Consider the following 121,896-nt stretch of genomic DNA (forward strand, 5'->3'; position numbering starts at 1 on the left):
GCAATTCATGACCTTATAAAAACACATTTCAGTACAGAAACTCTAACAATGTTTCTAATTTCTACCCAAATCTTGACATTGATTTAAACTATATTGCCAGATTTTGGGGTACAGAAAAAAAACAAAAAGAATCTGCATTCTTCCCTGCTCATTAGCCCAAAATAGACCCAAAAAGAAATTAATGTCAGCTCTCATTTCTGATTTTAACACATGAAAACCTAAACCAGACTGTGGAGTCTCAGAGTGTGAGGTGGAGACCGAGGTGATTGAGCACATGATGGAAAGTCAACTGCCACATTTTTAACAGTGTGATTGGATTGGTTTTGGCATGGCTCTCCTAGCACCACCCTGAATTGGAATCTATACCTTTTTTATTATTTCCCATAACGTGGGTACTGGCGGAAGCACATAGAAAAAGGTATCCCTGTGAAACCACGCGAGCTGTGAAGTAATCACCCAAATACGTCCTTGTTAGCCCCGAGTCCAGTTGACACTCAATGGGCTCCTACCCAAGCTAAAAATATGTCTCCCTTTCTTTCATCTCTCCTCCCTTTCATTCTGCATGTGAGAGCTTTACTGGGTGCTGCTGGTCCGTGGCCTAACTGAGGCCTAAAGCCCCCCTCCTGTAAAGTAGTGGGATGCCAAACATCCTCTGATTTACAGCTTGGAGCACACGCTATGCCTTTGCTCCTATGGGCTATAAAAGGCAAATGAGAGCGAGATGTCCAGATCCCGCTTGCTATATTAACCTACATTCTTTCCAACGGAGTAGAGTGGCTGCATGATCTGACTATAACCACATGGTGGAAAGAGGCAAAGCTTCCAGGCCCCAACAGAGAGCTCACGTGAAGGGCAGATGGAGGGCTGGGATAGTGGTCTGATAAAATCAGCTGCTTACCTGTTCGTGCATACTGCACATAGAGCGGTCAGTAACATTCCTTTTCTGGCTCCACAGCCTTGTCTGGCTTTAAATCATATGAAACATTTCCTCAGGTGTTTAAGGCAGGAACACCTGGACACCTGTGTGACAAGAGCTAGTGGGACCCATGTTCAGGACCAAATATAAACAAGAGTCCCTCTACACTAAAATGAGAGCACTCTTGTTCGAATAAACAGTGACAGTGGTTAGTATTGTTGCCAACCCTGGGTGGGGGGTTTGAACACAGGGTGGGGGCCCTTCTGTGCAGAGTTTGCATGTTCTCCCTGAGTCAGCGTGTGTTTTCTCCGGGTACTCCGGCTTCCTCCCACAGTCCAAAGACATGCAGGTTAATTGGTGACTCTAAATTGGCTGTAGGTGTGAATGTGAGTGTGAATGGTTGTCTGTCTCTATGTGTCAGCCCTGTGATAGTCTGGCGACCTGTCCAGGGTGTACCCTGCCTCTCTCTCAATGTCAGCGGAGATTGGCTTAGAAATACTTACTCCGAGTGCCGGTATTTCCAAATGCACCCTTTGTTTAGAGGGTACCGTCTTTACCATGTTCCCCATCTTTGTATGTGTGTTAACCAGCTAACATTTGGCAGTAAACACAAAGTTGAGGGAGTTTTGCAAGTATTTGAATATTGGTTTATTGAAATCTCTTAAACCTAAACAACAGAGCAGGTCAGTTTCCACTGGCTTCAAAGACCGGCCCCAAAACGTAGTTTTAAATATGTCCTTCACAACATGAAACAAGCTCCAAAAATGTCTAGTTAAGTCTAGACAACAAAACTAACTGGTTACATTTGAAAAAAACACATTTTTTGGCATTAAATAAGTACTTTTGTCACTAATGTAACATGACAAGAAGTTAATGTTAATTTCAGGAAGCAAACACCAGTGTCCTGGGTGAAAGTCTTGTTTTTGTTTGACCCATCTACCACTCCTCCAACCCACCCTATGGGGCCTCTTTGATATGTGTACATTACACAAACTTTGTCACATTAAATGCTACGTCACGTCACTTGCTCCTCTGCTACTGAAACAATTACTACAGCCACAAGAGGGCGCCACCTTACAATAAATGTAAGCATGAGTCATTACAAGGTGCTTGCTCAATCGACCCATGTGGTCGGATTTTTTTTGTTTTCTATATTGTGCACATTGTGAAGCCTCTCGAGACAGATTTTGATATCGGGCAATAAAAATAAAATTCACTCTACCTGACTCAATAACGGTCCTAGATGAAGAGTTAGGGATCATTGAAGTTGTTACAGTTCATCCTGAGTTGGATGAAAATACACCAAACATCCATCCAATAGTTTTGAGATATTTCACTCAAAACTGCAAATGTCAAGCTGCTCCGGTGCCAGAGGAAAGTCAGAGGATCGCTAAAGTCAGTAGGATTCATTCTCCAGGGACCGTGAACATCTGAACAAAATTTCATGGCTATACATTAAATAGTTGTTGAGATTTTTCAGTGTGGACCAAAGTGGTGGACAGCCATGGCTAAAAAATCAGGGAACTTGTGGCTAAACATCATAAATCTAAAATAAATGGAGAAAATGAAGGGTAATGTTTCTATCAGGTCCTTGTAATGCTTTGAAGCACAGCACACCGGGCCCCTGTTGAAGATGCCGCCAGGACCCTCAACTGCCTTAACCCCACCCGTTCCTCTCAGGATTAGCTTTGCTATGATTTAGCGCTGTTTCTCACTGGCCTCTGGAATGCGACGGATGACGGATCTATTTTCCTACATTGTTTCACCTGCTCTAAATGGAACCACATGCTGCACAGGACCGCCTCTCCTTTGTCTGTAATTGGAAGCACATGCACAGTGAAGCCAAGAGTAAAAAGGAGCCGCCACAACCCACAGGACCCCCCTACACCCCCTTTCCACCTCTCCTCTCATTCCCTCCCCTGGGTGTGGGGTGCCACATTTTGGTCCTGTCCAAGTGGCAGGCCACAGTGCATTTATTGAACTAACTGACCTGGCGTTACACGTCAAATTCAGTTCACTGGGACGACTGTATCGTGTGTCCTGCAAGTCTTTCAAGGCCTCTGACTGAAACATGAGCGACAGTTGAGAGTCTGCTTAGGAAGGAGGCCTTGACATTGAGTCTGACATGCTTTGAGAACACAAGCAGATACTGTACTGTTCATTCGCCACGGTCTGTGATGTCTGGATAGGACAGGCCATGGATCCAGGGCAGAAGTATCACCAACTCTTACATCACTGCAAGATTGCATAAGGGAAGAATGTACGATATTTATTAACCTCATCAGTCACGTTAATCTAACATGTCTGTCACTGATGTATAGGAGGAATCATCCAGTGATATCCAGAGGGAGATAAACTGAACTCTGTATTCTACATAACTCGAGGCGTGTTGGCAGGGATTTCTAAACATTATATCAATTGCGGTGACTGCTCAATCACATTTTCTGTACATTTTATCTCCCAGCATGAAGGTCACAATGCGTCTGAACATTTGTTCACCTAAAAAGTGTCAAATTTAAACTCCCCCTCCACTAAAAAATAGGCTTTGGTTATTGTTACTGTAAAGTCAGACAACATGCAACTTACTCATTGTGGAAAGTGCAAACTCAAAAAACTGACTTTTCAGTGAAGTAGGAAACATCTTGTGTCCAAAAGTTGAACTTCTGAAATGAAACACATTTTCATTTTTATAGATTCTGGATTTTTTTCTATAAAAGCAAAGGAACAGATTTCACTTTAAGGATTTTTAGCAAATTCATTTAACTGTTTTTTGTGGAAAGACATATCAGACACAAACAAAAGCGTAGATTTCGGGGTGGGGGGGCACCCCAGCCGCCAAAGTGTGATAGACGATAATATTTGGTTAAATTTAGGCTGACCAAAGTTCCATGTCTAATGCCAACATCAGTTTGACATACTGACGATACATGATGTTGATGTTTTCTCTGTTTTAAATTGTGTTGTTCAGTAACAAAAATCCATCGTCTTTCAAATGTTGCATGCAAACGTCATCTTGGTGTAGAATAACAACGTTTAGTTGCAAGATATGAAAAACAAAACCCAACTTCTGCACAATGTGAAATTCTAGCATAGCTAGGTGCCCTTGAGCAAGGCACGGAACCCCAATTGCTCAGGGCGCCTACCCATGGGCATTTAATGCATGTGTAGGTCCTGTTTGTGCATGTGTGTGTATTTTGGACCTGTGTGTATATGACAAGAGAGTGAAAAAAATTGAACTTCCCCTTGGGGATTGATAAAGTGTATCTTCTTCGTCTTCTTCTTCTTCTTCTTCTTCTTGCTCTTCCTCTTTCTGTCGTTCGACATTTAAATATCATCAACCTCATTTTTATTCCACACAAAATTTAACGTTTGTCCATCATAAGAGTCCAACATCTTTCTGACATCATATTGACCTCCAGAAATGTACTTTTCAGTGCAGTAAGAAACATTTTGTGTCCAAAAGTTAAACTTTTGAAATGAAAAATGTTTTCATAGTCATAGATTCTGGATTTTTTTTCAATGACAGCAAAGGGAGAGATGCCTTTTTAAGGATATTTAAGGACTTCATTGAACACTTTTTGTAGAGAAAAAACATATCAGACACAAAAATGTTTTTTGAACAGTACCTTCATATCTCATAAAACATGTCTGTGAGGAATTTTAAATATATCAAAGGTAAATACTTAAAACAACCCATAACATACCCACAAATTTAGACTGTAAACTTCCTCCTTGTTGCTAGACCCACTAGATTCTAAGAAAAAATACTTAAATGAATAGAGCAGTGGTACAGGCTTGCATGTTGGTATGTCAACAACATCACATGGCGAATGTGATCATCACTGAGGTAGAAATGTTTTTATGTCCTCTCCTCTCTGAGCCAGACTGGAACATTGGATGAGAATGTAATGCACGCAGGTTTGTAGTACGGATTAATGAAGTCAACGACTGGTATTTCTGTAAATATTTTTGTAAATTTACTTGGCAGCAAAGCCGTTTCTTTTCCCGTATTTCTAAGCACAAGGCTAAAAGGCCAGATAAGTCATTACCAGGAATGTTGGGCACACAAAAAGCCCTTTTTCAGGCTTCAGCCTCATTATTGTGAAAACCATAAAGCGGCGCCCGTGATTGAGCCTGACATCAGCTGTAAACTCATCAGCTCACGTGGGCCTCTAAGTGGTCTGATTGCCATGGAAAAGATGGCAAGGTTCTTTCCACCAAAACAGTGATTAGCACCCTGTTACAGTTATTGGGCTAGATTAGTGACTCTGGCGCCAAAGATTAGTGCAACCCTCTGGCTTCACAAGTCAACTGGAGAAGATTGTGAGAGCTTCTGGCTTACTTTCACCATTTTATCGCTGTGTGTGTGTGTGTGTGTGTGTGTGTAGCCTTAAAGCAGCTGGCGAGGCCGTGGGCGCAGGAGAGGAACATGCCTCTCGCTTTTCATAGACAGCACAGAGGGAATGTGGATATTAACCTAGTGTTTGGGTGGATCTTTGGATCTCTGCAGCTGGCTCTGAGGTTGAAGGTTGGGCTGTAGTGACATCTACTGGTGAATAGTGGAGTTACAGCTACAATCTAATGAGGGGAGCTTAGTTTTATGTGCACCCCACAATTTGGACACAATGCACAAATAATGTGTGGAGCAAGACTGTTTTCAACCACATTAGATACATGATCATCATCATTAGTATTATTATTTAATTCAATTATAATTATTGACTACACAAACTGGTTGGGAGGGCTCTGTCTTGGACTGCCCTCTTGATTCCATAGAGGAGGTGGATGAGAGGAGGATAGGAGCCAAGCTGACATCAATCATGTACAACACCTCTCACCCCCTGCAGGAGACTGTGGGGACCTTAATCAGCTCCTACAGCAACAGACTGTGAAACCCACATTGCAAGAAAGAGCACTACCGCATGTCCCTTCGTCCCTCAGCTGTCAGACTTTTTATTAAGACATAACATCATGTAACACTGTTGCTGTCTCTGCCCCCATCACCAACCACTTACAACCCAGCACTCAATGTGTTAAACGCCATGTGTGTATTTTGTTTCATCTGTGCAACTATCAGTCATGGACAAACATTACCTGTATAAATGAAAGGTGTATTTAATTTAAATAGATTTTATATTTTATCTAATTTGTATCTTATAATAATATTTGCATCCTTTTTTTTTTTGGCACTCACTTTTTTGCTGTTGTATCCTGCTTCTGATTCCTGAGCTGCTGTAACGTGTTAATTTCCCTGGTGTGGGATTAATAAAGTTTTATCTCTGTTATCTTCTTCCTCTACATCTTCCTATTATTTATTTATTTATTTATTTATTGCTTTGCTTTGAAGTGATTGAAGAAATGCATAGTGAAGAAAACTAATGAGAAATGCTGTTTGTAACTCAACGTGATATCAACATGGAACAAGAAAGGCTGTCCAATGTATCATCTCAATTATGTAAAACACACACACAAACAAACAAAAAAAAGAACAGTTCCATTCTGTTTGTTGTTTGTTTGCTATGATCCTTTTTATTGGGAAACACTCCCAGCATCAGGTTAGTAGAGGCCTACCACACCTAGGGCAAATAGCAGGCCATGAAATGAATCTTTCTGAAATTCTGCATATAGGGTGGGAGGGTGGGAGGACTTTCACCTCATCCATGTCCTTTTTTCCAACAAACTGGTACTGGCCATTGAATGTTCTGATACTGGCCCTCTGAACCTACCAGTAGGTGTGACCCATATTTTTGAGATGTATAACCACAGAAAACAGCCATAGAACGGGCTGATTGCGGCATGATCAAGTGAGATGAGAGGGAAAAGTTTCTCACTCCGATCTTGTCACATTTTGATGCATGGTCATGGACTTTCCACGTCCACATATGACACGCAAGGTACCCTGGGTGCACCGTGTCAACTTCAGCCTGTTATGCATTGTGTGTTTTCAAAATACAATTCCGTTTCCACAGGAAATGAACAGTTTGCATACAGTCTCTTTCAAAATAATGGTACTACATTAGTACAACACCACATACTGATGTGTTTTTCCTTCAACAACACACGCACATGGTTATGTTATGCCAGCACATGCACGTGGTGAGGTTTAGGCAACAGGGACACGTGGTTGGTTTTAGAAAAAGGGTTTGGTTTTACAATCAGAGGGGAAGTGAGCATTGGCCTGCCGGGTGAAGCTCGGCTGTTGGACCCATCCACCACCTCTCACCCAGCCTCCTAGGACTTTCCACCCCCTTAAAGGATAACTGGTATTTTTCAACCTGGGCCTTATTTCCCCATGTGTATGTGTGCGTATGATTCATAGGTACTCATTCTAAAATTGGTTCAGTATTGAGGGAGCCGGGAGCCGCGAAACAAGCTAAAACGGTAACAGGGGCAAATGCGTCCCATATAAGTTTGCGCATTAAAAGTGCTTTTTTCCGCCACTGACCGGTTCAGATCACCAGTGTTATCTCTGTAAATAGCATATTAAACGTTTCCCTTACCTTTCACTTGCTCTGGGCTGTGACGTCATCTCGGGAGAGCTTTGCTTGTTGCCAGAAGAAAACAGAGGAGCCATGCAGAGCGCCGCCCCGATTGGCGCTGGTTGTCCCGGAGTACAGTTGAGAGTTTTACTGCACTGATTGAAAACAATGGTTCGTGTTTGTGCTTATCTGAATTGCAAGAACAGGATGTCACGCAACACCCCATACAGCTTTCATAGGCTGCCTTTGTCGGATAGCGAGATGCTGAAGTTGTGGCTAGTTGTGCTACAAATGGATGCTAACACTCCTGTCCAGACACTGCGCCTTGCAGACCATCGGGTCTGCAGTGCTCACTTCTCCCAAGATGACTACTGCCAGCCGAAGAAGAGAAGACATCCAATCCCGAAACACCTCTTCCTCAAGAAAACGGCTGTCCCACGAGTAGAGAGAGCTACAGACACAGTGGAGCAAAGCTCTCGTGAGATGACGTCACACAGCCCAGAGGTAAGGGAAAGGCTAAGTTAGCATGCTATTTACAGAGATAGCACTGGCGATCTGAACCAGTCAGTGGCGGAAAAAGCACTTTTAATGCGCAACCAATTTTAGAACGAGCTGAACCTGTGAATCATACGCACACATACACATGGGGAAATAGGCCCAAATTGAAAAATACCGAAGTTATCCTCTAACTTACGTTGCTGTGCGGCATTTCCCGTTGACACAGCCAGGTGCCGAAAGTCACTGCCCAAGCACCAGTATTCGGACAACTTTGGAATGAAACCGGATCGGTTATAACTGATTAATTATTTGAAATTTCTGCATATACTTGAATTTTTATCGTTATTAATATTATATCATATATATATATATATATATATATATATATATGCAAAAAAGTTTTGAGTATGTTGTGTGTTCTCACTGGAAAAGTGGCAAATTAAAAAAAAAAAAAACAGTATGAATACATAACAAAACACTTAATTTTTGAGTGTGCTGTTGTCCACGACTGTCCTGCAATGTGAAAGTAAAATGGAGGAGGAGCTGTTGTCTGTTGAAATAAATTTGGAACTGAAGCTTAGCTGTCAATGATATACCACATTTGCAGTTTGATGTGTGCTGGAGCAAGTTTTGAATTCTTCCCTGATTGTACAAAACTGTAAAGTACATTGCTTTCCAGTATAACTGCAAAACAGAATAGTATGAAAATTGGAACACTGGTATGTTTTATCTGATGTTGCGGTCAGATAAAGATGTCAATGATCTTTTTATTTTCCTTTCTTATCATTTGATCGATCATGCATGTGTGCACTTGGGAACTAGGTTTTAGGTGAAGCCGAAACAACAGAGAGAAAGCAGATCAGGGGGAACGCCAATGTTGACTGAAATTTTCAGCTGGAGAAAGAGCAGCTGCGGTGTCACGGTGGGCCAGATGCTCAGATGATCTGATTAAGGACGTGTTTGTAATCACGTAGCTCTCACAGTTCACACAAACAGACTGATTTTTATCTGCACCTGATGCACAGAGCACCACTCACGTTCACCTCACAGGAGGATGGAGTGCCATGTGGTGGAAACTTTAGTTTGTTTTCTAAAAGGCTGATAGGAAGTCAGATGCTTTGTAATGATTTAACATGCTGTTGAGTGAGATATCACACTGTGCAATACTTGATGATATCACAGAGATGAAGCCACATGGTTACACTGTATAGACAGAATGGAAAGTTTTTATTGAACCGTTTCCATTCATAGCTGGAACATCTATAAAGGAAATGTAATGAGGCTGCAGCATTGAAAGTCAGTGTGCGTCTGCATGTGTCTCACTGTAAGGAATGTTTTACTTCAGAGATGCCACCCCAGAGGAGGACAGAATTTGTTTGTTGTGTAATATAGGTGAAGCTGAGAATGAGGTCTATTTCTTGTTTTATTGTTCTGTATATGAAGACATATGTAATGTACTTTTCTGTTAGTTGGATGATCATGAAAAAGTTGAGCTGTGTTTCAGAAGGGGAATCTTTTTGTGGCTGAATTTCTTTGTCAGGCTTTGGAGAGAAGGCCAAGTATTTTGTTTGAGGACTGAGCAGTTAAATAACACTTACTTTAGATTGTTACTGCAACGTCATTGTAACGGTGTCTCGTAAACCCATGAGGGTTGGGCACATGTAAGTGTGCATGACACAAAATAAAGAAATCAATCAAAATCAATCAGTTGGAGGGTAACTGCCTAGTTCTACCATGCAGTGCTGTGTGGGAGCATTCATTATATTTCTCCACTTATTTATTCAGTTTATGTTAGATAGTTAGTTTGTTGGTTTTTTAATTTCACACCTATCTGTAGATAGGTTTTTCTTGTTTGGTTGATTAGTTTGTTTGTTTGTTTGTTTTGTTTTTTTGGTCCAGGTTTAGAGATATCTCAGATTTCTACAATGTCAGCCCCAGAACGGTTTAAATGATGGGAAATATGTTTTAATGGGAGAGGGGTTTGTTAGACTAATAAATAAATGTTGTCTTTTAAGGGTAATTTTTTTGTATTTAACACACAACTAATGACAGCAGACAGGACATCAGTCAACACAATTAAAAGAGTCAGTGGAGTAGTCGCACATTTTTGTTTTGTAGTGCTCTCAGCAATGATTCACAAAATAGAAATTCAACAGCAGCATATTTTTTCCAGAAACACTGTCCCTGTAACTCTGGATATTCACAGTCAACAGTTTTCAAAGGGAATATTTCTTCAATATAAAGTAGCTGACAGTGTTTCACATGAATTACCCAGACCACTGGTTCCCGAGCGACCACCACTAGGGGTCACCAAAGCTTCACAGGGGTCATTAGGCCTTCTTGATTTCAGGGGTGTAAGAAACGTTTTTAGGCTTAAATATGACAGTATTTCATTCATTCATAAAAATTTTGATTATTATTTACAATATAACCTTAAAAAATCTCACAGGATAAGGGCATGGTAAAAACCTGAACATAAGTTGTATTTACAGAGCTCTCACTGCTTAACAAGCTCGTCCTGCTTTAGAAAAGTACACAGTTAAAACTAAAGAGTTAATGAAACAGTGGTTTAACCTTATCAAAAAAGGCCTATTAAGTCCGGATGATTGTTAATATACATTCATCCAAATCCCTTGTTTTACACAAACTTCCTGCAGCTATAGCATTTACTGTTGGGGTAAATTGTTCTCTACTTTTATTGTTGTTCAATATAATATGAAATATCCATAAGATATGTCACTTGATCAGGGTTTTTGTTAATATCACATTAGCTTGTGGACTTTATTTTGAGGTTTTCTGTTTGTGTTCCTTCTGGTTTTGTTATTCATTCATGTTTAATCTGTTTCCTGTTTCATATTGTAGATTCTTGCTGTGTTCGTTTTGTACTCAGAGGTCGGAAATTCCCAGTTCCCAGTCGGAAGTTTAAACTCAAACACACCCTGAGGTCGGATTTCCAACTCGGAAACTCGGAGCAACCGCATCAACCCCGACTTATGAATTCATGATGGCTGCCGGAAACGTACATAGTGAGTAAACACTCTGCTAAAGTACTGTTTTTTGCAATTCTATCTTATTTGTTTTACATTAGGTCAGCCATACCCATAGTACTGTTAAATTTTTATCCGTGGGCATGTTGCTATGCTGTCTGTATGTGCAAAGTGCCACATAGAGTGTTGTTATCAACTGATACTGCTAACAGTGGCTACGGCTAGCCCAACAGTAGAACGGTAGCGTCCGTGTTTTTTTCCGACTTATCCACCGTTGTCAACTAGAACACAAAAACTGTTGTCAACTCGGAGTTGACGTCATTCCCACTTCCAACTTCTGACCTCCGAGTACAAAACAAACGCACCATCTCTCCTCATGTGTCATGTCGGGGTTTTACTTCCTGTCTTTGTATGTTTTCCCGCCTGTTTCTATCACACCTGGCCTCCTTCAGTCTCATTAGTCCTTCCCCTCACACCTGTTCTGTATTAGTCTTGTTTGCGCCACCCTAGTGTTCCCTCCACACCCTTGCTGTCATCCAATCCCAGTTTCCCTCCTTTTGCTCGTGTCCACCTACTCCAGCTGTGTCTCGTTCTTGTGATTAGGTTTCTGGGTATATATACCTGTGTGTTTCCCTTTGTTTCTGGTCAGTGTGTTTGTTCCTGTGGTCATCCCTGTGTCCTTGTTATTGTTGCCTGCTCTGTTAACTGCCTGGTGTCTTGTGTTCTGTTTGGATTTTTAACCTGAGTTCTTGTGTCATTTGGACTTTCTGTTACCTGCCTGTTCTAGCTGTTTTTCATCAGCTTTATTAAAGCTTGCTTTTTGTTTAAAGGTAGGGTCTGGAGGATTTTCCAGTTGCTGTTTGTAAACACACATTCAAATCCGGCCCCTCCTATCAGGCTCAACTCTCCCGGGTGTACGGAGCCCGGAAGTACAAAAGAAAACTTCACAGAAGAGGTTCAGGCAAGGCTCGCGCTGGTGCACGCTCAGACACGCTCGGGCACGGCACCTGTGCTGGGGAAATCTCCACCCAGAAGTGGTCCAAGCTCACAAAAACATCAAAATACAGTTAAAGGGCAGGAGCTCTGCAAACAGAGTCACCACCACACATGAGTAGAAGCCCATAGGTAATGATTAAGCAGGATTTCATTTGTATATGTCTACATTTTGTTTTGTTTGAAAATCCTCCGGATCCTACCTTTAACCTCAAACCTGCCTGCTGCTCTGCATTTGGGTCCTTCCTGAACTGATTTATGTCAGGGAACCCCATGATCCAGCGTAACCATGCCTTGTTGTATTGAGGTGGCAGCCCTATTATCAGATAAGTGTGTCAATATTATTATATACATATGGCAACAGCAGCATGCTTAAGGTTATGGAAAGACTGTGGCTACAAACTCTGATTAAGGTTTAGATTAGCCAACACAATACCTTGGTTGTGGTTTGGGAAGCCTTTCTATATATAAAACATGTCATTTTAAGCATTGCCATCCAACATTATATTTAAAAACATCCAGATTTGTCCTTTATGGATGCACCTCTCAGAAATACTGGGCTCCAGGTGGAGGCAGAAGTGTGAGAGACAGATATTTCAGAACCTGGGCACATAAAATCAAAGCTATCTGCATGGATAAACACCACTAGAGACTTGTCATTTGGATGAAACAATCCTTGAACATTGCGCCAAAGTAATCTGAGATAACAATACATCCTGTATGAAGGGCAATGCAGCACTTTCATGCAGTTTTTGTAATGATACTATATGTGCCTGTATGTCCTTATAGGCATATATAGTCCACTCTCCACAGCTCTCTGTCCCTCTGTGACTTATTAGAGAAGCTCTGATTTATCTTGCTCAGTGTGACACAAGCAGCTTATATTTTTCCATCTATGCACCTACACCACAGGGGCTCAAACTGCTGCTGTGCTATGAGAGACAGGACCGAGTTAACACCTCCACACCACCTCCAGCTCCTCCTCCCGTCTCCTCCGTGCACTCCCAACGCAGTCAATTACCGAGATGAAGCTGTGATTGATCTTGTTGCAGGGGGACAAAAGCCCTCAGTTCAATAATGACAAATGTTCTCCTCAGCAATCCTCACTAGATTCTGTCAGGCAGTCTGTCTATGCGAGTCGCTAAGAACACATGTAATCCCTCAAGTCTCTGGATTATTGATTACAAAAGGCAGATACATTTCAACACGGACCACAATCAATAACCACAGCTGTGCACGGACAATATAAAAGTCTTTAATCATAAATAACTGAGTCAGATGATCATGGGTGACTTTCACAGAGGCAGTCAAGTTTTTTTTTCACCTCATGTCAGCATAACTGATGAATTAGGTGATTTGACATTTATGATGAGCAGGTAATTTGTGCACGAATGATAAAGAGTATGTGTGAATGAAAGACTCACAGAACACGTGTGAGAGATAAATAGCCTGTAAAATATGACTTTCACTGAGCAAACCCAATCACCTCAGTCATTACCTCTTTAATCGTAACATCATACAGCTGTCAACAACTTAAAGAGACACTGCTGGGGTTTTAACGATCACTCCAAGTGTTTTCCAGTGTGTTAATAGGCATGTTAATAATTAAAACAATTCACAGCGGCTTTGACCTCAAGCGGTTTCCATATCTTTCGGCATTAATGTGCTACACAACCTGAAGGATCCTATCCTGACATTGAAGGAATACTTTGACATTTTGCAGAATTATTTGCTTTATTGCCAAGAGGTAGATGAGAAGATTGATACCATTCTCATGAATATGAAATTACTGCCAGCAGCTGGTTATCTTACGACCACATAAACCACACAACCCAATAGCCAGAGAAAAATGTTTGCACTGAACATTTCTGAAAATCATGGATACACGACATGTGTACATTATTTTGTAGCGGATAGATTAAAACTTAGTGTTTCTCAACAACAGGTGTGGTTAGGTGTGGGTGCAAAAACACTTGTTTATGGTTAGGAAAATCACGTTTTGGCTAAAAACACCCACATTTGGTGGCACAAAAGCCTCTGGAAAAGCAGGGATGAGTCGGTGAAAAAGACCCAGGTTTGGTGCCACAAACGCAGCTGGGAAACGCCACCATGTGCTGCTAAATAGGGCAGTGGTGTTGGTCTCAAACAGGGGTCTGCAGCCTGGCCGGCATCTTGCATTGTTGACACACCATCCTAACCTAATAAGACCGCCCTGATGATGTGAGCTCAACATATTGTTTCGCTCTCTGTATCATTCTGGACACAATGTAGCCCCAAACCCCTTTAGTGGGAAGGAGTACTTGCACTGACAGACAAACTCCATCAGCCAATTACCATAACAGAACACCAAGGTACATCTTCATCACCAATGGAGCCAGATGATAAAAAAAACTTTTGCCAAATGAAAATGTCTTTTCTTCCAAGAACCTCTGTGAATGCATAAGTTTGTTCTCATTTAATTGTTGTTATTGACTCTATTTCTGCAGTAACTTCAGTTATTGCTGTGTTTTCTCTGCTGAGGTTAGAGTTAGCACTTGTTGCTTCGGGAGCCGCCATTACTGTTCTGCAAGCTGCAGCCTGCATTTTCCATCATCAGCTACAGTGCAGTCCCTGAGTGGCTGCTTATGGTGACAACTATGGTGCGGATCCCAGATTGGCCCTGACTGGATTTTAATTTGTGGATATGAGGCGAGTCCAGGCTGACACAGAGCGCGAAACAGAATGTTGAACTCATATCATCAGGATGGTCTTACCAGGCTAATGCCATAACCTCTCTCCTCCTCCCAATGACAAAAGTCAGCTTATACATTGCGTCACTATAGAAGCGTTGATATAGTACGTATCAAACCTGAAAATGTGATGCGAACGAAACATTCAGTGAGAACATTTTCTTCTGGCTACTGGGCTGAACCACAGTGTATCATTACAACCCTTTCTTTCTATGAATTAATCAAGAGAGCGTAAGTTGCTGGTAAGTGGGTTTTGTTGCTACTGGACAGAGTCAGGTGAGCTATTTCCCTCTGTTTCCAGTCTTTGTGCTAAGCTAAGCTAAGCTAAGCTAGCCGGCCTCTGGCAGTAACTTTATATTCAGCGTACAGACATGAAAATGGTATGAATCTCCTCGCCTAATTCTCAGTAAGAAAACAAATAAAAGTTTCCCCTAAAATGTCAAACTACTCTGTACCTCACTAAGCACATTCCAACCCTACAACATTCAGACAACATGCTGTGTTGCACAGCTTTTTACAACTATCCAACAATGTGTCATGGCTGTACTTTAAAAGGGAACACCACCACCACCTAAATAAAGATTTCCAATATGTTATTTTCATGGCCTAGAAAAGTTCAAAGGAGTAAATCTCAAACTTGTGATGTCATAGGGTTTAAAGTCAGGAGGTGCTCCAGAGACAATGAATGGCAGTCTTTTTATACTCAAATGAGCTTTATTGTGTTGTAGTGTTCTCAATTCGGAAACAGAAAATGTACCCATATACTCAGAACATTCCCCCGAGTGCTCTCAGTGTCATGGAGAACATCTTTCCCAATTCAATGTCTGTGGAGCAGCTCCAGATTTTATGTAACATCACAATTTTTGAGTTTAAGCACTCTAGTTTTGAGAGAGTTTTTCATGTTTACTAATACTTTTGGCTGTCTTAGACCATAAGAATAACATGTATGAAGTTGGAAAATGGATGTACTTCCCCTTTAAAGTAGAAAGCTTCACTTCAGACTGTTGTTCATCCACATTCTGCCCCCTTGTCCCTGTTAGACTAATTGAATAGGGCAAAGGCAATGACATTCATCATATACAGGAGGAACAACTATAAAGGGCAAAGCGGAGCTGATAAAAGAGGGAGAGACAGGCGGCACGACACGCTATAAAAGCCAAAGGCCTCTGGTAGGGACTGACGCAGGGAAACTGAGGCAGCAGCAGCAGCGAGGAAATGTAGACATCAAGGAAAATGGACACCAAAAATATAACGTCTCAGGCGCGGTTCTAAATCAAACCGGTGCTGTGGTGCTGTAGGCGCACACTGCAGCTCTTTTTATAATGCGCTGTAAACTAGCCTACACAGTACATAAAGCAGCTCTTTGTATCTGCAGTATATTCTGCCTCTACCACAGGTGAACAGTGTAAACGCTGCGACAATGTGAGCTGACAAATGGCTTGCAATTAAAAGACACTGCATGAATTCCCTTGGTATCAGAGTGACTGATAGCAGAGCTTGGCAGCTAGTGGGCGTCATTCTGGAGAAAACAGACACGAACAGTAAACAGTGAGCTTGTGTTCAGGCATGGTGAAATAAGTCCCTATTTTCATGTGAGCGGTCAGTCGAGGCTACACACACACACACACACACACACACACACACACACACACACACACACAGGCGTATGAAGCGTTTTGTGTAACGCAGAACATCTCTTGAATCTCAAGTGTTTAAAGTTGGCCTATTTCCACCCTCCTCTTGGGTCCCGGTGAGTGGAGGTTGTTGTACATTCATTAGAAGAGAGAGCCGTCAAGAGCTGACAAATGACCTTGGCCCCTAATGTCCGCCCAGCTGTAATGTGTGTTTTTTAATGGGGACACTGGTGAGGTTTTTGCTTAAAATAAGGCTGGTTCTATAGTTTTCTTACTGTCCAAAAATACCATGAAAAAAAAACACCATGAATTGACCCTACTAACAAATATATAGCCATAAAATAACCAATGTAGCTTATAACTCTGCACCATAGCTCTTTAGTCCACATATACTGTCCTGCTGCTGTAAACACTACTGGAGCAGTGGTTCCCAACCTTTTCTGCACCCCTATCAGATGGACTCAAGTACCCCTTCATTAAACCACCAGGTTCCAAATAAGCTGGATATTATAAAACACTATGAACAGTATTTTTTCATACAGTTAAACTGTCAGTGTTTTGGTTGGTTTGGTCAAGTTTGCAATTGTACTATGAGTCGCAGAAGCTACACGATGCATTACTTTACGCTGACTATTTCAGCTGCATGTTTGGTCCTTTTAGTTAACACTTACAACCAGATTTTGAGCTAATTTTTGTGCATTTACACATTATTTTTTACTGTTTAGACTTCTCTGCTTGCTTGCTTGCTGCAACTCGCACACTCCCTGATTAAAAATACATTTTTAAATTCATTGTTATTTAATGTTTTTTGAATTCGCTGAGTTACACCGATATATTGCCACATACATCATTGTAACTGCAGAAGTACCCCTAGGGTACAAGGGTGCATTCATAAATCCAAACTGATGCTCTGTACTGAAATGAGAGAGCTATTGTTCAAAGAAACAGAGCGTTCTAGCTCTACATGAATTAACGAACCGTTACGTTAACAATACATTCCCTGATTCCTGAGTAGCACTCTGCCAAGGTCTCACTCCAAAGTCGTCAAAATCCAGCGCTTAGGCAGTGGCTTGCAGCGTCAGACATTGACAAAAAAAAGCTGTCCTTTAACATTGTTTTGTCGTTGAACAGCACTTGGTGGCGTCAGGGGGAAATGTGGTGGGACAAAACTGAACGTTAAGGTGGTGAAAGTACGAATAGGGCGGGCGGAAGGGGTGGTGGATGGATCCAAAAACATAGACTTTCACCTGGGACACGGTGTTCTATCCCGTAAGATTATTAAGTCAAACCGTCAAAGAGTGTTCTTTTTTCCAAACCCAACTGCATGCGTTAGTTGTTGGAGGAAAAAAAACCCACCAAATCGCAGTGTTGTGCCGACATAGTGCATTTATTTTGAAAGAGACTGTATGTAAACGGTACATTTCCTGTGAAAACGGAAGTGTATTTTGAAAGAAGACAATGCATGTAACAGGCAGAATTGACACGGTGTCCCAGAACGGCAACAACCAACACACCCAAGGTACCTTTCACATCATATCTAGACGTTGAAGGTCCATGATCAAACGCTGATATGTGACGAGGTTGGAGTGAGAACATGTTGGTCTTGCGTAGCCAGACTTATCTCTACAGCGCTGTGTCAGCATAAGAGAAAGGTTTAAATCACCTATTATCTTGTTTCTATAGGGGGGAAAGATGCTGCCGTGTTTTTGTCCCTTTAAACCAACCACACTCATCTTGGGCAGCACTAAGGCCACGATGCAGTGACAGCGCTCTTACAATAGGGGATTTGGAAATGGTAACACACAGACAGGGGATGGAAGGGAGAATTCTGGCTGAAATCAGTGCCCAGTGGCAGCGTTATGGCCACAATCTACATGCAATGAGTCAGACTACGTCTCCCCAGACAGAGTGCCCAGATTTCGCTCAGCTGCTCCCAGACTGTGATGGTCTGAAGAACGGAACAGTACAATCCAACAGCGCAACTAATTTACAAATAGTCCAGTTTGTTCCAGAGTGCACTCTGGCATGCTGAGTGAGTATTTCTGAACGCACCCCAAGTATTTGTGGTTGGGAATCACTGTAGTAGAATACCAAATGTGTATTAATCCACAGCTGAAAATAGTCCCCAACAAATGCGCTATTCACCCCTTTTAAATTACATTTGCTAACAACTGCCATGCCCAGCTGTTGTAGATTACTGAGCCTTTTTTTAAAAAAATGAAACTAAATGTTAGTGACCTATTTTAGCTGGATTTACATCCTTGTATATATCTATAGGACCATTGAAAACTACTTGCCATTTCCTATTAATCTCCATGACAACAGAACCACTCCATCAGCTCCTGAAGGCCACGAGATTGGTTGGCTTTAGTCTTTTCATGGTATTTGCTGGACATAACAAAAACACAGCGTAGCACCAGCTTTATCCTTAAGGGACTACATACAGAATATCACAACATTCACAACAAAGTGTGTTACATAATGTATAAAATAGATTGTAATAAAATCAGTTACAAAACAATGTCAGTAAACTGTATGAAAAACAAGGGACGTTAAAACAAAAATCACCACCTCTGCCTCTCTTGGTTTCCTTTTTTGCACAATTTTTTTTTTGCAACTGAACTTAATTTAATGACTTTGTTTTTGCTGTTACACATTAGATCACATTTTATGCTTGAAGAACAAACGGCGAGACAATTCTGCTTCTGAGAAAGATTGTAAGAGCTGTGTGAATTACCCAGAATCAGAGCTCTGCAGGGGGAAAAAACAACATGCTGCAGAGAGAGCATGAGAGAGAGAAAGAGGCAGGCAGACAGAGAGAGAGGGAGATCCTCTAAGTATCATGAGTCATATGCTGATGTTACATAATCAGTCTGGGGCACAAGTTAAGTGACAATAGCAGGACATTTGCGGACGTTGATTAAAACACTCCTGATTTAACTTATTATTATCATTTAGGCTCATCATCGGAAGCAGTGTCATTTTCAGACACTTACAGCAGCACGCCCCTGATTGAAATCAATTCTATTTTCAATGACACTTTGATGTTCTGTGATGCATTAACAAGAACTTGTTTGCCGCTTTTTGCAAAACTCTGATTTCTCTCTGTCTCTCTAACTCTCTGTCTCCGCCACACAATGAATCATTGATGGCTTCTTAGAGAAATAACTGAGCAGTGATTATTATTGCAGAGGGCTATTGGGAATGTGTGTGTGTTTCCCAGACAGTTAGTTAGTTAGTTAGTTGGCTGGGTCCCCTGTCTCCTCCTGAGAAAGAAAGAGAATGTTCCAGTGCCGTGACCGAGAAGCCAAGATGGCTGTCACAACGCCCATTGCCGCCGCCCACAGCCAGTCCCAGGGTGGGTGCTTGTCCGCTCTGATGCTCATCTTCCTTTTTTTTTTTTGCAAAGTGAAGGGTGATGATGGATGCCGTATGCAGACCTCTGCTGTGCATCCCTGCGTCACTGTGCCACCCATGACTCCATGAGGCAGCGTCCTCAGATCCCCGGCAAGCTGTCCACATCCTCGCCCAATGACAGTGTTAAAGCCTGAGTTGTTATTCAGTGTGTGGTGAGCCAGAATAGGAGCACTTACATGCTCTCTGCTTGTAATGTGAGTGTCTCTAGGTGAATGAATATGGAGGATCCTGTCGAGACAAAGCACAGAGTCACTGGCTTTCATGTGAGTACCGGCTTCACTTTAAGAGAAGAAATACAGAAGAGCATGTGATGTTAAGAGCTGAACAAGCAGCTTTGTTTCTTTTTTAAAATACCTGCGTTGTGTCTTTTAGTCGCTGCTAGTCTGCAAGAGAAAGGGGGGGGGGGGCAGAATCAGTGCTTGGATATTTATAGGACAATTGTTTGACAAATTTCTTGTTCAAGTGTTTCTGTCTCAATGTCAAGACTGTGCTCAAAAAACACCCACGCACTCCATCCAGCAGTTTGAACTGGAAGACTTCAGTGGAAAAAAGAGCCAGTACTTGTTGTGCCAAAGGAAACAGAAAAACGAATCAATTCATTAGCATGTTTAACCTTGATGAGCACAAGGACAATCATGAGGGGAAAGCCACAAGAGGACACGAAAGGAAAGCCTTCAGGGGGCTGCAAAATACAAAAGCACGGTAGCAGCAAATCTCTATTGTACTTAACCATGGTCAAAATAGAGATTATGAACTATATGTTTATCCTCACAGCTATGAGTAGCCAAACTAATAATAAATTAAATGCTTCTCATTAAGATTCATTAAAAGTAAAGGTCAAATAAAACCTGCTGTAGGCAAGCAGACATGTGGTTTCATGCGGTGGCAGCTCCGCCACCAGGGATTACTTCTCTCTGTGCCCCGAGCTGCTTCACAACAAGATCCTCATCAATTTTTCAGAGTATGAAATGCACAGCACATAGTTATAGATGTCTACCTTTACGTGTGGACTTGGACTGGCTGGCAGCCACAGTGGTCAGGTCTGCTGGTAGACCTACATATACGCCACCATAGTTCCTGAGAGTGGGAGGAGAGGAGAGGAGAGGAGAGGAGAGGAGAGGTATGTAGCATTTAAAAGACAATTGGTTCACAGTTAAACACAGTTCATCCTTTTAGCAGTGCATCAGCTCTTCACATGTTTCTCACTGTTTCTAAGTGATACCACACCTGTTTTTTAAATCACATTAGAGCTTTGTGTGATGCTGTTAGGAATTTGATTGTTAATATGGTATGCCTGAATTTTTCATCCTTTCAACCTTGCCGACACAAACACTGCAACACCCAACACCTAATTATATTAGGAGGCATGGTACATTTGATCATTGTCATTTGAAACTGCAGATTTTAGACTGTTTTATTACCAGTTACTGCAGCCCAGTTACAAGAAGAAAATGTCGGCATTGTACATTTCTGCAAACAACGAATACGTTGCAATTGGACGTTTTTCAGACATCAAATGTAGGTGTTTTGTAGTGACCCATCACTGTGTTTCTAGCAGCTTTTTCAGCACCAAATGTTGGTGTTTTTTAGTGACATGCTGCTCTTTTTCTAACAGGTATAGTGCCATGAAAAGCAGTTGTTTTGTTTTTTTTACAGAGACATCATTTCGTTTCCAGTGAGGATTGTGCCCCCAAAATCAGGTATTTAAAGCCAAAACATGATCATTTCCTAACAATGACCGGGTGGTTTTGGTGCCTCAACCTAACCACACATGTAAGGTTTTTTAAACCAAACCAGAAACATAAAGCTTCAATATATTGATTACATAACGTGCAATGAAACATACCCATGGTTTGCAGAAGCAATGGCAACATTTTTTCTGCCAGTTGGGTTGGTTACTGCCAATTGTGGACAATAATTGGCAATAATCAGAGCTTAAAGTAAAGAATAATTACAACTTCCCAGTAAGTCAACTGTGTGACAGTTAGCCAGCATCCACAATGCAGGACCTTGAAACCAAAGCAGCTAAATGGAACTCAGCCATCACTTGTCTTATTATCTTATCATTTACACCTGTGCTTGTCAAAATGTCACCCAATAAAAAAGCCTGTTAATATTCCATAACCCATATGCTACAAAAGCAAAGAACTGTATTTTGCAATTAACACACTGCATGTGTATATTGATATGACTAAAATGCACCCACAGGCACCACGAGAATCTAAAAGTGAAATTATAGCTGCTGCGCAGCGATGGGTCGGGTCCGGGCATTTTTAGGCAATTCTGAGCAACAAGCAGAAGAATTGGAAGACATTTAGGAATTTAGCAACACAATCTGCCTTTTGCATCAGCTGAGGCTTGAACTCACAACCTCTGAGACTAAGAATCAATTTCTCTCTCACTGAGCTAATTAGTCATTGACAATTCATGTGTAGCTTCACAAATTGACTAAGCCAGACATGCAGGTTTAGCAGCCATCCATGCATGGAAAAGCAGATTTCAAACCACTGTAAAAAATTCAGTTATCGAAACAAAAATCTGAAAATACACATATTGCATCTAGACAGCATGGAGATGTTGGTAATTTATTTTAACAATGATTGATTTGCTTCATAAGTGAAAAACTTATGTTTAACTAGTTGAGCTATGTGCAAAGTGAGAAGCCTCAGATGGTTTCACACTGAAGTATTGACACTGGATCTTTGTGCAAAGTTTGGTTTATTTTCAAGCATGAGAAGGCAGATTTTCTAGCAAAAAAAAGACTTCAAGATGCTGCACAGTGATCAGTCACGCTCAGGCAATTTTAAGCAATAAGCTGGAGCACAAGAAGATGATTACATTACAATGTGAATTCTGCACCAGATGAGGCTTAAACCTGCAACCTCTGGAACCTAAGACAGTCATCTACCGCTCTGAGCTAATTGGCAAGTAGCAACTCAACAGTGGCTTCACAAACTGAGTAAGCCATTCACTGTTGTGTAGGAAAGCAGCCACCCATGCATGGAAAGGCAGATTTGAAACCACTGTAAAAAATTCAGTTATTAAGACAAAAATCTGAAAATACACATATTGCATCTAGACAGCATGGAGATGTTGGTAATTTGTTTGTAACAATGACTGATTTGCTCCATAAGTGAAAAACTGATGTTTAAAATTGCCATTTTTACATTGACTCCAATTGTTCACATTAGAGCAAAATTCAAAATGCTGTCAAAAATTCAGTTTTGAGATAAAATTCTGAAATTTGCCACACATCATCTACCATGACTCTAGAATTCTGTCCTTTTTTCATGAACATTGAAGATTTATTTAGCAAGAATTTGCATGTATATGTTTACAGTACCATTTACAGCCAAACATTTTGATGCACTATAGGCTCAATTTTTGATAAATCAAAAATCTGAGAAACATAGTTTTTGTAGGACAGTCTGAAGATGCTCTGTAGCAAGTTTGGTGTCAATTGAGCAAAAAATGTGGGAAGAGATAGGTTTAAGAAGTTTTACAGTTTTTGAAAAAAAAAAACCAGTGATGAACTTCATAATTTTTAATAGGTTTAAGTGTACAAAAGTTTCTTCAGTACTGGGGCTACAGTTTGATGAAAGTTGTTGTTGTAGCTCGTATGGTTGATTTGTTATGAATTTTCAAAGTTTTGAACTTTAGACGCTTGCTGTAGCGCCACCATCAGGACTACTGGCTTGAGTTTACAGCTGAGGATATCTGGCATGAGACTGGACCTTTGTGCAAAGTCTGGTGAGTTTTCACCCATGGGAAGTATGATTTCCTTGGAAGAAGAAGAAGAAGAAGAAGAAGAAGAATACCTAGGATTACAATAGTGTCCTGGCAGCTTAGCTGCCCGGACCCTAATAAGAATATTAGCAAAATACCTTCTTTTCTCATCGTCTGCCGCAGGATCTTCTGTCCTGATTGAGAGAAGAAGCACGGGTCAGGTCAGCTCTTACGGGAGCACAGAGGACATTAAAACTAAACAACAAACATACACACTGATAAGAAGCATTAAAGGATAACTTTGCCAATTTTCAACATTAAGTTAATCTATCCAAATTTGGGGTGTACATAAAATAAGATGTTTTAATAGTGCTCTCTGTGTCTCTGGGGGCTTTTTCAAAATCTGTTGTGCAAACCAGTGACGTCAGTGGTGCTCAGAATGGGCTTATATTTCTAGTCTCCACCTCAGTAAACTCAGAAAAAAACTCACTTAAAATGTGGTGAAATTCTCCTTTAAAAACATGGGGAACATTTGAGGTGTGCTGCATTAGCCCTTTTGAGAATTCCCACTCCAGGAGTTCATGATAATCAGACTGAATTTCCAATTTTGCTTCAGGTCTGGAACCAGGCTACTGAACAACCGATTTTAAATGACCTCACTTTTTAGGCTATTTTTGTTGTTGTTTGTTTGTTTGTTTGTGTTTTAAGTCATGACATGAGGCTGCACTAGCTAATTCACTGTGTGTTTCTTTTCCACTACTGCAAACAAAATAATGACATCAGTTTCACTTTTGGGGTGTATTATTCCTTCAATCTTGTGTGTGTGTGTGTGTGTGTGTGTGTGTGTGTGTGTGTGTGTGTGTGTGTGTGTGAGCGTGATAATTTGTTGTGTGGTACAGTCCTAGGAAGCTGTGATTAGCTTCAGTGAGTCAGTGATGTGCTGCTGTCAGCTCTCATGGGTCCTGTGCTGGCTGCTCAGATAGTTATCAAGGAGCATACACACACACACACACACACACACAAACACACACACACATACAGTCGTGTTTCCATTACTTTAGAGGACACTACACTGACTTACATTTTTTCCTGGAGACTTACCTTGACCCTAACCTTAACCCTGGCTAACCCTAACCCAAGTCTGCACCCTAAATTTTGATATTTATGAGATGGGGACTTGCACTTTTACCTCAAAAGGAAATGTGAGTTCCCACAATGTGACTGGGTAAACAGATTAATGTCCCCGTAAGATGAGTAATACATCTCCCCAAACACACACACACACACACACACACACACACACACACACACACATACACACGCACTCATTTGCTGATTCCGGGAAGTGCTTTGGAAATGCTGCCCCTCCCATAGCTTTGATAAACGTGAACTGTTGATGGCAGAGGACAACCTTCACAGAAAAACATCTAAATTGAATTTCCTTAAGCCAGAAGAAATATATTTTTTTGCCAAAAGAGTTGTTAAACAAAAAAGAGCCAGAGGGGACGTGACATCAAGGTCAAGTATTTATTAATTTCTGTGTCTGTCAGTCTCTTTTTATACAGTGGAGCTCATGTTTCTCAGTACCAGGATATTACTGAGCAGAGTATAGACATCTTTGCAGTCAAGTTTTTGCTGCATTTATCAAACTGTGGTTCACTAGAAGTCTTCATTTTGCCATAACATACAAGTATCTAACCAACACTCACTCTCTCACACAAGTATAATTCATTTCCAAATTGGATTTGTAATGCATGACACAGACCTTATCAGTTCAATATCACACATGAAGCAAGAGACAACGAATTAAAGCAATGCTTTCATGACATTTTTTTGCCCCCTCTAAGTTTTTCTGTAGGTTTGGATCATAAATATATACAACATACCGAAAATATTTAGTAATTGTTGACATCACAAAAGTTTATATCTCTCAATATCACCTGTGAATATTATAAAAATTAAAAAGAAGCTATATGTGTAAATCCAAATCTGACTTGTTTCTCAGGGATGGGAATTACACTCATTGTTGCGCCACAAACTGCAGATAAAAAGTCAAATCTTGTACAAACACTTCTCCAAAGAGCTGAAATAACTGTTAAAATATAAACATTAAATGGGAGTCTCAAGTATATTTGTTTATCGGTTATTCCACAGGCTAGTTAATAACATGTTGGGCAGGAAATCCAAAGTGTGGGATCATTTTGAGAAGGTGAAGGACGAACCCAAGGTGATATGTAAACTCATCTTCATTGGTCGACTACAAACATGACGTATCACCTGAAACATGTAAGTAGCTACATGCCCATTAGCCCACAGTGTCATTAACAGGCGGCTCGCTCAGTGTGTGATGTGCACTTGTAGATAAAATATAGGCCTATATTAATGAAGGTTCATTAGTACGGTTTTGTATTTCTCTGTAATGTAGCACAGTGTTAACAATGTTACTGATACTATTCTTTCTCACACCTTCAACTCAAACCATTGTGTTGCCCCGCCCAAAATATATCATTTAATAATAACGTTATTATCATAAACATGCGGGCGACTAGTTGACTAATGGCCCTAAATGACGACTATTGGTCGACTCGGGAAATTCTTAGTCTGGGGCAGCCGTAGATAAAATACATGCCAAAGGCACAGTGTATGAAGTCAGTGTAAAAACAAACAACAAACAAAAATGTTGAGTGGCAAAACTTTAAATAATATAAGATGTGAAAGGAAACGAAATGGCAAAAGTGTAAAGGTCATATCAATGATACCTTAATTCATATACATTATAAAAACTGTCTTAATGGTTGAAGATAAAGACAAATCTGCGTTTTATGTTGGTCAACTAATAAATAATAAAACACAGGAAAATATTGATGTTTTATGACTGTGTACAAACATCACTCATGTAAATAATAAGAAAATGTTACTGTCAGGTTTAAGTGTGTGAACTGAAGTACTTGTTTGTTAGTATGAAAGTGACTGTAGTTTCCAGCTTACTTAAAGCCAGTCACTGACACTTCTACTGTAAAGTTATTTCACATTTAAATGTTATACTGTTTATTAATTTCATATTGTCTACATCACTATAATGTCAGTGAGGACATGAATACTTTGCCACAAGGAATACTGTACAAATACTACTTGGGCAGATACAGTATATGAAACTCTTTTATTTTATTTTATTTTATTTTATTTTATTTTATTTTTTAACTTTTTATTTTTGTTCTCAGTGCAGACATCTTGTTCATTACACCTTAATATAACACATCAGAGAATGGCCACAATTAGGTGTATACAGCAATGAAGTATAGTAAGGAATTTAACATAACAGAAGTAACATATTTGTATCAGATATATGTTACATACTTGACTTATTGATGAAAGAACAAACAGACAAGTAAACAAATGAATAAATAAGAAAGAAGAGAAAAAGGAAAAAAAGGGGGAAAGGCATAAGGAATATAATTTAATTTTAATGTAGAGAAAAAATACATAAAATTAAATAAATACTAAAAGGGGTGGAGGGGTAGGGTGTAGAGTTGTCACTGTATTAGTAGTTTCATCATAGGGCTCCATCTTTTGACAAAAATATTTTTTTGTAACCTCAAAGAATAGGTTATCTGCTCCATCATATAAATTTCCCAAATCCTTGGAATGAAACTCTTTCATGAAAGCATACAATGTCATCTGAATGTCACATATGATGTGTTTTAGAAATACTTGAAAAAGTGACTGATGTACTTACACATCTTTGGAGACGTCTGCTGGCCCTGAAAACAGATGAAAAGACCAGATTTAATTAATCTTCATCATGAAAAAAACTGAAGGATGTGTGTTACCTCACCAGCAAAGGCCATTACTCAACAGCCGAACAGCCGAGACAGCTAACAGCTACCAATGTACAGTATGTGACACAGAACACGATTTATAACAGCTCCCTGCCCGCCTTTTCAGAACATGTCACAGAAGTCAATTAGTTCAATGCTTAAGAAGACAATGGCAGCACTTCTTTAATTGCACAGAGTGATCAAGGTGAAGGGGTGAACCCTTAGCTGGCAGTGATTTAGGGAGGTGTGGAGGTGGCAGCTTTGGAGAGCTCCTCATGAGACTTCTTGGGAAATTTCCATGGTCGTCCTCCTGGTCCTTATCAGGACAGTAAAGACAGAGACGTATGAGACTTCAGTGAGTGGAGAATCTGCAGTAGACCGCCTGTGTTTGCTAAGGCTCAGTGCAAATCCAACACATTCTCACTCCGACCTCGTCAAATATCGATGTTTGGTCATGGACTTTCCACGTCCATATATGATGTGAAAGGTGGGTGCGTTGGTTGTTGACGTTCTGGAACACTGTGTCAAGTTCTGACTGTTACATGCACTGTCTTCTTTCAAGATACACTTCTGTTTTCACAGGAAATATAATGTTTACATACAGTCTCTTTCAGAATATAATGCAACAACAAACACACATGGTTGGGTTTAGGAAAAAAAGAACAGGGTTTGTTGGATCCATCCACCACCTCTCCCGCCCGCCCCAGAGAGACTTTTGCCAATAAACTATAACAGCAACTGGCCGCGTATCAGGTTGGTTTCTGACGCTGCAAGTCACTGCCCAAGCGCCAGATTTCAATGACTTCAGAGCAAGACTGTACAAACAACCTGTGGGGTCATCTTTGGGGGGGAGAGCGATCTCTTTCAGTAACCGGACATGTGCATTTGTGGTCAAATAGTCATTCTTTTTTTTTTTCCTTTGACGCTTATAATATAATCTAGTTTAAGATGAATGTGTAGTTGACACCTAGAAACATTTATATGATTTCCAGGGCTATTAATTAAATGGACATAATGGACGTAAGTTTACCTCCTGACTGTCAAAATAATATCTATTGCTATCCTTCAGAATGAGCAGATTTATCCTGGGTCCAGACGTATTTTCATGTACAAAATTTCATATCTTTTCGGTGACTTTTCAAGGACACGTAATTAATGTTTTTTCTTGCCCCTCTTGCTCAGCTTTTTTTTTTTTAGACAAATCAGATTCACACTTTATTCATACATAAATTCGAAGAGGGTTCCAGGTTCAATCACAGGAGGGAACCCTTCTGTGTGGAGTTTGCATGTTCTCCCCATGTCAGCATGGGATTTCTCAGGGTACTCCAGCTTCCTCCCGCAGTCCAAAGACATGCAGGTTAACTGGTGACTCAAACTGGCCGTAGGTGTGAATGTGAGCATGAATGGTTGTCTGTCTCTGTGTGTCAGCCCTGTGATAGTCTGGTGACCTGTCGAGGGTGTACACCAGCTCTCGCCCAGTGTCAGCTGGGATAGGCTCCAGCCCCCCCGCGACCCTCAAGAGGATAAGCAGTTACGAAAATGGATGGATGGCCTACATGAAGGGAAAGATGCACTGTTTTCACACATGGACACACATCAGAATTAGCATTGTTGCCTCGCAGCAAGAGGCTTTCCAGTTCGAACCCAGGGTGCTCCCCTCCCAGTGTGGGCCCCAATCCGGCTCCCCTCCTCCCACAGTCCCAAGACATGCAGGTTAGGTTGATTAGTGACTCTAAATGGTTGTCAGTCTCTCTGTGTCTCTCTGACCCTCTGACCCAATGCCAGCTGGGATAGGCTCCAGCAGGCTATGTAATGTTCATTGAAGAGGCACGCATGATAGAAAAATTACCATTGGAAATTTGAATGCAGCAATTATACTTTAGTAGTATACTTTAGGATTGTCTAAGATGTTTTGTGTGGACCCCAGGAAGAGTAGTTGTTACTGTGGTGACAACTAATAAGGGATCCTGAATAAAGAATAAAGAATACTTTAGGAGTATTGCCTCTTTTATGCAAGTAAGTGCTTAATTTTGCATTATATTCACAATAGGGGTTTTCAGTGTATAGGATACTCTAAATAATTCATAACTTGGCTCTGAAGGGTAACAGAGGACATGTTGTAAACTGATATAAGACATGCATTGTAAAATCCCCTAGTCCTAATGACGCCCATTGTGCTCATCCCAATTCTGTTTGACTCTTTTATGGTCCAACAACAGCTCATTCTTCGCTGAACCACAGGCAGTCCACTAAACTTGATTTGAATCGAAATGAGATCACAGTGCATTCAGTTGGAGGGTAATCTAACATCCTGTTTGAACATATACAGTATCAGCAGCAGGGGAACAAAAGCCTTCATTCTGCCCTTCAATTGGTTCTTCATACCGTCCCCCATGATATTAAAGTAGAAATGTACCTTCAAAAAGAGCCCCACTCGAATAGGATGTAATAGCAGAATACAGGAGAATCACATTCACATCATTACACAGAAATACAGGGAATTTCATCCTTGTAAATGGAACGGAGAGGAGCTTCTTTCACGGTAAATGTTTGGGTCTGCTGATATGACACAGGGGCCTATTCAGTAGGCTGACAAAAGCTCATTCATATCCAAGGGCACACATCTGGGTGCATAAGACAGGGGATGAGCAATGTGATATAGAGTGCACCAAGTGGTCATGAAATTGAAAAGATCTTGGATGACTTGAATATCATGTGAAAATTATAGAACTTATGCTAGCAATTTTTGCTTTAATCCTATTTAGCATTTCAAAGAATGTCTTGTAATGCACTGTAATGTCGTTGTAAGCTCATATTAGTGTTTATTAGTGTACAGGATTTGTTAACAACTATAATTTCTCCCATTAAGACATGTAATATAATATTGCAACACTTTCACACTTCCAACTCGTCAAATACAGATGCATGGTCAGTGGCCTCAAACATTTAACTTAAACCCACTGCATAAAAAACTCACTAACGCCTGCTAACATCTGTTTTTTCAGTGCAATGGGAAACATTTTAATTGCCATTTGCATCCGAGTCTGCAGCTGTCATGAGAATTATCGCCTCCAGCTCCAACAGCATTGATGGGAACACAACACCCAGGTGAACGTGCTAATTTTAGCTCATTTACCGGCGAGATACAATGACACACCAGCTCAAAATACCGCTTGTCTCCCCCAAAGTAACGCATAAGCATCGCTCCAGAGATATATTCAAAAAAGTAATCACTGTAACATTTTCACAGGCTTCTGTGCTCCTCTCCACTGTTTATGTGTTCTCTGGCCCATCCGTGACATCGGATGCCACACACCAAAAAAAACCCTCACACACACAGAAAGGCATACTCATCTGCTGCAGAGCCGTGTACACAGCGCTGATCTACTTGTAATGGGAAAGTAGTGGATTGCCCATTTTTAGCGAATTTACCTGTGTTTAAAAAGCCCACGTACACACGCTAATTTTGGTGGAAACGGAGTGTATGACTCTCTGAGCTTTAGCCAACAAAAGCATGTGGTTAAGTTTAGAAAAAAATATCATGGTTTGGCTTAAAAATAGGTATGTTTGTTACTAACATAATATAACGTCACATGACATATGTCACATACATCATCTGGGATACTATTAGCGTATTATGCGACACATTCTAGCACACTACGTTGTCGTTAAAATAACTTAATTGACAATCGCTTTCACACAGGACACAAACAGCAGTCTCTCAGGAGAAAGTCCGTCGTTTGTGTGAGCCATACACCTCCCCTCCAAACCACCTTATGCGGGCGAAAAGCCACCATGCATCTCACATCACCGCTAAAGGATAGCTATGTGCATCAGTATTGGTTATAAGACCGAATTTATTATGGCAACATTTCTGTTTGTTTGTGTGTTCGTGTGTTTGTGTGGTTTCATTATTTTAGGATTAATCATGTGTTTATACATCAACCTGCACTTATGGGTGCCCAGAGAAGGAGATTATTTGTTGATAAACACATTGATAAACATTTATATCCACTTGCAACTACATTAAATATGTTAGAAGCTATCATTAACTGTTTATTTACAGCTCATACATGCTAAATAGGGAGGTTCAACATGTCACTACGAATCTGTAGTGACACAAGTATACATCTACAGCAGGAAGTTAAACCCGAAGTGGGTGGGACTTAAACCGGAAATGTGTGAGAGCTAACCAGAAGTTGTTATTTTAAGCCTGCGATTGATGTGTTGATCGAACGTTACTATATTTATTATTTAACAGAAAACTATTTACAGAACAATCTCAGGATGAGCCTCAGATCATTTTTGATCACGAGATTAAAAGACTGAACGCAGCTACTCAAATGAGGATTTTCCTTCAGACAGTCATTTCATCCCAAATATCTGTCTCAATCCTAATCTCTAATTATAGTTGACATGTATAAGCAGTATATAAACATTTTAGAAATGGGTAATAACACTTTATAATGTAACTGTAGCCTACATAGACATAAACCCATTTTCAAGTGTTCAATCATGTGCAGATTTGTCATTAATCATAACTTTTCCTATGAAGACTTGCAGTATTTAATATTATGTGTAGTGAGACAATTATACACCCTGGGTTAACATGGGAGCAGCAGGGTGCTTCTGTCTCAATTCTACAGATAATAATAGTGAGTGTCAGTTGGCATGGACAAATACATCCACATTTGTCAAAGTGACAGGATGTCACACGTCCTTGACATTGTGCTGAACGCTGACCTTAGAAGGAAGAGAAAAAAATGGATAAGACCTGCTGCACAGCCATGAGCACAGCTGCTCACGCTCACAACAAACTCAGACACCTACTGAGATGTTGTTTGCAGACACTGTAGCCTCACACTAGATCAAATTTAAAGACAACACTGGGTCGTGCTTTCCAGATGCTGTGTGTGGCTCTGTTAACATGCCTGGCAAGCACTGATTAGGTACCTGCAAGCACACACACACACACACACACACACACACACACACATTTACAAAAACACACACCATACTGCTTTAATGGGCAGTGGTGGTGAGGTAATCCTGCAGATACTTCAATCTAATTATTACCTCAATTTGACAGTGGTGCCCAGAGATTTGCTCAGTATAATTTAAAACAGGTATTGTATCAGGATGATTCAGCTGAGAGAGATGTATTATTTGAGGACAATCCAGAATACAGCTGATATCTCTGCAAGCGTTGGTATAACCACGCGATACAGTGTTTTTTCCCATTCAAATGTGTCCTCCAGGCTTTATGAATGAAACCTGCTCATTGATCCAATGTTTCAAAGCGGCTTGCTTACAGACACAGCCAGCATTAGTCAAGTGGGGAGACAAAGGCATGTGAATGTCACTAAAGCTGCTTTTCTTTTATGCTCAAAATCCATGGAAACCAGTGCAAACACACCCGGAGAAAGACAAACATCTATAGCTTCTGTGTAACTGTAGACGCTGACATTGTAACAGTTTGTTAACAGTTTCAGTGTCATTGTCAGTATCAAAGCGGCACATTCCTGACGCAGCTACTCTGGTGTCTTATACTAGAATATGGGAAACCCTTCATGATCGACCCACCACACATAAGAGACCTCTGCACGCACACAGACACCACAGAGTGGCAGCAAGAATGCCACAAAATGATGAACATTAGGAAGGGGAGAAAGAAAAATTATGATTTTTACAGTCCTTTTGAGACACAAACATACATAATGATATACAGCTATCTGTGAATGAAATCAAAACACTGAGAGCCACACACACACACACACACACACACACACACACACACACACACAGATATACACACACGGACACATCTGAGTACATATGCTGAATGCAAGGGTAACCCTGACACACTTCATTTACATTCAAAACACCCTCTCCCCTTGGTGCAGATACAGTGACAACTCTCTCCCTCACACTCTCAACCGTTATCACATACACACACACATATATAGAGAGATACACACACACACACACACACACACACACACACACACACACACATTCCTTAAAAACACTCACCCCCTCCTGAGGTGTTGGTGGCTGAGGAATTGCCACAACCCATTTTGCATCGATGCAGCCACCGTCCAAGCAGAGCCGAGACGCTTAAGAGGAAGAAGAGGAAGAAGCGGGGGGAAAGGAGGGAGACCCAAAACACATTGGGAGAGGGGGGAGGAGGGTGGGGGAGAAAGTAAGGAGGAAGGTCAAAGAAATGTCTCCCACTGTAACACAGGGATCTCCTTCAGTCGTGTCCCCCCTCCCCTCTCGTCCGTCCTGCGCCTATGCTTTCAGCAAAGCAATGGAGAGCTGAGAGTGAAGTGGAAGCATGGAGAGAGAGGCTTTTATATGCACACACACACATATACACACACAAACACACACACTTGGAGAGAGGATGAGAGAGAGGGGAGAGAGGGGAGAGAAAGATGCTATGCCCTCACATGATTTGCTCTTTTCCTCCACCCTGACATGGTTGCCCAGGAAACCGGGGGAAAGGAGGCGGAGGGTGGGGTGAGCCTCAACCAATAGGGAGCTTCCTATTTTATGTAAAGGTGGGGAGAAAAATGAAATGCATTTAAGGGGCATCAATATATCAGCCTGTGTGTGTGACTTCATGTGAAATCCTCAAATTGTCGTTGTGTGCTGAGACATAGCGAAGCTTTATTTATGCTTTCACACACACACACACACACACACACACACACACACACACACACACACAGAAGCTGAAAGAGCCTTGAACAGTCTCATGTAATGAAACAACGAGGGTCACACTTAGGTCAGCCCCAATAAATCCCAGTTCAACCTTGTCCTCTTCTTCAGTCATGCCATTGTTTTGCTCTGACAAGACCAGTGTAGTCATGTGCGTTGAGTTTAGACGGCAGGATGCATTGCATTAGCACTCTCCGCCAGTGAAAATGACTCTCACATTCAGTCAGTGGTGTTATCTTATGATGTTATGATGTCTGCTTGGCTGAGAGTCAAGATTTTTAAAATTCCTGTAGGAAGTTCTCAGCAACACATGCTCCAAACAAAAATTTGAATTTCTTCTCTGTGTTTTTTTGCACTAGACAGGCTAATCATTGTTTCCTCGGGTCCCCATATGGACTCTCATGAGATGCTGTATACTATGAAATCATGCTCTATTGCAAAATCCTGGAAAGTATAATGCTGCTAACAGTAAACATTTTGTACAGAAAAGTTGATTTTCCACATGAGATTAGATACTGTTTAATCCACTTTAAGGTAAAGTTCAACATTTTTTGGAAATACACTTATTCCCTTTGTGGCAGAGACTTAAATGAGAGGATCAACAAGGCTACAGTTAACAGTTGGTTAGCTTTCGCACAGAGACTAGAAACAGGGGAAGAAAGCTAGCCTGGTTCTGTCCAAGAGAATCAACATATTCTCACTCCAACACTGACGTTTGGTCATGGACTTTCCACCTCGAGATACGACATGAAAGGTACCCTGGGTGCGTTGGTTGTGCACGTTCTGGGACAGCGTGTCAAGCTCTGCCTGTTACAATGCATAGACGTCTTTCAAGATACACTTCCCTTTAGGAAATTTACCGTTTACATGCAGTCTCTTTCAAAATAAATGCACTATGTTGGTACAACCCCACAGATCGACTTTTTTCCCTTCAACATCAAACACACATGGTTGGGTTTAGGCAATAAAAATATGTGGTTAGGTTAAGGAACAAAAGAATCTAACGGGACACGAACACCGCTCTCTCAGGTGAAAGTCCGTGTTTGTTGGACCCATTCACCACCACTCCTGCCCGCCCCATTCGGTTTTTCACTGTCTTAACCTTCCTTGTCCTGCCGCATTTCCCCCGACACTGTCAGGCCTGTAAAACTATAATCGCAATTGGCTGCGTATCGTGCCAACGTTTAGGATGCCTTTTTTCGTTGGTTTCTGACACAGTCACTGCCCAAGTGCCAGATTTTGACAACTTCAGAAAGAGACCTGGCTCATGAGAACTGGATACTCTGTTGGAGGCAAGGCGCCCTTCATTCCTAAGAAAATTGCTCAGTGATGCATGAAGCCAGAAATGTTCTACTGCCTTGAATAAAATGACTTTAATGATAGGCACTGCTTCCCCATCAGTTGGTCCATAGATAAAGGACAATAGAGACTTCCACTGGCCAATCCAGCTACTTGCCAACTAAGTCCAGAGGGTGGAAATCCCAGATGTAAACCTGGAAGCTAGAAATTTTGGGTGCGTATAGACAAATTCGGCGAGCGATTTCTGTATGCCGCCATCTTGCGGCTGCGCCATTGCTGCAGTGACATGTGTCAGTCATTAAATGCTGTCAGTGTGAACTTACTCTCTGGCCTCCGGTAACTGATGAAGGTATCTTAAATGAGTACCGATATTAATATAGAGATCATTTGTTTGAGCGATAAGCAGGAAAGATTAGAGTAATAGGGAAATAACAGACTGTATCATTAAAGACTGTGTGATATAACGTTAGCATACCTTACATGTGCTGACGTTAGCAAGCTAGTAGTGTGACATTTAATCATTATGGACAGGCTACGTGACCATCACATCGCCTTCAATATGATGTGATGGTCGTCTAAAAGGCAGTGTAAAATTTGCCCGACCCATTCGGAGCTCAGGTAATTTTGACCCTCAATCAGAGACCTGTAATTGCTGTTTTTTTGGTCATCGGAGGCCAGGCAATCAATAAAATATTCTTGAATACCTAAAACAAAACACAAACACGTGTTGTTGTTTTTAGTCACGTAGCCTGTCCATAATGATTAAATGTCACGCTGCTAGCTTGCTAATGTCAGCACACGTAACGTATGCTAACGTTATATTACACAGTGTTTAATGATACAGTCTATTATCTCCCTATTACTCTAATCTTTCCTGCTTATCAGCCTAACTAGGGGCTGGTACAAGGCAAGCCTGAGCCAGCCCTAACTATAAGCTTTATCAAAGACGAAAGTCTTAAGTCTAGTCTTGAATGTGGAGACGGTGTCTGCCCCCCGGACCGCAAGAGGAAGATGATTCCACAAGAGAGGAGCCTGATAGTTGAAGGCTCTGGCTCCTGATCTACTTTTGGAGATTTTAGGGACCACGAGTAACCCTGCATTCTCCGAGCGCAGAGTTCTGGTGGGATAATATGGCAATATGAGCTCTCTAACTGTGTGTTCACACCAAACGCGATGGATGCGATGTCATCGCCTGTAACACGAGTATCGCGTTGCTTGATCACAAATGTCACCTTTTTGATCATCGCTTCATCACTTCAATCGCGATGACGCAACCCTCCTCCCACAATTTTCTTCACCTCCCGCTATTTTCTCATCAACCATGGCTGAATTAACTACCATAGCTGCTCTTTATCTGTTGTGGACATCTGATTTGGATTGGAGATCCAAATGCCGCCGTGTCTGGGTTCACAATATCCTCCAGAAACGCACACAGCTGAGACATCAGTAGCGTAGTGGATAGTGCCGGTGCCCAATGTACAGAGGTGATGCTTCGCTGCAGCGGTTGCAGGTTCGATTCCGGCTTGCAACCCTTTGCTGCATGTCCTCGCCCCCCCCCCAATTTCACACTGTCCTGTCAATTAAAGGCAAAAAGCCCAAAAAATAATCTTTAAAAAAAAAAAAGAAACGCACACAGCTGGGTGAATATCATCACCTCCTGCAAGAGCTGCGTCTGGATGACGGTTGTTTCCAGTGGTACTTCAGGCTGACACTGGCCCAGTTTGAGGACCTGTTGGCCCGTATCGGTGCGAGGATCTCCTGCCTGGACAGCAACTACAGGCGCTCCATCCCAGCTGCGGAGCGCCTGTCCACCTGTCTCCGGTTAGTTGCTTATAATTTCTTTATGAAAATGAACGCTGATTGGATATCGCGGCACAGCGTCACGAGATGTCGCTTGAAAAGGGGAAATTTTTCAACTTCAAGCGACACACGCAATGAGGCGATGGACGCGTCATCGCTTCATCGCATCGCTCTTATCGCCTGAAACGCTTCGCCCGAAGTGACATCGCGTGTCATCGCGTCATTTACATTGATTTTGAATGGAAACTTGTGGCGTTCATCGCTTCCATCGCGTTTGGTGTGAACGCACAGTAAGATATGATGGAGCTTGACCATTTAGAGCTTTATAAGTTAACAGTAGGATTTTAAATTCAATTCTGGATTTTACAGGGAGCCAGTGCAGAGAAGCTAAAACAGGAGAAATATGATCACGTTTCTTAGTTCCTGTTAGTACACGTGGTGCTGCATTCTGAATTAGCTGCAGAGTTTTTAAGGACTTACTAGAGCTACCAGATAATAGAGAGTTACAGTAATCCAGCCTTGAGGTAACAAAAGCGTGGACCAATTTTTCTGCATCTTTTCAGGTCAGGATAGGCCTAATTTTCACAATATTATGCAGATGAAAAAATGCAGTCCGTGAGGTTTGTTTTAAATGAGAATTAAAAGACAAATCAAATGTTACTCCGAGGTTTCTTACAGTAGTGCTAGAGGCCAGAGCAATGCCATCTAGAGAAACTGTGTCATCAGATAAAGAGTCTCTGAGTTGTTTCGGGCCAAGAACAATAACTTCAGTTTTGTCTGAATTTAACATCAGGAAATTGGTGCTCATCCAGGTTTTTATGTCTTTAAGGCAATTATGAAGTTTAGTTAATTGGTTACTTTCTTCTGGCTTCATAGATAAATACAACTGTGTATCATCCGCATAACAATGGAAATTTACAGAGTGATTTCTAATGATGTTACCTAATGAAGCATATATAGAGTAAATAGGATTGGTCCAAGCACAGAACCTTGCGGAACTCCAAAACAAACTTTAGTACGTAAGGATGACCCATTATGAACGTGAACAAACTGAAAACGATCAGATAAATAAGATTTAAACCAGCTTAGAGCAGAACCTTTTAGGCCAATTAAGTGTTCCAGTCTCTGTAGCAGAATTTGATGGTCAATTGTGTCAAATAAGTAAAGTAATATCTCAAATACTGGAAAACTCCTTGGTGACTTTTTCTGTAACACCAATATAAAAAATTCTCACTTGCTATGACATTTGAAACAAAAATTCTGAGCTAATTAGCAAATGTCGTCATGCTAACATGCTAATTAAGATGGTGAACATGGTGACAATTGCACCCACTAAACATAAACATGCTAGCATTGACTTTGTGAGCGTGTTAGCATGCTGACATAATACTTTAGCTAAAATTAGCTTTGAATGTACATTTTGGCCACATAGAGTGCTACTACTTTTCTACAAAGGACACAATAATGGACTTAGAGAGGTTGACTTGTAAGCAGTGGTGTAATGGTAGTTGATGAGGCAGATGTATAACTAGGTAGATGGGGAGGTTACCAAAGGAGGAAGTGGGTAAACTATTCTATATATTCCAGTAGCTTTGTGTCTGAAAGGTGGATATACTGTAAACAGCAAGAAAAAGAAGTGGATATACCACATATATCTACATATGCCTTTCACTACACCACTGTTTGTAGGGTAACTTCATGTACTTGTAGAGTGTAATGCACTGTCCCAGTCACAAGCTTTTCCGCTCTAACAATTCTTCTCTACTTTCTCCCGAGAGTGTGTTTCCTCAATCAGCTGAATCACTGCTTTGTGAAATCCAGGTTAGTTCCACTGACATTAAGCGTCTCTTTTTATAGGCCAGACTTAGCTGCGCCAGCAAACACAATTATCAAAGTCAGTACCGAAATGCCTTATCTAATTTAGAGCCACAACTTAACCAATTAAACAACACAAGTCCACTGGGGAGGAAAGAATGTGCTCCTGCTCAGGCTGCCCGAAGCTTGATGAGGAGGCACTGCTTGTCACAGCCTGCCTGCATTATCAAGACACAACACAACAAGACATGAAGGTCTAAACAAGTCAATTACACCATTAGTGATAGCTAAAAGAGAGAAAGAAAATAAATATCGGAGACAATTTCAGTGTTGCATCTTTGTGTTTCATCTGCTTTTGAGGATTTTATTGCTGTTCTTAAAATAAATCAGATTACATTGGAAACAGTGAAATTATGATAGTTCAGTTCATTTTACAGTTGTTCAAAGTAAAGTTTTAAAAGTCTACATAATGTTGCAGTAAAGGTTGCATTATAGGGTGGAGATTTTTTTTCTTACTTTTTGTTCACCTGTCAGTGCTAGTAGTCCCCAGACCAATTTAAATCTTTAATAATTTTATGCTGTATAAGCTTTGTTATAGAGATTAGGTTGTACCCAACAAATAGCTGAAAGTATACCAGTACTGTTCTGTGGTAAAATATCTATAAAATAACTATTGGAAATCTCAACTTGTCTAATACTGGCTGAAAATAAAAGTGAAACAATATAATCCTTGTTTGACTCCAGTGTTATCAATATGTTTTAACAATGAATAATTTTAATTCCCTAATCATTTATTGACTTCATCATATTTTATATTTGGGCATCTGTTGTTTGATTTACTCAAGTAATAATTATTTAAATTACTTGCTCAAACATCATTAATTTAAACATCCATAACACAGGTGTCAGACTCTTAAACATGTTGCTCTTTTTCAAGAAAATCCACCCTGAAACATACAAATTTAAAAATAAGACCAATCCACATAGGAAAATAATCTATTTCCATGGTCAGAAGAAAACTTTACAGTATAATAATAATAATAATAATAATAATAATAATAAATACTAAGTAGAGTGATACAAGGAGGTTTTAAAAACATGTACTATTATTTTTCTAATTATATTATTAATAAATTATTCTAATATCTCAAAAGACATTTTTCCTTTTACTCAGTCAATAGCTATTTAAAGTCACTAGAAAATCACTGTGGTATGAGTCATTGGTATGAAAGGCATCTACTAATTGTGAATTGGATCAATGGTGCAAATAAAACAAAGAGTCAGAATGTGTTGTTTAACAGATTGGCAGTTCCCCCACTTCAAGACTAAGTTATTGACTAAGTGTCCTTAAGTGCACTGTAATTCAGTTATCCCACAGAGGACATCCTGTAACGTTAAAGGTCTGTTAGATATAACATGGGCTCTTACAGGGCATACAGTACAGTGGAGGGTGTAAATTAGATCAGATTACTTGAAGGTAAAAGAGGAAGCCTGACATTAAAGATAACAGTCGGTCAGAATATCTGACATTTGGAGAGCAAAACAGCTCATTTTTTTCATTCAGGATGGGATGACTCAAGCTAGGATTTTTTTTTTCCGGATGTGTGCAGCCTCTGCAGGAAGTGTGTAGTAATTAGAGAGCCAGTAGCTCCAACAATATTGGGCACATCACGTGATCTGCCTATAATTAGGCAACTGTGACCGAGACAAAACATGACGAGAGCTGGAGGATGATGATTTCCAGGACTTAGTGAGTAGATGTGATTTTAAAAGCCATGTGGTACTTCTCAACTATGTTTTGTACCTCATATTCGTTTATTTTGCCAAAAATAATTCCCAGATTGTTGCCTTACAACAAACATTTTAATGATCATATGTGAACCCAGAGCTCTGCGGGTAATTCCATGCATCTAATGCCTCATACTGTTGACTTGTCATGTACTGTAGGGTTTGGACTGAAATTATACAAAATGTATTGTTATCTGACTTCACCTTTGTCTCTGAAAAAATAGAAGAGTTTTTTTTTCTGTCATCTTTATAGACTGAAGGATTAATTAATTGATAAAGTAATCAATGATGAAAGTAACTGCACAGTCCTGATGTAGTAGTGTATAAATCCACAAGGTCATTGTTGAAATAAAATCTTTTGTGAAGGAAAAGATCACAGGGTGAATCAAAACTTTTAATGTAACCCACAGAGACTGGGATACATACCCCTCAATATTTAGAATATGTGCATTTGTAACCCCCAGTAAAAACATGAAATTAACTGAAGGCTTTTATTTTGACAGAATTAAAGGTGTATACACATTAAATTGATGCAAAAAAAAAATCACAAATTGGTATGTAATGAATTCACCACAACGCATGAAAGTAAGTGATGACCCTTAAAATTTTCTGGCAGAGGACCCCCCGGTGTCCCCCCATTAATGAAACGAAACCTACGCCCTTAACCTACACCTGTATCCATAATAGGCTTAAGTTTTGAAAGAGTGTCTCATTCTGCGATTATTATATATTTTGTGAGCTACATTTTCAGACACATCTCACCATTTTAAACTGCCTTTCCCTTTACAAGAGGATTCTAAGTTGATGCTCCTGTATGTTCGTACTCCACAATCTAAAAAATCAATTCATGAGTATCAAACTATAATAATATATGTAGAAATATGACAATCGAAGGGATCAATCTGCCTCAGTGATAAGTAATTTTTACTTTTAATACTTTGAGTTCATTTTTCCTGCCAATATTTCTGTACTTTTAGGTAACACTTCGAAAGCAGAACTTTTAGTTGCAGTTAAGTATTTTTTAATTTTTTAAAAAAAAAATTTTACATAATAATTACATTTCAGTAAAAGATCTGAACACACTATTGAAGACTTGCTTTGCTCAGCCTTTGGTGAACCAAGATTGTATGGCATATTTCAGCCTTGAAATAGTATTGTATCGGTGTAGTGTGATGCTATGCAATCAGTCATTTTCGAAGAGTTTTTGAAAAAATGTCCTTTGAAATTAAACTCTGCAACTCGTGTAATAAAACCACAGGCCCAGAGCTGCAGTTTGGTGTATTTGGTGTGGCCCAAAGAGGCCCTTGCTTTGGCCTTTTCATCAATGCTAGCAAGATGCCTCATTCTGTAAAACTGGAAGTCTAACCTGCCCCCTTTGTTTAGACGCTAGGTCAATGATGTCATGGCTCACTTGAAGTTGGAAAAGCTCAGGTATACCACTCAAGGATAAGTCAATGGATTCCATTAAGTATGGCAACCATTCCTGGACTATTATAAGTATGTTTATACTTCAAGAAATTTAATTTGATTTAATACCTATGTGGGGCGGCACGGTGGTGTGGTGGTTAGCACTCTCGCCTCACAGCAAGAGGGTTGCCGGTTCGATCTCGGGCGTGGGAGCCCTTCTGTGTGGAGTTTGCATGTTCTCCCCGTGTCAGCGTGGGTTCTCTCCGGGCACTCCGGCTTCCTCCCACAGTCCAAAGACATGCAGATTGGGGACTAGGTTAATTGATAACTCTAAATTGTCCATAGGTGTGAATGTGAGCGTGAATGGTTGTTTGTCTCTATGTGTCAGCCCTGCGATAGTCTGGCGACCTGTCCAGGGTGTACCCTGCCTCTCGCCCGATGTAGCTGGGATAGGCTCCAGCCCCCCCGCGACCCTCAAGAGGATGAAGCGGTTAGAAGATGAATGAATGAATGAATAATACCTATGTGTGCCTATATATTTTGTATATTCATGTGTATTAAGTTGAGGTGACTGACTAGGATGCCTCCTAGGCGCCTCCCGCTGGACATGTCCTGGGCACGTCCCACTGGTAGGAGGCCCCAGGGTAGACCCAGAACACGCTGGAGGGATTACATATCTCGTCTGGCCTGGGAATGCCTTGGGGTCCCCCAGGAGGAGCTGGAACGTGTTGCTGAGGAGAGGGATGTCTGGGGTGCTTTGCTCGGCCTGCTGCCCCCGTGACCCGGCCCCGCATAAGTGGATGAAAATGGATGGATGAATGGATGTGTATTAAGTGCATTTAGAGGTTGTCGGTGAAGATTCTCAGTCATCGAGGTCTTGGTAATCCTAAGTGCTAATATCATAGGCAACTGGACTTGCTTGCGTTTCTTGAAGACGTTTCGTCTCTCATCCAAGAAGCTTCTTCAATTCTAAATGACTGGAACGAAGTTGCAGGCTATAAACTGTGTGGGTGGGAACCCTTGCAGAGTTGTAGGGGTGACGTGAGCTCTTAGATTCAGAGTCGTTAACGTCACAATGTGGGTCGTTGACCCACGTGGCCACCATGTGAGCCGTTAGGGTCAGGTGGGACCAGGGATGAATGGGTGTGAAGTCGTCTGGGGAGGGATCCCAAGACTGCATTGTGGGTGGGGGATAAGTAGTGTCGTAAGCCACCCCTTCTGTTTAACGATGGTCATTCCAGCTTGACGTAGATGGCTTCTTTTACTCCTCTTTCATACCATCTTTCCTCCCTGGCCAAGATGTGCACATTGCTGTCCTCAAAGGAGTGTCCCTTCTCCTGTAGATGTAAGTGGACAGCCAAGTCTTGACCCGAGGAGCTGGCTCTCCTGTGCTGTGCCATGCGCTTGTGGAGTGGTTGTTTTGTCTCCCCAATGTATAAATCTGTGCATTCCTGGTTGCACTGAACTGCATACACTACATTACTCTGCTTATGTCTGGGTGTTCATTTGTTTGTCTGTGCAGGCCAGTTTTGGGGAGGGTCTGGTTGGGTTTGGATGTTGTGGGTTCAGAGTGTATATGTTCCATTTTTCTTGTTTCTTGGTTGTTCTGAAAAACCAACAGGAATAACTGAAAAATAATAATAAACTCTGCAACTCTCCATATGTCCACACGGAGTCGCTGTTGATACTAAAATGGTAAAACCCTAAGCCCTAAACTTACATCGACTTTAATATTCAACCTGCCTATTCAAGATTTGCACCTAAAACAACCATATTTAGAGAAATTAAGTGAATTAAATATAAAACCATACAATATGTAGTTTAGAGATAAAATGCAACTCTGTTTTTTCCGGTCACAAGTTGCTCTGGGATGAGATCAGCCCGGGCCCGCCTCCAACTCCTACGTGTTCCCCTCACCCAGCGCAGAGGCTTCTGGGAAACCGAGTCCACGCTCTGAATAATTCAAGCTCCCATACCCTCTCCTCCACCGCTAACAAGATGCCGGCCGTACATCACAAACTGCTCCTGGAGGACGCTTTGCAGGACAGTCCTCAGGTAGGCCTGTGTGGGTTTTATCACGTTTAAAGACACGACTGTCACAAACAAAAGACGTAACCAGCGCTGGAGTTAGCTTACCAGCCCAAACAATATCTTGTTCCTGTTGTAGGCGGTTTCCACTGGCCGTTGACAGCTCCTAGCTAATTGACACATTGTTATGGGAATATAACCCTCTGTCAGGAGTGGCTGCGCCTCCCCGCTGAAGACAACGTTATAGTTTATGGAGCTTGTCGTAATTATCGGCGTTAATGTGTGTCTGTCATGTTTAAAAAGCCGCCGCTCGTCATGGAGCTCATCTGTCCGATATTCTGCTGTACATTTAAACGCATAACACTATGCATGACGTCATGGACATAGCTCAACCACAATCAAACTCCTGTGATGTTTTTATTTCACAATGTCGTTTGAAGTTAGATTGTGAGGCAAGACCCTGCTTTGGAGCCGAACTGGGCCTGAATCACAGGATATGGGAGGGGTTTCCATTATCGGACTCCACTGGTATTAGTCAATCGCCTGCAACAGGGCAGCTGACAGTAGTGAATACCATATGTTGTTTCATGGCTATGTGTCTGGAGTGCAGTGTGAAAGTTGCTCCCGGAGCACTAGGCCTCGTGCATGGATGTCAGTGATGCTGGACTGAAATATAGGGCAGCCTTTGTTCCATGCACATCTAATGTAGCCTGTTTACAGCTGTCTGTTGCACCACTCTTTTTCCCAGACAGCGCTGACCTCTTTGATGTTCTGCTTAAGTGCAATCCATGCTGGAGGGTCATGTCTCTCTTTATGTTTTTATCCTTGAAAATGCAGTTTGCTCCCAACAAGAAATAGGCCTGGTGTCTGTCTATGGTGAAATGTAAACACAGCAAAAGCAGACAGATAATTTCCTTTTGGTGTGAAATGGCTCTCAATCCCTCTGTGGTGAAAGTCAACTGGAATGAACTGTAAACAAACTTTAGCCAATGGGTGTGTTCCTCTCTGCTATATCTGCCCTGCCTTGCTGCACCTGTTTATGGAAAGAAACTACACCCAGACAGGATTTTCTCAGTTTGCATAGCCAGCCTGCAGTAAAATTATTCCGCCTTTAGTTTCACTTCAAAGCTGCACTTTCCTTATGCCTCTGCATACAGCAGCTTCCCTCATTTCTTCCACACCGTGTCTTATGTCCTCTTTACACTTTGAGCAATGTTCTTACATCCCTTTTATGAGTTACAGGTTTGTATTCAGGTAGAGGGAACTGCTGAAGCCTCATATAAACTTCAGATAAACTTAAGAGTGTATTTGTGCACAGAAAGGGGACTTGCAATAAGAGGGGCATCTCTTAAAGGAGCAGTGTGTAGGATTTAGTGGCATCAAGTGGTGAGAACTGCAGAGTGCAACCAGCTGAAACTTCTCCCATGTGCCGAGCATGAGCTCCCGCTTAGGATTCTTTCAATGTTCATTGCTCAGGAGGTTTTTACCTGGAGCCGGAATATCCGCAGAGGTCTCCTCTGCTCCAACACAAATCTACAGGTGATTAAAACTGGCATAAACACTGAATAAAGACGTTTTACGGTACAAATCAGTGTTAGCCCAGCACCTGCTGTGCTGTACTCACCTTTTTTTCTCCGATAACTTGTGATCCAGACGTTCAGGAGGTTTTTACAGGGAGCTGAATTATCCACAGACGTCTCTTTCTCTCCGAAACAAACACACACGGTGATTTAAACTGGCAAAAACACAAAATAAAACAGTTTTCCGTTGATGAAAAGTGTTTTTACGATGCTGTTTGGCTCATTGCAGAGGGGCTGCTTCTACAGTGGCCAACATGAAAATGTGAATGGCCCTATCTAGAGCCAGTGTTTGGTTTGTTCGTTAAGGGCTACTGTAGAAACATGGCAGTGCATCATGGTTGACTCCGTGGTTGAGAACCCACTCCCCATATAGCTCTTCTAAGGCACTATAAAACATGACGGTTCATATTTTTAGGTGATTATGCACTAAAGAAAACATACCTATTATAATATATTCCATGTCTACCAATACATCCCCCTAAATCCTACACACTGAACATTTCATCAGGAGGAATGATTACAGCAAGTAATACCTGTTTCACTGTTCATATGACTTGTTTTCAGACAGACTTGAAAAATGTTGAACCTCTTTTTAATAGCTTATTTAACTATTCTCCCGTCTGTTCACGCTGCTGTCATGTTCATCAAAAGAGTGTTTGAATGTTTGTTCCACAGACTCGCTCCTTGCTCAGTGTGTTTGAGGAAGATGCTGGGATGCTTACAGACTACACCAACCAGCTGCTACAATCGATGCAGCGTGTGTTTGGAGCCCAGGTACTGAACAAAACACAAACAGATGCAAATATGCAGACTCTGTTTCCTTCGCCTTGTGTGGCTCTGAGCCATGTGTTTGTTTTCCCTTTAAAATCTGAACTAGAGTTAACTTTATTTGCCTGGTTGAATATGAAGCATTTGCATTTTCAAACTACAGCGGAGCATTGTTTTGGTTTGCACTGAAGAGAAGATGGTCCTTTTGAATAAACAAATACCAAACTGGGATATTATACACTCATATTTACAACCTCACAAATGCAAACTGAAGAATAAAACATTATGTAAAATCAGTTTTCAGTACAATATACGCAGTAAGAGTGATGTGCAGTGAGAAGCATAAACTAATCTTGTGCTGTCAGAGTGTAGATAGTCTCAACTCAAATGTTGCAGCCACAGTAAATGCTTTATTTTTCTCCTGACAACATCCACGACTTATGTAACATGACGTCAGACCTTTTCCGAACCAATTATCGTTTACTGGTAGAGCTGACATTTCTATGACCCATTACCTTGTGCTTTTTCAAAGGAATTTTCAATTGAACTCTGATTCACCTGTTGTCCAATTATTTATTCCTTCCATGTCTGAAAGGGAGAATGACAAATATAAAAGCTACAGAAAAATCCTGAGTATTGCAGTCTGTTAACTTTGCTTTTCCCCTCTGTCTGCCTCCTACAGAGTGAGATGGGGTTGGCCACAGAGCAGCTCTCACAGCAACTTCTGGATTATGAGAAGAAAGTAAGTATGTAAGCATAATTTCCACTGGGGGATGAGGGCGACGAGTGTCATTTTCATCGTTAAAGGTTGATTTTTTTTGTACTGCAGTCTCTCTGAAGCTTGTCCTCTGACTGACCAGCCACTAAAATCCAGATTAGAGAAGAGAATAGATCATAGAAATGTTCCATATGCTTTTTAGAGTTCAATTATTACCATTCGCTCAAAGCAATGAGCTTAATGAGCAGCACTAAGTGGTGCTTGATAACAGTTATGGGTATGATTGCATCATAAAACAGAGATACACCCATCAGTGTTATCATTTTCATTTGACCTTTTGTTGCATGTGTGCATGTGCGGCTAGAAAACCTACAACTACCAGAATGCAATGCACTTTTCTGTGATGATTTTAGCACAGTATGGTTTGATTCTGCATCAATTAAAAGGCTGGGAGAATAAACACTCCTATTGGTGGATGATGTAATCACAGACTGTGTAAATAATGGATGTAGCTACCATGACGTCACCCACGGGTTTGTGGACTGCCCTTTTAAAGCTTCGAGTTTGGCATTTTGGCTGTTACCATCCTGGTTTTTTGAAGCCAAAAGTGACAGTATTTGGACGAGGAGATGACGCTGTGGAGGAGTGAGGGGTGGATCTGACTGAGAAGGCAAGGACACTATCGGCATACAGTCTGTCACTCACCGGCCTGCCCTTAAGATGTGTAATTCTGGGCCTTAATAAAATGTAGAGAGGTGAGATATAAAATAAAATTCACTCCCTGTACAGTTGACATGAATGTTGACATTAGCTGTAGATTTTTGGCACATCTGCATTGGCTTCAATTTTCATCCCCAGAGGTTGCTGCTTGGATTCAATGCGAGGTGCTCATCCTCTAAACAATATGACAGCTGGCTGGTAACAAACCGTTCTGTGTTACAGGTAAACAGTGCATTAAAATCTGTTTTCGAAACCATTTTAGGTGAGAAATAAGCAATGCAGTATCAGAATTTTGGTTTATATTTGATCAGCACTGCTTAGTTTTATGGTTTAATGTCAGTTTTTTCAGCCCCTGCTTTTCACACTTCAGGAAACAGTGTGGCGCCCACCTCCTGTTCACAAACTCTTGTATTACAGCCAAACAGTGCACTAAAATATGTTTCTGAAAGTATTTTAGGCGAGAAATTGACAATGCAGTATCAGAATCTCGATTTATATTTAATCAGCACTGACTAGTTGTACAGTTTAATCAGATTTTAGTCTAGGTTTGAGAGGGGGAGTGAGAGAAAGAGACAGCTATTTCTTCTCTCTACTTCTGTACTCTTTGTGTCTGTGGTGGTGGGCAAAAGAAGACATGGAAGTACAATCTGAAGTTCGAGTAACAGCTCTTGAGCCAGCGAAAATTCCGTCACCCAGTAGATTTGAGCTGAGAGTTGAGCATAGAGATCTTGCGCCTGGTAAGACAGAGGAAAGTTTACCATAGATCATATACTCAATACTACCCACGTTATTTTACAAACTTGGTGGAAAATCGGTAAAGTATTCCTTTAATGAGCAGCAGTGAGTGGCCTTTTTTGCCCCCTTGTATTCTCATAGTGGGTGAAAAGGGCAACTCTGTTAATGTTCTATAATAGTTATGTTTGATTGCAACAAAAAGAGACACACCCATCAGTGTTATCAATTTCCTTTGAACTCTTTCTTTCCATGTTTGAGTTTGCATGTGTCTGCCACACCTCGTCTTTTCATGTGTGTCTCAATGAAATCTCTGAGCGTGAAAACACCTTGAAGTAGAAACACCTCTGATTGATTATCTATCATGGACTCTTATTTTGTGCAGCCAGCAGGAACAAAAAAATAGAATAGATGCTTAAATCAACACAGCAGGTATATTACAGGTATACTAAGCAGGATTTCCCTAAAAAAAAACATGTATAGACTCACAGAGTTAATCCCTCTCAGTCATCACTTACAACCCCCTTGAAGTGTGTGGCGGTGTGTTTTTCTGCAGAGACTCTGACCTCTGTTTGCATTTTCTCATTTTCTTTTATTCTCTGTGTTCAGGATGTTTATGGGTGTGTATTCCCACAGTGCTCAGTTGAGGTCGAGATTTATAAAAAGACAGTGACCAGGTTGCCAGAGTGTAAACAGCAGGCATCCAAGACACACTGCGCAGAAAAAACACAAATATAGTGAAGCCAAACACCAAAAGAGATTGAATCTGGGGTTGGCTTTTACTTTCACTTTCGCAGGCGAGCATGTTAACAAAAAAAGAACACATTCTGGATTGCAGAGTGGATGTTTGTTAGAAAGAAAATCTGCAATGAACTATAATGGATGCACTTTTAGCTCCCTTAAACAAGACTTAAAACTCAGCATCTTAGCACATGGTTTATTAGCATCTTTGGCCTTGTGCCATGGAAGGGATGTGCCAAAAACCCTGGCAGAATAGACTATTTTTTAACTGTTTAGCACCTCGTGCAGGCTACATCTACTCTACATTATGCAGTTTCATGGTTTAAACTTGTTCCCCCTCCCTTTCTCCTGTCTAGAATTTTGCCCTTGGAAAAGGTGATGAAGAGGTAATCACCACGCTGCAGAACTTTGCCAAAACTGTAGGGGAGGTGAGTTGCCGTTTTGCTGTTTTATGTGTGTATATTTATGTGTGTGCGCACTTGCAGCAGAAGGGAGAGATGATATATTGCAGCGCAGTCAGTAGTTGGTTCTTTATCATGTTACAAAGGATATTGCACCTGTGCTCCCCTTAGCACGCTGGCAAAAATGACCTCAATGAAAAGACCTGAGTATTATCCTCCCTGTAAGACCGGAACTGATTGTATACCGACACTAAGAGGGGAGCGGTGAGGTGGATATGATGCCTATCGCAACGGATGGATGGCCGAAGGGAAGCAGCAGTGTGTAAATAGATAGATGGATGAGGGAAGGGTGTGTAGACTCAGGTACATAGACAAAACAGATGGGCCTGTCACCCTCAGCCATGGGGTCCGCAAGCCTGCCTAGTCAGCACTCAACAGGATTTAGGACACACCAATCCACATGTACAAGCTCAGAGGACACAGGTTGATTGTTTGCTTGACCTTTACCTCATGATTTACAGAGGGGAACTCATTTCACAGTGAGAATTAGGCTCGCTGCTGCACCTAATCCTGTGAACTTTAGCACTTGCTAAATCGCTCAGATTAAACTCAGTGTCAGCTTATTAGATGCCAGAGTGTAGCTTGTTGATAAGCATGGAGAATTATAGCAGGATTTGCTTGTGTGTGCGTGCGATGCGTGGCCCTGTTTCCAATATCAGAGTAAACAGAAGGTTTTATTATGCTCTTGTACTGTTCTGCAATATGGGCTTTTTATGATGCAGCAGAGGCATTGTCTGCAGTTATGCACCCATTTCACTTGAAAATGTTACTTTCCAGCTTGCTGCAGGAATATCTGGCAGCAAATGGCAGTGTACATATTAAAATAAATTGAACTCCCTCAAGATGTTTGGCGAGGGTACATCTTCTGTTTGTGTCCTTGTGCAGCACCTGATATTTTTTGTATAATCTGTTTTGTTTCGTCCAGCTGAACTCGCTCCACTCTGAGCTAGCCAACCAGATGGCCGACAGCATGGTGTTCCCCCTGATCCAGTTCCGAGAGAAGGACCTTACAGGTAGGAACAGACACACACACACACACAAACAGAAAACTTATCATAATGCATTTGTGTTTCTCAAAGTATTTTGGAGTAATTTATGGCTCTGTAACCAAGTTGATATTGGAGAGATGACAAAAAATAAGGGAGAAATGGAATGGCAGGAAACAAAGGTCCTCAGCCAGACTCGAACTGGGACGTTGCAGTAGATTGTCAGGCCAAACCCCTTGGCTACCAGACCCCATCATAACATGTAACTGTCACATTGTTACAGATAATATAGAGTCAAGGCTGACTGTAGATTATCTGTAACCTTGCAAAGGACCAAATACCAGAGTATACTATATGAACATGTAGTAGATGAAAGCTACTGCTGTCTACATGAATTACACTTGTAGCGCTAAATAAATGATTGACATAATGACTGTACTGAGACAATCTGACAAATATAACATAATAAAAACATTAATGTTAGTTGAATATTCTCGCGAGCACCATTTTTGGTTGCTGGTTGAATGTGTGGCTAATGCACTGCAGGTAACTTAGCTATGGTAGCTAATATTGGTCATGGCAAATACATTTTGTTTTCACAAGATATCAAGATATTAATTTCCAAAATTGCAGTTCCAAAAAAAAAATTATTTTCATGCATTTTTTGACTGAAGTTAAGTGTTAGATTGGTGCAGGAATATGTCCTAAAAAAATAGTTAGCATTTTAGCACTCCTGGTTTCCTCTTCTTGAAGTCAATGTGGTTTTTTTAAATTGATTTGTGATTAGATGGCTGAAATAAGGTCTGTGGTTAACACAAGCTTAAGAGACTTTCACAGTTTATTCTGCAACAGTAAACACCCCACTTGTAAATTTTGAAGCCTTTACATGTCTTTAAAAAGACGGTTGCTAACAAGTGGCTAAATGAGACTACAGAATGTCATCACACTGAACTCAGGTTTACAGCCTTGTTGTGGTGGTGACGTTGAAGTCATGTGACTGTGGTGTTTTTCGTTTATAGCCTAATGTTAGCTTTTCACCTCTAGTGATTGTATTTATGCTTCAAAAAACATAAAATGGTGTTATATGTGTAGGTAATCTGGGTGAACAAAAGTAAGTATCACAGACTTCTGCAGTAATCCAAAATCCAAAGGAAGAATCCCATTGGCTTTCTGTTGAGGGGACCAGGGCAATAATTACTTCTGTGTTGGCCTACAAATAAACATAATCCCTGTGCCACTATTATTGGTACGTGGGTAACAATAACAAATTTCCCATCAACAACTGATGGAAACAATAATGGATCCTAACTTTACCCTACATGACACTCATATTACTTACTAGTTTTCCACTTTTTAATACATTTGAAAGTAATCAAATAGAGAGAGTATGGTGTTTGACATCAATTTTACCTACTCACAGCAGTCAAGCAACTGGGGTACGATTACCACTCGTACACCACATGCAGAACTGCAGTACACAGTAATACTAGAACTGGTGGTTATAGGAACGCCAATTTGTTAAGTTTAAAATATGAAAGTAACGCACCCCAATAATTATAATGAAGTGCTGATCACTAGCAGTAGACTTGATTGTAGAAAACAAGTGTCACACACTCTGGCTCTATATGCGTTTCTTTTATTTTGATGACGGTTCAACCTTTGGGCCCTGAAACAACATCAAAATAAAAAAATGCATAATGACCCAAAGTGGGCAGATTAATAGTATTGGGGGCATATTTAAATACTGGGGGGGTATGGGTGGTACTGCCTTGATCTGTTCACTGTTATATTTAGATGCAGTGGGCAAAGCTCCACATGCTGGCTACAGAAAAAAAAGATGTGTTTGTAGAGATACTATTAGTAATTTAGAAATGTTATATAATACTGGAATAATGCATATTCTGCAACTGACTGTCAGTGGGTGGATATATATTTTTTATATTTTATTTTTTCTTTTAAATGCGCTTTCATATTGATTGTCAAGTGCCTCGAGCGTGGGAAAACAGCAACACGCATGCGCTGTTGCTGTAATTTGACTGGCTAGCCGATTAGCCGTTTAATTGAGCTGGCAGCAGCTGCGGTCACCATGATCGGTCAGGGATGAACGACGTGGATTATTTTACACATCACGAATTTGAAAGCCTGTCCTCTGAAGAAATTGAGATTAAACAGTTGGGATTAAACAGCTCACACCGGCAGCCGCGGGATATTGTTATAAACGAAATAACTGGTAAAAATAATTAAATTGAACGAGTGGTTCTTCGGGGAAAATGGCTAACTGCTAACGTTAGTTGACGTTAGCTTGTCAGAAGACGCTATTCGCTTCGTCCGTCCGCGGTAAACCGCTGTAATATTCAGAGGGGAGTAACACCTGTTCAAGAACAGACATTCAGGATATCAGACAGCTTTTTAAGAAGATTACCAGACATAAAGCGGCAGGATAGGTAACGTTATGTTAAAGTTAGAAAACATAGCTTTATCGACAGATAATAAAGCAGCCTAACGGCTACCGCTAGCTTTAGAATGACAGGTATGTGCTCAGTCGGGTTATCACCTGTGTTACAAATGTGAAGTAGGGCAGTATGTCAGATTGTTTGACATAATTTGTAGGATTGCTGATTTTGTATCTATGCAAACTTGTTGCCCCACCATTTTCCACCTAAAAACGCCACTGTTATAGTGTTTACAATATTAAATCAAACAGTGATAAAATGTCAAGAATTTTATTGTTCAGCCATTTTGTCAACTGACAGCTTGTGTTATCTACTTCAAGCAGTAGTGCAATGTTTTAATCTAACAAAACTTATTGTTCACTCAATGTTTCAGAGATAAGCACACTGAAGGAAATATATGGCATTGCAACAGATGGTAAGTACAAATTCTGTCCTACTTAAGAAAATAAAGAAGTTTTTATTGGACTTTGTTATTTGTAACCCACACAAAACAATCTACAAATGTGTACTATGAACCACAAATATTTCATTGTCCACAAACATGTCTTTTTAATTTGTGTAAAGTCATATCCACAGAAGTACAGACTGATTTGCAAATTACAAGCTGTACAACAACTATACTTTACATTTGTGGATTGTTTTTCTATAGATATGCTGCGGTAGGAATTAGTCAAAATAAATATAAATGGGATTGAAGTAACAAATATCAGATGACCCACAAACTCACAGGAAGCGATCCACAAATGCTCAAATCCAGTCTTACCTGTAAAAATAGATCCACAGTTGCATAAATAAGACTTCATGTGTATTTGCTGTGGTGAAACACTTTATATTTGTAAAACCTGTACAAATATGTGAAATTAAAGTACGTGTTTGCAGAGTAAGTTATGCGCATGTGCAAATCACGCTGTATTTTAGTGGATATGACTTTACACAACACAAATGTAAAAAGACATGTATGTGGATAATGAGATATTTGTGGATCATGGTACACATTTGTAGATTGTCTTGTGTGGGTTACAAATAATACAGTCAAATAAGAACTTCCATAACAAAACAATTACAGCTTACAGCTACCATCTGATTCTCATGTCTGTTCTCTCCGCTCCTGCAGAGCATGAGGCAGCTATGGTCAAATACAGCCGATTGCCCAAGAAGAAGGAGAATGAGAAGGTAGATACTGGGAGTTGCTTTCTTCGCGTCGCTGATAGAGCTTTTCCTCATTGATCACAAGCTATAAAATGCCTTACAGTGCAGTAATCCTGTGTTTTATTAGCACTTGAAACACAAATAAAATGAATAAAGTGTTCCCCTTCTGCCACACTGCATTGTTTTAGTAAGACTGTCACAACACCATGCACTATCATGGCTGCAGCGATAAGATTCCTCTGTTATTTGCCTCTGTTAAATGTGTCAGCATGTCTTCTTGGTGGTACAAGATAATCCGACTGTGTTGCTTATTTGCATGTGTGTGTGAGCGTAGGACAAGTGTTTGCATATGTATGAGTGTGTGTGCAGAGCTTGATAATGAGTTTATGCTGGACACGTTTACATGTATATTTGCATGTTTAACACACTCCTGTCTGGACAGCTGAAGTCAGACTTCGTGAAGGAGGTCGCCTACACTAGAAGGAAGCAGCACCAGGCCTCACTGCAGTATTACTGCGCCCTCAACGCCCTGCAGTATCGCAAGAGAGTAGCGATGCTCGAACCTATGCTAGGCTACACACAGGCACAGGTACTGAGCATGTTCTGGCTCACAGACTTGGCTTGACTTATTGTCATATTAGTATTCAAATTCAGTACTCCAAAATTAGAAGAAATTACCTCATTGGAACTGATTTAGTTCACAAAGAACAATGGCTAGTTTGCAGTGTGTCCATGCAATAAAAACAATTGGCAAAACCTAATTCTGTAGTATGTGACTAGAGCTGCAACATGTAGTTGGTTAACTGATAAGTGGACTAACAGAAACTTTATCAACATTTATATTTTTGTAATCTATTAAATGTTTTCATCATTTTCAAGCAAAACGCTAAACATCCTTTGACGCCATCCTCTCAGTTGTGAGGATTTGATGCTTTTCTGAGATATGATAGCAAACGAAATATGTTTAGATTTTCGACTGTTTGCCCAAATAAAACAAGCTACTACTACTATTACTACTGCCACTACTAAAAGACGTACATCACCTTAAGCTGTGGAAAATTGTTCACTGTTTTCTGAAATTTTATAGACAAAGCACTTAATTCAGAAAATAAAGGGCACTTAAATCAGTAATAAAAATAATTGGTTTTGTTGCCCCCTCAGTGATTATCTGTTTCTAGAAATTTCTGTTGCATAAAAGCAACTGTAAAATTAATAAACTAAAATACAAGATTAATTGCTCATTATTATGTCTTATCTTTCAGATCGGCTTCTTCAAGAAAGGCATTGAGCTGGTGTCAAAGAAGATGGACAGCTTTCTCACCTCTGTGTCCAACATGACTCAAAAGTAAATATTATCTCCTTTAAAATGTGTTCAGTAAATCTGATGAACTATATTTTTAGTATTAACTATAAATTACAGTGTTTTTTGTGTATGTATGGAATGCCATATTTTAGTCCATATTAAATAAATAGATTAAAAACAGCACAAGAGTTATCTAGATAGCGCACTCCACCATCCTGCCGCCTCATTCCCTGCTGCCTCAAGACTACTTCCCCAGAGTGTTTGCTGATCCGAAAGGCGGAGGAACCCCTGGTGTGCTAGCTCAGTAAATTCATTTAATCTAGTGCCCCATTTTGCTGTTTTCCAAATCACTGTTAGCTGACATATTTTGTGAAGACTGACCTTCAATTACTGGCCGTAACGAATCGAATTGCACCTTTTTAACTAAAAAAAACCTACTTATTTATTTAACTATATTGACTCATTTATATATTTTTAAAAAACAAGATCACCGAAGTGTCAAATTAAGGCAGACAACCATTAAAAATAAACCAAGGCTCTCCGTGTCCAGGTGACATAATCTCATAATTATTCTTTGAGCATAGGCAATTTAACAAACCAACATGTATCGACTCTAGGTCTTGATTGGGGTCTGAGAACACTAATTAGACTTGCATACGTCATTTATATATTTATGTTCACATATAATTATAGCCTCATTTATTACAGAAATTCATTTGTTTCATAGGCATATTTATTTCTTTACTTAATATTGACAAAACAGCATTCCATATGTATGATCCTTTACTATGATGTCCTGCAACACACTTATTATTCATGAATATTCCATATTTTTGGTGAGCCTTTTCAGGTAATGCAACTGTGCTTGTACAGAATAACTGATAATAATAGTAAAAATTAATGTTTTGCATCCATGTCTGAAAATTCTGTATTTTAATGCTCAATTTTTAGAGAAATTCAAATTTCTGAATGTCATTTTTGATGCATATTGTCTGTATTTAAACCTCTTTTTTCCTGTATAGTATCCAGGCCCAGCTGGACACAGAGGCAGAGGCCATGCGTGTGTCCCAGAGGGAGCTTCTGTCTGTGGAGGACACTGTCTATATGCCAGATAAGGATACTGAGCCTGTCAATCGCACGCTTATCCAGAAGGCTGGCTTCCTCAACATTAGAAAGTAAGATTAATTGCACTCATTATGGCCCTATCTTAACTCTAAGGACACTTCCTATTCACGTAGCGTTCTTTGCTAGTCAATAGGTTAAGGGGTGTGTTGAGGAAAAAAATGCAGCTGACGAACACGCTTTGAATCTGTCCTCATTTTACCTTACGTGACAATTCTGTGATTTGTTAGGTAATTAAGTCTGATGAAATAGCAATGCAATTAGTATATAGTGGTTACCTTAGGTCTTGAATCTCAAAGTAACCAAACACAATCATACAAACGATTTTTGCTTCTCTTGCTAAAGTTTCTCAAGACACACATGAACACATTAAACAATAAGTCTGTCACAGCAGACTGTGTGGGTCAGGTAACATGTTGACAGTGTGCGCTGTCAGCTTATTGCAGAGTGGATGTATGAGAAGGGAAACTTCCTTAATGGCTTCAGGGGGTAGAACTGCAGCGTAGCCCGCAATGTGATTTAGTGAAATGTCAGAGCTGTCAAACTCTGTCTCTCGCTCATATACATCCAAAGTCTTTGACAAATGTCGGTGACACCAGAGAGAAGGTTTCCACAGAATGCCATTCTGTTTAATGACACACACCGCCAGCAGCCTGAAAATGCTTGTCAAATACTGAGTCCAGAGAACATTTGCTATTTCGAATGGTTCCTCAATATTAAGGGTCTTAGTCACCCATGGCAGCATGAGCCATTCACTTTGATATTAATCAAAAGAAATTTATCTGGGAATATTTTTCAAACAGAATGTTCAAGGGAAAGGCTCACAGATGAGCAATTAAAATGAGTCATACACATGTCGCTTTGTTGTGAAAGCGAGTGAGTCAGAGATAAATTACATTGTAGTTTTGTTATATTTATGTTTATATGCACAGACACTAATAGCCAAAACAAATTCAAAACGAAAACAAAACAGCTGTTCAAGGAAAGTACTGAAACAAGGGGAGGTCCTGGGGTGGCGGAAAAAGTCGATTCTTTGTAGGACTGCCCATGACAGTCAAAGATTGGCATTCAGTATGTTTACATGCACAGTTTAATTCCACTTTTAATCGGAATGAAAGGCCATTCCGATTAAAAGTGGTCATGTAAACGGTCATTCCGATTGAAAAACGGTCATTCCGATTGAAAATTAAATCCAATTAAAGGGGGTGGTTTAATCCGTTTGTCATTCCGAATGAAAGAATTTTGTGTGCATGTATACACTCATTCCTCTTTAAATTCATTCCGGTCTTTCTGCGCATGCTCGTTTCCTTGCCCTTCTGGCGCGATGACGTATATAGCGCGCATAGCAACGGGCTGCATAGCAACAGGCTGAGATAGAGCAGTCGGACTTGTTGCACTCACCGGTTTCCATTCGCCACAGCACGGTCTTCTGTCTCCCTTCTTCGACCTTCTACCTCCCTTCTCCTCCTCAACAGACGAAGCATTAGCAGAACAAGATTGTTGTCGTACTGCTGCTTCAAGAATATAAGCAAAACACGCCCGAAAAACGCACTAAGAATGGCATCGTCAAACATCTTGTTATCCGGAGCGAGGACTACAGTGTTTTCTTCCGGTCAACGTAAACACGTAACATCCGCCTGCCCCCTATCCAATCAGAAACCTTCCCTGACCCAAACCTTGCGCAGACCTGAATAAAGGCAATTGAACTGATCTCCCATGTAAACCCTCATTTGGAATGAATATTTCCCATGTAAACTACCTGGAAAAACTTTAATTCCGAATGATTTCATTCAGATTTATTTCATTCCGAATGAGAAGCCATCATGTAACTGTAGCCACTGTCAGTCAGAGACCACTCAGTCTACTGAGATTCTTCAAGTTGAGAGGAATTTTTTTGTGTGTTTTTGTCAGTCAGTGTGCAGTGTACTTCTGTGCTTCTGCAGACATTTTCATCCTGAGATGTAGCTGCAGGGTGATTGCTCCTCACTTTCACACTGCTCTCTGGGGCAGGCAGCTGCAGACCCAGGGTGAGTCTGAGTGAGATGGAAGCAACTGCCTGTAGGAAGAGAGGCTTCTCCCAGGCAGGCTCTGAAATAATGTCATCACCTTCTTCAGTTTTATATCTAGTGTCGGCACATTTGTTGCACATTTCTGATTCATCATTATTGTAGTTAGCATGCATTAGCTCTGAGGGCTAAATTGACTTGTTTACTATATTATGTGTAGTCAAATATTAGTTTTTAACAGCCAAATCCAATTGGACTGACATAATTCTGAGTTGGGTACAGCCCTAATTCTCAGGTGCATGGCGATATGTCAAAGTATATTCAACATTATGATTGCCTGTAACAATTTTTATGAGACCAGGCTGTACATTCCTCACTGCCGAACTATTTGGATTTTGAAACATGAGGGATGTAAATATGTGTGTCATGTTTATCTTGCAAGCTAGGCTGCTTCTTGAGATTTGAGGATGGCTGAGAAAAATTATTTATTATTTATTTGTGAATAAGGACAGCTTTTTATGTTGACAAGTGATTCACAACATGCTGGCGTCTGTGTTAATTTACTACAAGGATGCTGCTACATGCCTACATTTTGCTTCTTTTCTTGTTGGTTCTTTGCAAAGCTGGGAAATATGTTGGCAAATGTAACCTTCCAGTTGAAGCATCTCTTCATCTGGGTCCAGACCTTGGAATCTGCCCACTCCACCGAGTGTAAAGAGATGACAGTTATGTCTGATATCAAGCAACTCATCTCTTCTATTTGCTAATACTGTTGAATTATTAAAAGATATATATATATATATGTGTGTGTGTGTGTGTGTGTATATGTATATATATATATATATATATATATATATATATATGTATGTATGTATGTATGTATGTATATATATATATATATACAGTACAGGCCAAAAGTTTGGACACACCTTCTCATTCAATGCGTTTTCTTTATTTTCATGACTATTTACATTGTAGATTCTCACTGAAGGCATCAAAACTATGAATGAACACATGTGGAGTTATGTACTTAACAAAAAAAGGTGAAATAAATAAAACATGTTTGCTGCATGTATGCTTTACATATACATATATGTAAAGCAGTAACATACATATATATATACATATACATATATATACATATATATATATGTATATATGTATGTATATATATATGTATGTATATATATATATATGTATGTATGTATGTATGTATGTATATATGTATATGTATATATATATATATATATATATATATATATATATATGTATATGTATATGTATATATGTATATGTATATATATATGTATATATATATATATATATATATATGTATATATATATATACATATATATATATATATATATATACATATATATATACATATATATATATGTATATATATGTATATATGTATGTATATATATATGTGTGTGTGTGTGTATAAATATGTATATGTATATATATATACATATATATGTGTATGTATGTATGTATATATATATACAGTACAGGCCAAAAGTTTGGACACACCTTCTCATTCAATGCGTTTTCTTTATTTTCATGACTATTTACATTGTAGATTCTCACTGAAGGCATCAAAACTATGAATGAACACATGTGGAGTTATGTACTTAACAAAAAAAGGTGAAACAACTGAAAACATGTTTTATATTCTAGTTTCTTCAAAATAGCCACCCTTTGCTCTGATTACTGCTTTGCACACTCTTGGCATTCTCTCCATGAGCTTCAAGAGGTAGTCACCTGAAATGGTTTCCACTTCACAGGTGTGCCTTATCAGGGTTAATTAGTGGAATTTCTTGCTTTATCAATGGGGTTGGGACCATCAGTTGTGTTGTGCAGAAGTCAGGTTAATACACAGCCGACAGCCCTATTGGACAACTGTTAAAATTCATATTATGGCAAGAACCAATCAGCTAACTAAAGAAAAACGAGTGGCCATCATTACTTTAAGAAATGAAGGTCAGTCAGTCCAGAAAATTGCAAAAACTTTAAATGTGTCCCCACATATATATATATATATATATATATATATATATATATATATATATATATACAAATAGTATTTTAACAAGTATGGTATCATTTAGGATGACTGGTGGACAACATGTGGCAATTTTATTTCAGTTCAAGGTCTACAAGCCCCTTTCCCACCAGGCAAAAGACCCACTAACACCTGCTAACATCTGGCTTTATGTAATTGTAATGTAAGGTTACGATCACAATTCACTCCAAGGACAAATGACTCTGCAGTAGTTGCGAGTATCAGTCAGCTCCGGCTCTGATCGGCTTCATTCGGCAGTGATGGACACAATACTAATTTTAGCCCCTTTGCAAGTGCGATGCAATGATTTTCCACCATGATACCATCCATCTCAAGCCAAACAGAGCTGAAAAATTGTTTGTCATTTAGGCGCCGCTAAGCTTGAGGGACTTGAAAGACTGGTTAAGTAAGAGATACAAAAAATATGTTTACAGACCATTTTTTGGCCTGTCTGTGATGTCAAACATGATGCACAAGGGAAAAAGAAGAAACAAAGCCATACTTATCTGCTGCAGAATCCATGTAAGTATGAATGGCTCTGGTTTAATTGCAATGGGAAAGTAGTCTCTTGCCTATTATCGCCTAAGTGTCGCCTTTAAAAACCCACGTGCACTAATTTTGGTGGAAAAATAACCTCACTTTTGTTAAGTTAATCATTTTAAATATTTTGCTTTTTTCCAATTCTAAATAAATTTATGCTTGTTGATTTTAGTTATAATATTTTTTTTAAAAAAAACTTGTACAAAAAGAGGGACATTCTACTTGCTTCTTTTTGGACTCATTTGTAAGCCAGATGTGAGTGAGGAATTTCCTTCACATCCAGCCTTAAATCCTTGACATTCTTACTGTGTGTAGCCTTTGTCACTTACTAAACTTTCCATGATGCCACCATTAGGTTTTTTCAAAATCTCATCCTTAAGTGGTGACCTTTATCAACTATCTTCTGTGCTCCTCCAGTAAAACAGGCCTAGTGACCACAGCCTGGGACCGACTGTACTTCTTCACCCAGGGAGGAAACCTCATGTGCCAGCCGCGTGGGGCAGTGGCGGGGGGCATGGTGCTGGACCTAGACAACAGTTCTGTCATGGCTGTGGAGTGTGAGGACAGACGCTACTGCTTTCAGATAACCTCTCCCACAGGCAAAACGTACGTTTACTTTTTCTACAACAATGAGAATAATGCACACGTGTGATATTGCTTGTATTTAATTCTCTCCATTGTCATAAATGCCTCCAGGTCAATGATTCTACAGGCCGAGAGCAAAAGGGAATATGAAGAAGTAAGTGTCAAAGAGGTCGTTCAAACAGCTGTGTTTAATCTTCATTATTGTTTTATGTCTTCATCCCAAACACATCTGCTGCTGCAAGTATCAGTCACATAACAATGGAGGAGCTGTGCAGACTTACTGGTGTGGTTTTCATATTTGGTTTTGTGCTTGGACGCATCTGACTGGCCTGTCACAGCTGGTATCAGTCAAGTGAACTCAAGTGGCTCAAGTCTGAGTGAGAGGAAGTCTTGATGTGGATCTCTGTGTTTCTTTTTCAGTGGATTTGCACTGTGAACAACATCTCCAGACAGATCTACCTGACTGACAACCCAGAGGTAATGCACACTCCCACACAGTTCATATCCACTATGCAGGTTACAAAAGACACCACCTAAAGCAAATATCTAAGAATCAACGGTCCAGTGTGTAGGATTTAGAGGGATATAGTGATAGAAATAGAATATAGTAAGTATGTTTTCTTTAGTGTATAATCACCTGAAAATTAGAACCATTGTGTTGTAAGTTACCTTAGAACGAGCTGTTTACATCTACATAGTCCTCGTCCATGAAGATCGCCATGTTCTTAAAGGACAAACCAAACACTGATAGGGCCATTCATGTTTTCCTGTCAGCCACCATAATTAGCAGACCCTCCGAGACGAGCCAGAGAGCGCAGAAAAAAAGACTGATTTTTCTGATTTAATTCATCAGGTCTGTTTGTTTTGGAGAGGAGGAGACCTCTGCAGATAATTCGGCTCCTGGTAGAAACCCCCTGAACAATGAACATTAAAGGAACTCTTAGCGGGTGTTCATGCTTGGCACATGGAAGAAGATTCAGTGGGTTGGAATTGGCAATCCTCACAGCTAGATGACACTAAATTCTACACACTGCTCCTTTAAGCCCTTTTTCACCTTTTCCTTTAAACCACCACTAATATCTGGTGTTAGTGGAAAATGTAGCAATAGCAAATATATTTCTATAGCACAATACATACATAGGGCAGCTCAGGGTGCTTTACATAGATAAAACAAAAGGCGCATCCATATATAAATGTAATTTAAAGAAAGCACAAGCTACATAAAATAGTAAGTAAAAACAATTTAATATAGTGAAAAGAAAAGTACAAAATTGTTTAAGAACATAATGGAAGTGACCTCAGTTTTGCTCAGACCTGAGTCCCTCGATCTAGGTTTCTGTTCTTTAAACATATCAGAGATGTAGTCTGGGCCTAAACTATCAGTGATTTTAAGACAAGTAGCAGCACATTAAAATCTAATGTGTAACTAACAAAGCCAGTGTGGAGATGTTAGAACTGAAGTAATGAGCTCCCTTCTCTTGGTCCTAGATAAAGCTTTAATAGCAGCATTCTGAGCAAGCTATAGCTGTTTAATGGTCCCTTTGGGAAGACCAGTTAAGACACCATTACAGTGGTTAATTGAACTGGAAATAAAAGCATGGATAAGCTTTTCTTGATCATTTTGGGACACCAAACCCCTTGATTCAGCTTCCATTCTCCAGGACAAATGACTTTGTAGTAGTCGCAGGTATTTATCAGCCCCAGCTTCGATTGGCAGTGATGGAAACATGACACCTAGGTGGATACACTCATTTTTACGTTTCCATCGTGACAGTCAGGACTTGTGCGACTCTTTGTCATCTCAGCCACATATTCTGTCTGTCTCGATCCAGGCAGTGCTCAAACATCTTTCCAACTTAGTTGGCGCAGAGTTTGAAAGAAAGACTGAATAAGTAACAGATACAAAATGAAGTAACCACTTTAACATTTTCACTGGCTTCCATGCTGCTTTCTGCTTTTAACTAACCCTGTTTTCTGGCATATTGATGACGTTGAATGTAACACCAGAAAAAAACAGCAGAATGGCAATGAAAGGAATGCTTTAAGTGTGTTTACCAGCATTTCAAAAACTGCATATATGTGCTAAGTTTGGTAGAAAAGGGGAATTAGAAACATTTCATTGATCATGGTTGTTGGACTATCACCCCCTCTGTTGTGAGTTGATCAGGCAATAAGAGTAATGTATTTGTTGTTCAACCACTTAAAATCAATAACGCATGTGAGGGTATAAACTTTTTCTCTGCTAAAGAGACATAAAATATAATGGCGCTGTTCCAATGCTGTCACGTAGAACAGCCTCCCTCTTCTCTCTGAAGTGTCTCACAGCTGTTGTTCCCTTTTCAATCCCATTCAATGTTTGCAGGAGGGTTGGCTCTATGAAAATGTTTATTCTTCTGATTCTTCAGAGACAAACAGACTATCGCTGTGTCTGCAATCACATATTTATTTTCCCTACATGATAATTACTTTGTGGTTTACCACAGAGTAAGTAATAATATGAGTTTTCAAACACTAATCTGACAGGTGTAGTGTTGCATAACTTCAAATCACATACTTGTCATCTTAGCATTTTTAGTAAATAGTTGTGTATCTGTTCACACTATTGAAACTACTGCATATTCTCTGTTCCATCATGGGAACTTCTGATGGTGCTGCATTTAATTCAGGCAGCAGCTGGGAGGTAAATTTAGTGCACCAAGCAGCAAATGGAGAATAATTTTGGATTCATCTTATTTAGTTTATCTCGTTGTGAAAGTTGTCGATGTGGAAAATTTGCCCTCATTCTCTCCCAGTGTGGGTGTTTCGGCAAAACAGCATGGACTCACCCTCATTTGTATGCAAGCAAATACCTGGTTAGTTATTTGTATTCTGTTACCACTTCGGTCTCTCATTTCTTCTTTTTGTGACCGCTGTTTATCGTTTTATTGGCAAAAAAATTGAGCGTTCTCGTTGTTGTTGCCACTAATAAGATTCAAACAACACAATGCAGAGACGAAACTCCAACACAGCACTCCAATAAATCCTTGAATTATAATATCCTATATCATAAATGACAGTTTTGTTTTTTTAATTTTAAGCGAGGATTATAAATTGACTATTTGGGTTTTAGATTATGAAATATTTTACAATTATATTTCAATATACAGTTCAATTAAATGATTAAATCCAAGTACTCTGAGTGTAGCACTACTTTTTTGTACCATTAGATACACTAACATATTTCATAGTACTGGCTGTATTTAGCAAAATACTAATACTATTTGTAATACTATTTTTCTCCCCAAATTCAACACTTGATGGTGTACACCTGTGTCCAGAAATGACTATAAACGCTTAGTTTAGACCTTAGATCATTTTCTTTACCTGAAAGAAACTCAGAAACCAGAAACAATTAAATTATATATTTTTAAAGGATTATTCCTGGTGAATAGACCCTTCTCATTGGTTCACAGAGCAAAGATAAGATTGAGATAATGTAGAGAATTGGTGAGAGATAAGAGAAAAAGTTAGAACTTGGTAATGTTTTAAACATTTCAGACATATTTACATGCTATTTTGGTTTTATAAATGACTCGCCTGCTGTTACAGAGATACTGCAATGTCCTTGTGTCCCTGTTAGGCTGTGGCCATTCGACTGAACCAGACGGCCATCCAGGCAGTGACCCCGATCACCAGCTTTGAGAAGAGACCAGAGGGCTCGCCCAACCCTGACAGGTCAGGCATGCTGCTTGTCATAACACTACAAACTGCATCCTCCCCTGAAGTTTATAATTAAATGCTTTTACAGCCGCAAGTCTTCATAACTTTAAAAACTTAGGATTAAGCAGCACTGTCCTTTTGATCCATTTGTGACATGCATTGTTTTGGATTGGGCTCTTAATGTCAGTATTTACTGTTAAAACTAGTTTGTCTGTGTGTGTGTGCAACACTGTAAACACGACATCTTCCTCTGCATGAATTTGTTCTTGGTGTGTATACAGAGATTGTGAATTTAAAATAATGGAGAAACAAAATGTCAGCCTATAATTACTGAGGATGATAATCATTAAACGGAAAGAGAGTCTGCATTTTGTCTCTTTTCCACTAAAACTGACAGTTTGCAACAAGCGATCACTTGTCCATTCGCCAAACCGCTTCCCCGAACAACAACTGTCCAATTACATTTTAGCAACCGTAACTAGGCATGTCAGGACTGTCAAGCTTTCTCGGCCTGTTGAAGCTCTCCTCCTGGGGCTCTAATTGGACCAATGCTCCTTATATAAATATTTGGGAAATTGGTTTCTTTCTCAGTGTTCCCAAAACCAGAAAGATGAGAGCTCAAGTGTGAGGAATAGAAAAAAAATTGTGTTTGTCTGCTCCAATGTAAGGTGCACATGTTAGCATGCCTGGCCAACTAACTTATTTCTTAGCATACATGGTAGTTTAACCCAACTTCAAAGACCCTTGAACATTTCATACCAGATTACTTGGTAGGGTTGCATATTACATGCCTATATGTACACTGAAAGCATTATTGGTTGGTGTAAAGGGCAAGTTTGCGATGTGATGGAGGACAAAACATACAGTCCATCCATTATGCAAAAATGCACTCTATAGTTTTCATCACAAATTTCCCTGTAGAGGAATACAGGTTTGATCCCCTATCATTTACATTGGAGTTGAGCTGGAAAGGGATCTCAGTGTGAACAGGAGAAACAATTACCTCTTTTGTATTATATTGTGTTATGAGGTGAGTTCAGTAGTTTTTTTAACCTGGACCCTGTTTGCCCATGTTTTTGTGTCTAAGTAAAGAATGGGAGCACCATTTTTTGAAACCGATCCAGCATTGAGCAAAAGAGCAGCAGCCAGCAGCTTCAAAACATGTTGCAATACGATCAACAAAGGGATTGTTCATCCGTCAATGTACATCCACTGTAGGACCTTGTTTTTGCCCCTGACAGGCTCAGATTATTATTCTAAGTTTCTGATAACATCACGGAAAGGATCCCTGCAGTGGTAAACTTTTCATTAAAGAGCAACGTACTTTTTGTGTACCAGAAACAGCCCTGAAATTACTATTGTCAAACCTACAAGACATAATTTAAATAAACAGCAGCTTTAGCATGTTCAGAGCTAGTTTATTTTCACATCTAACTAGGTGAATTAAGGGTTTATTTCGATCAAAGCAGGTTAATGTTGGAACAGTGGAAAGACGAACCAAGACTGCTTTTGTCCGTTTTGTTTTGTTTCCGTTGATTTTGAATGAAGTACAGTTTACAATGATAAAATTACTGTCTATTTAAATGAAGTCTGGAGGGATTGGCAATAGCGATGTTTGGCTGTTTCTAGATAACAATAAGCACTTTTAGTGGACGTACATAAAGGTGTGAACGTGTACTAAATGGTTACGGCTCGCTCAATACTGGACTTCATTGTCATTTGTTCTGATAAGTTACTTAGACACAAAAACACAGGAAAAAATGGTCCTGGATGAAAAATACTGAACTTATCCTTTAAGACTGACTGTAAGACGTGGACTTGTCGTTTAACTTTAGTAGTGGACATATTTGGGTTTACTTGACTTATTCATTATGACTCATTTTCATTCTGTGTGTCTCCTGCAGAGCGAAACCAGGAGGTGTAAATGCTGCCAGTGGTGGTTCTCAGAAGTCAGGGGCTGCTACGGAGCCAGAAGACTTGATAGCCCCTGGGACACCCATTCAGTTCGACATCATGCTGCCAGCCTCCGAGTTTCAGGACCAGAACAGGGCTGGAGGGAGGTGAGGGAACAACTGGCAGGAAGTTTGTGTGGATGCGTGTTTGTGAGAGATGGGCAGGAACGACTGGTACTGATGCATGATGCTAATTTCCTGAAAGTTGGCCTCGTTGTGGTTATTATACAATTTCCAGGAAGCTGAATGCTTCTTAATGGTTCAATGCAGGGGTCTAATTGTTTTTTGCTTGTCTGTGTGCTCCCTTCCTGGCAGACGCACAAATCCTTTTGGAGAAACAGACGATGACTGTTCAACAGAAAGTGACGGTAAAAATCTTCCCCAATGCAGCTTAACGGTCTACATTCTTTGTGTCAAGGGCTGTTAGAGTTCTGCTTAACCTCGCTGTGTGTGCCTGTGTACCTTTTTATTCTCCTACATGAGTGCTCCCATGCTTCTTTTTTAATGTTTATGCTTCCGACTGTATGTTTCCGCAGACTCCCTCCTGCAGCAAGTATTCGCTGTGCGCTTCCAGGGCTCAATGGCGGTGCGCTGTGGCAACAATCAGGAGGTGATCTATGAGGCCATGAGGCAGGTGCTGGCTGCCCGAGCCATCCACAACATCTTCAGGACCACCGAATCCCACCTCATGGTCACCAGCAGTAGCCTCAGGTAGAATTTATCACATATTTTTGAACTGTGACATGAATACCACCTCAGACAGAAAAAACTGATTTGACCTCAGCATGTAGAGATAGTGACGCACTCAGAAATTCCCTTGTTAGTAAATAATTGCATGAAAATATTACTTGAGAATAGAGTCCAAAATGAATGCCCAAGCAAAGTTAGCTTGCACTGCACATTTATTTAGTGTTTTTTGTCGAATTACTTCCAAACATCACTCTAATGCATGGTTAAAATTCTGCCTGTCAGGTCAGATAGAGTAATGTCTCACTAAAAACATTCAGTGTTGTCTGCAGCTGCGCTGATCTATCATTTTTGCTACAAGGGTCTGTGCAGATATTCATTGATAGCAGTGACATCACTGAATCCCATCCAAAAAAATGTGAACTTTTAATATGGAACAGGGTGAATTTATTTATATTCATTTACAAGAAAAATACAAACAAAATGCCTTTACCCAACTCAAGTGCTATAGTACTCATGCTGATCCCTAATATAGATAGAAAACGCCCAAGCAGATGCTTCAGTTATTGTTGTCTGCCCAGAATGCTGACAGACGTTAAACTACAGCATTCACCTGCTATGATGCAAAACATTCTACCTTTTGATAGTCATGTGCCAAAGGCATGGAGAAAAAAGATGTTCTATTAAAAGCGCAGTGTATGTTTTCTCAGCAGTCTTTTTGGTCCTCTTCCTCTGTGCAGAAACAGTAATCCTATAATATTCTTGTAATATTTTAATGGTTTAAACATTCCACACAGCTTCACAATCTTTTTCTGCTATCAGTTAGGAATTAATTTCATTTTGTTTCAAATCTGTCTTTGTCATAACCTTGTTTTACCCTCAATCACAGCTGTATCGTCCTGAAATCCTGTAGCCTCTCACACTGTACAACACAACAGGAAAATCATCTTTAAAACATGTCTTACAGTTAAAACTGTCTTATTAATAGTATTGAAGTTTATCTTACTTCGTCTAGTTTTATGTCTTTGTGCACAAGCAGTGGCATTGTGAAAGCCTGAACTACAAAATCCAACTTGTCTTTATAAGTGGTTGTGCATGGGTTTGCACGATTGTGTGCATGTCATTACTAGTGAGCGCCTAGGGGCGGGTGCTGAAACCCGGTATTAAACGAGCCCCAAGGCCAAATTAGACTGTAGTATTTATCGGTGCTTTATAGCTTTTGGTTTAATTCATTATCATCCTTCATTATCATCCTTCAGCCTCTCATCTGCACTCTGTGCCAGGGCTGACCTCCTCAGCACACACACACACACACACACACACACACACACACACACACACACACACACACACACTTTGGAATCAAAGTGAAAATAACTAAAAACAATAACTATAATAACAATAACTTACGCTTGCTACTGCAAGTGCAATTAAACCTTCGCAAGTAAAAAGCCAATACTAGTATTTTTTTTTAAGTTAATATATTTTTTAAAAAGCAATTAATTAGAAATGAAAACGAACCGACGAGAGAATCAATAAAGTGCAAAACCCATAAGGAGTATGGATAAGAGAAGTAGTATCAATAAAATCTTAACGAAAGCCATCCCTAAGAGTGCAGCTGGAAAAGTTGATGTGCTATATATCTGCTTTTGCTAACTGAAGACAAAGCGAAGACCTCGAAGCAAGAATCTTTTGCTTTTGGTGCACTACCAAGCAGAAAAATCTGCAACATACAACTTTTTTGTACACTGCTCGGCTTATCCAACAAAAACATGTAATGTCGAGCTGCTGTATAACCCATGATTGATTTTTTTTTTTTTTTTTTTTTACATTTGTTAGGCTTTACTTTGTGTAAGCAATGTTCAAGCATAAGACTACAGGGGGAAAAAATTGATGGATCCAAAGTCAAGGCTGTGTCAGTGGTGTTTCATTTTCAGTCTCTATTTTGTCTTCACAATAGGTTGATTGACCCTCAGACTCAAGTCACAAGAATAAGCGTAAGTATGAGAAAAGATCAAGTCAGTATTTATCCAGACTCTCTTTTCATTAACAGATTGAGGTTCAGTCGTGCCTAGGGTTGCAAAATAGGAGAATAGAGAATCTTTAAGATGAAAACTTTCTATGGGAATTCATGGAATAAAATGAATATACAGGAATTATGTTCTTTGGCTTTTTTAACCATGTCATATGCAGACATAATTGATTCATTTGACAAATAAATCCGTTAATTTGTCAAATACATAGTGTGAAATGTTTCTTGTGAGGATTTGGCTAACTTAGCTAGCAAGTTCACTAATGGGGAAAGGTACTTTGAAAATTTGAGCCAGCAATTTGAAGTAATTTATGAAATAAAATGTTTTAAAATAAAGATTGAACGTAAATAAATAAATTAAACTCCTCAGTTAGCATGCTCAGTGAAGCTACATCCCACATGGTAACAATTAGCTAGCAAAAACTAGCAGAATGTGTAACATTATAAACTGAATTTTGCTTTAGGCTACTATCTGCTAATTAACTGAAACAAAAAAATAGATATATTTAAAGCATCAATATAATCAAAATGTGCATGAAAGCATGTTGTCCTTTGGCTCAGGTATTGCAGTAGTGTTAGCAATAGTGTGGGCTGTATTGATGATGAGAGGAAATACTTTGAATGCAGAGAGTTGTGATTTTACTGAATTCCTATTAAATGGGATGTGATGGAAGAGTGCGCTGTTGAATGCAGAGCATGGTTACAATTCAATTAAATGTGCATACATTTTACCAAAACATGCCAGTACACCTAATATTGATTTTTATGCATATTTTTCCCCCTTCATAAGTTCACTTTTTAAAGATTCTTATATTGAAATTGTGCAAAATATCGCTTAGCTTAAAATTTCCATAAATTTACCAATCTGTTGCAACCCTAGTCATGTCTGTACTATGATCCAGCTCCTGCCACAATTTTAAAAATCTTTATTCTCTCCCTGTCACTTCTTTCATTACTCAGTTCCAACTCGGAGAAGTGTGTCAGTTTGCAGCCCACCAAGAGAATGGGAGGCTGATGGGGTTCGTGGTCGAAGGCAGAGACTGGAGTGATGGAGATGAGGAGGGAGAGCCCTCATTTAGCGCCTTCGTCTTTGAGAGCAACACAGAGGGCGAAAAGGTTAATACACCAAACACTGACAGGTTTTTTTTGCACTTTTTTGACATACCATACTATGACTACTTTATGACATACTATCCTATGACCTTTTTTGCATTTTAATGACATACTGTACTTTGACTTTTTTTTTTTTGCACTTTTTTTGACATGCTGTACTGTGATTTTTTTTGCACTTTTATGACTTACTATACTATATTTTATGACTTACTATACTATGACCTTTTTTAGCCTTTTTACGACGTACAGTACTATGACATATTATACTGACTATTTTGACTTTTTTTTGCACTTTGTGATATACTATAGTATGACTACTTTATGACATATTATCCCATGACCCTTTTTTGCATTTTTATGACATACTATACTATGAATTTTTATGACATGATATACTATGACTTTTTTTTTTTGCATTTTTTGACATACTATACTATGACTTTTTTGCATTTTTATGACATAATATACTATGACTTTTTTTTCCCGCATTTTTTGACATACTATACTATGACCTTTTTTTTGCATTTTTGTGACATACTATACTATGACTTGTTGTTGACTTTTATGACGTACTATACTATGACCTTTTTTTTTTTTTGCATTTTTATGACATACTATACTATAACCTTTTTTTTTTTTGCATTTTTGTGACATACTATACTGTGACTTTTTGTTGATTTTTATGACGTACTATACTATGACCTTTTTTGCATTTTTATGACATACTATACTATGTCTGTTTTATGACTTAATATACTATGATTTTTTGCATTTTTTGACATACTATACTATGACTTTTTTTTGCATTTTCTTGACATACTATGACTTTTTCTTCACTTTTTGACATACTATACTATCACTATTTTATGACTTACTATACTATGTCTTTTTTGCATTTTTTGACATACTATACTATGACCCTTTTTTTGCATTTTTGTGACATACTATACTATGACTTGTTGTTGACTTTTATGACGTACTATACTATGACCTTTTTTTTTTTTTTGCATTTTTATGACATACTATACTATAACCTTTTTTTTTTTTTGCATTTTTGTGACATACTATACTGTGACTTTTTGTTGATTTTTATGACGTACTATACTATGACCTTTTTTGCATTTTTATGACATACTATACTATGTCTGTTTTATGACTTAATATACTATGATTTTTTGCATTTTTTGACATACTATACTATGACTTTTTTTGCATTTTCTTGACATACTATGACTTTTTCTTCACTTTTTGACATACTATACTATCACTATTTTATGACTTACTATACTATGTCTTTTTTGCATTTTTTGACATACTATACTATGACTTTTTCTTCACTTTTTGACATACTATACTATGACTATTTTATGACATACTATACTATGAGTTTTTTTGCATTTTTTTGACATAATATACTATGACTTTTTTTTGCACTTTTCTGAAATATACTATGACTATTTATGACTTACTATACTATGACTTTTTTTCACTTTTTTGACATACTATACTATGACTTTTTTTTCCATTTTTATGACATACTATACTATGACCTTTTTTTGCATTTTCATGACAGTCATGGTGTACTATGTCAAAGAAGTGCTTAAAAAAGTCAGTATAGTATGAGTATTTAATGACATACTATACTATGACTTTTTCTTCACTTTTTGACATACTATACTATGACTATTTTATGACATACTATGAGTTTTTTTGCATTTTTTTTGACATAATATACTATGACTTTTTTTTTGCACTATTCTGAAATATACTATGACTATTTATGACTTACTATACTATGACTTTTTTTTGCACTTTTCTGAAATATCATACTATGACATACTATACTATGACTTTTTTTCACTTTTTTGACATACTATACTTTTTTTTTGCATTTTCATGACAGTCATGGTGTACTATGTCAAAGAAGTGCTTAAAAAAGTCATAGTATAGTATGAGTATTTAATGACATACTATACTATGACTTTTTTAAACATTTTTTTGACATACTATACTATGTCTATTTTATGACTTACTATAATATTACCTTTTTTGCAATTCATGACATACTGTGACTTTTTATTAGATTTTATGACACACTATAGTATGACTGTTAGGACAAACCATCCTATGAGCTCTTTTGCATTTTCATGACATAATATATGATTACTTTTTTTTTTTTTTTTTTTGGACACACTATGCTATGATTTTCCTCTTTTTTTTGCATTTTGTCATACTATATTATGACTTTTTGTTTTGCATTTTTATGGTATTATATTTAAGGATTGCTGCATGTACCCTGTATATTAATGTTTATCTGTTTGTTTTCACAGATATGTTACACCATAAGTTTGGCGAAGGAGATTGCAGAAGCCAAGAAGGTATCATCATCATTATAGAAACACGCAGAACATTTCTTGCATTTAAAGTCAAAACCAGTTGATAAGTTTTTGATTAAGATTTTTTTTTTCCTTTGAAACATGCTAGGAACACAACCATTTAAGTTTCTTATTTGGTTTGATTTTATTTTTCTTTAAGGACCCAGAGGCCCTGGCCCAGCTGATGAAGAACATGCCTCTCACCAATGACGGTAAATTCCTGCTGCTGGAGCCTGAGACGGGCGACACAACCAACGGAGCAGAAGACGACCTTGAGTCTGAAGCCTAGTCCCAGCTAGGACTAAAAGAAAAACAACCAAGACCAGGGCCACGGTCCAGCTTTTGCCCAGGAGAGAAGGCTTTCCCTGGGTAACAGTGACATCATGACCCACTAGCCCTAACTCTGGTACTGTAACACCCATATTAGAGAGTGTAGTTCACTTCCACTTACCCTGTGTTAATAGAGTTTTTTGCTATCATGAAAGCAGAAGACGTTGGCAGGGGGTCGCCTGGACCCAAAAGCACATCTCGTGGGTGCTCCATTAGATCTGCTTTTTCGAAGGTCAGACTGTAGCATGGGTCTTTGGATTCAGAGTTGTTTTTACACCACTGTGGGTGGTACTTCCATCAAAAGGGACACTATATAGATATTGATTGTCATTCATTGTTTTCTAATATCCCCAGCCATCTAACAGAAGGTGGTGGCTTGTTTGCTTCATTTTAGGTTTACATAGTTTGGAGTCTGTTTGGAGAGTTCATTCCTTTACTTTGTTTTACATGTTAACTTGTGCGTAAGGCTTTTATGCAACTACTTTGGTGTTTTTTTTTTCTTGTTTATTTGTGTACAAAAAAGTTATTGCACTTCCAAGGTTAATATTTACTTAACAATGCTTGATGGCTACAGAATGCACTAACTGAGACATTTGAAGGATCCTAAACTTTTAAGATAATGAAGAACTTAAAATAGGTAAAAATCAAGGTTTCTTTTCTCTGCAGATGAGTGACTGTTGCGTTGCTTGTTGTTGTTACTCTGTGTGAGAGCATGTGTGTCCTGAAGCAGTGGACACAGTTGGTGGAGCGATTAGACTGAATTTTTGTCCTTTCTGCACTCTTGCCACTATCTAAAGCATTCCCTGTAAACCGAATCAAGTTTAGGATGATCTTTATTAACATGATCTGTGTGCAAGGTCCTTCTCAAGCAGCCCAAATATTCTTAAGTAAAACTGGTACTTTGCTTTAGGTTTGTTGAAAGCCTGTGTAAATACGAACTGTCTGAGTGTCTATATGATGTTTAATCAGAGTTGGCTGTATTAAAGGCTTTCACTTTTAAAAGCTAAGACTGATGCGGTGCATGATAAAATAATGGCATTCTCTCTCAATCCATTTGCAGAGATTAAAACCTCTAAACTGAGCACTGAGCTGTAATACTAAAAAAAATAAAACCACCGAAACATTACAGTAACGCATGTAGGCAGAACACAGTGGTGTATTATGTACTCTTTGAAAAGCAGCTCGCTCTTTGCTCACACACATAAATATTAAACAGAACAAAACTGAAGGGAAGCGACTGATCTGTGAAATTCTGCCTTCTCTTTAGATCCCAGTGCAGTTTTATACCTTTTCAGCCTATTTGAACTTTAACACTAATCTCAAATGGACAGAGGAAGCCTGTGGTGCACTGTGTGAATGTGACATGTTTTGGTACTGTGTAAAACAGACGAGGTCAAAACCACTGACTTGACGTTGATCGTGAAAGTAACATTGTATTGACCAGTGCGTGTCTGCTTGCTTTTTCTCCTCTATATCATCCGAGCTCTTGGTAGAATCACATTAAACAAGAATTAAGTGTGGATACTTGAGGACTGCCTGCTCTACTGGTGACTAGTTCTGATTGTTTGATTGCTTGTGACACTACTCATTGTAATCAGAGGAATAGTTTGATATTTAGGAAATTTATTTATTCGCTTTCTGGTGCAGAGTTGATGGAGGATTGATGCCACTTTCACATCTCCCCGATAAAGTGGAAAAAGACAATTTTTTTACTTTGACTTATTATCATGAAGGAAATCTTCATAGCACAATGTAGTGGCTGTAGAATGACACCAACAGTGTTTAGACTGGTTCCCTATAAGGCCCAGTGTGTCTGTCTGCCACCGGGTACGAAAATAAAGGCTTGCTTTACGGCACAACCATTGCGCAACCAAAACAGAAGGAGGATAGTGCTTCTGTCTTCCCCTGTAGCTATCCCGAAACAATATCAATGAAAGTTCTTTGTAGGTACTATCCATGGTAGCAGAAATGGCAGACGAAGTAACTGAAAACTAAATGTGTCCTGTGTCGTCGGTAGCTGATAGGCTCAGAGGAAAACAGAGAGCATTCTAGTTGTTTTTGTGACAGCAGCGCCACAATACTACCACTAAGGATAAAGCTGAAAAGTTGTCTATCTACACTTAAAATTTGAAGCTACAGCGCAGCACAAATAGTGGAAACAGCTAGCCTGGCTCTGTCGAATGGTACCAAAATCTTTCTAACTGTATCTAAATATCACAAATGAGTACCTATTATATCATTAGTTTTATCCTTGTAAAAACATAAATGTAATGTTTGATAGATGGTTTTGTGCTGGACTATTTCTTGGCCGTAACCAGTAACTTCTTGGAGTCTCTACTGGTTGCCTGGCAACCGGTCAGGGCCAAGAAATACTCCAGCACATAACTCTCTCAAATGTTTTTACGCTTCAGTTTTTGTGCATTTTTTTAAACAAATATATATTTAGTAAGCTTTAAAAGTCCTCGTAGCTGGACTTCGTTACTGATTGACAGTTTCCTTTCTACTGTGATTGTGCTAAGCTAACCAACAGCTGGCTGTAGCCTTACATGTAACGGACAAATACAAGAGCTCTGTCCATCTCCTCTAACTCTCCTCCAGAAAGCGAATGTGTATTTTCCTAAATGTCAAACGTTTGCTTGAAGTCGTAACGGTGAACCATTTCTTTGTTTCCTGATGTAAATGCATATTGACAGCTCTTTTGATGCTTTAAAGAAAATGTCCATCCAAGAGACTTGTACCCTCCGTCCTCAGGTGCTGGTTGAGAAGCTTCAATCACACCATTAATAAAACTACAGCAATGCATATAAAGCAGGCTTAGAGCATCAGTCTACAGAAGTCTGAGATTTTTTTCTGTTTGATGACCGACACGAGCTGCTGCCTGTGTTGTTCCTTTGATTGATGGCTCAGCTGGTGAGGAGTTTCTCCGACTTCACCTTCCACTCAAGAAACCAAATCCTCTTATTGTGGCGTGCTGCAGCCCATTACACCTCCTACAGCTGTGCTGCATAGTCTTGATATATTTTTGCTTTGCCAGTTAATGCACAGTCAGGAAAAATCTGGGTCCTCATTGTGAGGAAAATAAATTCCAGTAATATAGCAAGGACTGCATTTTCTCCCCTCTCTCTGTCTTTTTGTAAATGGCTGAAGTTGACAGAATCCATTACCCATAAGGCTTTGCACTTAATTTGTCCTAGTTTTCTAAAAACCAATGCTAACATGCAAACTTTAATAAATGTAAGTATTTTTTTCTTACTCAAGTAAATGTGTTTTCTTTACGTCCCAAAAGAACTGTCACACCAACACTAGAGAATAAAGCGTTTATTTAACAAAGCATTAAGCTTTACTATTTACAGATAATTGACAATTTATATGCACTTAAAATCTACATAGACACCTGAGCAGGAGACATTACAGCAGACATCAGCTTCATCTCAGCTACAATCTTTGGCAGCATAGTTTGAGCAGGAAAGCCATTAATCAAGCACACACATGTTCAAATCCTGCATATTGACTGCCTAAACTGGTTTAAATGTCAAATACATGCCTTAATATAAAGTACACTGAAATGAAGGCCAGATGAACTGAATTTATTATATACGTCTGATTATCTGTCTTCTATCTTATAAACACAGAGGGGACTCTACAAGTGTAAACAGTCATGGTACACAGTGATGCGTTGGGTAAGTATCTAACAAATATGTGCCTGTGTTAAGACAAGTACTCACACTTAGCTCATGTACGACATACACACCAGTGTATTGCTCAGGAGTCTTTGTAGTAGTTGTTGAAGTTGATGCGAAGAAGGAAGTCTTCTAGATGAGGCTGGTAGCCTCTGTTCACCAGCTTGGTCACAACTGAGAAGAAGAAAAAACAAACATAATAAGAATAATACATAATTAGAAACATACTAAACCTATAAATACGTTATAATTAGTTACTGTCACATTAGCATGAAATTCCCTCTTTGTTTTTGTTTCACCTGCCCTGCCTCTCATTGGTTCCTGCCACTATACAGGTGGGGCTTTACCAGTATTGTATGTTTTAAAAGCCCTGACAAAGACTCACAGAGGTTGAGACATGCTGGCTTTTTAATATTTCCTTCCTAATTTTTCTATATTTTTCAGAGTGCCTGGATTGCCTCCCTGTCGATATGGTTAACTATGTATTTAAAGCAACACTTCACCTGCAGAATGAACATTTCTTTCAGTTACTCACAGTGTGTTACCTTGAATTCGTGCCTCCAGTGAACAAAGAATCCCAAAAAGGCGAGCATTTTTCATGAACAGAGGTAAAGCACCATGTTTAACAACTGCGGAGCTATGTAAAAGCGTTGCTTACAAGCTGTCACACAGCTCCTGCAATATAATTCCTGTCTCATTTATTCATATGCTCTGTCCCAAACAAGCATCTTCACTAAAACATACCAGTTAATACACGTCAGTATAAACAGTCTCATGCAAGGTCGAGTCACGTGCCCAGGCATGCACGTGCATCTGAGCTTGAACACTGCTTTTTCTATATTGTCGTATCTTAGCGAAAATGCTGTCCTTTGGGAAATGCTGAGCGTGTGACTGGATATGAGGCTTGGGTTATACAGCATGAGTTGTGTGAGAGTTTGTCAACAGATGTTTTTGTCATACTGTCGCTGTTATTACACGCAGACCCTGATTACTTCAGTTCACAAAGAATGCTCACCTTTGTTGGGAGTCTCCTTTCACTGTGAGGGACTGGGAGAAAAAGTCTTCTTTATGTTTTCAAGGTAACATACGGTGAGAGACTGACATACAGAGTATTTCTCTGAAGGACACCTCCACACAACTGAAGTCTCCTTAGCTTCAGATATGATATATGTACTTCAGTATGTACTGCATATACTGAAAGAATGCAGATTCTGTCCTCCATCATTTAGACTGGAATTGCTCAAACCAAGCTAGATACTGTTCAGTTTAATTAGAAATACCACACAGTCCCTAATATTTCAAAATAAAACAAGCAGCTTTAAGCGATAGGTTTCAATTGAGCTCTTTTGGTTTAGCATTTTTACATTATGTCCCAAAGTCATTACCTCTAATCTAGAACCAGATGCTTTACTGATCATCCTCAGCTCATGTTAATCAAAGATGAACCTGACTTCATCTTAGAAACTTCTCTCCTATTTTCTCATCAAAGCAAAAAGGCTAATACTCACAAGTGCCAAGAAAGCGACTCTCCCAACCATTAAAATGTGTCTGCACGAGTTAATTAATCCCTTACATTTAGAGAAGATTTGATATGCTTTAAAAAACAAACACTATAATTTGGCAACCCTTAATTAAGTAAGTTGCAGCTTGAAATTAGAAGACACTCTACATTTTGTTCCCTTTTTAGATTTCACAGTATCAAACGAATATATAAATTAAAGATATCCTTTGTTCCTCTTCTTCTCATTTGTTGCTGTTACTGGTTTTAATTCACTGATTAAAGGTCAAGTGGATACTTTCATAACATCCTTTAGCTTTGTACCTGTGAGCTTTAGAAACCGCTGAATCAAACTACTCACCTTTGAAAAGGAAGTGGGAGTAGTATTTGAAGGTGTTGTACGACTGCTGCATGGCGATGAAGCTGGGGTGCACTGCCTCCCCCTGCTGGCTGCCCCAGGGCTGTGCGATCAGCTGCGCCCGAAACTTGAGGATCAGGCTGAAGATGCTGTGGATGATGTTCATGACGGGAGCCGCCTTCTCCGTCAGCAAACCCCTGGGGAGACCAGTGAGTGCAAAGTTTAAGAAACATGACAAGGAACTCTGAAATGGCTTTTTCAGATGGGCTGAAATTCTACACAGAGATGTGTGATACTGACAACCTCTCCTAATGAGATTAAATCATTCATCGGGTTCAAAAGTTAGCCTCACATCCAGCTGGAATTTTAATTAACTTGTTACGAAGAGGTTGAATTAATTTTATATGAAATTATGGGTGCAGAGAGTTCCACTTCAGCTCGCCGTGCCTGTAAAGAGCCTGAAGAAATCATTTCACTCCGCTGGATTTTTCTACATTTCGTCATGTTGCAGCCTGAAATCACGATGGTTTAAATTAAAACATTTCCTGTCTATATAAAGGCTCACAAGACTTTGCAGAACACCTTAACAACGTGTGGCTTTGACTCCTGTATTTGAAGAGTCCACAGTCCAAAAAAGCTGCACCCAGTATGGCTGCAATTATCTGTTTTTGTCAATTAATATAAAGCTGCCACTGTTAGTCAGTCAAAAGAAAAACCCAAATTTAAAGTGCATATGCCAAACATTTTATGGTTCCACTGTCTATGATGTGAGAAAATATATTTTTACAATATAGTTAATCTAATAAAATTTTTGAGTTTTGAACTGTTGATGGTACAAAACAAGTATCTGATGACACCTTGGGACTCTACAAGATTGTGAAGGACACTTTTACTGTTTTCGGATGTTTCACACACCAAACAAGTAAGTTGGAACCAGATAATTTTTAGTATTTTGCCTTTAAAAAATTCCTTAAACCCTGCCGGAAACTAAACCATGACTTATTAATTTCTTTTTTTTATCTATACCCGAGATGAACCGGTTCTTCTTTACAACACACAAACCTGAAAGCATCTGAAAATTGGAAGAATGGTTAAGTGAGCCCAGTATTTAGGGACTGATCCTAAATCATCTCAAATACCTTGAATCAGAATATGTGCCGATACCAAATTATGATCTAATACCAGTGCTCTCTTTCCAAATTTGAAATCTGTTTACCTCACTATGTGTAAATACTATAAATTGATTTTATAAAATTTCAGAAAAATACCAATCACTGTATGCAGTAAGATGAACTCCTTTAATTTGTCCCATCCACAGCCCCAACTCCCCAAAATATATTCACTAGACCAACATTTGAGAACATCAAATATTATACAGTTTTACTTGTCAAAATACTTAAAATGGCATGAATCAATTATTAATATAGCTGCTGATTAATTTCCTCTTAATCAAATAATTGATTCACTGACCAATCTTTGCAGCTCTACACTGGAAAATATTTTTGGTGAGGTAACACGAGGCCGAGTCCACGGCTCACTATGATTCAATAAATCTAACTGATAGCAGCAACAGTTAACTTTCTAATCACACATGGAAACTGTTTTTAATGTGAATTGGTTACGTCATGGCCGATACTCGGACCACTTAGTAAGATGAGTATCACCACTGTTATTGCACCCTGACTAATACTTGAGATAAGAAAACTTAATAAATGTTAGGAACATCTGGCTCTTCAAAACATTATTAAATACCTTAACATTATGTGGTGCTGCAAAATATTTGTTTTGGCTCAGAACACTTGAATCTTTTCTTTTTTACTACATTTTGAGAATTTGGGTTATTGCAAGGAGACATTTAATAAAAGCAGCAACACCAACAAATTCTGTCAGAGGGGTAAATACTAATATGAAAGTATGCTAAATTACTCTAAAGGCATGAGTGTGGAGTCACTTCCTGTGTAAACTTGGATTCTGTCCTTGGCTCATGCATTTTGAAATCAGCTGTGTGTGTACTCAGGTGACGAGTTTGGGTTATTCAGTGTGTACTTATCTTTAGTTTATGCATGCAATCTTTGGGTTTACAAGGTTATCTGCGCCTGCTCTCACATGGGGTGCACAGGCTAAGAGCTGATAACACTGAACACTGAGAGCTGTGATCACTCACGATGTTGAAAACTTAAATATGTATTGCAGTATTGCGCTCAAGGCGAGACAACACATTTGGCCTTGTTCCAAAATATCTGCTCCTTGAATGCAATAAATTGAGGAAGAATATCATACATCACCTATCTGTGCTCAGAGATAACAGCGTGCATTATATTGCAACAAATACTGTTAACATGCTCAAACGCAGTTCCAGCCCTCACCTGAAGATGGCTCTGTTGAGGTAGTCTGCGTGTGTGCGGTGGATGGCGTCCAGGTCGCTGGCGGTGGCCAGCTTGGCTGTGAACTCGCTCCAGGACACTTGCAGGATCTGGTTGGCGATGTAGCCCTGTATCACCTTGACAAAATGCTGCATCTCGTGTCTGTAGAGCTGCAGCTGATGGAACTGCACCGAGCGACCGGCACCTTTCACCAGCGCTGAGGGAAACAGAGATGGGAGTCATGATCAGTGCTGCAGGGATTAAAAATAAATGTGCTGGTTACAGACACTCAAGTACGAAGATCTGCTGCTTTTATGCATTATATCACTGCAAAATTTATAACTTTAGGCTCCGTGTTCCTGTTGATCAGCACTTTGGGTGCATGAATAAGGATGAAAATGATAACTAAGCCTGTAGATATGACACAGACAGAGCAAAGTTAATTGTATTATACAGTATTTTTCTTTGACTGCAGTCTTGTTAGTCCTTCTTATGGGAGAAAAATGCATTCTGACTCCTGAATTAAGTCATCATCCACATTTTCCCCTGGTGATGAGTAATATTATTGTTGTAGTCGCTGTAGTTTACATCCCTCTAATACCTTAATACTTTATTTTGTCCCTTCAGGATAACCATTTAAGTAGTCTGTGCACAGGCTTTCACTGATCAATACTATCCAACCCACTGAAGCACACTGTTTTACAACAAGTCCCACCGCTATGAGATGTGCTTTGTATAAATAAAACATAAAGGAATCGCAGCATTCCCCTTAATGAATATTTTATAAACAGTTGAAGCACAACAGGAAGAATCTTAACTCCTCCACCTCAGAGGTGCTGTGGAGTCTGAGCCGGGCCTTGAAGCACACAGCTCCCACCTCTCTCACCTGTTCTCTTGAGGTGGAACCAGACCTCACGGAGGCTCCACACCATGTGTTTGAGCTGGAGCAGGAACGAGAACAGACGGTTGTACTTGTTCATGCAGCTGTCTGTGATGATGATGTTCAACGGCCAGTCCACCTGGGAGATGACATGGGGGTGGGGGGGGGGGGGGGGGTGAAGGTGTGAAAGCGAGTGAGTGTGAAAGAAAGTAAAGGAAAAAGACACAGCGGTTGGGAAGAACGGGCAAAAGGGAGAGTGACGAATGAGGCGAGGCAAGGGGATGAGAAAGGTGTGAGTGCAGAGACGTTGAAAAAAGAGGTGAGAGGATTGCGAAGGGAAGACAGAGTGGTGAGAGATGGGGGTGGAAGAGGAATGAGGAAAAGATATATGGGGAGAGAGTGGAGCACGAAAAAAAAAACGTGCAACAAGAAATAAAGATACGGAAAGAGAGGGAGAAGATTCAGGAAAGGTACAAGAGTCAGGAGGGCGAGGAACACAGAGCGAGCAGAGGACAATATGTGCAGCATTAGTCACCGTGCGTGTCATCCAAAAGACTCCACTCCAATCAATCTACAAGGTTCAACCATTTAAGTGCGTGATAAGCTCATTTTCCACACCCAGAGCAGTTTGTCAAAACATGACAGGTTGTCACATTCAAGCTGCCACTCATGCTGAGACAAGCGTGCTCATGCAAGCGCACATAGTCTGTCATTCACTCCATTAAAACACACCGCCTCACCTTGTAGCGTAGCTCCAGACAGTTGAGAAAATCGGGGGCGTGTGGGTGGAAGGTCTCGGGGAGGAAGCGCAGGGCGAAGGTGAAGTTACCAGCTAGCGGGCTGTCTCCATGTAGGCTGTACTGCAGGGCCTTGCTGAGGATGGAGTTCAGGACCAGAGGGGTCAGCAGCTCGCCGGGAGTCTGGCCGCTGCCCAGCTGGGTTTGAGGAGACATTGGTCAAATAAATATACAAAGGTCAAACACAGATGACTACTCGCTCCTCTACACCTGTCTGAGGCCCAGGAGTTGGCAGGTTTTCATCCCAAACAAACCCTGCGTGTAGCTGATTACGATGATTAGCTTGCTTTCCGGTTGAAGGTGTGCTAATCAGTGAGATCAGCTGGTGTAGTGTTTGGCTGGAACAAAAACCTTCTGTCTCATGGGCCTCAGGAGACAGATGTACACAAGTGTTTTGGCGGAACAGCACAAAGGTGTTAGCGAAGGCTGTGCTTGTTATTTCACGCCAGGAAGCTTGGGTTTAACATAAGCAGTCTTGGAGTCTAAGCAGTGACGCATCATGTGCTGCAAAACAGGCAAACAGAGACATCAGATATAAAAATACTAAAGAGTTTAAAGCAGCGATAATTGATATTTATATAACACCAATGTCTCAGATTAAATTGTCATTTACGGCCGCAGCAGGCAGCTGTTTGCAGTGACAAAGCTCTAAAAACCCACTGTTCACTACCTGCTCATAACTTAACAGAAGACAGACACAGCTGGGGAACTTAGTTCAGCATTTAGTAGCTAAGGAGACAGATATTTTCCCTAAGTGTTGGGAGGGGGAACATTAGATTTACCCTCACTGAAAGCACGACTCTAAATGAATAATGTTTGCTACCAAGTTTGCTATATCACCTTAAAACATGATGATATATCAGTGTGTTCACAATAAGCAAGGCTGTAAACAAAATACTGACATACTGCCCCCACAGAGTTGATATGATGAACAGCTTTACAAAACTGCTGTTAGAGCTGGACGATGTGGCCTGTAAATAATATCACAATAGGTTATATTGTGACGCACAGTACTGACATTTTGAAACAACTGTACAAGATTATAATAATAAACCACTTATTAAACTTATTAAACAAAAATGCCCCCCCCAAAAAAGCTGAATAAATTATTGTTATTATAAAGTTAAATTAAGTACTATTAAAATTAAATAAAGTATTGTTATAATAAAGGTAAATAAAGTACTGTAAAAATAAAGTTTAATTATAAAAAAAAGTTTAAGTACTGCTATGATAAAGTTAAACAGAGTACTGTTATAATAAAGGTAAAGAAAGCACTGTTATTAAGTTAAAAGGTATTGGTTTAATAAAGTTCAAGTATTGTTACAATAAAATTAAATAATGTACTATTATAATAAAGTTAAATTAATTAAGTACTGTTAATAAAGTTAAATAAAGTACTGTTCTAATAAAGTTAAATTAAACCTTACAGACGGTTTTAAATTCCATACATTCACCCAGTAAGGACTCATTGAGTCCTTGTGATGGTTGAAATCATAACTTTTTAATGGCTTTATCTTTTAAGATTTTTCTTTTTTGGTTATGTGTTTTAACTTCTCTCCCACCATGACTGTTACAATTCAAACAATATAATTAGTTAATTAACCCTTTACAGGCCGGTTTCTGTGATGTACCACTCATTTTTATACAAAAAACAGCCCAAAAATGAAATATTCTCTAGTTTTTAAGGGATTTTTTTAAATGACTACAACTGTCTGAGCTCAGGCAACGTTTATGGGGAATATCAGTTTTTAATGCATTTTTACTTTTTTTGTAGTGTTAGATTGAAAACAAAATATAGCTTTCACCCAGTTTTTCACCCAGTTCACCCAGGGCTGTTTTTTTTGTATAAAAATGAGTGGTACATCACAGAAACTGGCCTGTAAAGGGTTAATTAACTAATTATATTGTTTGAATTATAACAGTCATGGTGGGAGAGAAGTTAAATAACATAACCAAAAAATAATAATCTTAAAAGATAAAGCCATTAAAAAGTTATGACTTCAACCATCACAAGGACTCAATGAGTCCTTACTGGGTGAGAGCTATAAATTTAATTACACATTGAAAAAAAAAATGAATTAAGTACTGTTAATAAAGTTAAATAAAACACTGTTCTAATAAAGTTAAATTAATTAAGTACTGTTAATAAAGTTAAATAAAGTAAAGTAAAGTAATTTATTATAAAGGGAAAGAAAGTATTGTTATAAAGTTTAAGGTATTGTTTAATAAAGTTAAAGTATTGTTACAATAAAGTTTAAGAAAGAACTGTTATGATAAAGTTAAATATAGTACTGTCATAAAAAGTTTAAGTACTGGTATCATAAAGCAAGTATTGGTATCAAAGTTAAACAAGGTACTGTTATAACTAGGTTAAATCAAGTATTGTTACATTAAGGTTAAATAAAGTTAAATAAAGTAATGTTATAATAAAGATAAATGATATATTTTTATAATAAAACACATTAAAGCGGAACATCTGGTGCTTTAATTCAGAAGCACCAGTATCTTCTGGGGCTGAAAGTGTTGATGTTTTTGCTGTGAACTCAAAGCTTTCAGTCAAAAGTTACATGTTTGCATTTAGCAGGAAATTAAACCATTGCAGCGGCGCTGTTAAACGTGACAATTTATTCACTGTGAGCGGTTAATAAACCAACAGTTCCCCCGTACATATTAAACATTTTAAGTCGCACTGATGCTCCATGGTCACAAAATGTAACCAAATAAACGAGATGTACAAAAATGCAGATACAAAAACGCAGAGTTTTTTTTTTTTAATTTTAGTGTCCATGAGGGGGAGAGTGCCAGAGAACAGAAACACCAAAGCCAGTCACATGCCGCTGGCTTTCAAAACATTTGTGACAATTTATACTTGATGTTGGTGATCTTGTCATTTTATACATCCCACGTGGAACAAGCTGTGATTCACAGAGCATAATCATATATATCGCCCACCCCTACATCCAGCATTATCCTTCATTTAGAGTTGTGTTTTTGGCCACCTGATAAAAGTCCAGTATTCACCCTTCTTTAGCTCTGTTTGTGGTCTGACTCCTGGGGGAAATTTGTGGACCGTAAACCAAAAAATGAGTTAAAAGGCCCTGAAACTCCTCTGTGGGTTTCGCCAGACACATTATTCAGTCCATTATTATGATAAAACTATTGATTAGAGCAGCTTTCAGCATGGTCAGTTCTGCGTATTTCACAACAGCAATCCTATTTTGAGAAGCTGTATGTGGTGTAACTGCAACACACAGGCTCTGGGATTATATATTGGATTTTGCAGGAGAAAATACGAACCCTCACACAAGACATCCACCAGGGAATGACAGGGAGTGTTATGTAACTTCCTCAAGAGAACTGCTCTCCAACTGCGGCGCATACATTTTTAAATAACGGCTAACTCTGTGTACTCAAGTTTTGGTGTGCATCTTCGATATTATTCAGCGTGCACTTTGTAGCTTATGCATACAGTCATCGGGTTTACAAGGTTACCTACGGCTGCTCTCAAATGGGTTTCTCAGGCTAAAAGCAGATAACACTAAATGCATGCAGTGCTGATCAATCAAAAAACAGAAAAGTGTTTGTTTAGAATGTATTGCGTTCAAGAGAGAGCAGGACACTTGGCCTTGTTCCAAGATGTCCTTTGTTGTCCTCTCCGCAATTGCAATAAATAAGAAAATACAATACATCACCCTCATTTTTACATATAGATGACAGAAACAGTTCTCAAAGTGCTTCACCTTTTCAAAGAGCAGATCGCTGAGGGACTGTGCAAACTCGCCATCCTCCATCAGCAGGAAGTGACGCAGCGCCTCAAAGTGTCTCTCCACCCCTAGCTCCACAAAGAAGTAGTCCACCACAGCCTTGTTCACCAGAGATACACTGGGGATGGAAGGTGGAGGAGAGAATGACCACATTAGGGAAAGAGAGGTTTAGACAGAAAAATCAAAACGGTGCTGACTTGCATATTTTATACTGGCTGCGAGGATGACAGACAGCCGCTCCGGAGAAAGCTCGGGGAATATACCAGCGTTTTTTCACTTTCTGGATGACTTCCTCCATCCCGTTGCTTCAAATTATCCCTAAGCAACTCACATTTATATAACAGTGGGATTCAGGGGAGCCTCTCTTGAACTGAAAAGTCAGCAGGGAGGATATAAAAATAGAGTTGAAAATCTCTGGCAAACTCGAAGCATGGGATAAAAATGTGTTTGTAAAAATTTAGAGCAATGAATTCCAAAAGCTAAATAAACTGCACCCCCTGTGTGTGTGTGTGTGTGTGTGTGTGTGTGTGTGTGTGTAGGAAGGGATGAGAAAGCCATTTCTTCACACACAAAGGTTAAACTGCACTGTGTGCAGAAACACTGCAGGTGAAGAATGACAGGCTTGTCTGGAGTTCTGATGGAATTTCAAACAAGAAAAAGGATCCTACAAAGATGGATAGTAATAAGAATTTAAATTATTCCTCCAGCGCAGAATGTGCACTCAACTACAGTTTAAGTGGCCTGAAGTAGCAGAGAGATGACAAGAGATCTGTGAAAGCCTTACACCTGCACTTCTCTTAAACACAGCATTTTGCTTCCAGGTAAAATAATCACACGTCTTTCGCAGACACTCAAAACTCTTACTTACAAACAATAACTTGAAATGTGCTTACAAATGCGATGTTTTTAATCCCTCTCCAACACAAAACAGACACTTCACTCCTGCAGCTTTCTTCAGTCAGACACTCACTGCGTGATAAGCGGGGTAGTGACGGCCTGTTTAATCAGAACTGGCAGGGAAACCATCTCGCTCAGTTGGACGGCGGTGGTGTCGGTGGCTCTGCGGAGTGTGGGGTCCATTGGAAGGCCCCAGGGGCCACGAGTTACCTGCTTCAGCAGCTGACACTCGGGAGACGAAGCTGTGTGAGAGGGTGATGACAGGCATATTTGCTGAACAAATATCACTCTCAGGACTGCAGAAAGCTGCGCTGCTTTAAATAGTGCAAAGAAAAAATGTATGTACAGACAAATGAAAGGGAAACAGAAGCCGAATTATCCAAGTCATTTTTTTGCTAGAATGGATGATGCAAAATAAACATTTGAAACCTTTATTACAGAGATTGCTTGGATTCTTTTTAAGTGGGGTTGTCTGAGGTACCATTCATAGTCAGTGTGTTACTTTCACTACATTGCGGTTGGTGGCAGGCCCCCAGTTTGGAGAAGCGGGAAGAAGTGCAGCCACAGAAGCTCAGCAATGTACTGCTGTGGCAAAACGTATTTTAGCCACTTAAAATATTAATTTTAATTTAAGGGTGCTGTCAGACCTAGAGTTGTCTTGCTTTGGTCCGAATCAGGGACTAACTTCGTCACAAAGTTGCGTAACTGCCTAGAGTTGGTTCGTGTTCTCACGGCAGCATTTACAAGTGGACCAGATCAAATGCCTTACGCGAGAAAGCTCCTCTTGATTTGTCAGAATTTACATTATCACCAATGAGAGTTCGTTTGTAACCGGACCGTGACCACCTTTTCAAGAAGGTCTCGGTCCAGTTGTTTAGGTGCATACCCGAGTGTGACTGCTGTGTTCACACATGCCCAAATGAACCGCACTTAGGGAGCAAACGAAATTGAGTTTGATTGAACTGAACCAAACAGGGCAGATGTGAAAGCAGCCAAAATGTACTATAATGAGAATATTTTCAATGCTTTACCTTGCTATTAGTCTCTTTCCTTTGGCTTTACATTTCTCAATCGCAGAACTTCTGTATTCCTACTCATAAGCACAAGTGTGCCACACACTGTATTACACTGTAGATCAGCTTTTGGGTAAGACTTTTAAGATTTATGGAGAAGCCAACAAATACAAGAAGATAAAAAAAAAACATGAGTGACCGTGACAGTGATGATGAAATGCTGTTCACTGTGGAGAAAAGAGGACACCCTTGAGAACCAGAGTGTACATAAAGGCCTCTGCAGCAGGAGAGTGAACGGGCCTTTAGAAAGACGTGTAAGAATACAAAAGTTCTACAGCTGAGAAGATAGAGTGCCAAAAAAGGGCTGTCTGACAGCGAGGTAAAGCGGTGAAAATATTTTCAATATAGCACACACTCAAACTGATATTGATTTTTCTAGGTGGCTAAAAAAACATTTTGCTGCTAACCCTCATCCACAGCAGTACATTGCTTAGTTTCTGTGTCAGTGCTCCTGTCTGCTTCTCCAAACTGGGAGCGTGCCCACTGTCGTCTACTGTAGGTAACACTGACTATAGCTAAGTACCTCATACAGCCCCACTTTAAAAAAATCCGAACCATGCCTTTCATTTAAATGATTTTAACTAAGTAGGGCTGAAACAATTAGTTTATAAGTTCAAATTAAATTAACAATTAGTCAATTATTATAATAATTGCCAATTAAATTTATCAGTGAAAACACCAGAAAATTCTGTTCCAGTTTCTCAAATGTTAAAAATCACTTGTTCTCTTAGTTTTCAATGATATTAAATTGAATATCTTTGGGTTTTTGGGCGCAGAAAAACAAGACATTTAAATACTTCTAAAATGTTATGAACTAAACAATTAATTCATACTGAAAATAATTGTTGTTGCAGCCCTAAAATGAGGTCTTAAAATGTGTTGATTTATCTTTTAAAAAGAGATGAATCAACACATCTCTAACACAATCTTAACAAAAAAAAAATAAAGCATCAGAGCTGCTCAGTGGATAGTCTTTACTGCAGGGTGATATCATCAAACAGCACTATACTGTAAGCTGTTTCAGTTATTTTGTCCACCTTCTATATTTATAGTTTCACTCCCTGAATAATTAGGGCTCCTGACTTTGATCAGTAGTGTGGAAGATGTATTCGGCTGACTGATTTCACAGAGACCCTGGAAGCTGGCATGAATAATAGCAGCGTGACACGCAGAGTGAAAAAGACAGGATATTACTTCAACGAGCCATGATGCATCCAACCCAAACATAAACCAGACGTAACACCCTTATGAAATATCACAGCTTTTTACACAACTTCTGTGCATGCTGATGGAGTAAATATTTAACAGCCTCTGGAAATGCATCACTCCTGTACATGTAAAAAAGGCTGGTTTTAATTTACATGAAGTAAGCGCTGTCGCTGTAAGGTGTATCATCTTCATTTCTCTGCAATTTGACGTGATGTTTTGCTCTATTTAACAAGATGTTTCATTTCTCATTAGGTTATTTCTGAGACATCAGGGAGTTAACAGGCCGCTCATACTGTACAACCATGTAGATATGCTCATATTCTTCAATTAAGACTACAGGCTACTATCAGAAGATCAGGGGAGCCCATTTCATTTTTTTTTCTCCAAGATTTGTACTGAAGGCTACAACCCTTTCTGTTAAAAAATTAATTGATTGGGCTTCGTTATAGGTGTTTAGTCTTACCCATTTTCAGTCCACAAGGAAAGGCAGTAGTTTTAGCAGAATTACTGTATTTAATCCCCTGCACTTTTTTGGTCATTTGCTACAGGCAGAAGCAGGACCATCAATTACAAGACAAAATTATTTCATTTTATTCTATTTATGAGCCAAAGAATAAAAAAGAATAAAGATTTAGCTTCTGCACTCTCTCACTGGAAAAAAATCCCATTACACTCACTAACATCTGGCTTTTGAAGTTAACAGGAAAGGTTACAATTGGCATTCACTTCTGGAACAAATGACTCTACAGTAGTCACGAGTATTAATCAGCTCCAGCTCTGATTGACAGTGATGTAAATATGATATGGACGCACTAATTTTAGCCACTTCGCCGCCACAAAATACCGTCCCATCTCTGTCCAAGCAGTGCTCAAACATCGTTCAAAATTCAGTTGGTACAGAGTTTGAGAAAGAGACTGAATAAGTAAGAGATATGAAAAAGAAGATATCACTAACATTTTCACTGGCCTCTATCTGCTTTCCTCTGTTTACTAAGCTAACGTCAAGTGCAACACATGAGGAAAAAAAAAACAAAAAAAACCATATAGGTATACTTGTCTACAGAACAACCTTGTACTTGGCTTTGGTCTACTGGCACTGGGAAAGCAGTCTTTCGCCTATTTTTAACAGGTTTTCTTGTGTTTAAAAAAGCCTGTCTTCATATGCTTCGGTGGAAAAAGGGCATTAAGGATACTGAAACTTATACAAAATGTGCACTACGAAAATTAAATAGTTTAGTTTGTGAAACTATTGATCATTAAGTTGTTATAGTTTGTTCTCTCACTGCCCTTAACTTCTTTAAGTCCGATCTAACAGGTTTGTTACTCTACATAACTCCTCTACAAAGTTAAAATGTGGAGTACCTCAAGGTTCTGTTTTGGATCCCCTTCCGTTTCCTATTCAGATGCTCCCTTTTGACAATTATTTGAACTTACTTTGTGTCTAGAGATGTAGTCTTACTGCCAACTTTCCCCTTAGCATGTTCAAAAAAGCTAAATATCTTAAACATCACATTGCCCCCATTAACTATGTGCCAGAGGAACCATTAATCTTTGGCCAGTCATCTGTTTTCAACGAACCCATTAGGTTGTAGCAGTCTTCATATTGTTCCACTTCGTACTGGGCACATAAAGCCAGGAGGTATTCCTGCTCAGACTTCTCTCCAGGGGACAAACCGAAGCCAGCTGGCCAGGACCCCGTGAACTCCACCAGCTGCTCACCAGGACTGTCCGACTCAGAACCTGAAGAGAGATGTAAAGCAATTACTTTAACACAGACAGAACATAATCTTCAATGACAATCCAGGCACATTTCTTAACACCAATGAGTCAGAGCAAAAATGTCAATATCATCTTTGCAGGTCTAAAAAAGATATTTAAGGGAAGCTTTGAATAAATATTGTACACAGGCTTAAAAAACATAAATCAAAGCCCTAAACCAGCATAAACCTCGGGCAACAGTTTGGATATCAAAGACGACATTTTTAAATGCCTCATTTTATGTCAAAATAAAATGATTCATCTGACTTATGAGGGGAGGGATTGTGGCTTTAAAGAGGGCTTATGACTATATATTTTATGTCTGTTCATAACCTTCAGTACTGCACTTCTTATTCTTTGAATCCCAACTGAAAACATACCAAACATTTATATAATATTTTGCTTTTAATAGAAGACAACCACAGTCTCCTGGTCCAAGCTACAGTCTCTAAAATACTGCATAGTGGAGAGAAAGAATTATTTTGGTTATATCAAGGAGAAGATTACAGCAATTGAACCACAATTGATAATGGAAGTATTTATGAAGAACTATGTGCTTAAGAGTAAAGCACTTGTCTTTTTTCTGTCTTCAATCAAATTAATTCTGTATTTCTACTTATCAAGATCATCTTCTCTATCTATGTGAGTTATTCTGTTGTATCTTGTTGATGCAAAATAAATAAATAAAAACTACAAGAGTAATGCAAATGTTACCCGAATCAATAAACTAAAAGACCATAACATCTTGTACTATCTCGAGCTCACTAAGTGGCACTTAAGTGTTCCCCTCGAAGTTGTGAGTCACATCTGAAGAATGTGCATCACTTAATATTATTCATTACCTTTACTATCTTCATTCTCTTCTGTCGTCTGCTGATTTATGATGCCTTTGCCTTTCACCACACACCCAACTCCAAGGGAAGAATCTGATGAGTGGCCATAAGTGCTGCCTGGGAGTGCAGAGGGTTGTCGCTCTGTCCCCAACACCACACAACCCACGCCCAGCGTTGAATCAGAGGAGTGGCCGTAGGCGCTGCCCGGTAATGGTGATGGAAGTGGTTCAGCTTTGGTCACAACACATCCGATGCCTAAAGTTGAGTCTGAAGAATGACCAAACGCACTTCCAGGTAGGGGAGAACGTTTGGGTTCTTCTCCTGAAACTACACACCCAACTGCCAATGCTGAGTCTGAGGAGTGACCGTAAGAGCTTCCAGGTAGAGTAGACAAGGCGGGTTCAACTCCAGACACCATACAGCCTGGCTGTAGCATGCAGTCTGAGGCATGCCCATGTTTACTCCAGCGAGGTCTTGCGTCAGGTATGTTAGACACAAACTCGCCCACTTTTATATTAGCATCCGAGGAGTGACCGTGGATGTTGGGAACAAGAAGTGGTGCCACAAAATCGGAGACATTTTCTCCAACTTTAATGTGGGCATCTGAACTGTGACCATGAATGTTGGGGGAGGGCAGAGGGGCAGCTACATCTGACACATGCTCACCAACTTTGATGTGGGCATCTGAGGCATGACCGTGGACATTTGGAACAGGAAGAGGAGCAACAAACTCTGAAACATTTTCGCCGACTTTAATGTGAGCATCAGATGAGTGACCGTGAACACTGGAGGAAGGTAGAGGAGCGACAACTTCTGAAACATGTTCTCCAATCTTGATGTGTGAATCTGAGGCATGACCATGGAAGTTAGGGGATGGAAGAGGAGCAGTTACCTCGGATACAAGCTCTCCAACCTTTATGTGGGCGTCAGAGGAATGTCCGTGGATGCTAGGTGAAGGCTGCTGGGCAACAGCTTCTGAAATCAGTTCACCTGCTTTTAGGTGTGCACTTGAGACATTAATGTTTGGCAAAGAAGTATTATCACCAGCTACATCTTGAGCATCTGTGCTGTGGTCTTGAGTGCTTGCATCAGGTGGATCAATCCCACCACGGTCAGTAAGACTTGTCACTGCTTTGTGATTACAGTTATCATTGCCTCCTTGCTCTGGTGTGGTTGACGGGGCAGCCACATTATTGTCTTTTGCAGCCTCAACAGATTTACCTTCTTCTTTAGTTTTTAAATTCCCTATTTCAGTCTTTTGTTCTGTCATAGATTCAACTTCCGTCTGCTTATTTTCTGCCACTGAGCTACTCCCATCTACTAGCTGCACAGAGACTTGAAAGGAATGTCCATCAACGCTTGCTTTAGATGTATTTTGGGGCTCCTCTGGGGTGTTTTGGCCTACAGGAAAGCTACATTTGGATGCCTGGCCAACAGTGCTGGCTGTAGGGAGACCATGTTGGACTTGAGAAATGTTTTCTCCTGTGGGGATGTGAGAAACAGAGGGGTGGTTCTGCATCAAGTCAGGCTGGACTGCAGGTCCCCAGCGAGGCCGTGGCTGGACTGAGGCTTGGCCCGTGATACCCTCGAGCGGACTAAAGGGGGCACTGAAGTCATAGTCTACTAACTGTGGAGTAGGACACACTACAGGTAGGTCAGAGCCGATCTCCTGTAGGGCCGCGTCCACCTGCTGACTGTCAGGATTTGGTGCCTTGGGGAGAAAATCATTGATGTCGATGTTCTCAGAGATGAGGGCAGGGTCCACTGTAGGTTGAGTGAGAGCGGGCGAAGAGGGGTCAGGTGGTGACGATACAACATCAGATTCTTGAGTCTCCACAGGCTGCTGCTCAGACGGATCCAGAGATCCCTATTAAGAGAAGAGAAATGAGAACGTCCACAACACACTATTCTGCAGAGCATAATTCAGTGAATAAAAATTGGGGATTAATGTTCAAAAACCAGTGTGTTGTCATACCAGAGTTGGTTGTGATGCAGTCTGTTGTACAGAGGGAACAGGTGGCAGTACTTCCATGGGAGGTCTCTCCTGGCCTAAAGGATATTTCTCTAGAATTGCCTGGAAAGAAGTCATGAGTGCTTTGCTTGAAACGTTTTCACTTACCTTAAATAATCTCTTTAATATCTCTTCCTTGTTCTCTGTGTTTGTTTTCTATGTTAATTTATGACAAACCTGAGTCTGTTGCCTGTCATGCATGAAGAACTGAGCCCGGGCTTCGTCAAGTCTCATTCGCTGCACCCGCCACATGGCCCGTCTCTCTCTGCGGGCTGCCTCCTCTGACAGACGGCTGTACTGAGCTATCAGCTCCTTCCTGCAATATGAGAGCAGTAACACACATGTAAATAATCACGCTGAGGGTTTCATCCAGAGCAAACTTTAGCAAGTGAATGTCTAGGAAAGGGTTTACGTCACGTAGAGCTGCAACTAACGATTATCTTCATCATCAATTAATCTGCTGTTTTTTTAATTGATTTATCAATGAATCCAGGGCGTCTACAGGTATAAGCAAATTAAAATTAAGACTTTTTAAGCCCTTTTAAATGGCACTTTAAATGACATCTAAGACCAAGCATGTGATGGAAATACGATGACAATACTCTGTGCTTGAGGCTGTACATGTGTGATTCCACCGCCTTAATCCCCACTGTCCCAAGTGTAACACACCTTCAACATACATCACAGTTTGCTTCGTAAGCAATGTCAGGCACTGGCTTAAACCACCACAAGCTACTGTTATTCTATAGCCATGTGTCAATACACTTGCATATCCAGTTCCCATAAACTAATACACACATTGGCTTGCAAGACTTTTGTTTAACGATGCAGATTCACTGTGTGATCTTTGTGCGAAGAGGGGACAAAAATTGGGGCACTGCGCACATCAAGGTGCGGTGTTGAATTTTGTTCACCCAGCAAATCGTTTCCTTCCTGTTAAAAAGGATGTTTCCAATAGTATTAACACCAGAAATTCTCACAGTGACCCATCAAACCTGACTTAGGGCTGCACAATTAATCAATATGTTATCGAAATTGCAAAACAGCCAAGTGCAATTTCCAAATTGCAGGAGCTGCAATTTTTTATAAAGGTCAAATATGTCTCAACATGCCTTTATAAATGAAGAATTGTGGTGCAGCAGAGACCTACAAATCATATTCCAGGCATCAGGGAACATGCTTGTTTGGTACAGGCCCCACAATAAGTCACATTATTAAAATTTGTATAGTTTTTTTTTTCTTTCCCCTCGGTGAAAAAATTATCATTAACACTAAAATAGCCACTCATCACAGTATCTGTCAAAATAATCGCAATATGACTGTTTTTGCATATTGTGCAACCCTAATCTGAATTTACAATTTAATATTTTTTAAGACCTTTTATAAGTAAATGTGTACTTTAGACACTATTTTAATATTATTTATGGACCCAAAACCATCTTGCAATCATTAAAAATGTCAATCATGATATCCTGTTGGGACACATGGTTGCTGGGCATCAAATATACAATCTCTAATTCACGAAAAAGTCCTTATTCCCCGTCAGGTTACTTTGCTCCAGTGAACTTCATATTCGTACTCAACTTACATAAAAAGGACAGGACAATATTAATATTCACTGCTCTTCCTAAACACAGATTGGCTGATGTGATTTTTGCAGACAAGTCTGATATTCCATCGTACTATAAATAATGTCTTATTTGAATACTGAATAATTTATATTTAAATCTGAGTGTAAATCATCCAGCAATCAGTGTTCTTTCTATTCTACGATGATAAGCTTTCATGTGCATGGCGCTCATGAGGGACTCTGATAAGCGTACTGGTCTGCAATAAGCCTGTGTGTGGATATGTGATTTCAGGCTCTGTGATGGCTCTGAATTCAATTTCGAGCAATTTCCAACACCAACTGTCAGACACTTTAATGGTTTATAATTGATTAATCAGTAAAGGCCTGTTAAATGTGAAATATACGTTTTGTTTTGTCTAAATGAAAGACTTATTATTCAGGATGTGCTGTGACAATATTGAACTAATAATACTGCAAGGTAGGAACGGTGAAAGAAGCCACTGTGAACTGATGAGGTGAAGAGAGGACAGGTGCAGGTCGACTGTGAGGTCCAACACCTCACAGAGCTAACAAACAACTTGAACCATCTTATTGAAATACTATTGTGCTCACATTACAGGCTCTAATCACTTTGCTCATTCTGCTGCATCATGGCATTATCCCAACTGCATGGAAAATCGGCACAAGCCCAGCTGCCGAAATATCCCACACAGATGGAACTGATGCCCCACCATGTTTGCACAGTCAGTTAATATATTCTACATCAAATAAAATCTTAACAGAGATTAATCAATCATCAATAAAACATTTACGCCTCTAGTCGCGGCTGTAAACGCAGTCAGACCTGGCTCTCTGCTCCAGTTGCTCCTCCAGGGCTTGTAGTCTCTTTTCTCTGTCCCTCAGCTCTCTGGCAAAGCTGAAGTCATCCTCCTCCTGCCTCTTCTTGGCTACACTTCGCCACTGGTGCCAGACACACACACACACACACACACACACACACACACACACACACACACAAATCAATGCTTTCAGCTTCTAAAATGGGTTGCAAAAGCTGTGGGTGGAGTGCATGAATCAAAATTTCTGTTTACATTATTCCCACCCAAAGAGACACTTCTGATCAGAGAGATGTGTCGATTTTTAAGCTCCTATAATCAATATTATTACAATATCTATGTATCAAATGATAATGTGAAAGGGGTCGCCTACAGTGATGAATCTGCAGCTCCCCTCAATTTTGTAGAGTTTCATAGCTAATTTTTAGCCAAGCAATAATCTGTGCCAATTACTGCAGTTCCTCTAATGGCCACATGAGGCTGGCTCCTACAGCGAGTCTATCCCCATACACCCCCATGTTAAAATGGCCGACATTACAGAAGAAATAAACATATTTACAGCCTGGCACAAAAAACTGTTTTGGTTTCTATAGCTAATTTCCACTTTGGTGACTTCACAGGGGGTGAATTTGTATACAACTCACCCTTTTACGTGTTATTAAGGTTAAAAGTTATGCATGAAGAAGACCTTGGTCACTTTACGTGAAAGGTGGGTGCCATCTGTCACAACCACGGTGACAACATTGGTTAGGTAATCTAGCCATGGCGTAAACCCAGATTCACAGAGTATAGTTGTAGCCATATCTGATGCTATTTTAGTGTGTAAAAGTTAACTGTATTTGTCTGGTGATTCCCAACTGGATGGTTGCATGTCCAGTCTGAATGGACTGCAAGTTTATATAAAACAAACATACAAAAAAAAAAAACACTTTGTTTTTCCAGCACAGAACTTGTATTTCAAAATACCGTTTCATGCTGTAGAGTAGAGAGCTTCTTGACAGACAGCAAACTAGCTCGACAACATGGCCAAAATCAAGTATGACGCTGAATAGATTAAACTACATGGACCTTGAACTAATGACTAAGGACCCTAAAGACCCTATAATGAGTCAGATGTTCAGTTTTTCTGGTAAGTTAACTTTGTTTTAATGGTTTTGAGCTTGGTTTTAACTAGCTAAAGTTAGCATTAGCATTATCACAGTTAACCATAGCCATAAATGCATTGTGCTAGCCAAGCTAGCAGCTAGCGTTAGGGTTAGCTCGAACCTCTCCTCAAAATTTGCCTTGTCACGATCATAACGTCATTGGCCTATCAGGGTGAGCAAAAATGATCAAGGTCATGCCCATATATTGCCCTTGTGTTTTTTACTTAACAATGTCACAAAAATTGTAACCGACATGATGCGAGGGAAAACAGCAGGGTTCCTCCGACCATTTTAAGACTTGATGCAGTGCCTAAGTGTTTTTTCACAGTGCCTAAGCTGAATGATTATAGATGTAATTTCTTGTCGAATTAAAAGTTTATTGCTCTTTGAAAGGGTGTACTTGTATTATTATGCTGTTTTTATCACTATATCAAAAAATGGGCTTTAAATGACAATAATATTGTTTATCACAATCATTTCTGGGACAACATATATCATCTGTCAAAAGTAGTTATGGTGAGAGGACTAGTCCAAACTTCCAAAAAACTCCAAGATGACGACTATCAAAATGCCAAACTTGAGGCTTTAGAACAGGAGTTCACACACAAATGGGTGAGGTCATGGTAGCCATGTCCATTATTTTATACAGTCTGTGCTTTTAGGTGTTTAGTTGTAGAGACTGCAACTTTATTGATTTAGTTCACTCTTATAGTGTCACACCTGGCCACAGCAAGCAGGTGTTTTCATCCAAAAAAAAAAAAAAAAAAAACACTCTAAAACCTAACCTAAAAACAGAGTTAGCAACCAGCTGATGAACATAGTGTAACATTTAACAGCTAAGGAGACAGATATTTCCCTCAGAAGTTAGTAGAGCCAACACATCTCCAAATTAATGATGTTGTTCTGAGATTCTTTGATGTGTAAATAGTAACTGTTTGCTAATAAGTTCCTGTATCAACTCAAAACGTAATTTGGTGCCACATCTTGTTTCCGTTGCCTAAAAATGGCCAAAAAATGTGTTGTTGCAGGTTTAACAGTGGATAATTATCAGAATACAGGGACTAAGAGACTGCCTTACTTTGGTCTCTCTCCCTCTAACACAACATCTTCTCTTACAGACACATAACACGACAACATCTTTTCTCACACATTTCTCGACACATGCATGCACAAACACATTTTTAAGTCTCTGCTGCTCTTACTCACACACATTTTTTTAGTCTCTCACACTCTCTCTCACACACACACACACACACACACACACACACACACACACACACCTACCTCTTGCTCCTGCTCCAGGTGTTGTTTCAGCTCCTCAAAACGCTCCCTCTTCTTGGCCTCCTCAGCCAGACGTTGTGACACCTGGCGCCCTACAGGAACCGAGAGAAATAACAGTGGGCTGCTTACTCCCCTCCACACAGAAAAGTACATAACATCTCTGTCTCTCCCACACGCACAAACACACCCCCAAACAATATCACCATCTGCCTCACGCAAACACACACAAGTATGCCAAGACACGCACAGAGCATCAGGCCAGACTTTTCGCCACACCTCCCAAACATTTTTTGGAGTAATAAATGATGTGAGGAGTTTGCTAAACTGTGCAAGCGATGATTAGATTTCACAGCCCATAGTGCTGTAAGCCATTCCTCATTGCTATTGCCCATGAGCACCTCTGCTGCTCTCCTGAGATGAAACTTTGGTAGTCAAGAGTCAAGAAACTGAGGGTTATATGGGGGGGTGCTTATACATCAAGCAGTATATAAAATTATACTTGCAGTGTATGTGTGTGTGTTTTTGTGTGTGCAGGTGTAACACTAACCACGGATGCTCTCCAGGGTTTTGGCTGCTGACTCTCTGACCTGATTGATCAGCTCCTGGCGTGCCTGCTCTGCTCGCTGGGCCTTACAATAGACAGACAAGAAATCATCATTAACAAAGATCTATCCAGCTGCCCTGTAGCTCACCTCTCCTCCTCCACACCTCTGCCAGTCAGCACTGCCAGCAGCACACACACGATATAGGTCATACACACCAGGTTGTTACACTAAATCAAGCAGCGTGCAAGCCCCAGACTTCAGCTGCATCATTATAATGACTCGCTGCTGAAACTCTCAGTACTTGAGGGGCAGTGTCACCATCATGGATCATGTTATGTAAAAAAAGAAACTCCCCTCTCCCTCTCTCTCCCTCCCTCTCTAAAGAGACAATATCGGTGTGATGACTTGTCTGCAGGTTTTTCTTCACTTCCTGAAGTCTAGGCTTCCCTTGACTTTTAAAAATCCATTAGCTAGCAGAGAGATAATCGTGTCCTAATCAACGTAATATACCATGTTGACTGCTATGTCTAACACATTCTTAAAGGGCTGCCCCCTACCAAACATTAGTCGACCAGAAAGGTCATTAGTCGGCAAGATTTCATTTGTCGCAGAAAAACAAACAAACAAACAAACAAACAAACGTGAAACTCTGTTAGGCGCTGCACCTCGTCAAAGTAAATCAAAACCTATATGACTGGACCATGTGGGAATTTGATTTGAAAGGACAGGACAGTTAGACAGGAGTCACATTACAAACTAATCACAGCCCACAGATATCTTTCCCTTCTTCTGTGTGAACGTGGAGAAGTTGATTATTTTAGTGCGGGTCTACCCAGAGCTTTACATCTGTCATCTGATGACAGGTCTACACACTCATAAAAAGCTTCTGAAGAAGATCAGCTCTGCACTCAGGATTTCAGGTAAATAGGCTATTCGCTGCTTGTTAAGGTTGCTTAGCAACCTTAGACACAGCCTGCTGTCGTGCTCTTGAAAGCTTGCACAAAAAAGGCACAAGAGTAGCGCCCAGTGCCTGACCTCACGTGTTCCAGGTGGTTAAAGACGCAGCATGTGTACGGCCCCTAATTTCCAGGGCTGGTACCTGCGGTTATTCCACAGGCTAGTTAATAACATGTCGGGCAGGAAATCCAAAGTGTGGGATCATTTTGAGAAGGTGAAGGACGAATCCAAGGTGATATGTAAACTCATCTTCATTGGTCGACCACTACTCTCTACATACAGACTCTACATTCAGTGAATGTAGAGTCTGTAGGCAAACCCCGGAGATCTTGCCTCCGGAAGAAGAGCGGAAGAGCCCTGGTTTCCAGTTGTAGGCTGTTTGTAGTCCACGTGATATTGACTAATCACGTTTGAGCCGGCTGCAGTTGTTGCCAGGTTAAACGGTCCATGCAGAGAACTAACAAGTGCTTTTCGCACTTCCGGTTCTCTCGTCTAAAAGTCAATACGTTTTTTGAATGGGATTTTGGTAAAATGCCTCAAATAAGGTCTGTGGTTAACAAAAGCTTAAGCAAGTTTCAGGTTTTGTTCTACGACATAAAACACGTCAGTAAATACCCTACTTGTGAATTTTGAAGCTTTTACGTATCGTAAAAAAGGCGGTTGCTAACAAGCTGCTCAATACGACTACAAACCCTGTCGGGGACAGTAAACGTCATCACCCCCGAACAGGCGAGAGTGCTTGTCAGTCTGCCATTACAGCTTTTTATTTAGCTTAAACAGTCAGATTTCCCCATTATACAATGTTTTTAAAATAAAGCGGCCGAAATCAGTCGAAAGCTCAGTGGCGGTGACGTTAAGAGTCACGCGATCGTGGAGTAGTCACGTAGTCCGTTAAAGCCTAACGTTACCTTTTTACTTCTGGCGATCGCATTTAAGCTTCAAATGCGGTATGAAAGGTGTTCATATGTGAAGATTATCTCACTAAACAAAACCTGTAAGTATCATAAACTTGTGTTAGCCACAGAGCTTATTTACTGACAAAAAAAAAAATATCACATTCACTTTCTCTTCCAGGAACCAGCGCGATGCTGGTTCCCGATGCTGTATTCGGCGTCTGCCGGAAGTCATACGCCGAATACAGTCGATTGGTTCCGAGAATGGTCGACCACAAACATGACGTATCATCTGAAACATGTCAGTAGCTACATGCCCATTAACCGACAACGTCATTAACAGGCGGCTCGCTCAGTGTGTGACGTGCACTTGTAGATAAAATAAAGGCCTATATTAATGAAGGTTCATTAGTACGGTTTTGTATTTCTCTGTAATGTAGCACAGTGTTAACAATGTTACTGATATTATTCTTTCTCACACCTTCAACTCAAACCATTGTGTTGCCCCGCCCAAAATATATAATTTAATAATTAAATTAATGCCATAAACATCCGGGCGACAAGTTGACTAATGGTTCTAAATGATGACTATTGGGGGCAGCCCTACATTCATATATCTTTCTTTATGGTAATCTGACCAAACCCCTTGTCAGATGTAACTGAGGAGAAGCAATATTACCATAAGTTTAGACAGCAGAAGAAAATGTGTAAATATCACAGGTAAGATGCTACTGTATGGGAACAACATGCATGCGTCTCAGTACTTGTTCTTCCCTGCTGATGGCGCTGTGCTTTGCAACCCTCTCCATGCGTCCACGGTACACAGCACAGTCCCTCTCAATCTCCTCCACCTCCCGGAGGGAAAATGTGACTGCAATGCGAGGAACCGGCAGCTCCGACCAGCAGATGTAGTGCTGTGGACACAATGAAAACAGGATGTTTGTACTAAAAAGGACGCTCATTGTTTTAAGTGTTGTGCTCTGTGATAGTAAAATGAATATCTTAGGGCTGCAGACAAAAAAAGACGTCTGAGAATGTCATCTTGGGCTTTGGGATAAAACACTGATCAACATTTTTCTGACCTTTTATACACCAAATGACTAACTGATTAAGAGAATTAAGAAAATAATCGACTAGGTTAATGAACAATGAAAATAACTGTTAGTTCCAACCCCAGTAAAAAGTGTCTATAGTATCATATTAGAGAAAGACACAGCAGAACATCTGGAATCAGCACATTTTTGGTGTTTTGGCTTGAAAAACAACAACCGGTTATCAAAACAGTTCATTTTCTGTTGATGAAATAATTTAACAAATTGTTAATGCTCCAGTACCTTTTGTAAAACATAAAGACATAAAGACATGAAGACGATACATTTTATCAGCTATAGAAGAAATCAATGTGCCTTGCAGTGTATTGTCTGGAAATTCTTCTGAATAACTAATTCCCACAGCTGATCCCACACAGTAAACCAGTAGTGCAGTGGGTGTTTTATTCAAAACTTCTGCCACAATGTACTTTTGTTCTAAAAATATGTCATCTCTAGCCACGTCAAACTGAGCGGATAGCCTTTGTTTGGCACATCAGCAACAATCTTTTCACTTTTGCAATGCATAATTTTACATGGTTAACTAAAGGTTAAATAAAATAAATGAAATAAATAAAAACATGTATTCATAGCCATCCTGCAGATTGTCCACGAATAACAGACCCCGACACTTGTGGAAATTAGCATATAGAGAAACACTGTAGTTACAGAATCCTAATTAGTCAGGAGCATGGGCTCCGCGGTTCAGGTCAGGTAGGTCGAGTTATAAAAAAACATAATGTGCCGTTGAATCAGTGAGCGAGTCACAGAGAAGAGAGGAAATTAAATACAATTAGATTACGTAAAAACTTCAGTGCTTCCATTTCCATTAGTCTGGCTAGATAATCTGGCTGTCATCATGCCAAGTGGGGCGTCCATTCATAAGAATACCTCTTAGGGTTTTATGCCGGTGATTTGCAGGCAGCAGTGCTAGAAATCACATGGAAACTCATGGTAATACATCGACTATATGTAGTGCACAATACCAATGGTTTCACCATATGGGCAACTCAGAGACATGCAATAACATCATGTAGATTTGAAATGGATTAGTCCATTGTTCAGGCAATATGTAAAACCAACCATCTGAAAATGGACACATAATGTTAGTCATTTTTAAATCATGAATGTCAAAAGCTTCAGCAAAAATCCTTCCTTTAAATTGTGACATTTTGCTGCACAATACTAATGGTTTGGTGTTTGATGTTTTGTAGAGTAAACAAGAAAAAAAGGCAGCTTAATGGATGACAAACATAATAGTTAGTTGTAACCCTATCATTATCTGATTCATGGAACCACTGATTTATTTCATGAACGATTAATTTGGCAATTTTCTTCTTGATTTACTAGTCATTTATTCTGTCTAAAAAAATAACAATAGACTGGAAAATGCTCATCATAACTTCTTAAATTCCAAGGTGTTGTCTTCATATGTCTTGTTTGTCTGACCAACGTTCCAAACCACCAAAATATTTAGTTTACACTCAGATTAAACACAGAAAAGCAGCAAAGTCTCACATTTTATGGGGGAAGGGTTCGCATTTTCAAAATATTTCACTGTAATTTTTCTGTATATTGACTGAACGATTAATCAAATAATTGTTTCAGCCCTCGATATATCATTTTAGCCCTGCCAAAAAAAAAGGAAAAAAATCAAGGATGCATGATATTGGATTTTTTGCTGATTGCCGATATGGCAATATCTAACATCTTATTTGGCTGATAACCAATAAAAATATCGATCATATCCACCTTTTTCCCCACCTAATTTTAGTGATCATCAAGTCTCTTCTGTAGTGGAGTTAACACCATATTATGCATGCATACTCTTATAGTGTAAGTAGTAAAGTAATAAAAAGCATGTTGGCTGATTCCATTAGTTGATTTTAAAGCCAATATCAGCCAACACCGATGATGTGCTGATATTATCGTGCATCCCAAGAAAATATATATCTGGCTTTTTATTTAAGCTGCGACCAGCTCTATAACTAGCTCTACCTCTGTTGGTTGGTTGGTTGGTTGGTTGGTCTGCAATTTGTTCCAAAAATATTTCCCCTATCCTTTGGCGGCCACAGTTTTCACCCTGGGAGGCTGAATTTGGCATGGAGGTCAAGTGTGTGTGTGTGCAGGAGTGTGGCTGTGTTCATGCCAACTGCCTAAAAGAGGTGGTGGTAAAAGGGGGATACATGTGCATACATGGTTATAGCTACTGCAATTGGCACTTGTTCTCTTATAGTATTCAAAACTTTATAGTCGTCAAGTATTTATGTTCACCTTGTTCCGCTTTGTCGTCCTTGTTTTTAGCTGCAAAGCTGAAAGTCCATTTTGTGTTTGTACACTGAAAGCAACATGAGCCCAAGGTCAAATTCCCTGTATGTGCCAAATGTGCTATACTTGGCACAAAAAAGCTGATTAGGATTTTACAAAGCTGGGCTCAAACTGGCAAAAGTCTGTCGTGACAGACAGTGAAACAGTTCAGAGTTCAAATGTCTGCAATAAATGATGAACACACCTCTGCTCCAGTGCCCCAAGAGAATTTATCACTATGGCGATGCATGTGTATTGATAATGTTTTGCAAGAGCGTGTGTCCCCATGTGTTGCTGTATTGATTCTTTGTCCCATCCCCTTTGGGTAGTATGGATTTCTAAATGGGCAGAGCATGTTGTGGCAGGTAGATAAGTGTGGATTTGGTGGATGGCAGAGTGGATCTGTGCTTTCCTTAGCCGCCACGTTACATTGAAACAGCAAGAAAAACAGATCAAATATGGTCGGGGATAATCTTAAGGTTTAACGTTTTATATGCCTAATTTATTCACCGCAAACAAAGATTCTCTTTGTGCTGAATAAATTAAGACTTCATTTAGGTTATATGCATTGATATCTTTACACAACATTCAGCTGCATAAAATCCTCCGTCTGCATACATGAATGTGTTAAATGTGCAAAACAAACCTGTGGGCAACAGATCTTGAGGAGGTTGATGGTCTTTCCACAGACGTAAACATCATTGGCAATGTGTCTCAGGAAGATGGGCACACAATCCTCCACGTCTTTTGAGATCAGAGTGTAGCCTTGGATCCAGAAGTGTTTGTCTACACAGATTCAAAGACACCTATTACATGCTGCTCTACAATTTAGACCGACTGGTTTTGCTGCTCCATTATGCCTCAGAAAACAATACAACACACTCACAACTTAAGTAAAAAAAATAAAAAAAATAGTAATAGTGGTGAAGTAATAGTCAGACTGCACTGGGCCTAAAACTTTTCCTTATTAGTATGACTTACGGGGCATGGCAAAACTCTGGTCGCTTGAATTAACACTTGGAAATTGTTAGCGCTTAGCTCAGTGATCCTAAGCAAAAAGCATAAGAGAACATGAATGCACTGAGCTTCCAGAGCTCTTTACAGAAAGCCTGCGGCTTGCCAAGAAAGCTTAGCCGCTGATTGCTTCCCTGGCCGACGGACTTCGAGGAGAACAATGACATTTGTGTGTCCTCCAAAAAGCAGGAGCGAGAAGTGCAGAGGTTCACTGCAGGAGTTGATGAGGTGTAGCCGATGAGCAAATGAACCTCTTAGCCAGACAAAGCCGAGGTGATGGTCTGACCTTGAATGGGGTGTTGCATGACATACAATATTTGGACAGGCTGTAATGATTCATATAAAACCATATTTATGGAGTTCTGCCAAAATGAGGCAGTTACAGCGTGTACTCATTTAGGGAACAGGCTTTCATCAAGATTATTGTTTGCTTACAAAAGATTTACCTAATACAGGGCTGCAACTAACGATTACTATCATTATCGATTACTCTATTGATCATTTTCTCAATTGTTATGTTTATAAAATTCAGACAATAGTAAAAGACATGGCCATTACATTTTGCCAGAGCCACATTTTCAAATGTAGTTTTGTCCCCCCAACAATCCAAAACCCAAACACATCCTGGGAGGATAGCGAGGCTTTTGCAGCTGCTAAACCTTCACAAATAAAACAAAAAGAAACCATGTAATTTTCAAAGCATCTGTAAAGAGTGAAATTCACCCCTACATGTAGTGACAAGCAAATAGCGTCTCAGTGCTCCTGTGCTATTTGCACGCATTTAAATGAGCTAATATGCATAAATTTGGCGCAAAATTGGTCCCTTTCTATGCAAACAAGCCTCACTGCCAAACACTCAAATTCACAAGATCAGCCGTAATAGACACTCACAGTTACAGTGAAATTCTTAGCGTCCTCAGAGAAGTTGTTGGTAACTGAATGTTTTTTTTGTTCTCTGATTCAAATCATGCCATCTTCTTCTACAGCCTGAAGTGTATTTAAAACATCAACAGCACTCTTTGTCATGATTAAATTTCTTCATTCATTTCTTTTCAAGTTTTCTGAAATGCCTCTGCACGTCGTCAGTCAGGACCTGCAACGCTCAATCTGAAAATTTCAGGGGGTTTTTCTCTCTGCCATCGTTCTGCCTACTGTGTTCTCGAGGTGTAAAAATCCATTGATCTGGATCGACATCTCGATTCAACAATCCAGTATTAAAGATGCAAAGTGAAAACATTGATCCATGTGGTCATCTTTAGGATACGTTTTCATTTTGGATGGCGGATGGCAAAAAGCGAAGGGAAAGATGATGGGGGTAATTTCATTTTCTGGGGAATCAGCAGTGTGAAAATAATTTAATTAAAAAAAGGGGGGTCAACAGACAGAGCACATGCCGTACGTAAACAATGCTGTTACAAGACAAAACACGACATAACGTTATGGCCGTCTCACTCTGCTAACTTCTCACTACAGCAGTATTAGCTGCTCTGTTTCAACAATGTTCGACTGAGAAAACGTGCATGTAGGCTGAAATTCAACCGAGCTGTTCTGTCGAGACAAAAAGTAAACTAAGTAAGAAAATTAATAAGGTTACATATAATTTGTGAAGCTATGAGTGGAGGGAAAAAAGTCTGCTGGTAGGTAAGCTAATTTATGCAATGAAAACATGGTTAAGCTAATAATGTGTCACTTGCAAAAAAACAACTATTGTGTCTATGAACCTTGACAGTTGTTACTGAGCTAAATTTGATACCTGTTTTAAATGATGTTGTTGTTAATCCATGTTTTATGGCTGTTTGGAGAAGTTTGCCTTCAGGGTTTTCAGCCACATAGTCCTGAAGTTTTAGGAAAAAGATGATGCTTTGGGTTAAAATGAAAAGATTATCCCATGTGCTGTTTTATGTGTTAATTGGAGTCAGTTTAAAGTAAACTTTACTGCACTTAAGCAATTACAGTTACTTACATTATTTATATGTTGTTTTTGTCTTTTCTGGCCAAAAGCAATAAATAAAGGAGTGGCAGATTCTTCTGTAACTGACTGTGACTGTTATTTGAGCATTTTATCGTTTCATATCCATCACAGGCCCCAAATCACACCGGATTTAAAGTGTATTGTGGCAGACTTTGTAATATCTGCACATACCGTATCGTTTTCCAAAGAAACGATATAATATTGTATCGTGATGAATCTGGTAATTTACATCCCTACTGAGTTCTTGGTGCAAAGGCAACATTTACACTTTGCCCTAACCTGGAAATCCAGATGCCCCGCCCCTAGCAAATTCGAATTTGCTCAGCACAGGGATCTGGCCCCGACGAGCAGAGCCCGCTGAATCGCCATTGGAACAATCAGATCAGTCTATCTGACAGAGGCGGGCTCTGGACAGGCGTAACATGATGACGACAGCGTGTGCCGTAAAGCCGTTTTGCCGACGGGATACGGCAAAAGCATAATATATCAGTTAGCCCCATGGGGCTTACTGCAATGAATACATCACCTTGTTTTTTGCTCTGATTGGCTATCGTGCTATCCAGTTGCGTGCGGCAGCATTTGAAATGCCTCAGTTAGTGCCACCCCTTGGATAGGAAGGGTGTATCGGTGAGGGCCAGACTCAAAATCTTTCTAGATTTGAGTCTCAATTTCCAGGCTACTTTGCCCTTTTTTTGTGTCAGATAGCAATTATCCATGTGGCAAACTGCACTCAGACGCAAAGCTTTATGGGCGTGTTTGCAGTGTAACATCGGTACTGCAGTATCTTTTGTGACTCGCACATTAAAATGGGAAATATAGTGGTTGCAAGTGATGCGCAAATCATGGTGGTATCAGCAGCCTCAGTTCATTCTTTGTGAATTTGTGCTATAATAAATGACAGAGATAACGAACAAGTCCTTACATCTAAAAAGGTGGCACCAGCCAGAAAGTTGGAAATTTTTACTTGAAAAAATAGTAAGAAAATAGTTAATTAATTCTGTTCTGTAAATTGTTTCACCTCTACCTTAATATGTTTCTATCTTGTTCACACGAAAAATACATGATCTAAAAAATAGATGATTTTATTCCTATTCTAATCAATATAATGGGATACAATACTGTTGCATTATTATAACTAGAGCTGCAACGATTAATCTATGGAATTTAAATTAAAATGTATTTGCAGAAATGCTTATTCATTTTAAGATTGTGGCTGCATTATTTGACTCATAAATAAAATAAAACTGGTAGCAGCTTATACTTGTACTTATAGCTTATACTTTGTAGACATCATGATTTCCCAAAACTGAATAAATACCACACAGTCCAGCAACCTTTCCGGGGGAAACCCTGTGATATTGACACGTTAAATAATTTTCATACATACAAAGCTGCCTAATATAATTTAGATCTGCCCTGTAAAAGTGTGTGTATAGCGCACTGAATGAGTGTTAGGTGTGAAGAGGACCTTACAAGTGAGCGCACTGTGTTTTCTTATGACAAGCGGTAATAACATCTTCGCACCAAACACTCATTCAGTGCGCTATACACACACTTTTACAGGGCAGATCTAAATTATATTAGCCTAAATATTTAAGATGATTACTTATGTATGCAATGATTTATTGATATTAAATATATATAGATAATATAGATAAACATACAGTCCAACAATTCCTTTGATCAATGGATATTTTTTTGCTTAACAATTTAATGCAGAACAGCAAGATGGCATGATGCAATTTAATTTCTATCATAATCAAGATCATGCTGAAAGCTGAATTAATAGTAGTGTAAATATATCTATGAAATGTATACAAGTTTACAAGGGTCTTTGTTGACTGCAGCTTGTTAGCTATGGCCTCCAGGCTTATTACACACTGATGTCAATAGGTACTCCATATCATATCAGTTAATTTTAGCTGTGCATAATTTATTAATTTCATGAGCAGATTCAATATTCGACAACCATATTGTATGGGTTAGAATCAAACCAAGGCAGTATGTATGAAAATTATTTAACGTGTCAATGTCACAGGGTTTCCTGCGGAAAAGTTGCTGGACTATTATTTAGTTTTGGGAAATCACAATGTCTACAAAGTATAAGCTCAAGCTGAGTGTATCGGCAATCCAACTACAAAAAATCCAGTTGAGGGAATCCGAAGCCATTTTTAACTCATGTTGGTGTGCAAACATGAGGTCCTCCATGGTACGCTTTATTGACTTACAAAAACGTTAAAAACACCTACAAAAAGCCGAGTGTAAAGAAGACTTAAAACGAGCTCGTGCAAAAGGACAAAAATAGTACGATTATAACGAAAACCCATTCACTCGACACACACACACAGACATGGTTGAAAAACTGTGTGGCCTCCCCTGACTCTCATTCCATAACACTGATCAACTCCCCTATCTAACCTACATGTGACTGATCACCACCTACGCCCACAGCTGTGCAGGTAACCCGTAGCAATCCTAGTGCCTACTAACACTGAGAGACACGGCACCTGCTACCAATTTAAATGACTGTCAAGTCAGCGGACGTATTAACTCCGTATCCTCAATGAACAGTCCATGAAAAAATTATTTTTTCCAGCAGATATCTTAGTTACAACATGATTGAGCTAGCAACACAGTTTTGTGTTGCTATGTGTGGTATTTATTCAGTTTTGGGAAATTACGATGTTTAGAAAGCACAATCTCAGGGAACGCCATGATCTGTGATGCATCCATATATTAAACGTGCACACCGCCCCCTACTGTATTAGATGGGTAGCATCATGGTCAGCCGAAGAAGAGCGGCTCCTGACGTCACTCTCCTGCGCCGCACAGATTGCCAAATCATTTTCGAATTATGGTCACTATTTTGCAGGGCAGACCACGAAAATGAAATAGCAATGTCTTCTTTGTTTTCTTTTTGATTATGGCATAAAATGTGCAGTCTTGATGAAGAAAATGCAAATGCAATAGGATGATTGATTATTAATTGTATTTATGAGTGAAATAATGCAGCCACATTCTTAAAATGAAAAAGCATTTCTGTAAATGCATTTTCATTTTCAAATTTTACATTTCAAATTGAATTTTGGTATCTATTTGCTGGGGCATATTTTGAAAATTAAATCTCAAATGACTTTCTTTTTCATTTTAATTAAGTGAAAGAATGAGCAGTCTTGAAGAAGAAAATTAAAATGCAAATAGGATGATTGATGATTAATTCTATTTATGAGTCAAATAATGCAGCCACAATCTTAAAATGAAAAAGCATTTCTGCAAATACATTTTAATTTAAATATTAGTCATGATTCGCTTCCATATTAATCGACTAGCTGATTCACAAAAGTTTTGATAACCAAAAATATCAGACAATTTGGAGGTTCCAGGCTCATAAATGTGAAAATTTACAGGTTTTCTTGATCATACATTAAAGTAAATGTAATTTTGATGACATCCCCTTTTACTCTCTTGGACACTGTGATGGGTATTTTTTCTCTTTTCTGATGTTTTCTAGACCAAATGATTAATCTGTAAATCTATAAATGAGAAAATAATCTTTTTACAGATATAAAAATAATTGAACCCCTAATTGCAACCCTCACAATAAAATTTGCCTTGAGCCGTTAAGAAATGAATGTCTCTTCATATCAAACAGTAAAATTCTGTTAAACCTTCAGTCAGCCAGTTCCTGAAGAGTACAGACGGGTCTGTATTTATCTGCCCTGCGAGGATCATCTCCGCCTGTCTTAACTCTCCTCTTCTGCCCTCCTTAAAGAGCAAAGTCATTAATTGGGCTAAAATATAATAATTCAGCTAGACCAGATTTGTCAAGGGCAATTACAGGAGACGAAATGTATGAAAAAACTAATTTATTTCAGAAAGGTTTTGTTACAGCCAGCATGGTGTACTAACTGAAAAGAATAAAGGAAAATTATTTATTTGTGCCTGTCCCTGTGGCTTACAGAGCGGAGATGGCTCTGGTCTCCAAAGCTGTTGTAGCTGATTTTGTTTCCCAGTGATTATCATCCAATAACTTCATGACATCCTTTATAGACACAAGGACAAATCCAACTAGGCAATAAAGGCTGTAATGAAATCTATTTTTTTTCTGCAAGACAATCTGTCGGGCAGGCTTTTCATTTTCAGAACCTGCTGACTGAAGACGGCGCGCGTGTATCATCTCACCTCTGAAGCCAAGATAGTCTTCATTGACCTGGATCATGAATTCTCCGTAAACATCCCGAAACACGCCGCTATACACCCAGTCAGACACAAACCTGAGTGAAGCACAGTAAAAACAGTTAGGCTTTGTTTACACCTGGTATTAACATGCGTCTCTGGTGATCGGATCACAGGTGGACAGCTCTAGGTACAGGTGTACGTGCACCTAATTCTAATGCGTCTTCAATAAGTCTTGCGATCAGACCACATTCGGAGGTGGTCTAGGCCGCATATAGCCACATTCTTTCAGCAGTGTGAATGCTAATGTGTCCCGGGCCATGCTGAAGGACTGCCAACTCAGCTGACGTCCTTGCTTGTCCTACTCAAACTCCAAACTTAAACTGTCTGTTGCTGGCATTAAACAGGTTGGATGCAGCACCCAGAGCCAATCTACTCACAGACTGGTGAACAGCCAGTTCAACATTTGCCCGATTAGCACAATCTAACATAGCAGCAGCAGCAGCAGCAGTTGATGGTCCCAACAAACTCCCACCAACATCATAATGGCTCAAAGAAACGTTAGCCGTATGATGCTAACAGTTAGCCCTGTCACTTTCAAGTCGGAATTTCCAAGTTCCCAGTTGGAAATTTCAACCTGAGCACCCCCCTGAATCGTATTTCTGACTCAGAAAGTCAGAGGAACCTCACCAAGCCCTCAGGATCCAATATTTCTGCTCTGCACGTCAACAGTAGTGAAAGCTATAGTTATTTACTGTTTATTAGCACTTCTGTCTTGAGCCCGGCTTTGTCTTTTCTCCGACTGAGGATTAAAATATATGCTTGAAATTAATGTATATAAACGCTTAAAGAACCACAACTAAGCCATGAGCAGTCTGCTACTGACCAATCAACAGACTGCAGTGTTCACAGCTCCACCTTTTAGTACCAGATCTGTGTGCTAGGTACCCCAACAGAGGAGGGGACCAAAAATGGGGACAGTATGGAACGATCCCATTGGTACCATCCACAAGTTTTTGCAGTGGAAATGGAAAAAAAAGCGTACCAAACTGAACTGTACCGTATCGTACTGCTCGGTGGAAACAGGGCTTTAGTGTGTCTCATTAAAACAGTCACACACACAGTACTGTCCAACTGCTATCTGAGGAAACTTTGCTGGGGTGTTTGTATACGCAAAATAAAGTGTAATGCCTGGCTAGAACTGGTATCATCAACAACATCTTGGTGCTCTGACTAGTTGTAGTGAAGCACAATCAACTCGGGTGTGTTCCAGGCTCCGACCTCAGACCTTAGAGGTAAATGGAACGCGGTATTAGTGTGTATAGGCCGACTCTCATCAACTGTCCCCAGCGTGAAGCTCATACTCGAGCAGAGGTAGTACCGAGAGGTGCATTTGTCTCTTGATAAAGGAGCAAGCAAGAGATAGAGCGTGAGGCAAGGAGGGACTGAGCGAATCAGCGAAGCTTTACAATGAAATAAGATTTTACCCATTTTTAATAGCCTAGTAAAGGCAGCAAGTGTACATGTAGCACGACAAACCTCCCACAGGTTCAAAACAACAACACATTCAGTCTTTGCAAAGGGAAGTAATGTTTTTGTTTATTTGCATTTAGAGCGGGGAAGTGAGATCCGATCACAAGTGGTCACTTGAGACGCCTGTGGAGACGCATTCTAATGCCAGGTGTGAACAGACAGACTTAGAGCTGTCCACTTGTGATTCAATCACCCACACTGCATGTTAATACCAGGTCTAAACAGGCTCTCAACAAGTTCTGCATATGAATGAAGTAAAGTCATGTCCTTGGGTTGTATCATTTTGTTCTGAGGACACATGCCTGTATGAGAAGTGCAGTGACTGACCGTGTATAAGGTTCACAGCTGCTCTTCAGCAGCGACAGCAGGACCGGATAGTTCTCGTTGCTGCAGTTATTCTGTGCTTCATTGTACAGGTAGGACAGCAGTTTAACACCCTGAAGAGAGCCACATGGCACTGAGCTGACATCCCATCTGATAGGCTAAACACAGCAGTGATGGATGACATATTGCAGTTTGCAGATAAAAGAGCACTCACCACAGGGAAGGTAGCCTGGCCGGCACCCAGAGGCCCGTCAACACAGCACAGTTCTGACAGGTATCTAAGATTAAAAGAAAGCAGGGATTTTTTTGATCTGATGATATTTGCATCAAGATCCTCTTGGACATGACTGCACTGTCGACTGGGTGAGGCTGAGGTTTCCAAAGTGGGAAATTAACACCGTTAAAATAGAAAGGCAAAATAGAAAAAAAGGTTTGACCTCACCTTAGCTGGCGGCCCACTTTGCGGAAGAGGAAGCCAATAGTCAACAGGCTGAGGGTGGGTGGAGTGCTGAGAACACAAGCCCTGTAATAATGCAAATACTTCCGCAGACCACCTGTAAAAGCCTTAGAAAGAAACAGTGTTTTATTTTATTTCATTATGCAGGAGTAAAACCACTGAAATAGTTTACCTTCATTGTAGATTTATAAATGCACTTGTAGTTTTGCTTTTGACATATTGTGCCTTTTTAACTTAATGTGCCTTCATGATGTTGGATATTGTTGGCTACAGACTTGTCATTACCATAAACCCTTGTGTATTGAAACTGGTTATATATGTGTGAATGGCTTGTTTATGTGTATTTGTGCTTGCAAACTCATTTGTCTCAAACTGCCCCTTGTGGGACGAATAAAAAGTATTTCGAATTGGATTGAAGACCACAACAATTGCAACAACATTCCCAGTATGAGTAGAGACGGGAGGGGTGAGCACTCCCGACGGTATTAATGACGATTATACAAACATACCTGAAAGACTAGGCCTTTTTTGTCAGCACTCTGCAGAGAGAAGCGACTAAGCCTCAAGTAGTAGGTGCCATATTGGGCCAGCTCCCCCAAGAGACGAGACACACTCTCTGGAGAGGCTCCTGACACGCACACACCAGGTCTGACGTCAAACTGAACGCTCTGGGAAAGAGATTACATATTTACAGATGGTGGACAAAATACAATGAATAACTGTACAGTCTAATAACATCCAATAAAAAGCCCTGCAGCAGAGTCCGTCTTTGTAAAGCTTATAATATTGGATTTCTGTTGAGGCTGTCGGACGGTCACCTCCATGGTGATTTCCGAAGGCATGGTTTGTGGCGGTGTTATTATATCAGACCGCACTACATAATCAGGTGTTTGTTATGTTGTCCTTCCCATGGTTGTTTTATGAGAACTGGAAATTCCGAGACTGGACCCTTCTGGGGGGACAGAAATAACACAGACAATATTTTGCAATCTAGAACAACACTACCACAAACCACAGCCTCAAAGATTACCTTTGAGTTTAATAAACACCTCTCTGGCAGTCTCAGCAAAACTTTTAACATTATGAGCCTCACAGAAGTTGCATTCGATGCAAGGCTATAGTATTATATTAGATAGTGCAGCTGTTCATGATACATTGTGTCCACCTCGCCTACCAGCCTGCATGCTAATGACAGGGAGCGAGAACAAAAGGGGCTCAGGGAGTTAAAGAGAAAACAAGGATTCAATTTATGTAGTAAATAACTATGATCTTTAGGGGATATAAAAACTTAATGGGAAACAATAAAGCAACACAAGAGCTCTCCTGTGGTTTTGTTTTTGGCATTAGGAAAATTTTCATTTGCTTCCTCGTCGTTTAATGTATCTTGTCAGGCGACTGACTGTGTTTGACACTGTCACTTTATTTCCTTTAGTAGTTTCAACGTAATATGCTTTTATAAGTCAATTGGGTTTGTTTATACCACACAGGTCCAGATTGGTCATTGATTCTGCTCTCAGTTTCTCTTCTCTCTGTTTTTTTTAGTAATTGTATGCTGTCACAGTGCTTTTATCACTTCATTCACTTTTATCACTTCAGTGTGACGGACCCCTAAAACAACACATCAACTGTGTTTTATTGCATTTAAGAGAATCGTAAATAAAGATAATGAAATGCACCTGGTTGAGAGGGAAGGTCGTGGACGCCACTCCGATCAAGACGTTGAGGAGGTCAACTACCAGTTGTGTCTGAGAGTCCAAGGGCAGTGGGAGGAGAGGAGAGGGTGTAGCAGTGCTGACCACCCTCATCTCCCCCTCCCATAGACGGTAGAGCTGGTCGAAGGCCTCCCTGCCTCCCTCTGTTAGGTAGAGCGACTCTCTTTTCCCAGGTGGGCTAGTAGGAATAAAAAGTAAAACTTGGTGTTGTGTTCCAGAGATTGGAAAGTGAGACTGAAAACATTAGAAACTATAAGAAGGGTCTCTCTAATATGTTGATGACTTTTTAGGATATACTCTGTCTGTTACTTGTTAACTGCGTCTTCTGCTTTGCTTTATTTGCTTTACTTTTGTCAATCAACAGAAGTTTTCCTCCTACAACTTAAAAAATTCTTAATTCCAAGTCATTTAGCAAGCAAAAATGCCATAGGTCAAGTTGTGATGGGTATTTTTCATCATTTTCTGATATTTTACAGACTAATTATTCATGAGTTTATCAACAATATTTGACCAATTAATAAATTACGACTTATTTTCGTTATGTTTTAACAGAAGTTAAAACCTAGACTTGTAAATCAACTAGTCTATAAGTAAGGAAAACTCAGAAAACAGTCAAAATCAAGGACAATTTAATCTAATCGCTTTAACACTATCTAAAAAAATACTACATATGTAGTAAGAACCATTTAAGTTTATTGAAAACAATATTCTTTAGGAAAATATATCTTTTAAAAGCATGCCTTTTTTTAAAAATTCATTTTATTTTAAGATATTTTTGGGGGGCATTTTGCCTTTAATGGACAGGACAGGTAAGCATGAAAGGGGGAGAGAGAGAGGGCATGATATGCAGCAAAGGGCCACAAGCTGGATTCGAACCTGGGCCGCTGCAGCAACAACCTTGTACATGGGGCGCCTGCTCTACCCACTAAGCCACAGACGCCCCAAAAAAGAACGCCTATTTATTACAACAACATTTTCACTGGGTGTAAAACATTTAAAATAATAACAATTTTAATGATAATTTTAACCGACTAGTGTTTCTGGCGCGTCTAATGAGGGTAGCACCATTTAACCGACTAGTCCACTAATCATCACACACATCTCTATACTAAATCATTAAAATAAGTGGTAGTTGCAGTCGCTACTAGGTTAAAAAACTTTGTTTTGTAACCGTTTGTTAATGGGATACATCTTAATAAAAAAAAAAAATCTCTAGGAAGTAGATTGCATGCTAATGATCAAACTCTCAGCAGCACAACTGATGTGTCACTTACCAGCCGACAGACTCCCAGCAGCGGCGCCTTCCCGGCTCAAATGTGCGGAGAGCCTCCCATATATCAATGTCTGGAACAGGGCTGGTCTCTGACTGTGAGTCTGGGGTCAAGTTGGAAGCTGACTGGAAGCCCTCGTCCTCAGACTGATCCAAACATGGCGGGACCTGCACAGACAACAATTACGCATCATGACATCATTGCCTGACACTGGGGTTTACACCTAAATCAAACACATGTGCAATTATGAAACCACTGACGTGTAAAAATGAACTTGAACTGACCATATGACAAAATACCTCAGACTGAACAAGATGAATTATGTTAGACATCAGACTAAGATATAGTGTCATACCCTTATAGGCAGCCCAGTGACATCAATGTTACTGGGAACAGGAGGCAGGTCCAGTCTTATGTCTATGTCTGAGGTGCGAGTGTGCTGCAGTGCTCCGAACAGCGTCATCCTGGTCTCCCTCTCAAATCTTTCTTCCGTTTCCAATTTAGTTCCCAGAGCCAGCAGCCCTGTGCCTGGAGGGGCATCCATCAACCTCTGAGTTCCACACAAACTCTCCAGAGTCCCCCATTCCTCCCCACACACCAGTCCCCACGCCCGAGCCTCTAGCCTCTGCAGCTCCTCGCTCTGGTAGCCCCAGGGTCGAGGCCTCCGCAGCACGGGCCTCTCTTGTCTCATGTAGTCCCTGCTGAAAGACGTAGGGGGTGGAGGTGCTGAACCAGCTAGATGTACCAAGAGCTCAAGGACTGCGTCTACTTCCTTTAGACCGGAGGATGCTCCCTCCTGCAGCATCTCCAGCAGCTCCTCCAACCTCTCTGCTTCCTCTCGGCACCCTGCCACCCGCAAGTCAAAACATATCATCAGGACTTTGTTTTTGGCCGGTGTACTAGCTGTGGCACTTGGTCCTGAGGCAGACCCTTTGGTGCCATCCTGAAATAGCTTTGACAGCAGGGCACCATAGGCACACTTCTTGAGAGCTCTGCGGAAGCCTTCTCTTGAGACACCACCCAGGGCACGGCGTTTCCATGACACCCCAGACAGGCTGCAGTCACACAGGGCACCCAGCAGCTCAGTGATGCTGTTGCTGTTGCAGCTGGACTTAATGCGGATGTTGGGGCTCGAGTACATGATGGCACTGTCACCTCAGCCTGTATCAGTAAAACAAAATGGGATTTAATGGTGCAGCTTTTTGTGTTTCATTTTAGGAACATCAAAAAGGGATACACTGCTCGCCTGAGTGCAAGAAATATTACTATATATAATAAACGTTTCTATACCGCTGGATTTGGTAAATGAAAGGTAAACTAGACCAGAAGGGTTGAATGCATTGCACCAGAGTCAGCTAACGGTAACTAGCTAAACAATTAGCATATTAGATAACGTTTGCTAAGTTACCTTCAATCAAACTGCATATTGGAAAAAGCAAGCTCAGTTCTGCTCCGAGCAATAAATGCTTCTTGACATTATTTACCTCCTCGCGATGGTGTGTTTTCCGTTCATTCAGACAATTTCGCATCCGCCCCAGGTGACTCCTTCCAGTGCATGCTAACGTTTGTTATTAGCAAGACCTCCACATTAACTAGCTGTCCGCGTAACTTGCGTGACAAGCAGGCAGAACCAAATATGTAGGTCTTCTGCACAGCCCCCAAAATCTTTATTATTCCGCGTTTTTTTGTTCCAACATACTAGTGAAAGTAAAAACGCTGTAAGGATGTTGATATCGCTAGCTAATTGCTAGCTAGACACTTCATTCATCTTCCATCCTCTACCGCGGTGCTTTGACTAAATTAGAGCCCGCCCCTTTGAATGTGATTGGACAATAGAATAATCGGACTCCGGTGATTGGCTAAGGATGTAGCAGAGGCCACGATGATTGGTTATTCCTTTATGTCAATCACAGGAAAGTAAAGCTGTCATTTGCTGACGCGCTTTGCTGCATTCAAGGGATACGGGAAAATTGTACATACCAGTTTAATGAAAGTTTTCAGAGGGTTATCAACAAAACACCGTACAAGTATCTGATAATAATTCTCATTACTTTTTATTTTAAATAAAAAAAATAATCATTTTAGCATTTGATGATTACGAGTATTAGCATACTATGGTAGGGCATGCGGCGGTGACACTTGCAGGAATTTTGTCCGACGTTTAGCTCGTTTTGAAGATATAAAATGACTGCAACACTGTCTAAATTATAAGTTGTTAAATATGAATAGGCAAAATAATCAACATAACAACTGATATTTACAAAACCCAGCCATTCAGTTAACATGGGTAAGATAATTACTGTTGCCGTCAACATAATTGCATCGTCGCTCCAACGACCATGAATGCAGCAGGGGAGTATTCAGAAACAGTTACTGCGCGCAATTTGGAAACTGATGGACACACCTGCTGCTTTCTTGTTGAAGGCATGGGCTTCACACACGAAACAGAAACATCACGAGACCGCGTCTCGCGTGGCTTTATAGGCCAATACACACCTGCTCGCAGGATATGGTCCCTCCACTTCTGTTGCTTAAATGCCTTTAATAAGTCAAGCAGAAATAGCAGCATTCCACGCAGCTTTGCCTCTAATTACACAGTGGTTCAACTCATCAAATTAAAGGATGTGTTCAACTTTAAAAAGCCTATATGTACTTTATAGGATTTATTGGTTGCTGTATGTTGCTCCCCTTCATACTGGCCATGACAGATCCCTTCCTAACACAAACACTAGCAGTCTTTGTTAGTGCAAAACTGTCTTCCAAATTCCAGGTGAGGCCATAATGAGTCAATGTTTCAAAGTAAAGTGGATATTGTCCCTCATCTCTTACACCGGAGTTGCATCAGGCACGGGATCTTTTCATGGCCGATATGAACAGGAGGAATGATTACAGCAAACAATGACACTTCAGTGTACCTGGGTATGTGGATAGTGTTGTAAGACAGGCCGGGGGAAAAAAGTGAACCTATCCTTTTATCTTTCAACAGCACCATGGTCTAACAAACAACAAGGTACACAACATGCTGCTTTTTATAGCCTATCAGACTGTTGTTGTTAAGGCGTTCTCAGTCTAAAACAAAGACACTTTATTCTACTTTCTCCAAACACCATTTCCTCTGGGGTGAGCAGGAGATTATTATGAGTATTCATGTATGTAAATACACATACATGAATAGTTGAACATATAATCTATACTACATTTTCAAACTGTCTTTTGAACATTTCATACCATTACATACACTGAAGCATTCTGAAGGCCACCTGTAATTGTTTTCTATAATATGGAGCCAGTGTTTATTGTATATAGCATACATGGTGTGGTAAATTGTTGTGTGCCTATGCTCGCACTGTGTTGTATACTTTTGTGCACAAGTCTCTTAAAAAGGAGAGCTTGATTTCAGTGATTCTACCTATCTAAATAAATGATGATGTAACTAAGTAAACTAAAGGTAACAGAGCAGATTATTAGTGGATACAGTTTTATTGTACCACAAGTTAATTAGTAGGGCTGTAGCCAAAT

At 39.9% G+C, this 121,896-nt stretch overlaps 3 protein-coding genes across 6 annotated transcripts; 1 reads left to right on the forward strand and 2 right to left on the reverse strand.

Annotated features, from left to right (window-relative positions):
- Positions 1-16,214: 16,214 nt before the first annotated feature.
- On the reverse strand, positions 16,215-33,605 carry LOC125886922 (overexpressed in colon carcinoma 1 protein homolog). Its single transcript, XM_049573296.1, has 6 exons — positions 33,231-33,605; positions 27,116-27,140; positions 23,538-23,573; positions 20,651-20,730; positions 20,008-20,036; positions 16,215-19,881 (listed from the first exon to the last, which is right to left on the reverse strand). The coding sequence occupies exons 1-5, from the start codon at positions 33,271-33,273 to the stop codon at positions 20,032-20,034; spliced, it is 189 nt and encodes a 62-aa protein (XP_049429253.1). The 5' UTR covers positions 33,274-33,605; the 3' UTR covers positions 16,215-19,881; positions 20,008-20,031.
- A 10,362-nt stretch (positions 33,606-43,967) lies between these two features.
- On the forward strand, positions 43,968-77,423 carry appl2 (adaptor protein, phosphotyrosine interaction, PH domain and leucine zipper containing 2). 3 transcript variants are annotated; one of them, XM_049573263.1, is made up of 21 exons: positions 43,968-44,084; positions 46,313-46,411; positions 47,088-47,147; positions 49,673-49,744; positions 50,703-50,790; positions 53,590-53,631; positions 54,331-54,389; positions 54,808-54,954; positions 55,628-55,710; positions 56,691-56,843; positions 61,820-62,008; positions 62,099-62,141; positions 62,408-62,464; positions 65,607-65,701; positions 67,591-67,746; positions 67,954-68,006; positions 68,175-68,349; positions 70,286-70,322; positions 71,318-71,473; positions 73,801-73,848; positions 74,006-77,423. In XM_049573263.1, the coding sequence occupies exons 1-21, from the start codon at positions 44,028-44,030 to the stop codon at positions 74,132-74,134; spliced, it is 1,998 nt and encodes a 665-aa protein (XP_049429220.1). In that variant the 5' UTR covers positions 43,968-44,027; the 3' UTR covers positions 74,135-77,423. The 3 variants fall into 3 exon arrangements, with proteins under 3 accessions (XP_049429220.1, XP_049429221.1, XP_049429222.1); XM_049573264.1 differs by lacking the exons at positions 43,968-44,084; positions 46,313-46,411; positions 47,088-47,147; positions 49,673-49,744; positions 50,703-50,790 and adding an exon at positions 52,830-52,993; XM_049573265.1 differs by lacking the exons at positions 43,968-44,084; positions 46,313-46,411; positions 47,088-47,147; positions 49,673-49,744; positions 50,703-50,790 and adding an exon at positions 53,009-53,293.
- A 72-nt stretch (positions 77,424-77,495) lies between these two features.
- tubgcp6 (tubulin, gamma complex associated protein 6) lies at positions 77,496-120,155 on the reverse strand. Of its 2 annotated transcripts, XM_049573255.1 has the most exons (26): positions 119,862-120,155; positions 118,733-119,538; positions 118,381-118,544; positions 117,071-117,284; positions 115,904-116,062; positions 115,380-115,501; positions 115,152-115,215; positions 114,941-115,050; positions 113,087-113,178; positions 106,565-106,704; positions 103,288-103,437; positions 100,676-100,757; positions 100,132-100,220; positions 97,711-97,826; positions 95,474-95,612; positions 95,261-95,359; positions 94,097-95,152; positions 93,295-94,015; positions 92,273-92,434; positions 88,486-88,654; positions 87,492-87,633; positions 83,695-83,889; positions 82,961-83,093; positions 82,078-82,291; positions 79,715-79,908; positions 77,496-78,029 (listed from the first exon to the last, which is right to left on the reverse strand). In XM_049573255.1, the coding sequence occupies exons 2-26, from the start codon at positions 119,516-119,518 to the stop codon at positions 77,938-77,940; spliced, it is 5,604 nt and encodes a 1,867-aa protein (XP_049429212.1). In that variant the 5' UTR covers positions 119,519-119,538; positions 119,862-120,155; the 3' UTR covers positions 77,496-77,937. The 2 variants fall into 2 exon arrangements, with proteins under 2 accessions (XP_049429212.1, XP_049429211.1); XM_049573254.1 differs by having other exon boundaries at positions 93,295-95,152.
- Positions 120,156-121,896: the final 1,741 nt, after the last annotated feature.

The sequence above is a fragment of the Epinephelus fuscoguttatus genome, linkage group LG4, assembly GCF_011397635.1.
Source record: "Epinephelus fuscoguttatus linkage group LG4, E.fuscoguttatus.final_Chr_v1".
Classification (NCBI taxonomy): domain Eukaryota; kingdom Metazoa; phylum Chordata; class Actinopteri; order Perciformes; family Serranidae; genus Epinephelus; species Epinephelus fuscoguttatus.

Excerpts from the sequence above, each read along its gene's own strand:
- LOC125886922 (XM_049573296.1), bottom strand. The coding sequence starts at position 33,273 with ATGGGTTGTGGCAATTCCTCAGCCACCAACACCTCAGGAGGGG. Across the intron at positions 27,141-33,230 it reads CACCAACACCTCAGGAGGGG|GGCCAGCAGACGTCTCCAAA; the intron begins GTGAGTGTTTTT and ends ATCTGTTTTCAG. Across the intron at positions 23,574-27,115 it reads GCAGACGTCTCCAAAGATGT|GACAGAAGATCCTGCGGCAG; the intron begins GTAAGTACATCA and ends TCTCTCAATCAG.
- appl2 (XM_049573263.1), top strand. The coding sequence starts at position 44,028 with ATGCCGGCCGTACATCACAAACTGCTCCTGGAGGACGCTTTGCAGGAC. Across the intron at positions 46,412-47,087 it reads AGCGTGTGTTTGGAGCCCAG|AGTGAGATGGGGTTGGCCAC; the intron begins GTACTGAACAAA and ends TGCCTCCTACAG. Across the intron at positions 54,390-54,807 it reads AGAAGAAGGAGAATGAGAAG|CTGAAGTCAGACTTCGTGAA; the intron begins GTAGATACTGGG and ends CTGTCTGGACAG.
- tubgcp6 (XM_049573254.1), bottom strand. The coding sequence starts at position 119,518 with ATGTACTCGAGCCCCAACATCCGCATTAAGTCCAGCTGCAACAGCAAC. Across the intron at positions 87,634-88,485 it reads ACTACCCCGCTTATCACGCA|TGTATCTCTGGTGAACAAGG; the intron begins GTGAGTGTCTGA and ends TTCCATCCCCAG. Across the intron at positions 83,890-87,491 it reads GCGATCTGCTCTTTGAAAAG|CTGGGCAGCGGCCAGACTCC; the intron begins GTGAAGCACTTT and ends CCTCAAACCCAG.